This window comes from Sminthopsis crassicaudata, chromosome 2, assembly GCF_048593235.1.
Source record: "Sminthopsis crassicaudata isolate SCR6 chromosome 2, ASM4859323v1, whole genome shotgun sequence".
NCBI classification, from domain to species: Eukaryota; Metazoa; Chordata; class Mammalia; order Dasyuromorphia; family Dasyuridae; genus Sminthopsis; species Sminthopsis crassicaudata.
Window position 1 is genome coordinate 427,409,789 of NC_133618.1, and position 132,834 is coordinate 427,542,622.

The following is a 132,834-nucleotide window of genomic DNA, read 5'->3' on the forward strand; positions in this document are numbered from 1 at the left end:
GATCTCTTTGGGATATAAGCCCAGTAGTAACACTGCTGGGTCAAAGGGTATGCACAATTTGATAACTTTTTGAGCATAGTTCCAAACTGCTCTCCAGAATGGCTGGATGTATTCACAATTTCACTAACAATGTATCAGTGTCCCAGTTTTCCCACATCCCCTCCAATATTCAGCATTATCTTTCCCTGTCATTCTAGCCAAGCTGACAGGTGTGTAGTCGTATCTCAGAGTTGTCTTAATTTGCATTTCTCTGATTAATAATGACTTGGAGCATCTTTTCATATGGCTAGAAATAGTTTCAATTTCTTCATCTGAGAATTGTCTGTCCATATCCTTTGACCATTTATCAATTGGAGAATGGTTTGATTTCTTATAAATTAGAGTCAGTTCTCTATATATTTTGGAAATGAGGCCTTTATCGGAACCTTTGACTGTAAAAATGTTTTCCCAGTTTATTTTTTCCCTTCTAATCTTATCTGCATTAGTTTTGTTTGTACAAAAACTTTTCAATTTGATATAATCAAAGTTTTCTACTTTGTGATCAATAATGATCTCTAGTTCTTCTTTGGACATAAATTCATTCCTCTTCCACAGGTCTGAGAGGTAAACTCTAATTTATTTATAATCTCATTCTTTGTACCTAGGTCATGAATCCATTCTGACCTGATTTTGGTGTATGGTGTTAAGTGTGGGTCAATGCCTAGTTTCTGCCATATTAATTTCCAATTTTCCCAGCAATTTTCATCAAACATAGAGAATGTAAATAAATTGAGGGTAGGTACTATCTTTACTTTTGTATCCCTAATGCTTAGAACATATTAGTAACTACTTAGTAATTTTTTTTTTATTCATTAATGCCTAGTGCTAGTTTTTCTCATGAGTTCCTGGTATTCATTACCAACTGTTAGTTGATGATCTTCACCTGTGTTTCCTATCAACATTTCAAACTCATCATGTACAAATCAGAATGATTGTCTTTTCTACTAAACTTTCCTACCTTTCCAAACTTCTCTATTTCTATTTAGGGTATGACCATTCTCTAAGTAGCCATGGTTATAATCTTAAAGTCATTCGTGACTTTTCCCTCCTCTTTATTCCCTACATAGGTAAAGTCAGTTGATAGGATTGCCTTCGTGCATCCTTGTTATATATAGTAAACAATACTCTAAAATCTAACTCTTACCTAAGTTTCCAGTCTTATCTTACACTCCAGTTTAGTGATTCCCTGGATTCAAAATTCCATTTCCTATCTGTCTTCATACCACTTAGAAACTATTTTCTGTCTCTTTTTTAGCACACCCCTTTTCTACCACATGTCTTAAAATACCTTTCTATCTCCCAGAATCCTTAGCTTTCCTCAAGATTAAGCTCAAATGTCATTTACTTCATGAAGCCTTCCCCAATCCATCCTACCTGAATTATTGTCTCTACTTCCTTAAATTACACTGTAATTATTGACTTGCTTAATATGCTGGAATCCAACACTATCCCTCCTACATTAGGACACACATATAACATACAGCGAGACACACACATACACACGGTACACCCATGCATACACACATAAAATTCCTTGAGGGCAGGTACTATTTCATTTTTTTTCACATCCCCAGAACTTAAAGCAATTTCTTCTTCTTTTTTTTAATAATAGCTTTTTATTTTCAACATATATGGCAAAGATAAATTCCAAAATTCATCCTTGAAAAACCTTATGTTCCAAAACTTTTCTCCCACCCCCTTCTCTAGACAGCAAGTAATCCAATATATGTTAAACATGTACAATTCTTCTATACTTATTTCAATTATCTCATTGTTGGAGTCACGTCCATCAGAATTGATCAATATATAATCTTGTTGCTTCTGTGTACAATGATCTCCTGATTCTGTTCATTTCACTCAGTATCAGTTCATGTAAGTCTCTCCAGGCCTCTCTGAAAACATCCTGCTGGTCATTTCTTACAGAACAATAATATTCCATAATATTCATATACCATAATTTATTCAGCTGTTCTCCAGTTGATGGGCATCCACTCAGTTTCCAGTTTCTTGACACTACGAAAAGAGTTGCCACAAACATTTTTGCACATGGGGCCCTTTCCCTTTTTTATGATGTCTATGGGATACAGACCCAGTGGGTTTACTGCTAGATCAAATGGTACACACAGTTTAATAGCCCTTTGGGCATAGTTCCAAATTGCTCTCTAGAATGGTTTAGATCAGCTTACAACTCCACCAACAATGTATTCATGTTTCAGATTTCCCACATTCCCTCCAAATTTATCATTATCTTTTCCTGCCATCTTAGTCAATATGAGAGGTGGGTAGTGGTACCTCGGATTTGTCTTAATTTGTATTTCTTTGATCACTAGTGATTTAGAGCAGTTTTATGACTACATATGGTTTTAATTTCTTCATCTGAAAATTCTGTTCATATCCTTTGACCATTTATCAATTGGAAAATGGCTTCCATTCTTATAAAGTTGAGTCATTCTCTATATACTTTTAGAAATGAGGCCTTTATCAGAATCTTTGGATATTAAAAAGAAAACTCCCCAGTTTTTTGCTTCCCTTCTAATCTTAGCTGTATTGGTTTTGTTTGTATAAAACATTTTAGCTTAATATAATCAAAATTATTAATTTTGCATTTCATAATACACACTAGTTCTTCTTTGGCTATAAATTCCTCCCTTCTCCATAGATATAAGAGGTAGACTATCCTTCGATCTTCTAATTTCCTTATGTCTAAATCATAAATCCATTTTGATCTTATCTTGGGATAGGGTATTAGGTATTGGTCAATGCCTAGTTTCTGCCATACTATTTTCCAATTTTCTCAGCAATTTTTTTGTTCTGTGAACCTAACATATTCCACTGATCAACTTAGCCAGTCCCAAATGGTTTGATGACAGCTGCTTTTAATATAGTTTTAGGTACAACTAGGTCATTCTCATTTGCATTTTTTCATCAATTCTATTGAAAGTCTTAATCTTTTATTCTTCCTGATGAACTTTGTTTTATTTTTTCTAGCTCTATATAGTAATTTCTTGACAGTTTGAATGGTATGACACTAAATAAATAGATTAACTTAAGTAGAATTGTCATTTTTATTATATTAGCTCAGCCCACCTATGAGCATTGATTTTCCTCCAGTTGTTTAGATCTGACTTTATTTGTGTGGAAAGTGTTTTGTAATTGTGTGCATATAGTTCTGACTTTGTCTTGGCTGGTAAACTCCCAAATATTTTATATTATCTACAGTTTAAGCCATTTCTTAAATATAGATTCATACTGATTGAAGGCAGTATAATTCAAAAAGAAGAACCCTAACTTTGATTCAGAAGACCATGGTTTAACCCCATCTTTACTACCATTGTGAGAATTTAGACAGGTCACTAAATACCCATGAATCTCAGTTTCCTCATCTGTAAAATTAGAAGAATGGGCTAGATGGCCTCTAAAGTATATTCTAGCTCTAGGTCTGTACTTGAATTAAATGAAATTTTTATATTCTCTTGAAATACATGACTCAGGATGGTGCAGTGAAAGCCGTCATCATTCAGTTCAAGTCACTGTTATTTGAAGAAGGTGAAAAATTAACATTATTTTCAAACAACAGGAGAAACACATCCATAAAACTCATTTGAAATGTATTAGAATAACCTTTTTATCACAGTGGTTAATTCAGATTTCTATAGAACTTTAAGTTTGACAGAACACTTTTTTTTCCCCCAGAACATTAGGTAGTGCAATAGTGAGGTAATATGGTATCTAAAACATCCCAATTTTACAAAAGAGGATACTCAGACTCAGAAAGGTCTGGTTATTTGCCCATAATCCACTATGTGTGAGAGCTGGGCACCAAGCCAGATCCTCTGATTACAAGTCCAATGCCTTTTCTTTTATACCATTACTTCTATTTCCCTCAATGATAATTAGATGTTATGTCTAAGATTAAAATTATATTGACATAAAAGAGGTAACTGCTTGGACCAGACTTTTGGAGTCTGTCTTCACTGTAGTAAAGCAAGAGGAGGCTGTGCTTTTACTACGTTTCCACCCATTTTAATATCTACAGCTCCCCAACAATGCTGGAGAATACCATCTCCATGTTCACCCCACATTCTAGTTTCTTTTTTTACAAAAAGCACTGGGCCTAAAATATAAGAAAAACAAAGACATGAAAAATCTTTATATCATCTTTCTTTGGAGTACATCAAATTCATTGTTTCTATAGGAATGACCAGATTTTGCCTCAGACACAATGTTGGATGCCTCAGATGCCTCAGGAAAAAAATAAATATATGAGCACCAGAGGACCATGCTTAGAAAGCATAGCCTTACTGTCAGCTCTGACCTCATGTGTTCTCTATCACATGGAGAAGTGACGAGAGGTATTGAGAACACTAGCAGAAATGACTCTTTGGCCAGTTCACAAACAACATCAGGGCATGATGAAATAAAAGTTAAATAATGGACTTGGAAGAGAGCATTGGGATAAGGAACTATTAACAATTTATGTATCAAAGAAAAAAGTTATGATCCTTTCTCTTTGGGATTAGGGAGCCAAATTCAACAGAATGAAACTAAAACTATTTGAATCCATGCAGATAAAATTACTCACTCTGTGAAATACTAAAGATAATAGGAATTTCATCTCAAAAAGTGGGAAAGAAAGAGGGGAAAAGTCCAACTGTTTAATAATTTTTCTTATAAGATTGTTTTGTGAATCTATTCCTTTAAAAGAATAATCTGCAAAGGACTTATAAAAATGTATTTGTGTGTCCCTATCAAGACTTAAACTTGGAAGCATATTATGGAACTAATTATTTCTTAACTAACTAATCAACATGTTTCATTCATAAGTTGGGATTTATCAATATAGCACATGAAAAGAAAGAACATATTATTATTTCAATTTAGATAATATGCAAAAAGCACTGTGTTTGTAATGACCTGCTTTCACTGAATATGATCAAGCTGCAAAGCTCTATTACAGGCTGGAAATAGCAGCAGCTTTACTTTAATGAGATTTCTGGCTCTGGGCCCCAGCTGTTCTGCACAAGGCACTCTCTTTGCTCTATGACCTATCAATGTGTGTGCTCACCAGTAATGAGACAGGACCTATTTCCTAACATGGGGAAAAATTGAAGAGCATGTGTTCATTCTGCTAATCTAACAGTTACACCCCTTTTTCACTGCAATGTCTGTATATGATTGTAGCTGCACTGGTGAGGTGATATATGTTTTTATTGGTTTTAAAAGTACTCTACAGAACTCCTCAACTTATGTTAAAGGTAAGGATTAAAACCACAAATAAGAGACTCCATTGAAACTAATGATATAAAATTTCTCCCTTCCCCCTCACCATCTATCCCAAATGCAGTTTATTTGCTATGCAAATAAATACAACATTCTGGAATGTCTTGATAAAGGGATTATTCTTCAAATGTGAACATAACAAGAACAAATGAGAAATTCTTAATTTTGAATTGTATTAGTTTTGTATGATTTAGACTGATTGAAAGCAGAGTCCTAAATTGAACCAAATGGGAAGATGCCTATGTAAGCAGTATGATGTGGTTGTAAAAGCACTTTGTGGCTTAAGAGTCAAAAAACCTCAACTATAGTCAAGTCCCTTTATCTCTCTTAGGGCCTACTGCCTTTTTGTAAAATGGGAATAATGGCACCTGAACTACTTGCTTCTCAGGTTTGTCAGGCAAGGCCTTTGTCTTTGAAGTTCTATTTAAATGTGAATTATCAAACATATAACTCATATATCTCAATTTCTCAGGCCATTGTGACTGACTTTTCTTATGTACTTAAGTATTTTAATTTTTATCATAATTAGTCATATTTACATAGCAAACTAAAGGTCTCAAAGTACTTTCCTCACAACTATGCAACACAGATATTACAAGTAATATCACCAATTTATAGACAGAAATAGGAGCCCTGAGAGTTCAAGTAATTTTCTCATTATTCCAGGGGTAATAAGTATCTGACAAGGGATTCAAATGCACATTTTCCAACTCCAAATACCATATTTTTTTACTTGTCTTGTTGATTATTTGCATACTTGTTTTACCCTACCTACTACTAGTCTATAAGCTTTCAGAGGCCAAGAAGTTTGTTGTATTTTTTTTAAATCTCTCTGTCTTCAAGGCCCCACACAGAACTTGAACATCTGAAGTGCTTATTATTTAATTTTGAATTTTTCAACTATATTTTTTCTCACCCAACCCTATCACAACCTCAGTTATGCTTTTATTTTCACCATTTCTTGGAAAAGTTTAACTGATGTAAATAAGCCAAGACACCACCTCAACCAAAAAATACATGATTGCTTTGCCAAGTAGAAAAACATGGCAGCCAAAAACACCATCAGTTTAAAATACAAAATCTTAAGTAAGATATTACATAGAAGGATGATAGATTACTAGCAATATTGTCTCATAACATAACAAAAAGCAGGAAACAGGGAAAAAAGTCTTTAAAAAATTTGAAAGAAGACTCAATTAAACTAGAGCACACTAAAAGCCTTTACAGGTGAAAATGGGATGACTACATATAGATGAAAAAAAAAGTATATCAGTCAGTATCTCTTTAACAGTATAATATTATTACTGATAAAATAGAACCATCAAATTTGGGCCCAAATACCTTAATAATAATTGTGCTAGGTAAAGAATTGTAAATGGTTGTTTAAAAAATTGGCAGAAATTTGACAAGAACAATTATGAAGAAATCCATGTGTTGGAAACGATACAATATTGAAATTATTACAGGATTGATTTTAAATATATCTCAGAGTTGGGAGAAGATATTACTAATTTAAGGGGATAAGGAGAAAAAATTAGATAGTTGTTTGTGGGTTGTCTTCCCCATTAGACATAGTTCCTTGAGAATAGGAATTTTTTTTTTGCCTTTCTGTGTATCTTTGATGCTTAGCATGATGCTTGCCTTATGTAATAGGCTCTTAATAAATGTTTGACTTGTTGACAATTGGCTGAAAAGTATAGAGAATACAAGATTCCACTGCATTTAATGTTGTTGATTTTAAAAAAGAAAAACAAAACCTTTTCTCTTGTGTGATATCCCCCATGTACATATAAAGTCAAATAAAATTCCTTTGATCACATAAATATATGTATATACATATAAATATATATAGCTATTTGATAATCCTCTAAATATCAGATTTAATCATAGACATAAAAAGATAAAAATCAAGACATAAAATGGAAAGGTATATTCTTACCAAAGACATTTGCCACTGTCATTAAGAATAAACAGAATACAATTAGAATACAGGATTCCTTGAAGGTGATTGGATCTTCCAGATGTTCCTTAAAAATAATGTGCTGATCATATCAAATATCATAATATTATAAAGTCTGTTCAGTGGGATATGTATTCACTTGAAATATTGGTATAATTATCTATATTTGAAAAACCAAATGAATGAAATATAACCTAAAATATGACATTTATTTAGGTGGATAGTTTATTGAGTTAGCTCATGAGTCCTAATATTTGGAATAGGAATTGTACATGGATGACAAGCTAGGGCTAGATTTTAACGAGAGAAAGACTCATAGATCACAGAATTTGGGAGTTGCAAGAAACCTTCCAAGCAAACCTGAACACAAAATTCTTTGAACTATTATTTTAACTATTTGAAATTATTTGGAAGTTTCCCCCCCAATAATCCAGAGTCTATATCCCTTTCATAAAGTTATATAATATTTTTAATGATTTCAAATTGCTTCCTCTTCCAAAATTAACATTTTAACACCAGTATTCTCTTAGTTATGTTAAATGTCAGAAAAATACTATTTAAGATTTCATTGTGGTACAAAGGTGGCCCTATCTTCCCAAAGGTTACGAAAAGAAAACAACTGTAATGAAGAAACAACTAAAAAAATATGTAACAGGAGCTATATACAGGACAAATAAAAAATAATCAACAGAAAGAAGGCACTGGCATTAAAATGAGTTGGGGAAGTCTTCCTAGAGAGGCTGATAATCCTACTCAGGATTTAAAAGAGGCCAGGGAAGTCAGTAGTTGGAGCAGAGGAGGGAAAGTGCTCTAGGTATAAAGATCAGACAGAAAAAATGCCCAGAGTTAAGAAACAGAGTGCCTTGTTTAAAAAACAAAAAACAAAAAAACACCAAAAAACAAAAAACAAACAAACAAACAAACAAACAAAAAAACAGCCAGGAACTAATGTAATTCAATCAAAGAATACATGTTGTAGGGTAAGGTATAAGAGGACTGAAAATATAGGAGGGGGTTTGGTTGTCAAGGGCTTTGAAAGCCAAATAAAGCATTTTTTTTTTGCATTTATTCCTTGAGGCAATCGGAAGCCATTGGAGTTTATTGAGATTGAGGAGGGTGATATGATCAGATTTTTTAAACAATTATTTTAGTGGCTGAATGAAGAATGGATTGGAATGAAGAGAGACTTAAGACCCATCAGCAGGCTATTATAAAGTCTAGGCATGAGTGTACCAATCCACAGACCTTGGAAATAACTTGCATATTGAGGAGCTGGAGAAAGGAGTGGGATGAGAGATAGTGAGGAATACAGATGACTTCTAGGTTGTAAGCCTAAAAGACTGGGAAAACAGTATTGCACTCTTCTTGTTGCTATTGCTCATCTTTCTTGAAGACCAAGGACAAGTGAATTGGATTTAGGTGAGGTAGAGCTTTGCAAAATCATCAGCCCCACTCTCTCCTCCAGAATCATTGGAGTCCAATGGCAATACAAAGGTCGGGATGACTGGCAATGGCTCAGGTGGCAGTGGGAGACCTTGGTCTTTTCCCCAGTTTTTAGTTTGGATGATGCAGTAGTTAAAGGCTGGCTAATAGTTGGAAGTAAAAATGGCCTACTTTGCCTTCACAAAAGAATCAGTCAGGAAGGAGAAGACCCTCACAATTTCTGGTCAAAACAGAAACAATTTTTATTTATATTCATTCTGAGTCATCAAAACTCAATGATCCACAAAAAGTTCCATTTGAATCCCAATAGTTTTATCAAAATCTGATTTTGTAAGGTTATATTTCAAGAAATCATAAATGAAAACTACGTGAGACAAAAATATTTATTGTCCCATTTTTTAATGATAGATTAAATAAATAGACTTCTCAATACCTTGAGAAGTATAAGTAACCAAAATTTATATTCCTTTGGACAGAGTCCACATATAAGGATATGACTCCCCACTTAAAAGAAGTGGAGGAGAAAGAGGAAATAGCAGCATTGCCCCCTGGAAATGGCTTACTGGGGAAATGGAGGGCAAGTAACTAGTACTCACAGAGAGTTATGTGTCTTGAAAAGGACCGATGACATCCAGAAAGTGATGTCTTCCAAGTGAATTGGATTTAAGTGAAGCAGAGCTATGCAAAGTCATCAGCTATATTCCATTCTCCAGAGTCATTGTGGTCCATTGGCAAGACATACGTCAAAACAACTGGTAATGATCCAGCTCTTGCTCTCTGCTATAATAGGGAAGGTAGGATGGGAGGAAGATTTAGGGGAAAAGACATCGATTTCTGTTTTGGATATATTTAGTTTAAGATGTCTAGATTTCCAGTTTGAGATTTCTGAAAGGTAGTTGAAGATACAGGTTTGCATTTCAGCAGAAAGATTAGGGCAGAAAAGATAGACTTGAGAATCATCAGCATAGACATTGTAATTAAATTCATAGAAACTGATGAGATCACCAAGTGAAATATATACAGAGAAAAGAATAGAGAGCCCAAGATAGAGCCTTGATGGATAATTATAGTTAAAGGGCATGATCTGAATAAAGATCTAGCAAAAGTGACAGAGAAGGATCATTCAGATAGACAAGAGGAAAACAGAGAGTATTGTCCTGATATTCTAGAGAAAGGAAATTATCAGGGAAGAGAAGTGATCAATGAAGCAATAAAGGCTATAGAGAGGTCAAGGTGAATGAGACTGAGAAAAAGCCATTGGATTTGGTAACTAAGAAATTACTAGAAATGTTGGAAAAAGCAGTTTCAGTGAAATGATATGGTTGGATGCCAGATTATAAGAGGTCAAGAAGAGAACGAGAAGAAAGAAAATTTTGTAAAAGACCTTTTGAGAGAAGTTTAGTTACAAAAGATGAAAGAGATTGTTTTAAAATGCTTAGCAGGAATGAAAGAATCAAATAAGGATATGGGAGATGCTGGTCATATTTGTAGGCAGCAGGAAACAATTTCATGGAATAGAATCACTTGAATAAGTAGAGATGTTAGCCTTGGAGAAGAGTCAGATCATTTCATCAGTGAGACAGAAGAGAAGGAGGAGATAGTGGCAGAAGGAATCTGAGTGATAGGAGACAAGGAAAAGGGGAAAATAACAAATGGTTTTAAATTTTTTTTATGTAAAATATAAAGAAAGATGTTCAGTTGAGAGTATTGGCACAGGGGAAGTTTTGAAAAGGTTTGGAAGAGCCCCTTTGGGATAGAAAGTAGATAAGGGAGATATAGAAAGATTGCCTAGGTAGAAGTGAGGGTCCATTTGAAGGTGTGTAATATAAATTTTTAGTGAACTCAGAATAACTGTGATTTTCTCCATCTTTGTTCTTTAGTGTTTGTGTAGGAGAGAAGGCAATGAATGATGGAAATGATCCAATATACTTGGCTGAGTGTAATCAGTGATATAAGGGATTTAAGAGAAGCTGAATTGGTTCACCAAAGGATCAATATGGGGAAAAGAGGAGAGAGTGGCTAGTACAAGGGAAATAGCCTAGGAGAGAATTTAGAAGTCAAAATCTTAGAAGTCACAATGTGAATGAAGAACAAGATTATTTAAGAGAAGGAAAAGGGAGAGGAAATAACTCAATAGATTCTGGATAGATACGGGAGTTATAGAATTCTTGAACATGGAGATGGAAGGTTTGTGAGTGATGACAAGATCAAAAGAATGACCATATTTATTTTTAGCTGAGGTGGAATAAGGGAATAGCTCGTGGGAGGTGAGTAGATTAAGAACTGAGTGGTTAAGATATTTGAAGGAAAATCATTATGTTTACTGAAGTCCCCTAGTAGGAGTGCAGGTGTTAGAGAGGAAAGAAAAATAGCAAACCAGGTACCAAACTCATTGAGGAAGGAAGGGGAGTGACATGGGGATCAAGACTGACATCTTTCTAATATCTCAAATAAAGGTATCCATGGTAATATTTAATTTATTTTTGATTCCTCAGCACCTGGGACAGTGTTGAGGCTATAATTACTTCAAAGACATATTATTTCATTGCTTTGGCTCTACCTCTAGCAACATTAATTACAACCCCTCTTTACCTGAGATTCTGTAAAATGCTAAAGCTAGAAAAAGAAGCCATTGCTCAGTGGCCAGCCTTCTAGATATGACCTTTGCTATACTGATAGCAGGTCTTCACGCGTTCTTGTAAAAGATAGGATTTTAGGTGATATTTGAAGAAATCCAAGGAAGCCAAAAGGTTTGCTTAGAAGGGAGAGTTTCAGATATGGAGGATAGCCAGTGAAAATGCTCAGCATATGGAAGAATATTTTATATGACTAACAGCAGCTGGATTGCACAGTATATGGGATTAAGTAAAGTGTAAGAAGAATGGTTAGGTATGGGAAGGACAGCTTATGAATGGTTTTGGATGCTAAAATAGGATTTTTTTATTTGATACTAGAGGTGATAGGGAGTCACTGGAGTTTAGTAAATAGAGGTAGTAGATGAAATGATCAAACTTGTGCTTTAGTAAAAAACATTTTGACAATTGAGTGGAGGATAAACTGTTGTGGGGAGAGACACAGCAAAGACACCAATTAGAAAGCTATTGCAACAGTCCAACCATGAGGTAATGAATGCCTACACAAAGGTAGTGGCAGTATCAGCGAAGAGAAAGAGTATATAAAAGAGTTTTGCAAAGATAAAATCAAAAGGACTTGGCAAGAAATGGACATAGGTGAATGAATGAGAATGAGAAGTCAAGGATGACACTTAAATTTCAAGCTTGTGTAACTGGGAGGATGATGGTAACCTAAAGAGTAACAGGGAAGTTGTGGGTGGAGGGTGGGGAAGAATTAGGAAGGAAAATAATGAGCTCAGCTGTGGACATATTTAGTTTAAGATGTATATAGGACATACAGTGCAAAAGATCAAATAGGCAAGGAGTAGAGCTAGGATGGTGGAGTACAAGCAGCAACTCAGATGAATTTCCTCAACATTCTCCTCCAAATAACATTAAAAATAATGCCTCAGAATTTTGTAGCATCAGAGTCAACAAAAGGTCAGAGTGAGAAATTTTCCAACCTACAACCTTTTAGAAGCTGGACAGGATAACTCTGTGTCACCAGGACGGTTATCGGCTCAGAGTTCCGCCACAATACCAGTCTTGCAGGCACTTGTAACAATGGCTGTACTAGAAGAAGCTTGTGGAGCTTTCATAACATAGAGGGGGGTCAGACAATTGGTCAGAAAGATATTATAGGGGATCCTTTGCTGGCATTGGGCACAGCTGGCACTGAGTGGCATCAGCTATTGTTCCTCAGCAGATCTGGATCTGAAGTCAGATTTGAACTCAGGAAAAAGAGACTTTGTAATCCAGGCCCACACTCCACTGCATCCCTAATTGCCCCTTGATGAAGTATTTGAAAGTTTGCAAAACATTTCACATAGCTTATAAAATATAGATTCATCTACTTTGACTCACAAGTCCCACCTGTAGGTTTATATCCCCCAAAATTCAAAGCCTGAAATAACAATTCTATTTAAACCAAAATATTTGTAGCAATTCTATTTCTGGTTGTAAAGAGATAGAAACAAAACAGGTGCCTCTTGATTGGGCAATAGATGGACCAACTATGGTATAACCATATCATAGCTTGGATAGAACAAAGAATTTATATTTTCCTGTATTTCTCCTCCTGATCAGAAAGAGGCTAAGTCAAAATACTCACAAAGCCACTATCTTGGTACAAACATCGAGCTTGCTGCTTTTATTCCTCTTAATCCATTTTTCTGTTGGAGGGCTTTTCTGGAATCAGTATTCATGCCTTCAGAGGCACAAGAACTACATGAATACCTAATATAAATAAATCAAGACTTTTTTTTTTGAAATTAAGTAAAAGATCTTTTTTTAAAAATTATAGCTTATTTACAAAACATAAGGATGGCCAGGCATCTAGGTGGCACAGTAGATAGAGCACCAGCCCTGAAGTCAGGAGGACCTGAGTTCAAATCTATCCTCAGACACTTAACACTTCCTAGCTGTGTAACCCTAGGCAAGTCACAACCCTAATTGCCTTAGCAAAAAACAAAAAAAAAACAAAAAAAAAAAAACAAACAAACAACCATACATATGCATGGGTAATTTTTCAACACTGACCCTTACAAAACACACAGTTTAACTTAATATAATCAAAATTTTCTATTTTATGATCAATAATGATTCCCTAGTTCTTCTTTGGTCATAAATTCCTTCCTCCTCCACAGGTCTGAGAGGTAAACTATCCTATGTTCTTCGAATTTATTTATATCATCATTCTTTATGTCTAAATCATGAACCCATTTTGACCTTATCTTGATGTACAGTGTAAAGTGCGAGTCAATGTCTAGTTTCTGCCAGACTAATTTTCAATTTTCTCAGCAATTTTTGTCAAACAGTGAGTTCTTATCCCAAAAGCTGGGGCTTTGGGGTTTATCAAACACTAGATTGCTATAGTTATTGACTATTTTGACCGCTGCTTTATAATATAGTTTTAGATCTAATACAGCTAGGCCACCTTAATTTGATTTTTTTTCTTTAGTTCCCTTGAAATTCTTGATCTTTTGTTCTTCCAGATGACTTTTATTGTTATTTCTTCTAGGCCAGTAAAATAATTTCTTGGGAGTTTGATTGGTTTAGCACTAAATAAATAGATATTGTCAAAATAAATAAATAGTATTGTCATCTTTTTATATTCGCTCGACCTATCTAAGAGCACTTAATATTTTTTCCACTTGTTTAGATCTGACTTTATTTGTGTGGAAAGTTTTCATAGTTTTATTTTAAATGGAATTTCTCTTTGTATCTATTAAAGAAAGCCTTTTTTAAGGAATTTAAAATTCTGGAAGAAAGAATTGGAAGAAAAAAACTCAGAAAAGGAAATTTTAAACTTTAATGTCTTCAAGAGTTAAATATGAAAAAGAGATCCAAATAGTTTGTTGGTCCTCTTCTAAAGATTTAATGTGGAGAAAGAGAAAGGGATAATGGAAAGTAAAAGGAACATACTAGAGTAGAAAGGAATAAGGATGGGAAACTTTCCATTTCTTATAATTAATGTATGTGAGAAGAAAAGTATATAAACATGAAAGTAAAAATGAAGAGTGAGTGTCATTTATTATCTGAAGTGGGCAAAGAAAGTTGAACATCTATAGCTTTGCTGTAAAAATACATAGCTCTCAATAGGAAAAAAATAGGGAAAGGGAAAGGGAAGGGATTAAGAGAAAGGATAATGCAGAAAGGAAATAGTCACAAAACAAACTTCCTAAATTTCATAAGCCTAAAGGAAGAATTGGAAAAGAATTTTTAAAAAGACCACAAAAGACAACGTCTAGTATGGGAGGATGAAGAAAAGGAGACCTGTGAGTAAGATTGCTTAAGCAATTGGAGAAAAGTTAAATTGTGGCATATGAATGTAAGGGAATACTATTGCATCTTAAGAAATTGCTAAAGAAAATTTCATAGAATTCTGCACAATATAAATGAATGCAGAATGAATTGAATAGAATGAGGAGAATAATGTATATGAGATGAATGACACTGCAAAAAAAATTAACTTTTAATGACAAAATCTCTGATTAACACAATGACTAATCACAACTCTAGAGGACCTATGAAGCAAGTAACCCACCTCTCCTAATAAAGAGCGGATGAATGCAAAGTTCAGAAAGAGATATTTATAAATGAAGATTGCTAGAGAAAAGAAATGAGAGTTGTAAAGGAAAAACTTAGGAGAATTAATATTTTAGCACAAAGTGTACAAAACCTTATTTCATTGGATCAAATGAAATTGAAAAACTCTGAAACAATAAAAATGAATAAAACAAAGCCGAAAGACTGAAAAAAAAAAACTGTGAGAAATCAATAGAAACAAAAAAAAAGCTTTTGACATGATACAATATTCCTATTAAATACTAGAAGACAAAGTAATTTAAAAAAAAAAACTTTCCTTAATGTCATAAATACTATCTATATGAAATCAAAAGCCAGTATTATAATTAATAGGATTAATCTAGAGGACTTTTCAATAACATCAAGAGTACATCAAATATTCCTTATTACTATTAATTTTTTTTCCTGAGGCAATTGGAATTAAATGACTTGCCCAGGATCACATAAATAGGCAGAAAAGAAACAAACCTAAATCACTTTTTTTATATGACATGATATTTTGATTAGAGAGAGTTTATTAAAATATAACTGAAACAGTAAATTCAGTAAAATTATAGAATATTAAATAAATCCACATACCCTCAGAATTTCTGCCTATAAAGAACAGATAAATAGAGAAATATCCACCTAAATTAACTATAGAATCCACAAATTAGTTGGAAGTCTACCTCCATGATATCCAGAAGAACCACAAAGATAAAACTTTATCAAAACAATCTTTATATGAATATAGACCTAAATCATTAGAGAAATATTAAGTGATCATAGATAGGCCAAACCAATAGAATAAAAGGATAATACTAATATAATTGTTTCAGTGCCATACTAATAAAATTTCACAAACCTAGAAAAAAATAATAAAATTACTATAGAGGAATCAATCTCAAGGGTAATAATGTATAAAATGGAAACTAAGGGGACCTAACTGTACCATATCTCAAACTATGCTACAAAGCAGAAATTAACAAAACAATTTGCTATTTGTTAAGATAAAGAAAGATTGGTCAGTAAAACATGCCATGTATATAACATACAGCAATTAATAAACATAATAGCTTTATGTTTAATAAAATTAAAGATCTTATTCACTCACTAGCAAGAATTCACTATTTGGGGAAAATACTATAAAAACTGAGATTTCTGGCAAAAATTAGCCATAGACCAACCTTGAGCAAAACAAACACCAACCATAATTCTGGTATGATACTTTTCTTCTCACATACATTAATTATAAGAAATGGAAAGTTTCCCATCCTTATTCCTTTCTACTCTAGTATGTTCCTTTTACTTTCCATTATCCCTTTCTCTTTCTCCACATTAAATCTTTAGAAGAGGACCAACAAACTATTTGGATCTCTGTTTTTCATATTTAATTCTTGAAGACATTAAGGTTTAAAATTTCCTTTTCTGAGCTGTTTAACAACCAGCTCTCTGAAAAAAATAACATGCTCTTAAACACTTTTAATTTTAATATGTTTTATTAACATTTTCCCCATTACTTTCTGAAATCTAAACAATCACATCAATACATCAAGCCCTAATTGTAATATTTGCCAATTTCCAAAGTATAAATGCTTATGCTGAAAATTTGCTCTGTGGAGCAGGTTTGAGCTAGCTCCAGCACACACCCGTCTGCAAAGAAACATTATATGCATCTTTTCACGGAGAAGTAATGGAACAATGTGGGGAATTTACTTTGCTTATCTATTCATATTCATTACATTTTTTTTTTTTTTATTTGCTTCTAGGTGAGAAAAGTAGGCCAGGGAAAAAATAGATTTTTGTTAATTGAAAAGAAATACAATTAAATAAAATATGAGTACCTGTAGTTAATTGGCTAGGTTTCTATATTTCCACAAATTTGTGTGAATTTTACACATATAACATATTATAGTAAAAACCTAGGCTCAGTTATCACTTTTGTATATTTTTTTAGTTCAATAAACTTTTTTTTGTATCTGCTGTCTATAAAGCTTTGTTCTAAGCTCTGAGGGGACCACAAAGACGATATAGGATGCAGTCCTTCTCAGAGAACTTAAATTACTAATATTTGTTATTATAAAGTATGGATCACAAACTAAAAATAATTAACCAACAAGGCAGTATGTGATTGATTTTTCTCTATTACATCTATATTTGTCTGCATTATATGTTATATTTAGCTCACAAAATTTTTGTGGATTCTGAGATAAAGTATATAAAGTATTTTACAAATTTCAAAGCGTTATATAAGCCATCGCCCCCACACACATATACATACACACACATGCATGGGTGAAAGTAGCTAGATGGCTCAATTGATGAGAGTTACAGAGCCTATGGTCAGGAAAACATTTAGTAGCCATGAGTTTCTGGGCAAGTCATTTAACCTCTGTTTACTATAGAAGGAAATGGAAAACCACATGCCAAGAAAACTGCATGAATAGTACTGGTGTGCTATTATCCACAGGGTTATAGACGCAACTGAACTATTGAACAACAACAATATGTAAATATAATAGAAAATTAATATCAATTAAAAGCAAAGTATTAATTCCACATTTTGAGTTGTTTCTATAATACCATTTTAAAATTGTGGCTCAGATTCAATCTAAGAGATAAAAACAACTTACAAATCACTAATTTTTAGAGAGATTTTTTATATTTCTCAAATTTTAAATGACTAATTTGATGACTAACTAAAATTATTAACTTGATCCTGAATAAAAAAATAAATAAATAAGACCTGGAGAGTTCCTCTGCTTAATTCCAACTCAGAGTAACAACTGAATTACAACACCTCTGCACATCACTGTTTCTAACTACCAAACTGCTAAGCTTTTAAGTAACAGCAGCACAAAAACATAGCCATAATGCTACCTATTTCCATTGCTAAATTATTTATGCATTTATTATATTTTACATGGGTTGTTGAACCTGGAGGCACTTCTGCAGGGCTAGGTCATCTCCAGAAACACATTATAAAGAACCAGCTCAACTGTATTATGGGCTGGCAAACACAGTTATATATTATATTGCTCATTAATATTACATAATTACTGCATTCGAAATAGTTCTTTAGGTAGTGATACCTTTTTTGTGTGTAGTCATAAGGCTTCAAGGCAATACACTTCATTAAGAGATTGTTTAACATTAAGGGTATATCAATAAATAGTACCTTGATGCAATAGTGGAATCCTACCTAAAATGACTTTGCCAAATGAAGCTATTGGCATGTATAATGTGTTTTACAGAAGATTTAAATGCTTTATTGAGTTTATAATATCACTCTCCAGATTTGCAGCAAAGTATTAACTTCACATAAACTATTGGTAATTCCATGCATCCCTCCTAACACCCAACAAAACTTTTGGTGCTTTAAAAAAAACTTTTACATGATACACTTTTTGCTAAATTCAGTTTAATATTATTCAGGACTTACAAAAGGTAGCATCATGTAATGTAAAGAATGCTGGAGAGTGAAAAGATTCTATGTGCTATTTGTTGATATTGGCTAGTTATGTGAAATTTATTAGTGGACACTAACTGTTCTGCTAATGCTAAGTGGTGAATTTGTACTTGAAGAAAATAAACTTGATGACTGACTAGAAAATGGATTGGAAAAGAGAATGCCTTGAGGCAGACAGAGCTACCCGAAAGCTATTGCAATAAGTAAGGTATGAGGTGATGAGGGCTTGAACCTGATTGGTCACAGTATTAGAGGAAAGAAAGGGAGATAATCTAGAGATGTTGCAAAGGTGATGGTTTTGGCAACAACTTAAATATAGGAGGTGGGAGATAGTGAGGAATCCAGGGTGACTCCTAGATAGTAAATCAGGATAGCAGTGCCCTCAACAGTAACAGGAAAGGTTGGAGAGGGATGGTTTAATGTGAAAGATCAGAAGTTGTGTTTTGTATATGTTGAGTTTAAAATGTCCAATGGTCATCTTGTTCAAGATATTTGGAAGGTAGTTAGAGATGTGACTGACAATAGAAGTTAGCAGAAAGCTTAGGGCAAGGTAGACACATCTAAGAATTGATAATATAGAGATGATAATTAAAGTCATGGGAGCTGATGAGATCACTAAAATAATTAGTATAGAGGGAAAACATAAGAGGGCCCTGGACAGACCTTTGAGGGACACCTAGAGAAAAAGGGCATGATTTGGAATAGGAGCCAGAAGAAAAGACTGGGAAGGATTGGTCAGATAAGTAGAAGGAGAACCAAGAGAGAGTATTAGAAAGAAGAGGTTATCAAGGTGAAAAGAGTGATCAACACTATTGATGGTGAAGGAGAATAAAGATTGAGAAAAAGCCTTTGAATTTGGCAAAAAAAGAGACAATTGCTAACTTTGGATACAATAGCTTCAGTGGAATGACGAATTTTGAAAATGGATTGTAAGAGGTTAAGAAGAGACTCCTATTGGGAACTACCTTTTCAAGTAGATAGATATAGAACAGAAGAAATTTAGGACAATTCTTAATGGAGATGGAAGGATCAAATGAAGATTTTTTTTTAAGAATAGGAAAGACATGGGTACATTTGTAGTCAATAGGGAAGGAATCAGTAGAGAGAGATTGAAAATAAGGGATGACAGCAGGATGAAAATAAGGATGAAAATAAGTTTGAAAATAGAGGAAATGGGATAGAGTTGGATCACTTGGGCAGGTAGAGGGGTTAATTTGGGGAAAAATAAGGAGTAAAGTCATCTCACAACCAAGATGGATCAACCGTGCCTTTCAGACTCCTTTTCCACAAATATTTTAGTTCTTTTAACAAAGAAAAATGCCTCTGTGCCAGTACTATGATTCAGAACCTAACAATTACCAATAGCTTGAACTCTTGAGCAATAGACTTCTAACAGCAATTCCTACCTTCACTCTTTCCCTTCAACTTGTCTTTCACAAAGTTGCCAAAATCATGTTTCTTATAGATTATAATCATATCATTCCTCTGTTCCAAAATTATCACTAGCTAACAATTTACCAATGTCAACCAACCAAAGGTTCTGCCTCTTTGCCTGGCATTTTAGGCCCATCTTCTCCATACATTTCATACTTCATACAAAACTGCACTACTCTTGGTTCCCTGAAAGTGCCTTATGTACCAACTTCTCGGCTTTTGCTTATACTCTTTCCTGTGCATGGAATGATCTTCCTCCTCCTTTTCAGCCATATTTTAAGTTCTTTTAAACTGACCCCTTCCTAAAGTCTGTATGGCCACTCCAGTGGATATTCCCTTCTCCTAAACTTCATATACACTTTGTACTTCCCCAAATTACTAATATGATAATAGCACATGGATAAAGCACTTGACCTGGAGTTAGGAAGGAAGTCTGTGGCCTGGGACACCTCCCAGCCATGTGCCCTTGAGCAAGTCACTTAATCCTGTTTGCCTTAGTTTCCTTATCTATAAAATGAGCTGGAGAAAGAAATGGCAAATCACTTCAGCATTTTTGCCAAGAAAACTCTAAATGGGGTCACAAAGAGTCAGACATAACAAAAAATGTAATAAGAACATATGTTATATGTGTATACACTCACATGTACAAGGGTTACATGCTCAGAAATTTCTTCCTGATGAAGTACATGAAAATTTGGAGACCCTGTTGGACTATGCCATACTTATTTTGTATTATTGTTTTTTTGTGAATGGATCATGGCTGTTCTCTGAGATTATTGCTGCTCCTCAGGCTGTGACCCCACTCACTTGTTACCCAGTCCTGTTTTTGCCCAGAACTTAAAGACTTAGAAGTCCTCTAACTACCTCAATTTTCAGCCATTGAAATTCAAAGATAAAAAAGAAACTATTCCCACCTTGAAGGAGTTTATACTCTACTATTCAGAATTTGAATATCCCCAAAGTTTGGTATAGTGCTTCCTACACAGTAGGCTCTGAATAAATTAAATTATATAGGTTGAATTAAATCTATGAAGTGACAGCAACTACATTTCACAGAATATCAAAATGTAAGTATTCTGTGAGTTTTAAAGCATTTTGGTAAGGGAAATTTACTGCTTTGGACTTTCAAAAAAATTTTTATTGATATTGTTCATTTCATATCACTGTCACTTCCAAAGGATTCTCTCTTCTTAAAAAAGCTGTCCTTTGTAACAAATAAGTACTATCATTCAGTTACCAATAGCTTGAACTTTGAGGAATAGACTTCTAACAGCAATTCCTACCTTCAAAGAAAATCTCACATTAGCTATGTTTGATAATGTGTAGCATGCCTATAGGCCATACCCAAAGTAATTGGAATTCTATGCCAGGAACTGGAAAATGTGCTTTCATTCTCAACTCTGCATGTAAAGACTGCATGTAAAGTCTTGAAATCTTTCAATGTTGTTTTCCTTGACATTGTTGAGGTCATTGTGTGAGCTATTTCATTCTGTATCTTTTCAAACAAATCACCACATGAGTTAATAGCAAATTACCTAGTAAAAATTATAAATCTCCAAGTTTAAAAAATAATACTTTAAATTACTGAAAAGTAGCTATACAATGGTGGGATAGGCCAACAATATGGAGACTTAGATCATAGGCTTAAGTCTGCTATTAACTCATAGTGTGATCTAAGGAAAATTTCTGGAACTGTTTCTCATCTGTAAAATGAAAAGGTAGTATTAAATGCATATTTAGCAGTTCATGGAATGTAAGTAGCACTTTATTTATAAGTGCTAACCTTAATACTTTAAGCCAATGTTATATTTTGCTAATCTTTAATACAATCCTCTTCAGGGGATAAATATTTCCCCCCAACTTTATATGTTGTCACACACATATATGTATATACATACATATACAGGTATCATGGTGTCTTTAAAGTATAAAATAAAGATGATACTAAACCAAAGGCTTGTTAGTCATAAGCATTATTCTAAAAATATGAAATATGTATATATATACATACATATATATATATATATATATATATATATATATATATATATATATATATATATATATATATATATAAGCTTAGTATCAAGAGATGTTGAAGGATATCTAGTCTAGGCTATATCCTTTACAACATTTAGGCACCACCTGAAACAATTCTCTACCACCAACCTTTGTGAAACCGAATCTAATTCTACTTTGGAAAAGCTTTAATTTAGGATTTCTTAATGTTTGTGTGTGTGTGTGTGTTATGAGCCCTTTCAGTAGCCTGGTGAAGCTATTGACGTCTCTGGGAAGAATGTTTTTAAATGCATAAAATAAAATACAAAGGAAACAATCTTACTGAAATAGTTATAAACAAATCTCATATAAAAACAAATTCACATAGATAGTGCAGTGGATAGAGCACCAGCCCTGAAGTCAGGAAGACCTGAGTTCAAATTTGGTCTCAGACAATTAACAATTCCTATCCTGGGCAGTCACTTAACCCCAATTGCCTCAGCAAAAACAAAAAACAAACAAACAAACAACAACAACAAAATTCACAGACTTCAGTTTAAAATTCCAAACATTTCAATAAAAGTTTTTTGAAGTACAAGTTACTTTTGCTTTTTACTTGTATCCACTGAGTTTTAACATAGTGCCAAGCATACCGTAAGCATTTAGCAAATGTTTATGATTGATTGATTGGTTGCGTTAATCACTTTGTTGTGTTTATCTCTAATCTCTTAACTATGGGTGTGACCTTGGACACTCACTTAGCTATCTCAAGCCTCAATTTCCCTAAGTACAAACAATACAAACAAGCAATGAGTGTTTGACCAGAAGGCCTCTGCCATCACTTTGTGTTCTATTTGATTCTTAGATTCTATTTTGTCCAATAGTTATTTGCATTTCTATCACAATTTCCTAGTGCTAAATTACAACTTCTACTTCCAATGCTCTTTCTATTACACTACATTGCCTTTGGGAAATGGTTAAATATGAAATACTGTGGCATAGAGATGTCTCTCTAGTGTTCACTCCAGGATTTAATCCTGGGGGTAGTACCATAAAGGAAGAGAGAAGAGTGACTATGGAGGAACCAAAAAATAAAGGAAACCAGACATAAAGATGCTAGAATCTGACAACAGAAGTTACTCTCTGATATTTTATATTTCAGGATATGTTGGTCTAATATTTTCTGCAATGCTGATAACATAAAAGGATTCTGTTCATCAGTAGAGACATGTGAAAGGGGAATGTAAAAAGTAGAAATGCTTGTGTAATAATTAGTATACTTTGCAGCTTAGAAACATGGAGCAGCTAGGTGGCACAGTGGATAGAGCACCATCCCTGAATTCAGGAGGACCCCAGTTCAAATCTGGTCTCAGACACTTTTAACACTTCCTAGCTGTGTGATCCTGAGCAAGTCACTTAGCCCCAGCCTCAAAAAAAAAAGAAACAAAAGGCACCCTTTCTAAAATTTTTACTTAAGGAAATAGAACTTAAATTTATGCCATCACTACGATTAAATTTGAGGTGTTATAATAACTGGCAGTCATATATCCCATTCAAGTTTGCAAAGCACTTTATATCCATTATCGCCTTTGTTCCTTCCAACAACTTTTTGAGGCAAATATTATTATTCCATTTTAAAGATGAGAAACTTAAGATTTATAGAAGCAAAGTGACTTAACCAGGCTCACAAAAACTAGCATCTGAAATAGTATTCAAACTCAGGTCTTCTTGAAGATAAATTTGTCTATTAAATAACATTGCCCTTCAAGAAATCTTTTGAGGAAATATGTATTGTTTCCTAGTATTAAAATCGATTAAATTCATTTACAAGGTGTTTTTACGAAGTTTCTGGCTTGATTAAGAGCATCAGTTAGGGGGAAATGTAGTGGAGAAAAATTCAGCAATTTACAATTGAACAATGGTAATATTAGTCATGAAACCCATATCTCAAGATTCTAAATATATTGTTCTACCTATTATATTAATTTTTTTTTAAAAGCTATTACTTTACTTTCAATTATTTCAATAAAATGACAGGATTTTAGAACTCAGATGACCTCAGAGACCATCTAGTTCAAATCTTTTACAAATGAGACCTAGAGAAGTTATGGTTCTGTTCTTCCTAAGATCAATTAATTGTTGAAATTCATGAGCACTCATCAAACTACTATGATATGTAGTATCTTAGTAATTTAAGAAAGAGAATTGAAGAAAGGTCATTGGATTTAGCAATAAGGAATCATTGATGACCTTGATGAAAATAGTTTTAGCTTAGTTTGCAAAGGTTTGAGAAATACATGGAAGGTGAATAATAAGGCAAGGGGGATAGACTTTTTCTCAAAAATTTGGTTGGAAAGAGAATATATTGTGCTAGAGAATATATAGAGTGCTAACTATAGCTTTAAAAGGACAAGATAAGGCCAAATGAAAGGGTTTACTTTTTTGTTTTTTATTTGAAAGAATGGATAAGAATATTTGAATGCAATAGAAATGACAATAGATAAGTAGAGGTTAAAAAGTTAGGGAGAACAGGAGTCTACTCCAAAGGTGTGGAAGGATAGAGGAAGAAATGGAATCTATAGTTTAAGTTCTTGACATTATTGAAAAGGACCACTTCATCTTCAATGTCTTCAATAACAGAAGGGAAGATAAAAGATGACTTTGAAGGTTACTTGAATCGTGGAATTGTAGAAGGGAAAGAGCTACCAAATAAGGAGCTTATTTTTATCAATAAAGTATGAATCAAGATCCTTTCTCAGAGGAGAGGGCACTATATGTGACCAAATTACTGTGACTTGAGAAGAGAAGGGATGATCTGAAACAACTTCTGAATATAGTGTGATAGAGTTGTTGAAAAACAATCAATTTGATTCAACAAAGACATAACTGAGGATAACATCAGTTTGTAGTAGACCTAATCACCATTGTTGTATGACTTCTTCCACTGGTGTGGTACCTACATAACAACTCAGATAATTTTATACCTTTTATTGTTGTCATAGATTTTATATATGTTAAAGGTGGAAATAATTTGGTCTGCTTGCCTATGGATTATACTTCAACAAGTAGCTATTTAGTCATATCCCTTTGCCATACTTTTAAGACAGGAAGTAAAGTGTATCCAAGCCAAACAAAAAGGAGTAATCTGTGTCAACAGTATAGTCCCATCAGGTGACTGGAACCAGTCAACGATAAATCATCTTGGGATATTAACGTCATTGTTTGGAAGTTATGTTCCTAGTATTTTAGCTGATCTAAGCCTTCACTCATACTAATACTTTACCAAGGTATGCTTGAATTTAAATGAAGCAAGCCTAGGTTTTGGTCCCTTCCAGGCCATTTATTCAGAAACAATATAGCAGAGGAGATGGGTTCTGCATTCCCTTGACAAAAAGGCTTGCTAAATGTAAACCTATGTTAATAATAATATAAGTAACTTAGAAAGTGGAAGGGGATGGAGGAAAATAATGTTTAAAATTCAGAGAGCTTGTATAGATAGCAAAACGGCAAACAAAAGAGGGAAAATGTAACTTAGTAATATTATGTGCTAGAAAACAATGGCACTTCCTAAATAAACATGTGTACTTTTAAAAACCTACACAGGATGTATACCACAGCAGAAGTTTAATAAAATATATTATCTGTACTTGATTTCAAAATGCCTGTATCCTGTTCATTAATTTACTTGGATATTGTATTATGGCTTAAAACTTCCCAATATCCTTGGAGTAGATGATACCTGAAAAGTAACTGAATCCTTCTAGCATCTTTCTTCCTCATCTCAAAAGCTAATAAGTGACTGTTGGAAGAATCTATAATGTTTCTAGTTCTTTTGAAATAAGAGTGACCCTGGGCAAGTCATTTAATCCAGTTTACCTCAATTTCTTCATCTGCAGAATGAGCTGGAGAAGGAAATAAAAAACCACTCCAATAAGTTTGCTAAGAAAACACCAAATGGAGTCACAAAGAGTCAGATAGGACTGAAATGCTTAACAGCAGCAATCTTTATTTATGATTTTAGACTTGATATATTTCAAAGGACAGGGATGTGAACTTGGAGAGGAAAATAAATTGCATCTTTATTTTCACCAATACTTGGTTTCTTTTGTAATTCTATGTATTTTCTTTTATTCATTTTAAAACATCGTTCTGGTCCTTAGGCTTTACCAGACAAAGAGGGCCAAGAGACAAAAAAAGTTTAAAAACTGTTGCTTTAAAATATGCCTCAGAACCCTTATTTGCATTTCCAGAGGACATTGACTAGTATTACTCTTTAGGGGGGCTGGACTGAATACCTGCCCAGACCTGTCTTCTGCATTCCAGTCAAGACTCACACTAAGAACACCAAGTCCTATAATTCTGTTACAGAAAGTGCCTGACCTACCAACTCCAAAGCAATATTATTGTTGGAATATTTTACATATAATTAGTTTCATATCATCCAAAATGACTCTTGCTTTTTGGGCATAATCTTAATTAGCACAAGGTAACCCAGTATCTGTTGGGAATGAGCTAAGGAACATTTAAGGAGATCTGACAGACGCTGAAAAAGTAGGATGTGATTCTTTGGAAATCCTTTGGAAAAGGAGACCCCATATCCAGTTAAGGAGATTTAAAAGGTCGCCATGGCATGGCAGTAACTATATATGGATTCACTGACCATGATCCTCCATTTTCTAGGCAGGAAGTTTTCCAGAAGATAAGCATATGCTACTTTTTTTTTTTTTTTTTTTTTTTTTTGCTGAGGCAATCCGGGTTAAGTGACTTGCCCAGGGTCACACAGCCAGGAAGTGTTAAGTCTCTGAAGTTGGATTTGAACTCTGGTCCTCCTGACTTCAGGACTGGTATTCTATCCACTGTGCCACCTAGCTGCAAGACAAGACATTAGTGCTTTTCTTTTTGTCATTGTCAATGTTCTAGGACCCTTAGTAAAATATGGATATAGGATCATGGGCTAAAAAGATGAGACTTGAGAAACTTAAAAGAGAACAAAAGGTCTGGAACAGACACTATTTGCAATGATAGGGTGGTAAACAGAAGTTAGGCCTCCCACTGAGTTAAACAGGTTGAATTTGTAGTTGATCTAATAAGTACTTTTCACCCCCTTTAAAAAAAAAAAAATCTGCCTTGCACACCTGGATTGTATCTTTAATTTCTAGTATCATCCTTGGTTCGTTTGTCTCTGACACAATAGGCCTCAAATGTATATTTGTACTTTTGTTCAAATTAGCCTTAGATTATAAAAATAAAGAATATCAGGAGTAATGGAACAAGGTAGAAGCCACCAGGATTGGATTCTAGAACAAGGTTTGCTGCTAATTAGTGGCAAAATTTTAAGCAAGTTACTTCCTTTGGGATAAATGATCCCTGCTGAGGGTCATTGCACCATTATGTCCCTATACTCTTAAAACTGGCTTTATGCTTGGCTTCGGTTCCATGTGTGGGCATGGTACTGAAGCAGAGTAGAGGGGGCCAGCAGGACATGAGTTTAAATTCCCAGTCTGCTATTTTGTACCTCTATGGATATGAGTAGATGATGCAGAGGCTTTTTTTTCTCCATCAGATCTCCACCTCCCTCCCTGCTCTCTCTTCCCCACCCCCCAACATCTTTCACATCCCTTTCATCTCTAATACGGTATTATCCTAGGGACATAAACCAACGTTTTGAAAGCCTGACAAAAAGGTACCGCAGACCATTAGGAAGGAGCATGAAAGAGTAAGCTTGCTACCTCTGTGACCTTGAGCAGGGCCACTTTTCTTCCCCTGGCCTGTTTCTGAACTTGTCAAATGAGGTTTGGGGTTAGACCACGGTTTTGAACTTCAGCTGTGACCTTTATTGTTCCTGTGACCTTGGGCAAATTTCTTAGGGTTTTCGGGTGGGAATTGGGAGTGGGAGGGGGCGGAGAATTGGTCTAGTTCACGAGCAGGGTCACTTCCAGCTCTAAATCTGCGATCCTATTTCCAGGATAAGTCATTTGCGTTTTCAGTAAAGTAAAGGGTCCGGGCTCGTAGACAACCCAGATCCCAGTCTATGGTGCGGTCCGGGCCCGTTGAGCCTTGGATTTCACGGGCAGCCCACCCTCCAACGCCACTGTGCAAGTCATCCTAGCTCTTTCAGCCAAGGAGGCGGGGTCTATAGCGCAAGGTGCCGGGCCTCGGGGTCAACCGCAATGGAGGAGGCCACACGCCCAGCCAGGCCCTGCCCTGTCACCGACTTACACCCGAAGCCAGAAGAAACGCAGCTCTCAGCACAGCTGGAGAGTAGCTCTGACCTTTCCAGCTGCGCAGGCAGGGCAGGCAGGGCAGGCAGGGCAGGCAGGGCAGGCACCGCCTCGCCTTCCAGAGTCCTCTGGGGCGGAGCCGGGGTTGGCGCACGTGACGTTCGAGGCGCCACCTTGATTATGGGCAACGCCGCTCCCCGGCTTTTCCCAGGTGGTCCGTTCAGTTCCTTAACACCCCGCCTCCCTGCCTCAGGTCACGGAGGGGTTTAAATCTCTCCTACTTGGCTTGTTCTTCTTCAGTCACCTCCCTGTTAGGGAGAGGAATCCGCAATGGATTTCTTTGCCCTCATCTAAGATGGCGACGGGTCGAGTTTAGTGAGAGGGTGGGGGAAGGGAATTCAAGCCATTGACCTTAATGGGCGGGTCCCAGTTAGCTGGGGAGTCACCGGCTGTATCTTTTCGACCTTCCTGGGAGGAGTCCAAATGGGCACGGGGTGTGGTCACCACCGAACCCGCTCACAGATTGGTCTTTTGGTGGGTGGGCGGAGGTTCTCGAGGCGCCCCGCCCCTCCCTCCCCGAACCGGAAGTGTCTCTTGGTCTTTCCAGCTGGTTGTCATTTCACTCGGCTCGGTCCTGAGGAGGAGTCGGCGGCGGCTGCGGGGAGACCGGGCACCGGGAGGCGGTGGCGGTGGAGACAGCAGAGGAGGAGGAGGAGGAAGAAGAGAAACCGACGTGGAAGGAGAAGGCCGCGGCAAAGACGGCACTGACTACGGGGCCAAGGGAGACGGCGGCTGCGGCGGCCCAGGAACCGTGAGGAGAAAAACTGTAAATAATTATTTAAATTTTTCGGGGGGCAGAATAGAAAGAAAGGGGAGCATTTCTCCATTAGAATAATCGCAGTGTTGGTTTTTTTTGTTTTTGTTTTTGTTTTTTTGTTTGTTTGTTTTTTTCTTCCTGCGGAGAATCGAACTGAGAAACCGAACAAACCGCCCCCGGGTCCCATGAGGGAAAAAAAACCCCGGAGCCGCAGAGAGGGGACGAGGCAGAAACCGCAGCAGCAGCGGCAGGACCTTCCTTCCAGATCTCCCCAATTTCCCCCGCACACCCCGGCCGGCGGCTGCTGAGGCCCCCCGTATTGTTTTGCCCCCCTCCCCTCCACAGTGAATCGCTTTAATCCTTTTTTAATCTCTATCCCCCCTAGAGAGAAACGGGTGTTTTCAGCCCATTTCATGGGGGAGAGGAGGTGGGGGGGAGACCAGAAGCAGGAAAAACAGGAGCAGCAACAGCAAAAACTGCACCAGGAGCAGGAAGAGCAGCAGCAACAAAAACAGCCCCAGGAGCAAAAACTGCACCAGGAGCAGCAGAAAGAGCAAAAACAGTACCAGGAACAGCAGAAATCTTCCTGCAACCCTCCCATTCCTATTCAATGCTGATTTCCTCGACTGAAATTTTATTTCCCGGAACCAGGAATTCACCCCATTTCTTTCTTTCTCTCCACATAACATAATATCTTTATACATAAATATATAATATATAATGTTCTTAAATTATTCCTGATTTAAAAAAAATTTTTTTGAGCTGCCAAGAAAAGACGTCTTCTCCCCTAACCCTTAAAAGATTTCATATGTGGGTGAGTCAAAACTGCTGAGGAAGAACATATGATTGTTAAATTATAGATATATTTTTTACTCTGCGCAATGCTTATTCTTCTACATCCATAAATGCTTAAGAAGCTCTGTTTTTGTCATTCATGTGCATTTTCCTTTGGAAAAAGAAACCACCTATTTTACTAACCAAAGACTTGATTTTTCCCCCCTTCCTACCCTCTCCCTTAGAAATAAACACAGTTTGATCCATGTCCATATCTTAAGAGAGATTTTTTAGGTTTTCAGATACCAGAATTCCAAATCAGAAATATTTAGGGTGGGGATAAGCTGGGATCACTGAGCTATAATAAGACATTTCTAAAACACTCAATTTGGGTTGGAGGAAAGGAGGCAGACTTAAGCATAGGTTGTCATTTTTGTTGTAAGAATTCAGATCATAAAAATAATAAATGGGGGATTACGGGTTTGGAGTGCTGGTGCAAAACAATACTGGGAATAAATCAGCTTTTCCAGTCAGATTTCATCCACATCTGCAGCCTCCTCACCATCATCAAAATGCAACCCCCAGCCCTGCTGCTTTTATAAATAATAACACAGCTGCCAATGGCAGTAATGCTGGGTCAGCTTGGCTCTTTCCTGCTCCAGCTGCCCATAACATTCAGGATGAGATTCTGGGGTCAGAAAAATCTAAAACTCAGCAACAGCAACAGGAACAACAAGATTCTCTAGAAAAGCAGCAGCTTTCCCCCAGTCAAGGTCAGGAAGCAGGGATACTGCCTGAACCCGAGAAAGCTAAATCTGAAGAAAATCAAGGGGATAGCTCTTCAGAAAATGGCAATGGGAAGGAAAAAATAAGAATAGAATCACCAGTGTTGACAGGATTTGACTACCAAGAGGCTACAGGGTTAGGTACTTCAACTCAGCCCTTAACATCCAGTGCATCCTCTCTTACTGGTTTCAGTAACTGGTCAGCAGCTATTGCTCCTTCTTCCTCTACAATAATCAATGAAGATGCAAGTTTTTTTCACCAGGGAGGTGTCCCTGCTGCTTCAGCTAATAATGGTGCTCTGCTGTTTCAAAATTTTCCGCATCACGTCAGCCCTGGCTTTGGTGGCAGCTTTTCCCCTCAGATAGGACCCCTTTCTCAGCACCACCCTCATCATCCTCATTTTCAACATCATCACAATCAGCATCAGCAGCAAAGGAGGTCTCCTGCTAGTCCTCATCCACCTCCATTTACACACAGAAATGCTGCTTTTAATCAGCTGCCTCATTTGGCTAATAATCTCAATAAGCCACCCTCTCCATGGAGCAGCTACCAAAGTCCTTCACCTACACCATCTTCTTCATGGAGCCCCGGTGGTGGTGGATATGGTGGCTGGGGAGGATCCCAAGGCCGAGATCACCGCAGAGGACTCAATGGAGGAATAACACCTCTCAACTCCATTTCGCCTCTGAAGAAAAATTTTGCAAGCAATCACATTCAGCTACAGAAATATGCTCGGCCCAGCTCAGCTTTTGCTCCCAAATCTTGGATGGAAGATAGTTTGAACAGAGCTGACAACATTTTTCCTTTTCCGGTGAGATTCTACCCCATTAATAAATTAGAATTAGGAAAAATATATATACCTTTTGAATAAGAGGTCTTTATGTATGTTCTCATCAGATCTTTTAATTTTAGTTTGGTAATTCATTTAAATGGCATAATTTTTATAATAGAGATAGTTTTTCAAAACAAAAATTCAGCTAATTCATTGATATTTTGTAATTGTAATCAGCCTTTTCTGACTGTTCCTGAAGATAATTTTTTGAAATTGGCATGAATATCAGGTTGCTTTATACATTATAATTGTGAATTATAATACCTTTCTAAATTGAATTAAGAATGATAGATTTTTCCCCCTATGTATTAAGTAATCAGTAGAATGTTAAATCTATGTATGTAGTCATATGAAATATATTTCATTTTAAAACTAACATTCTCTGAACATACAGCAAATAAATCAAACCAATTGCATGGTTTACTGTAGTGTTAAATAAGACTAAAAGTGATTTTTGCATCAGTTTTCTTACTATTTAAAGTTTTAAATATAAAATCTAAGAAGCAATTTATTTGAACAACCCTAAATTAAAAAAAAAAAAAAAAAATCCGTGTTGCAAAATCCATTCTCTACCTTGGGCTAGCAAGGACTCAGAGTAGAAAATAATCTAATGTTTTCTTTAGCCATGTTTAGTTCTGTGTACTTTGAAACAGTTGAAAGCAGAACAACTATTTTGTGATGACTTTAACTCATTTAGTTATGTTTTGATAGCAATATTAGGTTGTAGAAAAAGAAGCCACTTCTAAAAATAGACCTGGTCTAACTATAATATCGCTTGTTGGCTTTCTCTGTGCCAATATACCCTTACACAGTCAGGAGTGCAGGTTGTTTGACATTTTGAACTAATGAGCAATAGATACAGTTTATGGAAGTTTAAAGCTGTTTCATCAAAGAAGTATTGGCATAGATGATACAGATGAGAAAGTCAATTCAACAGCAGATATATAAATGTGTGTGTGTGTGTGTATGTGTGTGTGTGTGTGTGTGTGTGTGTGTGTGTGTAGTTTTTCAGGATCTTTCAGCAAGGATAAAAACAGATTGCAAAATAATTGCAGTTTCTAGATCCAGTGTCAGCATAAGTTGGATGACCTATTTTAATAAGTAATTTAAGGGTAAGGGATCATTAGATAAAAGGAGTTCTGTCTTTTTTTTTTTTTTTTTTTTTTTTTTACTGTTAGTAATCATCTACTCAATGTATCCTAAGATGAAAAATCTTTAGTAAGGACTAGTGTTGATGAAGTATCTGGTCTTAAATAATTACTTTAAAATTTATTTCATTTTGCTTCATGAGAGGCATAATCAGTTTTCCTTGTCAGGAGACTTCTGCTTGTAGATTTTAGGAAGAATTTTTGATACTTGAATTACACAATAATCCTAGAATTCTAATGGATTAGTACCAATATTTTAGTCACTGCAAAGAGTGTGAAAGTTGTTGAAATGAAAAATCTTTTAGTGCTTGGCTGTTGAATCTTTTAAAGGAAAAAGTAATATAAAGGTAGTGTAATGTAAAATGTAATACAAAGGTTTATGAAATATTATTTTTTATTGAAATTTTTAAAAATATAAGGTGATACTTTAAATTTTAACTTTACTAAGGTTTTGGTCATTTAATTAGGTCATTAATTTGATTCCTTATAAATGTTTTCATATCATAAAGTGTACTTGTTTGACCTTGTGGTTTGTTTTTATACCCAGGTGATTTGGCTTTGATGAAAAAAAAAAAAGTTTGGGGAGAAAAACAGTTTGAGAAAAGAAGTAAAGCAAATAATATGTTCACAAGATTTTTGCTTGTTTGTATATGTAGCTAATGAAATGTTTGAAATTTGTAGTCTCAGTAATCCAAATCTCTTTGTAGGTGGATTAAAAAAAAGATGACTGTAAGAGAGATCTAAAAATTCTACATCCATTGAATTTTAGGGCCAAAAAAAGCTGATATAACCTGATTTCTGTTAGAATCAGCTACGGGTTATTCTGGAAGGAGAAAAATGGAGGCTGTTGCGTACCACTTAGCTATTGCAGTTTCAGAAAGAACACTGTTAAATTTCAAATGCCTTTTATGGGATGAGGGATTTAAAAAACAAATAAAACTTCTGTCTGAGTTCTTAATGGTTTTGAAAATCACAAATAATTTGAGCTAACTACAAATTCAGAATTCAATGGATGTAATTGGGGGGGGGGGAAGAGATTTACATTTTTGTTTGAATTGTTTGTCTTATACTTATCAAAATTTTGGAAATGAAGTCCTTTGGAGATTAATACCCTGAGTAGCGCACTAGTTTCCTATTTGCAGAGATTAGAGTTGGGTTTTTGTTTGTTTGCTTTATGTTGATTATGATGATTATGTATGAATAGAAAGGAGATGCTTGTATAAGATGTTGTGCAAATAAAAATGGCAGTTTTTAGAATTTATTGAATAAATGTATTGAAGGAGAGTGGGTAGTTAAGGACAACACCAAATTATGAGTCAAGAGATGGGAAGAATGATGACATTCCCTGGAAGGAGGAAATTTGAAAGAAGGGTGGGGCTTGTATATATGTTGAGATGAGATGAGACATCTAGTCTGAAATGTTCAATAGTTGGAAAGAAGGCTAGGCCTGAAGTCAGGACTGAGTTCAAATAAGGCCTCAGACTCTAGTGTGACCCTGGGCAAGTCATTTAACCTCTGTCTTAATCTGTTGGAGAAAGAAATAGCAAACCATTCCAGAATCATTGTCAACAAACCTCATGGACAGTATTGCTGTCCACAGGGTCCACAGGAAGAGTAGGAAATGACTGGATGACTAAACAATTCAGGACTAAGGCATAGGGGAGAGACCAAATAACTTAAATATTTAAATCATAGAGATGATGATAAAACTCATGGAAGTTGGTGAAGTAACCAAGAGAGCTAAGAGAGAATGGGTCTGAATTTTAGATAATATCATAGAGGGTTAGAGGCAACAACATAAAGGGCTTTTAATAGGAAGGGAAGAGAAAGATCTAGGATGATAACTTGAGGGAGAAATAGGACCAAGGGAAGAGTTTTGTTTGTTTGTTTTTAGGAATGGGGAAACTTGAGCATGTGTGAAGGGAGTGATTAGAGAAAAGGAAAGACAGAAGGTACTACTTGAGAAAACTAGAGGCAGCAGGATTTGAGGTATATACACAGGGGCTGGATTTGGCAAAGATAAGGACTATCTTATCAGAGACTAGAGGAAAAGAGAAACTAGGAATGTTGTCTAAGAATTTTGAGAAGAAAAGTGAACTGTATGTTCAGATCAAATGGTCCCAATTTTCTTAGACTGGTATGGGAGACTTGAAAAGAAGTTTGGAATAGTTTCTGTGGGGTGTGGGATGGGGAATCAATTAGGGAATTACCTTGCTGTAGGAAAGTCCCAGTTGAAATGAGAGAACACAAATTTGTAATGAGTTTTAGTCCAGTTATGTTTTATACCGTGCATAGGAATAGAATAGACAAATGGTGGGAGTAATCTAGCTTGACATGGATTTGTGGTGATAGCAAAGGAAATAGAATACAGGACAATGTAGAGCCCAATTGCCTAGTTGTATCACAGTTGGGGAGGGGGGAAAGTGAAGTCAGTGTGCCTTATAGGGATTGAGAGATTAGAGACTTCATGGAGACTCAATAGAGCATGAGAGGAGCTGGAATGATTAGATGGCTATTGTCAGATTGAGTAGTGTCAATTAGTGATCAAAGAAACAATGTTTAGGGGTAATGTTGGAATCCATGGTATGATTGTCCCTGTGTATGGTTAGGTGGAGTAGAAAGTTAGGTATTAGGATCTGAGGAAATTGAGGAATTGAAAGCTTTGAAAATTTGAAGGAGCATCAACAAAATGTTGAAACAAAATATTGGAAGAGAAAACAATGATATTCCAGGTATTAAATTTGAAAAAAAGAGAGGATTTTCACTGGGTTTGGTTATCGGCTCCCATGTTGGTGAAACATTTTTAACAGAGTGAACTTTAAAGAAAGAAAGGATGCTTGAGAGATGATGGAAAGGAGGAATTTTGGAAACAGCTGTACAAGGCACTAGCGTTTGAGTTTAAAAGGAAAATGAGTGAAGGTGTAGTTAATAATGAAGAGGATACCCAAGGATGCATTGCTGCTTTGGTCTCAATGAAAGTAAATAGAAGTTTTATGATAGATTTAGGCAGCTAGGTGGTGCAGCTGATAGAATGCTGGGCCTGAAGTCAGGAAGAGCTGAGTTCAAATGTGGCCTCAGCTACTTATTAATTGGGTTAGTCATTTATCCTCTTTCAGCCTCAGTTTCTTAAAATACTTAGCACAAATGCTTACTGTATAGCTAGGTGGCACAGTGATTAGAATATCAGACCTGGAATCAGGATGACTCATCTTCCTGAGTTCAAATGTGATCTCAGGCACTTGCTATCTGTGTCACCAAATCATTTTACTCTGTGTGCCTCAGTTTCCTCATCTATAAAATGAATTATAGAAGGAAATAGCAAGCCAGTCTAGTATCTTGGCAAGAAAATCTTAAATGTAGTCACAAAGAGTTGCACATGAATAAAATGACTGAACACCACAAACCTTCATTAGGGAACAGGATTCTAAAGGGCAAGGTAGAAAGGTTGGGCAGAATTGGAGTGGGGCATGTGTACATGGTACAAATAGAGGATAAAAAGGGATGGTTGACAATACTTTATTTTTACATAGCTTATAATTAAGTAATACAAGGACAGGGAAAATAACAGGTGATGGGAATTTGCTAGTCATAGGAGTAATATTTGGTGACAGATGAATTATAATACTTGTAATCATCATAGGATAATTATTGCTGTAAGGCAGTCTTGGTTAAGGTCTGCTTTTTTTGCTAGTTGGGTGTTGGGCAGTTAATGTTGCAGAGACAGAAGAAGGTACTGGGTCAAATGGTTCCTGCTTTCACAGGCCTAGTTGAAATGCTGCAACCTTCAATTCAGTTCTTCTAATTACTACTTAGGTCTTGTTTTGGAGATGCTGACTTTGACAGGAAGCCTGTTCCATAGTATATCATAAGAAATGGGCAGATACATATGTAATTCAGGTTAGTATTAGGAGATTTCTCATACACTACAGAAAGAACTTCAAACAATAAAATATTTAAAAGTAATACAGCATTATGACATAGATGCATTATTGTGGTGGCATTGCAAAGAATATCATAGTATTTAATCCTGAGGAAAAATCTGTGGAACTTGTATTAATAACCTTTCAGTACTTATTTTGCACTTGGAATTAACCAGGTAGAATTTGATAGCTACACAGTACAGGGGCTAGAGACTGGACTTGACGTCAGAAATTCAACCTGAAATGTTTGTTAGCTTTGTGTCACTGGGCAAGCAAATTAATTTCTCTGTGTCAGTTTCTTCATCTATAAAATGGAGGATAATAGTACCTACTCCCAGAGAAACAAATGAGATATTTGTAAAGTATTTTTAAAAGCTTATAGTACTATATTATTTTGCTCTAACATTGCTGGATATTTATTTTCTATTGCTAGTGAAAAAACAAATTTAATTTAATTTGGATAATATCTTTATATCCATATAACCAAGGTTATAGAAAAGTAGTATATTTGTATATATGTTAGCTGATACTAATGAGGTAAGGAGCAATATACTAGTCCAAAAGAATGATAATCTCCAAAATATAGCTACTTGACATTGGGAATGAATATTTAGTGGAATTCTTAATATCCTAGATATATTTTCCAAAGCATCTTTTATTCTGATTGAGGTCATTCTAATAGAGTTCATTTTAGCATGGATGCAATTTAACAAATATTTTAAGCCACCTATTATGTGCAAAGACTGGAAATAAAAAGACAAAAAAGAAAATAGCTTTCTCTTCAAGGAGTTTACTTTTTAATCATTTAAATTATATCCCTAAAATATAACTACCTAAAGAAAAATCCTTATTTTAAGTACATTCTATCTGAGATTGGGGAAAGCCTAACAGTAATGTTCTGGTTGTTTGGAAAGCCAGTTGGCCTAGGATTAAAATTTTGCTATAGAAAAAAAAATGACTAATGTAATTGTTGGAAGTAGAAAGATGACAGGATATATTTAGTTCTTATCTTTCATAGACTAATTAGTAATATAAACTAAAAATAATTTTTTGTGCTGTTTTCTGGAATTTTGATGTAGAGAGTATTCTTGTTTTAGGTGGTTGACTGGAGCAGATATTAAAGATCCCTTATAACTATTATTCTTTGAAATAGGCACTTTAATGACATTTCTATGGCTGGCAGTTGATTGATACCTGTGGTATCACACATTTATATGTTTTGAGAAATTTTTCATTACTTCAGTTGTTATGTACTTATGAACAATTTTTTCTAATACTTTGGTTAGTGTTACTGTGTTTTAAACATTTTAAAATGTGAAAATTGAAATCATTATGAAAAGAAAGCTTGTAGAAAAAATTTCATATTCATTAGAAAAAAATTAATGTTATAACAAATCATCAATTAGATGCTGTAGCAATAGTTTGAGAAAAATGCGGAGAAAACTGGTAAAAGGGTACTTCTCAGCAAATAAGATGTTTTTCTTTGCATTAGCTATACTAGTGAACTCTAAATGAAGGTAAAAACATGTTATCCCCCCCCTGATGAATTGCATGCTGGGGATCAGGAGAAGGAACATTTAAAAAAAAAATTTGTTCTCCCTCGTAAAGCCACAGAGAATGAACATGACATCTGCTGCAACATCTTTCAAGAAAAAACAATTTATTAAATTCTTGTTAATGTAGCTATTAACTAGTTTTAGCCAAGATGATGTTACTTTATTAATTAAGCTTTCAGGAAAATTCCTTTGTTTTGTTCATAAGATTTTTAAAAGTGATTTGTTATTAATGCATGACTTTACTGAATTTAGATATCCAAAATTTACTTAGTTAAATTTTTTTACTTTCTTCACCATAATAAAAAGACTATAGAACTGCACAATAAAGTTCCCATAGTTTGCCTGTAGGTAAAATCATGTACCTTTTGTAGATAGTGATATATACTATAATATCATTGGAAAGAATTTTACTTCTCAATTTTAGAAGCTATTTTTGACCTTTAAATACTATGTATGTAGAGGGCTTCTACTAATATATGATATTTCAAAATATTTTATCATTTATAAACTAAAAGAATATTAAATTGTCTTTACATATAAATTAATGTCTTAATAGAACTAAAACCAAAATTTAATATTTTTAATGTTAAAAAATGATAAGAATGATAGTATAAGATAGTGGTAAGAAAAATAGAGGTGAATTATTTATTTTTAAATAATTTTTTTCCTATAATTAGTAGGAAAAGGTAGTTTATTTACAATAGTGCCCTATATTAGAATAATAAAATCTGAAATTAATATATTTTAGAATTTTCCCATGCATGTTGTTTGTTAGTTTAAAAAATAACTTATGGTTTCATTTCTCAAAAACTTTTTTTTTGAGAATATGAGTTTTTAGTCTTGCTGTTAATCAAAGTATCATATTGAGTCATGTAACCAGTTTATCTATGTTCAAGTTGTGTCCAGCTGTTTGTCACTCCATTTGAAGTTTTCTTGGCAAAGATAATGGAGTCCTTTGCCTTTCCTTCTCCAGTTCATTTTACAGATTAGGAAACTGAGACAAATTGGATTAAGTGACTTGCTCGAGGTCATACAGCTAGTAAGTTAGTTTTGAACACTCAAAAGATGAGTCTTTTTGACTCCATGCCCCATGCTCTGTCCATTTTGCCACCTAACTGCCCAACCAGTTTTATAGTTGTACAACATTTGTCATCTTTTGTCAGTTTTTAAGTTCTTAGCTGACAAGTTAGTCATCTTATATTAAATTATTTTGTGGTACTTACCATTATTATATATGATTTTATTTTAAGCCATATTAAGTGATATAGCTATAAAATAATTATGTGCTTTCATGTAGACTTTATGTAATTTCAATTTAGAGGACAATATCATCTTTAGAAATTTAACATCATTGGCTTTAGAATTAAATAAGGCTTTGTTGTTGTTCAGATGTTTCTGACTCTTCATGACCCCATTTGAAGTTTTCTTGGCAAAGATATTAGAGTAGTTTGCCATTTCCTTCTCCAGCTCATTTTATAAATGAGACTAAGGCAAAACAGGATCATATGGCTAATATGTGTCTGAAACTGAATTTGAACTCTGGTCCTGACTTTAGGTCCAAAATTCTACTTACTGTGCCACCTAGCATCTTAAACACAATCTAGTCCAGCTTTCATAAAGAAGGACATTTAAGAACTTAATCAGAAAAGCTTACTCTGAACTAAAATTTGCTGTTTTTCTAATTTAAGTCTTGTAAGAAAATTATATTATTTCCCTGAACAGTCTTAACAAATTTTTTTTGGGGGGTAGTGCAGTAATGGGGAAGAGAGATAGTATAATCTGATCTATGATTGGATTGATAAAAGGAATTCTATTTATGTAGTCATTATTCTATTAATTCATGTAGACAATTGAGCTGCTGAGACACTAAGAGGTTTTTTTTTTTTTGGTTTTGTTTTTTTTCTTTTTTTTAATACTTGAATTCAGGTCTTTTTAAATTCAGAGACAAGCTGTAGTATTTAATTCATAGCTACTATATTTGTCCTAAATAATCCTTTCCTTCTCTCCATCTTTCACTCCCCATTATCCCTTGCCAAAAAATAACAAAAGAAAACACATGTTGGTTCATTTTCTTTTTATATTGAGTTGGTTAATTATAAACTCCAACTATAGAGAATTCACCAAAAAATCTGAATACATTTTAAGGTATCAATAACTTGGATCATAGAAACATTCTGTAAACTCTTTGAAGTAAATGTTTAAAACAACTCACCCAATATATTTTGAGATGTGTTATTGAAAAGTTTATAGTAAATAAGAAGATAAATGATATTCTAGTTAGCAGAATTGAAATACATATTGGTTGAGGAAAAAAATTTAAATTGTCTTTAATAAGTAGCATTTGCTTGTTTGGAAGTTTAAATCATACTATTACTTTAGAAAAACTTAATGCTACACAAAGCAGAGATCACTTCACTATTGCCTTGTCTTTACTTGAATCCATTTTTAGCTTTGTGTAAAGCCTTAGACATGTTTTTACATTTCTAATATAGCTTCCAAAAGCCCACAGTCACTTTAATAAAATTATGAGATATTTTAATAGTGCTACTTGAATGCAAGAAAATTACAGGTACAAATACAAAAACTTATAATTGCTTTACATGGTAAATATAGGGATTTGTATAATCAGTATGCCCTATGTTTGGGGTGGGTCATTCACAAAAGGAAATTAAATGGAGTTTGATAATCCTAAACCTTTTATATAAACTGTGCTGAGCAGTGGGATACAAATAAAAAAAGTAAAACAATCATTGCTTCCAAGGAGCACATTTTCTAATAGGAGGAGACAAGACATGGAAGGTTTCAATCGCAAATGACATGGAAAGGTCCCATAGTCCTTGTATGTATGTCTAACTTAGGTGTTTTTTATAGATTCATCATTTTTCAGTATCCTTTTTCTCAAATCATAATAGACTATAATTGATATTTATTGAAGCTAAATTTGTTCCTCAGTAAATTTTAAAATATTCTACCAGCTATTGACTTAATTTAATCTTTAATATCCACATATGTCTTCATTTTAAGCACACTTTTTTTTTCTTAGTGAATTTGGCTATTAAGAAAGGAAACATAGAAATATGAAGTTACAAAAAGATTAATAAAATATCTCTTCTGATTGGCACAGGCAAATAGTTAGGACATTCAAACTACTATATGAAGGATGTACTGACAGAAAATTACCATTTGTGAGCATTTATGTATTGTTTTATTGTCATATATTGAAGTCATCATGGACTACCAATGATCTAATAGAGTTGTAAATTCCTACCAGTGATGATATATCTTTGTATGCTTATCCTGGGCAGCTCTTGTCTACATTGCATTAGTTTAATACAAGAAGTGTCCTTCCAGTAGGCTGGAGACTTTCAAGCTTCCCTTTGACCTTGCTAAGGATACAGAGGAGTACTTTGTTGATTTGTCATCTCTCTCAGTACATGATCAACCCATCTTCTCTTTTTTTCATTTTATAACTCCCAGATGTCATTTTTTAATTCCTGTTTTTTGGAGTTCCTCGTTGATTATGTGTTTTAGCCTGTTATATACTACAGAAATCTCTGCATTACTCTTCTTGTGATACTAATTTTTAATTTTTCATAGCCTTTTCTAGTAGATGGTTAGTAGTAAGAAGATGAACCTTGGCTTTCATGGAAAGTTTGCAATCAGTAAAAAGAGCTTTTCATTTTCCTGAAAGTCAGCTAGTCCATTACCTTCTTTTTCAATTTTGGGTCTAATACACATTATCCATATACTGTGTCTTAGAATGAATACTGATGAACAAGTTCTAGAAGTTGTTCATATCTGGCAATAGAAAGATATCCCCTTGTCTTTCTTGTGTAGATAGGCATATTTAATGGTGGTAGCAAAGTGAGATAGTCCTGATGCATCTTAACAGAGCTGGAAAATTAATATGCCAATTGTTGATTTTTTTTTTACCCTTGTACCTCAAGTTCTAAAGGTTCAGGAAAATGGAAAACTTCTCTATTGCATTTGCTTATTGTATTTATTCAGCTATAAAATGACTGAAAACTGCTTTTTCTTTTGTCACTTTCCTCAGCATTATTCAGGATGATAGCCTGGATTAGGAAAAAATTAGAGGTGTTGAGATAAAGTGATAGATTCTGAAGATTCTGTCACAACAGAGGAAAAAAAAAACTTTGTTGCTCACTGCTTAGACATTTTGACTTTGTGCATTTGCAGAAACCATCTCTCAGCCTGAAATACTCATCTCAGATTTCTCAAAATCTTTGTCTTCCTTCAAAGCTTACCCTAGATACAGCTTCTCCAAAAATTTTCATGATTTCCCACTTCCCTACCCCTAATTATTATTTTCTCCCTTCTCAAATTTTTGAATTTATTTTAATTATGAACTTGAAAGACAATGATAGTTTTACTTTTGTCTCTTGCGTATGTTAGATATTTAATAAATGTTTAATTAAATTATGAAACTGTCCTTGAATGCTAATTTCTGTACCTAGATAAGCACTAAGTGATCAAACTCCTGTGCATTTTTGAGGATCAACAATGAGTGGTCAGCTACTTAGTGAAATTAGATACAAGGCAACATAACATGCCTTAGTGCCTAAACAATTAGACTTAGTAATCAGGAAACCTAATTTCTAGTCTTAACTTTGTCCCCAGCTAACTGACTATGCACAAATACATTTCATCTCTCTGGACCACAGAATCTCATCTGTAAAATGGACAAGATTATTTCTAATGTTGGCTTTATAATTCCATGATTCTAAAAATAAAATACATTTAAGTACAAAGGTTATAGAACTCTCAACTATCAATGTATAAGAACTATGTAGTGAAACAGTAAATGAAAGAATAAAAAGCAAAGGCTGTTCAATAAAGTTCAAAATAACTATCATTTTTGCCTGAAGTTGGCCATTGGCTTTTTTAAGGCAAGTGAATATTAGATTTAGCAGAACTAATATTCTGATTTACATCTATAACCAAACCTGTGACCAAAGACAGACCAAGGAATTAAAAATACAATAGCTCTTTCTTTGTATCTGAAGATGCTTAGTTGCATTTTACTTTGACTCTTATAGATAGCAATACGTAAATTATTCAGTATTCTATGAAGAAATATTTAGTAATGATATAAGAAACAAACCTAGTAGGTTACACAGAGAAGCTATTAAATATTCAGTTAACATGTAGAAGTGACATAGGCAGTGAAATAAAATTTCTTTAGATAAGATTTGGAAAATGAAAGTTGCTTTTTTAAAACTCATAATGATTAGGAGTAAATTCCATGTATCTAGCTAAACCCTAGATTGGTGATTCCCAAATATGTTTGAGACAAATATAAGCTAATTTTAAAAATTTAGGCAGCCCATATAACTGTCATATTGAAGGAATTTAGCATACATAGTATTTAAAGGAAAGAAGAAAATGAAATATTCCTTTTCCCTTCTTTAACATCTTCCTGTCTTCTCCTATGTGTCTTTTATTTTTTCCTGTGTTGTCCTGCTTAACATGACTTTTCATATTGTTTTTCTCTCTGTAGGGAATTTGTGTTATGAACCTTGGCTGCCATGGGACACATACTTAGCTTTGAGGTTATTGAGAAAAGTGGGGAAAAGTGGATTAAAACTAGTATAATTTTTTTTCATTTTTAAAAAATAAACAATTGAGATCCTCTTTATACAAAACATTATTCTTTTCCTATCTCCTTATCAGCATCATTTAAAAATAATCCTTCAAATAATTAAAGTCTGACTGAATGAAAACAATATGGAAATATTTTTGGACAATGCATTAGTAGTGAATTTAGTTGTGTCTCCTCAATTGCATTTTGGTGCTTTATATGTCATAAATGTAATGATGAGGGTATTCTTAAAAGTGTAAGGATTAGAATTCTTTTGTGTGTGTGTGTGTGTGTGTGTGTGTGTGTGTGTGTGTGTGTGTGTGTGTGTATGTGTATGTATGTATAGCTGATTTTAAAATTTTTATTTATTTTTTATTAAAACTTTTTATTTTTCAAAACACATGTGGACAGTTCTTCAACATTAGCCCTTGCAAAACCTTGTGTTCCAATTTTCCCTCCATTCGTTCATGCCCTCCCCTAGATGGCAAGTAAAGATTAGAATTCTTTTTTTTTTTTTTTAATTTTTTTTTTTTTATTTAATAGTTTTTATTTACCAGATATATGCATGGGTAATTTTACAATATTGATAATTGCCAAACCTTTTGTTCTAATTTCCCCCACCCCCCAGATGGCAGGTTGACTAATACATGTTAAATATGTTAAAGTATAAATTAAATACAATATATGTATACATGAAGGACTAGACTTCTTAAGGAATTGATGTGATCACTTACTTAGGAGATCAGAACTGCAGAAAAATTAGAAATTTTCTTCTCCAAACTCCCCATTTTGCAGATGATAAAATTGAAGTTCGGAGAAAGATCCAAATGAATCTAAAATTATAAAATTATAAAGGTGCAGAATCAAAGTATTCTGATTTGACCAGAAATTAGAATTTTCATCTTTTGAATCCCATTTCAGTATTTTTCAATCCTATAGTTCTGCTGTTCCATCTTTAAGTGAATAATTGAATTTCATTTGAAGTTGTTGGTGAGAGTTAAAAGATGTTGTAGTTAGCTTTTAGACAATTAAGTCCTAATTACTGAATAAATTGTGATAGCTTTATTATTTACAATCAAGGCTATCTCAGTTATTTTCTATAATTCACATTGTACACATCTAGTGTTTGTTCTTTTTTTTTTTTTTTTTTTTTTCCCCTTTTCTTTTTATATCCACCCTGACACAAAGCAAGTATGTAATTCATGCTTCTTGATCATGATGTTGGTCAAAGGAATGACTTGTGAAAATCCAACTACTATATACCCTAAAAGATCTCTTTATAAACATGGATCCAAAATAAAAATCACATCATTTGTGGTGTTCTTGTTTTCCAGGCTTATCTATTGGCTCTTTTTAGCTATCCTAACATTACCAAAATGCTAGAACTTGGATCATTAAAAAAAAAAAAAAGTCCTGAGAGATTACATTGAAAAGATGCATTATTGAGTAACCAGATAAACTTTTTTACTTCAATTGTAAATTGTTTTGCTCCTGAAGATAATAGGGAACTTTAGCTCTAACATTTATATTATTTTAAAGCACTTTGTTGTTTCAAAATGCTATACATATGTAAGCTGTTTATTATGTATGCTAAGTAAGTGAGTTTGGTGAGGGAGAGGAAAAATTCTTACATTACTAAAAATTCAAAGGAAAAGTGAGTTATATATAAAGTAATTGCAAGGCATTTTAATACTGTGGAAAAAATGTTAAAATTTGAAAGCTAGTGAACATAGTTTTAGGTTTTTCAAGGTTTTAATTTTGTCACTTCTCTAAATTAACCATCTAAATTCTTTTTTCCAACTATTTACTCTTCCCTTACAATCTTCAATACCTACTACATTGTAGAAATAGTTCTCATAAAAATCACTAGTCTAATCGCTAAATCTCAAGGTCTTTTGTCAGGCCTCACTTTTTAACCTTTCTGTGAGCACTTGACCTTGTCATTGTTGAAATTCTCTCCTTTAGCATCTCTACTCATTATTTGTATTCTTTTGGTTTTTCCTCATGTACCACACTTTTCTGCCAATCTTAACTATTCCTATTCATACCTTTCATTATTGACTCTATGCATATGACTTTCGAATCTCTGGCTCTAACTTCCTAGGTAGACCTGAGTTTTCAGTTGTCTCCCTGATGACTACACTTAGGTATCCCACAGGTACCTAAACATCATCTTACCTCCCAACCTGCTCCTCCCCACCACAGCAAACAAAAACAAAAACACTCATTCTTCCTTATGACTTTAGTATGCCTATTAATGGCATCATTATCCTTCTAATCACTTGTGCTCATATATCATCTTTAACTTTTTCCTTTTCCTTGACCCTGTATATAACTAGTTAACAGTTATTTCTATCCCTGAATTTTTTTCCACATCTGACCTTTTCTATTTCTCGTACTAATTTAGCCCCTTCTTGTTCTGATCATTACAGTAGTTTACCATTTGATGTACTCACTTACCTCCCCTCTCCCTTCAATCCTGTCTGATTTTTCTTTACATAGATTAGGTGTTTGATAAATTTTTAATTAATTTAGATTTTTACCTGTTTTACTGGAAAATACTGATATACTTGGGAAATTTGCTAGTGAGTTTTTTGGAATTGGCTTCTCATCTTACTGGCAGTGTAGCTCATGAAACAAAATGGAAACATTGGTATAATTTAATAAATGCTAGTTTCTACAAGATATCTCAAAAGTCATAATTATATAAATTTCTTTGTTAGTTTTTTTTTTTGACATATTGCTTTATGAATCATGTTAGGAGAGAAAAATCAGAGCAAAAGGGAAAAACCGTAGGAGAGAGAGAGAAAAAAAAAGAAGTGAACATAGCATATATTGATTTACATTCATTCTCCTTAGTTCTTTTTCTGGATTCAGATGGCATTTTCTGTCCAAAGTCTATTGGGATTGCTTTGGATAATTAAACCACTGAAAAGAATCAATTCTTTCATGGTTGATCATTGTACATTCTTGCTATTATTGTGTAGAGTATATTCCTGGTTCTGCTTGTTTGCTCATCATCAGTTCATGTAAATCTTTCCAGGCCTTTCTAAAATCAGCTTGTTTATCATTTTTTATAAAACAGTATTCCATTACCTTCATATGCTACAACTTGTTCAGTCATTCCCCAATTGATGGAAAATTCCCCATTTTCCAATTCTTTGCTACCATTTGTCCAAATTTCTTTTGCCATTCTGAGAAAGGAGACGTCAAAGTTCTAGATTTCACATTTATTTATTTTAGTAGTATTGGTCAAAGGGACAGTAATATATAGAAGGAGGCGGAGAGAAATATGTATGCAAGAATTGGATAGGGGATATACAAAAAAGAAAAGTTCAAGCAATTAAAAAATACTTGAATTTAAATTATACTTCCATTCTTAGACTTGTTTGGCCTATTTTGGATATGTATGTAGGGTGGTATGCAGAAAAGGTCACAATGTAACTATTACTCCTCCCGTGTTCTGTCATCCTGTAAATGAGTTATTAGTGCAGATTTAACCCTCTTTTCTTTCTAATGTGTGACTGAAATCTTGTATACTTCAGAAAAATTGCTGAAAATATTAGTTTAAAAAAAAAAGCAAATAAAAACATCCTTTTCTGCCCATCCTGACAATAGCCCTTTCTAATCTGGATTACATCCTCCTACCCATCTAAAGATGAAGAGAGGCAGTCAGTAAACATTTTACTATGAGCTTGCTATGTGTCAGGCACCATTCTAGATGCTGTTGATACAAAGTCAAAAAAGGAAGTAATCCTTCTGGGAGTTTATATGCTATTGTACATGTACATATATGCTATTGCATGTACATATAATTAATACAAAATAAATACAAGGTGGTTTTAGGGAAGGATAGAAACTGAGGGAAGCTGAAAAGATTTTGTGAAGAAGGCAGTCTTAAATTGAATCTTGAGGGAAAGGTTCTTTGAGGTTGTAAAGTTCACATAATGGTATAAGTATATAATGGTATGATATTCCAGCCATGGGATATTATACAATTCAAAGGCTCTCATATGGGCAATGAAGGGGTGCTGTTTGCAAAGAACAGCAAAGAGTAGGGGAAAAGTAATCTTTATTAAAAAGATGAAAAAATAGGTTAAGACCAAGCATAAATAGCTTTAAAATCCAAAAAAGTTTGTGTTTGATCCTCAACAATTGTATACTTCTGGAGTTTATTGAGTGGGGGAAGAAAATAATTAGTCCTGGTCTTAAAGAAAATGGCTTTTGTGGCTATGTGGATGAATAGATTGAAGACTAATATGGGGGAAATAAATTTATGTTCATACTGCAACAAACTTCAGGATTCTTCTGAACTCTACTGAGTAAAAATTAGAAATTGAAAGGAGGTATGATAGTGCCATTAACATCAAATCTGAAAGTGAATGCACATAACTCAAATGCGTGATTGATCAGTAGAAAGTTTTTATTTTTGTTTTCAAGAAAAATATAAAAAAAAACAGAATTAAATGAAAGGGGAAATAATTTACCAGAAAATGTAAGGGATTAAAAATTTGTTGTTTTTAAGGTTGTATTGGAGATATGCGGGTGTACAGTATGTGTGTGTATGTGTTTGTGTTTTGTAGAAGCAAGTTTTTCTGCTGTTTATTTTTAAAATGTAATGTTGAAATATTTTTATCTCCTCCTCCAAACTTAGCAAGCTTTAGTTTTTCTGAACCCCTTCATCTAGAGGAAAAAAGAAAAAAAAACTAAAATAATTTGTGCACTGAGTATTTTGGGATTCCTCGCCCACTATTGAATGAATCTTCCTTATGGCAGGAATATAGTTCAGCAGGTGTTTCTCCCCACTCGCCCCCGCCCATTTTTTTAAAAAAAGGAAAGTATAAATAAATAATTATTTTTCTGCTTGAGTAAAAAAAGGAAGATATCTAAATTTTTAATTGTGCCAAATCTTTATACACAAAACTTTTTTGGGGGGAGCTTTTAAGTTATGACAACTTTCTCATTTAATTTGAAAGCTGTTTTAGTAGATTCATCTACTCTTTAGGAAGATCTTTATTTGTCAAAGCTTAGAGGGAACAACTGCCTAACAAATCTTAAGCATCCTGTCCCACAGCCTCTCCTCTGCTTTTCCTTGGAGGCGGTTTCATCAGAATAATGAGGTAACCCCTGCCTGGATTAAAATATTGAAATCATGTCCCAATGCATTGAGAACTCATTATATCAAATTTATTTTTTATAGTGGGGGTAGCATGTGTTTTCATTGTCTTCCCATTTAAGTTACTGACTTTGAAAATAAATCACAACAATTTTATAAAGTTGACAATCAGACTATCTGGTATTTGGTAAAAAGTAGGAAGCTAGAGCAATGAAAACAAATAGGAATCCCATAAAAATGCAAATTGCTGTAAATAGTTGATATATAACAAAGCTATTGATATTAAATGACAGAGAAAGAAATTATTCAGTAAATCCTATTATAAAAATTGGGTACCAAGATAGAGGAAAATGCTGCAATAAATAACAAGCAAATTGATAAGTTAAAGATCAAAGAATGTAGGAAAATGCCTTAAATTTCATATATTGAGGAGTATTGAAATTATTGGAGACAAGATTAGTAGATCTGGTCATGTAACAACTTTTTCAAGGTGAATTCAATCCAAAACAAAATTAATAATTAATGAGCTTTTCTTGAGGAATATGTGGCAGTGACTAATGTTATATCAGAATTTATATTACAAGTTATAGACTAAGATAAGAATAGGCAAGAATAGGACAAACCAAGCATTTGAGGGGAGAAAAAAATTACTTAGACAAAGATGTTTGTTGGAATATTGCTTTTTATAGTAAAAATATTGAAAGTAACTTAAATTCCTAGTTGGGGAATATCAAAGCAAACTTCTACAATACTTTAAAATTGAGTATTATATGAAAAATAAAAAAGATAAGCAAATATGGAATGATTTAAAGGAAATGCTACAGATTGAGAAAAATAGAACTATGTATGCTGCATGTATATTATGAATTCTTATAATCATATATTCGAAAATATACAAAGGATGAGTTTTTCTACAGATGCTGTGAATGTGTTTACCTAGTTCTATTAAATAGTAGCAGCTGGTCAGTAATAGGAAAAAAATATGCTTATGAGAATGTTCCTTTAAAACAATTGCAGCAATTTGCTTTAAATCTTAAGAAGCATAAGGGGGGGTTATAGTAGGTAATAAGTTTTTGATATTTACATGTTTACATTAAGTAAGGCAAAAGAGATAAAAACAATTCTAATCTCTGCCATCTCTTTTTGGAAAATTTTGGAAAGTTACATATATCAAGCTGTTGTAACTATTACTGGACCAATTGATCTTTTGTAAGAGGAACTTTTGGTGAGGAAATTCCTACTGTGCAGATGAATACCTGTAGCTTTGTGCCACATGGAGTGTGAGAGTGCGCCTTGGGGCATTGAAGCTAAGTGGATTTTCCCATAGTCCTACAATCATTAAGTGTTAGAGATAGGATTTGAATATAGGTTTTCCTGATTTTGAGTTTGGGGTCGCTATCCAGTACACAGATCTGGCATGTATCTATTTAACACTCCTAAATAAACAGTTAACAGTTGACAGTAGGAAAAAACCTTATGGTGGGAATTTTACTTTTAACAATTCCAACTTTAACCTTAAGGAAGAATTTTTAAAATTTCTATTTGTATAGAATATATAATACTGTTGTTGATTAAATCATTGATAGGAATTTATTTTATTCTACTCCTTGCTGACTCATTGTAGTTAATTGAAGTGTTGAAGTATTAATACAAACAATTTGATTTTTAACTTACCTACCAAAAAACTTATCTTTGATTCTACTTGGACAAGAGTGAAGTTGTCATTTAAGTCTATACCATACTTAATTATTCTAGTAATATATATTTTTAAAAGCAGTTTGTTAATGTTTTTGTTTTCAGGAGCGCCCAAGGACATTTGACATGCACTCATTAGAGAGCTCACTCATTGATATAATGAGAGCTGAAAATGATTCACTTAAAGGTAAATATAATTTTTCCTTTAATAAAAAGCTAAAAATAATAATATGTCTATGGTATAAAACTAATGCCCTACTATGGCAAATATGATAGAGAAATGTACTACAGCTTTTCAGTTTTATCAGTTTGACACATGAGGCTTTTTTTTTTTCTTATCTGAGGTAAACCATGCTTAGTGCACATGATGATATGTTTATCTGAGATATTGAACATAATCCAGGTATAGTTTAAATGTCTATAGTTAGGGTGGTTTTTCCCTTTCTGTTTTTGTTTAACTGGATAGCATGTTGTAACTTGAAATGAAAGTTTTATAATCTTAGAATTATTTTTTAAGTACAGTTTTTTAAAAGAACATTGGAACCTGGAAGTGAAGAGATAAAGGTTATTTTGTCCTGACAACCAAATTTTGTGACCTTGGACAACTCATTTAATGCCTCTGGGCCTTAGTTTCTTTCTTTTTTTTTTTCTCTTAAAAGTAAGGCTTTTGACTAACTGATCTCTGAAGATCTCTGAAAGTCTGTGACTGTGAACTCTGAAATAAATCATTTCCTTTCAGAAAAGCCATTTTTCATCCAAACAAATAAATTTTAATAAATTAAACATATAGATATTTGGTCATTTTCATTTGTCTTTGGACTTTATTATGTAAAATTAATTTTTCAAAAGTCACCTTAAAAGTTTAAATATATATATTTATATATAGTAGAGAAAATATATGGTACTAAAAATACAAATGTCATGTAAAAATGTTGTGATTATGGACTTTGAAGAGGGTTTTTACTGAATGCTTCACAGATCTATTTTCTTTTTAATAATTTAGTAATTCAAAATGAAACTCATTGGAAAAATAATTCAATGTAGCATGCATATAAAGTTACTCAGTAAATGTACATTAATTTTAACCAACAATTACTTGTTATGATTTAATAATCAAATTTTTAAAAGATAAAGTTGCAGGGAGAATAATAAATTTGTTTTTAGAAGCAAGTAAATATTATCTGGTTTGAGCTTCATTTCCCTTCCTGCCCCACCATTCTCCTCCCTACTTTTTAACAATAGAGTTTTGAACTAAATGACTATGTAGTCTCCTGTGGGTCTAAGTCTTATGATCCTAAATCAGCCACAACTTCAAAATAGGGTACCACTAACTAGTACTTAACAATAGTTGTGAGTCAATAGTAAATAATAATAGCTAATAATAATAATATCTAGCATTTATATAGTACTTTAAGGATTGTAAGGTGCTTTATAATATCTCATTTTATTTTCACAACAACCTATGGGCTACTGTTAACTCATAGACAAAAAAATTGAAGCAAATGAGAGTTGAATGACTTACCCTGGGTGTTATATAGCTAGTAAAATCTGAGGCTGTATTTGAATTTAGGTTTTCCTGCTTCTAGGTCCACTGTTCTATCCACTATATAGCTGTGGTTAGTGTTACAGATTTATCAGTATGATTAGATTAAGCAATTAGCTCATGCTACTTTTTTAGTCTGTGTTCATTTTTCTTTTGTCTATATATTTCTGTTATTACTATATATTTTCTCTCCTTTCCTACTATCATTAAAATTAAATTGCCTAAAATTAATTCTGAAAAAGGGTTGCCTAAAATATAATTAATGTAAATGTCTCCTCAGATTGTCACTGAATATTTGTGTTCTCATGCTTATTACATAAATGTGATTTCAGTACAACATTGTGTTATGTTAACTGCCCTAAAATTTTCGATGCAAGTCAAGTGATATTTTCAGTGTTGTGTTTAGGGTTAAAAAAAAAAATCTAAGATTTAACATATGGAATTAAAAATGTTGATTTAGGTTAATATTACAACACTTATCTAAAATAGTTCCCTTTATAATACTTTATGTTACTAGTCTAGTAAGTTCTGGCCTATTTTTATGATTTCCATTTAGATTTAGTTATATAGAGCTACTGTAGATATAGTTAAGTTACTCTTATAAAGAATAGGGCTCTGTAATAGTCATGAAAATGTACCTAAAGTGATAGTGTTTTTATTTCAAGAATCAGCTTGGGGATCTTTTAAAAATTGAATAGCTGCAGCTCACTTCTTACTACAAGAAGTATCTAATTCCTTTCTATGTGCCCTATTTCACCAGGAACATTCTGAGCATTGGTTCTCTGAGGTGAGCAGTGAAATACATACATCCTTTAGATCTTGTATTTTTAAGGCCTGAAAACTTAATTAAAATAAAATTAATTTCAGAGGTTTTAAAATATGAAGTCTGTGAAGGCAAGTTTGTGTTTAGCTTTTTGGCTTTGCTATTCTGATCTTTCCAAAAATAACTTGAGCATGTTCTGCAAGTAGTAATTAAAGTTACTCTGTTTATTTTTCCTCTTTACTCTTTGGCAATTCATATGCATATGATTCCTTAGTAAAGCCTATGCCAAACAAAAAAATTCAAAGTTAAATGACAATTAGATGGTATATTGTGGTTTCAGGATGTTGGGGATTTTTTTTTTTTTAAAGCATAAACTTATTTTTCTTGTTCTAGTTAGAAATCATAATATATTGACTGCTTTCCACCACATACACAAAAGGTGATACACAGTACAGCAATATCTCTTCACACTTCACACTCATATTATTGAATTTCTTCAATTGAATGTTGCCTGTCCAAAAATATTCATAATAATATTCAGATCAAGAAATATTTTATATTTTTTTTAAGTTGAAGAGAAGTCACTTAATATTCACAGAAAAGGATGAAGTGTCTTCTTGATGCATCACTCTTTGCTTGCTAGGAAATATCACAAAAATATTTAAATCTCCTTTTATAAGATTTTGATCTGGCAATCATTTTATCTGATATACAAATAATTGTTTTGCAGTATATACTTCAAATTTTTCATAATAAAATTTATTTTTAAGATATCTAAAAACTTGAAGGATATTTTCCCTTTCTTTCTGTGAGGTTTTGTCTTCCTCTCTTATCCCTTCCTCCGTCTTTCATTCTTTTCTTCCCTCCGTCCTTCTCTTTCTCCCTTCTTCTCTTCCTCCTTTCTTTTCTGTTCTCTCCCTCCCTCCCTCCCTCTTTCTTCCTTCCTTCCTCTAGCCTTCCTTTTTTTTTCTTCTCTCCTTTCCTTCCTCCCTCCCTCCCTCTCTGTCTTTTGTGTCTTTTTTTTTTTCTTTTCTTTTTTTGTCCTCCCCATATCTTATCTCTATATCCTTTCTCTGGGCAGCTGCCACTTCTTTATGTTATTTTTATCCAAGAGATTTTGTGTTGCCTTCTGCATAACCAATGCCAGTGATGATCTGCAGAAGCCCTTCCCTGGAGACTAATTTCATCTACTTTACAGCATACTCAGCCTTCAGGAGCTAAGAGCCTGAGAGAGAGACTAATTCTGAATTTGGATGCTCCAGATGGTAGTTTCTACCCTGTTGCAGTCTTATTAGGTTTATCAAGGATTTTCTTCACCTGAAAAGAAATCTTATTCTACCATTGTAGAAGCTGAGATGATTAGTTAGTGAGTGTTATGGTTTTTATATCTCTTACGGTTGTTGTAGGCGGAGAAGTTAGTTACTACTTAGATACAGCAGCATGAAATAGATTAAAGCCACATGTGCATACATCTGTTTTTAGTGCTTTAATACATAGATTATAAACTGCCAAAGATTCATAAAAACCTATTATACTCTATATAGTCAGGACTGTCTTTATAAATTAAGTAGTATTTAGGAATAGGACATAGATAAGAAACTAGGCTTGATGATTAAAGAAAAGGGTCAGCTGAAGTGAAACAATTTATTATATGGATGTAAAAGAAACAGAAGATTAAGTATTTGAAAGAGGAAATAGCAGAATGTACATAAATGTAATTAGAGACTAAACTGAATGAAATGATGATTATGTAGTGTTTTGATAATTTATAATGTATTCTTCAATGATTCACTAGAAACCTAAAGTAAAATCCAACAAAAGTAATTTATGAAATGCCATAGTTGTTATTTATAAAGTAAATGAATTAATGATGGGAAAGGAATAACTATAGTATGTATATTTTTATCCCAAATATTAAGGAATATTTTCTGCTTTTTATAATATATATGGAAATAAAACTTTCATGTTCTTAAGGGGACTTTTTTGTTCTCCTGAATTGTGAATAATTTCAGATTTTTTTTCTATTGAAATACATTATTATAATACATCTAGAAATTCAGGTGACACAAAGCTTCAGGTTTTGCATTTGTCAGTGGAATCCAAGGAGCTGACTCCAAACTTGATATATGTATGTTATTATATTGTGGGTGTGTGCTAATACATGGTTAAGCACATTGCCACCTCCACACCTTTGTTATCTCTTGTTCACCTCTGCTCTTTTAGTGTTATTTCAAGAGAGATGGATGTATTCCAAAGACATTGTATGTTACTCTTGGTAACTGAATGGGTTTAAGCCTTACATTACTAACTGCCTTATGTATTTTTCCCTTTTCTTACCTTATGCAGTAATTTTTGGAACTCCTATTTATAACTGCTGTGAATTGGTTTGAAATAAATACATAGGTGAGTGGGCAACTGATGATCCATCTGTATCTCTTTGTTGCTAAGCACAAAAATTTAGAAAAAGTACCTCAAAGAAAATGAGCTTTAGCTTAAACTTAATAAACCAAAACCCTTTTCATTTATTCAGATTAATATTCTCATCCCAACTATTTTCTTTTGAATGACATATTTTATATCACTGAAGGAGAAAGACAATTGTGGTTACTTCAAATTTTCTAACTATGCCTAGGAAGAATTTGACTTACTTATATCTTAATCCACCAGATAACCTGAAAGTGTATTATCTTTTGTACAAAATCTTATTAGTACAAACTGCCATCCTTCAATTCTGCTTAATCTTTAATTTTCCAAGAAGTATATACACACAACTACCATATTATACAAATATTTCAAGGTTGCAGTCTATTTAATGTAGTCCACATATGCAATTAAAGCATTGAAGACTTTTGATGCCACCAGTATTTCTGGATATAATCACAATTAAGTCCAATGGAAGAAATTATAATTGCTTAAAACTCACTATAATAGATAAGAGAGTTATCAGAATACGAGACTGATTGACTTAACTATAGTCAAGGATAATAATGCTTTTGCATTTACAGATATTTTTGATCACCTATAAGAGTTGATAAGATAACTGAATTGAATTGACTTTTATCATTTTGTAATATATTTGAACCATTCCATGAATAAATGTAATTAGAAAATCTCAATAGATCCAATGATAAAATGGGTGGTTTTCAGTTTTCTTTGCATACAATAAGAATATTTCATATTTGAAACTAGCACAAATGATGGCGAAAAATATACATTCTCATTGTGACAGAACTGATTTTCCTCTAATTCTTTTTCCATATGTTATTTGAAAAGGGAATCACTTGACAAAAACCGCTCAAATGGAACTTTTCATTTAAGGGAAATTTAATAGAACATGTAGCATGATCAAAAAGTAGATAAGGGAAACAGTTTGCTAATTTATCCCAACAATTGTAATCAAATCTCTCCTTCAAAAAATTAAGTATACACACACACACACACACACACACACACACACACACACACACATACATGACAGTAACTGTCTTCTGGCTAAATGTAGGAATTGTGAGAATCTCCAAAAATCAGGAAAATGTTTTATGAAGATCAGGGACAACTTAATTTTCTATGTTTAACTTGAAATGATTAGTTTTCTTTCTTTTCCTTTTTTTTTTAGACAAGAAATTATGGAATTAACACAGTGATCTCAACAATAATTCTAGCTTATATTTTTATAAGGGAACAGCTAGGTGGCACTGTGGACAAAATGCTAGGCTTGGAGAAAGGAAAACCTGAATTAAAATGTGACCTTAGACATTTACTAGCTGAATGATTCTGGGCCAGTCACTTAACCTTGTTTGCCCCAGTTCCTTCATCTGTAAAATGACCTGGAGAAGGATGTTACAAACCACTGCAGTATCTTTGTCTAGAACACCCTAAATGGTGTTATAAAGAGTTATACATGACTAAAATGACTGAAAAATGACATTTTTATTCTCTTAAGATTTATGAAACTTTGAGTCATTTGTAAGGCTTTTCTCCTTGCAATTATTCACTTTTTTACATGAAATTATCTAAAAATGATTTAAAGAAAATTTCTTCTATATATTATAGTGTCTGTCACAGTTATCTGTTCTTGAGGATTCATAGTCTGTTCATTTTTGTTGAACCTTTTGAATCTTCTCATCCAGTAGGTTGGCTATCCCTCCCAACTTCGGGTAGTTTTGTGCTTTTAATATATTAATCTCTACAATCATCCTTCTATTGTGTAATCTTCAGTCTTAATCTGTGCATTGGTCCCTTTCTTGATGTCTGTAGAGATGATCAGTGGCCCCTTGTATTTAAACATCCCTTACTTAGAATCTACCATTCTCTCAAATTATTGTTCTAATTAATTTTTTCTTTCATAGGTTAATGCCTAAGAAAAAGGAGTTATGATATTACTAATAACAGGTAGCATTTGTATATAACACTGTAAGGTTTGCAAAGAACACTTTATGTGTGTGATCATTTTCTTCATTTAAAATGTGGTTAATATCACCATCTTCTACATGAGACCTATACTTGCCACCACAATGATTGTATTTGTGATATATGTGTATATGTATATGCATGTATCACACATGTATATGTGTATGTGTATATAGTTATATATATTCAGAATGAACCTAACAAAATTCCTGTGAAGTAGCTGTTGTGATTTTCCCCATTTAAGAGCTGAGGAAACCAAGGCTTAGAGAGGTCAGGTGACTTCCTAGACTCCTACAGCTAGAAACTGAGGCAAGATTTGAATTCACTTTTTCCTTGTCTCCAAGTCCAGCGCATTCTTGTCTAACGTTGTTGTCCCAATATTTTGCTGTAACTTCTCTTACTTGGACTCAAATTTGTAATCTGGCTTCTGACCTAAATTTATCTTCAACTATCTCCAGAATTTCCTATGAAATCTTCCCTCTCCTTCCTTCCCTTTTTCTCCTTCCCTCTTTCTCCCTCTTCTTCCCTCCTTCTACCTGTCCTTTCTTCTCCCCCACTCTTCCTTTCCTTTTTTCCTACCTTTCCTCCCTCTGTCTTTTCTATTTCTCTCTCTCTTCCCCCCCCCCCTTCTTCTTCTCACTTGTAAACTTTGATTTTTTTTTTTCTCTCAATATTTATTTAACACCATTAACCACTCTTTCCTCCTCTCCCTGGGTTTTAATGACACAGCCCTCTATTCATTCTCATTTTACCTGTCTGGTCACTCTTCAGTCTCCTTTGATGATTCTTTAGGTATATCATGACCTCTAATTGGAGGTTTTCTCCAAGGTTATGTCCTAGGCCTGCTTCTCTTCTCTTTCCATGTGGATTCAGTTATCTCTATTATATGAATGACTATTTAGTTCTTACTGAACTCCAGGTGTTGATCTTCAACTTCCTATTGGACATGTCAAACTGGATATCCCAGATAACATCTTAAATATAAAGTGGCCAAAACATCCCCAGAACCCATGACTTTTTTCCAAAAGCTATCCTTCTTTGAAATATCGTCATTTTTCTCAAAGGCATCAATCTTTCTAGTCCCTCCAGATGTGCAACTTCTGCCTTATCTTCAATTCTTTTCTCTCCATAATACAAGCTGTCACCACAACATCTTTTATATCTGTCCTTTTTGGCTCACATAATCAGTACTCTAGTTTAGGCCTTAAAGACCTCTTGCTTGGATAGTTGTAATGGTTTTATAATTGTTCTCCGTATCTCAAATCTCTCCCTGCTCTAATCCATCATTTACAGTTACTGAAGAGGTTTTCCTAAAATTTGACTGTTTCTCTTTCACCCAAACTCTAATAGTCCCCTTTTTTTATAACTTCCAATTTGACTTTTAAAGGCCTTTATACCCTGGCCCCTGTCTTTCTTTCCAACCTTGTTGTACTTTATTCCCCTATTAACATATTACAATCCAACATTGTCTTTTACATAAGCCCTTCCCTGATGCTAATGCCCTTGCCATCATGATTGTATTTGTGATATGTGTATGGATGTGCATATGCATACATATATATGAATATACATGTAAATATGTATGCACTTAGAGTATATTGTATATATCTATACATATATATATTGATATATACATATCAAGTATATACAATGTATATAATATGTGTACACATATACCATATACACAATATATTATATGTTTGCTCACACATGCATGTTGTCTCCTCCAAGCTTCTCAAGATCAGGAGATTGTTTCATTTTTACTGCTACTGAATATCTGCTTGACCTTGGCAAAGCACTTCACTCTTTTCTTCGTCTCATTTTTTTTTTAATAAGGGGAGTCTGGACTCTTCTCTAAGGTCCCTTCAAACTCTCAATCCTAATTTATTCCATAAAAATTTATTTATTTTCCATTTCAGCAACATATTTCATTTATTCTTTTTACCAGGTGTTTTGTGTCCATCAAACTTTGTGATCCAGCTCTTTTTATTAATAAGTAGACCTAATAATAATAAAGAGCTCATGTCTGTGAAGCACTTTCCTCGGGATTCTGAAAAGTAGTTAATGAGTGCCATTATCCCTGTTTAACAGACATACAAGTTCTGAGGTTAAATAACTTACATTCAGACCAGGAAGGATACGAACTCTCATCCAGATCCAAAAGCTGTGTTCTTATTTTGCCAAGATAATTTTAGGTCACTTTTTAATTAACATCTTGTTGAGATTTTTTAAAAAAGTGTGTAAAGGAAATAAGTAGTTTAATTGGGAAACAACTGGTAAAGAGTAGATAGACTAGAAGTAAGGAAACCTGGATTCTGGTCTTGGCTCTTCCCTCAACTGTCCGTGTCACTTACAGGCAAGAAACTTTCTTTCTCTGACATCTTTTTCTTTCCTCTCTGCATAGCATAATGTATGGCACATATTAGACACCTATTAATTGCTTGTTAGTTGATTAATATAAAGTAAGAAGATTAGAATAGACGACATGTACCTTTTGTTTTAGTTCTAACTTTTTAACCTTCTACATGCCTGTATATTTTAAAGCCAAAAGAGAAATTAAAAGCTGTTAACATGAGCTTCATGTGGCTAAACTTCCTGGACTCATCTGGCTCTTTCTTGAACGGTTTGGATGATACCAAGTGATGCAAACCATAGCAGGGGAGTTCTCAAAAACTGCTCAAAAATAGTAATTCACCCAGTACTTAGGTTCCTCATAAATAAAAGCATAAATTACATTTTAAAGTAGTAATTAACTTTTAAAGGAAGTGTTTAGGGAAGAAGTCCGTTTTTGTTTCTTTCTTCCTGTATGCCCCCACATGTTGCTGTGGTAATGGAACATCCTAAAATTTTCTTTTCTTTGGGCCTTTGATTAGTGTTGCTGTATCCGCCTGCCTGATGAGATCTGGGATTTCTTTTTGAGGTAACCTTGTGAGTGGGGGGAGGGAAGAGTATAAAATAAGGTGTAGTGTGTGCTTTGTTTTTATTACTTGAGTGAGAATTTTGATTAACTTTTAATCAGTTAAAACTAGTTATCATTCGCTATCTTGTTTACTTTCGAAGGCTTTTCAGAAGCCTTACTTTCTCAGAAGAATGTTCAGAGAGGCTGTGTTCAGTGCAGGCAGGGGTTATTATATTGGAATTGTTGATTGCTAAAGCTGATAATACTTTTCTAGATTGTATTTGCAGGATGCTTTTGGTTAAAATCTCAGGGAGGATTCAAGAGTTGTTTGTGAAATTTGCTGTATCTTTTTGATTAAATTAAAGAGCTCCTCAGAAATGTCTTGTGACACCTAAACACTGAATTTTAATATTGGTTCAGTACTTCATGTATATTTCTAGGTGCTGATCTGACCTAAAGTCTGGAAGAAGCCTGGTAATTTACCCCATCCACAAATGTGCTTGACCCCTGATATATTCATTTCTACTTTTATGTCTCTCTCTCTCCATATACACAGTATATATGTATATACATATGTCTCTATTTATAATGTTACATATATGTATAATTTAATATGTGTACTGTTGCAATTATGTATAGTGCATTATTGTACAATGTTTTATAAGCATGCTCATATCTCTTATGCCTAATCAACATATATAACAGGCATACTAAAATATACATGTAGCAATTATATATAACATAAAATATATTATGCACTCTAGATAGATAGCTATAGACATATATAGGTATATATATCAGCAAATACTTGCTGCTTGATTATAATGCTAAATCAGTAAAGAACACAGTATAAAAATAATAATTACTTGATAGTACAGGTTCAGTATCACTTAATTTTAAAACTGAAGAATTTGTTGTTTTTTTTTTTTAATGAATAATTGATTTCCATTTCCAAAATCTTATTTCATTGTTGCCTTAATGAGTGTGTGAGAGGAGTAAAATATAGCTGATAAATTTAGAATATTATGAACATCACACAAGTACCTCACTTTTTTTTTTTTTTTTTTTTTTTTTTTTACAATTCATTTCTTAATTGAACTATTTTGTGGAATACAGTAGGGCCTTCAATAAGAATTAAATGTAGGATTTCATGGTCATTGTGACTGAATGATTTTGTCTGGAAACCTGGCAGTATTCTAACATTCCATATATTATCTCAGAGTAAGAACAATATTAGATATGGTAATTTTCGGAGAAATATTAGTGAAAAATTTTTTGTGCTCTATTTGAAATTCGTATTATGCATTCTTTCTTTAATATCTTTGTACACATCTTAGCGTATGCACAATTTTCCTAAGGTATAAAATTTGAATCCTGCATGTTTAGTTTCTAAAATTTTGTTATATTAAAATATGAGAATTTTTAATGTATAAAAATAACACCATATTCAGTTTCCCTCATATCTTGGTTACTTCAGTACTTTAGTGAATCTGTGTGACTTCATTGATGTGGGGATACCTTCAGTCTATGCAGATCACAGTGGATTTTTTCCAACCTTTGTGACTTTTGTCCATGTTCACACAGTATACCCGAGGGTCTTTTTCTAGATATATTGACATCACATGAATACCTATGGGCCACACAGAACCTCCACTGATTGTTTCTCTAAGTTGCTACATCTAGTCTATCTCCCTCCTCCCCATATTTGAGTTATAATATCTCTAATGGCATCCTTGATAATTCTTCTGTGTAATTGTTTATCGATATTGTCTGTAATTTTAATTTTGTCAGATTCTGTCATTCTATATAAATTGTTGTACTTCTCCTAGGACAGAATCAGATATTAATAAGAGTCAAAAAAAAAAAAACAACAACTTTTTGTTGTGGAATTAATCCCACAGGGAATTGCATGAAGTCATTTAAGTATTTCATTGATTCTTTCATATAATCTTGGCAAATGTTATTTGCTACCTTTCAATGGAAGGAAAGCTTGTAATACACAGACACTGGCACATAGTTCTTATATTTATGTTTCTTTCTTTTTTTTTTAATTTTATTTTATTTGGGAATAAGAAGGAGGGATCAGTTGAATAATCATGGCTACCAAATTGTTACTTAGTGATAGTTTTCTATCTAAAACCTCTCCACAGCTTGTTTTTGTTATTCAGAGATTGTATGCCAAGTTTATGAATCGTATCTTCTTATTCTCCATCCTCTTCCTTCTCCTATTATGATTTGTGAGACTCAGATCAGTGAAATTATTATCTACTAATAGTAAATTGTTTGATAAAGGAAGAATCTGTGACAAAATTAAAATGTGCTCTTTGAGTTGAGATCTGTACTATATCCAGTTTTATGTAGAATTGAAGATTGATTTTATTTGGTTACATGTTATGTTTCTTGCTAAAAACAAGGCTTGCTTAGTTCCAGGTATTACCTGGTAACCAGCCTATTAAGAACATTAGTGATACTCTGAAGGGAACTTGGCTCCCTAGCCTCTTAAAAAGGTAGCTGTGATGATGATGCCAGTTGCTGCAGATAGGGAAAAGGAAGGAAAAGCCAACTAATTAGAGAGATTTTTTTTTTTTTTTTTTTTAGTTCCTGAGATGCCAAAAGCAAATGCAAATAACTAATTCTGGAGAAAAACACTAGTTGAAGAAAAATATTTGCTATTGAGCTTTACATTCTAATTTAACTACCTAATGTCTCTACAACTATGATTATATGCACCAAGAAATGACTTGTTACTGATTAATTGCCCATGGAAGTACTTGGTAAAACCATGATTAAAGTTTGCTAGTTTACACCAAACTTTCCCATATATCACAGTGCCATAAAAAGAGCCTTTGACTTGGGAATTGTGTGCTAGTACCTGCTCTGTTATCAACTAATCATTAATTCAGCAAAAGTCCATATGTATTTTACAAGATGATCTATTTCAATTTGCATTTTATTCTATATGATAAATCTAAGGTGAAAAGAGTTTTGTCCTAATCCTATAGCAGATTCTTCTAACATAAAATTTTATACCATACTCTAAGGTAAGTCACAATTAATTGCTCTGCTCTAGGCTTTAATTTGCTTGCTTATGAAAAAAAAAAAAAAAAAAAGAGCACCAAGTAATGTATATGATCATTACCAAGTTTTAGCCTGTAACATAATATGTCTTATGAGTGCATATGGTGCTATCCCTCCATCTATAGCTAAGGGGTACAGTGGATAGGGTACCGGGCTATATACAGGGCTATATATACTTTAAAACAAGTACTTCCCTCCCTTCCTCCTATATTCACCCCACATTGAAATTGTTCCAGGTGCCAAGTTGCTAGTTATAGTTCTATCACTTTATTTATATTTGCCTTTTCTGTTAACAAACATGATTAAATGTGTATGATAAATGAAGCATTATAGTAGTTATTAATGGGGAGGTATGAAGTTAAGATAAAAACAAGTGAAGAGCTAGTGTAAGAGGATGGTTACTGAGCTTAGATTCACAATGGGGGATTTCACCCTTTTCTGTTTGTCACATACCTTTCATGCATCTCAGGTACTAATGTCTAAAATAGGGATAACATTTTGATAGTCATCCTATCTGTTATGAATGAAGCCCACTGTAAAGCCTAAAGCATTATGTGAAATAAATTACTGTTAAAAAAAAAAAAAACAAAAACAAAATAAAAACAACACTTCTTATCTATATGGATGTGATAATGAGAAAGAGGCCTAAGACAAAAATACATAATTATAATTCACAATAATGCAGGAGTATGTTAGAAGTTCAAAACTAAGTTCAATGTGGATTTGAGGTATAGAGGTTATTATCAAGGTGGGAATCAGGTAAAGTTTTGTGGAGGAGATATTTAAATTGAATGTTAAGTGGCATCAACTTTTATTAGCAGGTTTAATGAGGATACTTCAGTCTTAGAAAACTTTATGAACTACACATAATCATAGAAGTACATGCCATGTTTGGAGTGATAGTTGAGTCTTGTTTATAAAGGGCAGTAAATGTGTGAAAGACTGAGAAGGAAGGGCATTGCCAAGTTGTGGAGGACTTTAATGCCAACAAAGAAATTTGAACTTGGCTCAGTTGGAAGCCCCAGGAATTCTTAAAGCAGAAGAATAGCACCATGACCAAATTATTGTTTTGACCTCAGCCTTATGAATAGTGAATCTGTCACATGAGCCTGGGTGTATTACTGTGGCATAACTTGTGTTGGGAGAGATGTAAAAAGATAAATCTACATTGAAGCTTTTAAGTTAGGTTATTCATAGTTGAGTTTTAAAAGACAAACAAAAAAACAAAAAAAACTTTTTGAGGAATGCTCAGAAATATTTTGTATAGAAAACAATTACATCTCTACATTTTTGTCAATAAAGAAACCTACTCTACATCATATAGGTGCTCCTATTATCCAGTAGCTCCACAAGTTCTAGTATCTTCCTGGCATATCACATGGTTTAGGTTGAGATGAAGGCAGTTACTCTAAGTATTTGTTGGGCTTAATAAGTAGCTAATTACAGGGCACTGGGACTGGAATCATGAAGATCTGTGTTCAAATGTAACTCTGGAACTTGACTAGCTGTGTGATCACTTAAATCTCAATTTGCCTCAGTTTCCTCAACTGTAAAATGGGTATAATAATAGTACCTACTTCATAGGTTCAAATGAAATTCAAATATAATCTCAAGCAGGATAATAAAAGTAAGGCATGCAGGTAAATTTTGACATGTAAGCAAACATCAATAGTAAAATTTTAAAATATTCACAACTTTCAGTGTTAACATCAGGATCACATCTTATTTTTTGGTAAGAGTCATTTGGTATGGAATTGGGATGTTTTTTCTCTGTGTGGGATAGTGCTCTGTTTTTGGAAAATAATGATTACCAAGGAAGTAACCATTTTTTCTTAAACCAGAACAAAATCTAGAATTTTGTCTCTGGATTTATTTAAAGAATTTACCAATATGTTTTATCTCTAAAATTCTTACTCTTTTAAAAGTGACATGCTTTGTATATAGGAATTTGATAAGTTTATGGCTAGGCCTTTTTCATAAATCATTCAATCCATTTAACTGTTTTTCACCTAACTTATGTGTGACACTGATCTAGCTTCTCCTTAATTTTTTTTTCATTACATTTCATTAAAAAAATCAATAACCATTTATTTTTTCTTACACTTTTCTCCTTCTGTCCCCTTCACATTCATGAGAAAGAGAGTAGGGGGAAATATGGTAATTAATAACTATGCAGAATCAAACAAAACAATTTCCTATACTGGCCATATCCAAAATTATACGTTCAATTCTACATATTTTAATGTGTCACATTTCCATCAGGTGATGGTTTCTCAGTTTTGACAGGTCTCATTTGACTGCTAACTATTATGCATCCTTGTTAATTATCTTTAAATTCATATTAATTGCTGCTGTAAGGTCTCATTTAGATGCTGCATTAATAGTCTTGGAAATGTAGCATCCATAGTCCTGCTGAGTTTTGTGAAATGATTTAAAATGGCATTCATGCACATTGGCTCATTTTGTTGTTTACTGGCAATCTTTATGTTTAGGAATGCTTAATTGGGCCATATTTCTTTTGATTTCTGTTCTTTGTCCTCCTATTTTACAAGGTTTGAAATCATGTGCCTGTTCTGGATTAAAATCAAATCTCTTTTTCCCTCTCTCTCTACCTCCTTCCCTGCCTCTATCCCTCCCTTGCTCCCTTCCTACTCTCCTCCCATTCTTTCCCTCCTTCTCTGAAATCATCCTGCTGATCACTGCTGATCACTTATTATAGCTACAAACATTTTTGCACACATAGGTCCTTTTCCCTTTTTTATGATCTTTTTGGGATATAGGCCAAGTACAGACACTGCTGGATCAAAGGGTATGTACAATTTGATAACCCTTTAGGCATGATTCCAAATTGCTCTCCAAAATGGTTGGATCAGTTCACAGCTCCACCAACAATGGTCCCAGTTTTCCCACATCCCCTCCAACATTCATCATTACTTTTCCAGTCATCTTAGCTAATTTGAGAGGTGTGATGGTACCTCAGAGTTGTTTAATTTGCATTTCTCTGGTCAATAATGATTTAGAACATTTTTTTCATATGACTATGAATGATTTTAATTTCTTTATCTGAAAATTGTTCATATCCTTTGACCTTTTGTCAATTGGAGAATGGTTTGAATTCTTACAAATTTGAGTCAATTCTCTATATATTTTGGAAATGAGGTCTTTTTATCAGAACCATTGGATATAATTTTTTTTCCAGTTTATTGCTTCCCTTCTAATCTTGTCTGCATTATTTTTGTACAAAACTTTTTTTAATTTAATATAATCAAAATTATCCATTTTGTATTCCATAATGTATCATATATAGTTCTTTGGCCACAAATTTCTTCTTCTCCACATATCTGAAAAGTAGATTCTCCTTTGATCTTTTAACTTGCTTTATAGTATCATTCTTAATGTCTAAATCATGAATCCATTTTGACCTTATCTTGCTATAGGGTGTTAGATATAGGTCAGTGTCTATTTTCTGCCATGCTATTTTCCAGTTTTCCCAGAACTTTTTGTCAAATAACGATTGCTTACCCAGAAGCTGGGATTTTTGGGTTTACCAGACACTAGATTACTATAGTCATTGACTATTGTGTCTTCTTAATCAGTATCAAGTGGTTTTGATGACCTTTGCTTTATAATATAGTTTTAGATCTGGTACAGCTAGACTGCCTTCATTTGCATTTTTAAAATTCCCTTGAAATTCTTGATCTTTCATTCTTCCAGATGAACTTTGTTATTATTTTTTATAGCTCTATAAAATAATTTCTTGGGAATTTGATTAGTATGGCATTGAATAAGTAGATTAATTTAGGTAATATTGTAGTATTTTTTATTATATTAGCTTGGTTTACCCATGAGCACTTGACATTTTTCTAATTAGTTAGATCTGACTTTGTGTGAAAAGTATTTTATAATTGTGTTCATATAGTTCCTGAGTTTGTCTTGACAGATAGACTCCCAAATATTTTTTATCTACAATTATATTAAATGATATTTCTTTTTATATCACTTGCTACTGGACTTTTGTTGATAATATGGAAATGCTGATGATTTATGTGGATTTATTTTGTATCCTGCAGCTTTACTAAAGTTGTGAATTGTTTCTAGTAGTTTTTTAGTTGATTCTCTGGGATTTTCTAAGAATGTCATCATGACATCTGCAAAGAGTGATGATTTGGTTTCCTCATTACCTACTTTAATTCCTTTAATTTCTTTTTTGCCTCTTATTGCTAAAGCTAGCATTTCTAATACAATATTGAATAGTAATAGTGATAGTGGACAACTTTGTTTCATCTCTGATCTTGTTGGAAATGATTCTAGTTCACCCTTTTCATTTTTGATACTAATAATTTGATTTTCTTCTTTCCTTTTTCTTATCAAATTAACTAAAAGTTTAATTAATTAATTTATTTATTTTTTATAAAACTAACTCTTAGTTTTGTTCATTAGGTCAGTAGTTTTATTTCAATTTTATTAATCTCTTATTTTCAGAATTTCAAATTTGGTATTTAATTGGGGGTTTTAAATTTGTTCTTTTTCTAGCTTTTAGTTGCATGCTCAATTCATTGATCTTCTCTTACCTTTATGCAAGTAAACATCTAGAAATATAAAACTTTCCATAAGAACTGCTTTGCCTGCATCCCATAAATTTTGGTATGTTGTCTTATTATTGTCATTTTCTTGAATGAAATTTTCAATTGTGTCTATGATTTGTTGTTTCACCCACTTATTTTTTAGGATTAGATTATTTAGTTTCCAATTAATTTTTGGTATATTTTTCCCTGACCCATTATTACATGTAATTTTTGTTGCATCATCATCTGAAAAAGATGTATTTACTATTTCTGCCTTTCTGCATTTGATTTTGAGGGTTTTGTGCCCTAATACATGGACAACTTTTGTGCAGGTTCCGTGCATGGCTGAGAAAAAGTGTATTATTTTCTTCTCTATTCAGTTTTTTTCCAAAGGTCTATTATACTTAATGTTTCTAAAATTCTATTTAATTCTTTAAAAGACATTTCTTAAGTGGCATTTCATTTGTAGATGATGCCTAGAGATAATTAAGCTAAATTAAAAAATACTAATGGCTTGAGTTATATTCTGATCTTCAAATTATTATTTTTTATTTAATATACATATTTCTAAAACTTGTTAAAATTTAGTTTATATTATTGAAATTCATTACTTCAAAAACTATAAGATATGAGTATCTAACATATAAATAAAACATGAGTTTTCAGAGTGTTTATTTAGTGGGTTGGGTTTGTTTGTTTGCTATTGTTTTTTGAGTCAATTGGGTTAAGTGACTTGCCTGGGGTCAATACCTTTAATAAGTATCTGAGCCTTGATTTGAGATCAGTTCCTTTTGATTTCAGGGCCAGTGCTCTATCCACTGTAATACCTAGTTTGCTAAAGTATTTATAATCTAATATAAAGAAGCCTTCAGAAAGTAATTGAAATGTTTGCTTGTAAAGGCTAAACACTGAAATTAAAGATATATATGGAATTTAGTAGAAAATATTCCCAAACTCTCTAGTTAGAGAAGCTTACTTAGGTATTCTCTTTATCTTATTTTACTTCTTTTTTCCTTTTCTTATTAGCATAGTCTTATAGTGCAGGCTGTATTCTATCCCCATTAATACCCTGCCAATTTAGTGAAAGGAGAGGTGGTATATTTTCTTTTTCCTTAGGTCCAGATTGGTTTCTATGATTAAACAGTGTTCAGGGCAGTGGGCCTCAAACTTTTTAAATAGGGGGCCAGTTCACTGTTCCTCAGACTGTTAGAGTGCCTCACACTCCGTCTCCTCAGCCCTGTGCGGGAAGTGTGCTTTGCTAATGGGAGTTTAGGTCGAATATCACTTCCGGTCTGATTTTGCCATAATCCAGCAGGCCACATAAATGTCCTCAGTGGGCCGCATGTGGCCCATGGGCTGTAATTTGAGGACCCCTGGTTCAGGGTTTTTGACGTTTTATGCTGGTATTACACCACACACACACACACACACACACATACACACACACATGTTGTTTCATTTTGCATTAATTCATAAGTTTTCTCATTTCCCCAGATACCTTATATTTGCCTTAACATACTATAATATTCCATTCCATTCCATTGCATCATATAATTTGTTTATCAATTCCCTAATCAATTAACCGCCTGTTTTCTTTCTTTCTTTTTTTTTTTTTTTTTTTTTGCTACCACAAAAGTGTTATCATGATCATTGATATATTTGGAACTTTTTTTTTGTCTGATATGCTTAAAGTATATGCTAGCAATAGTATCTCTGGGTTGAAGAATATGAACTGTTCAATCACCTTTCTTACATGATTCCAAATTGTTTTCCAGAAATCTTAGACCAATTCACTTAGACCAGCATTATGTTAGTATGTCTGTCTTCTAGAAGAAATTTTATTTGAAGATATAGACTCAAAGAAGGACTTGAAATGATGGATATATCAGGCTAGTAGGATAATGGAAACTATCTCAGATGAAGTGTGATATGGTATTAATTAATTTCTTTTAATAAGAGAGAAAGAAGCAGGAAATAGGGTAAAAACTGACAGATTAGACTAATCATAACAATAGAAAGAGGAGCAGTGCTGGGAGAGTGTATAAAATTTTAAAGCCTTAAGTTAGATACTAAGCATGATGTATATATAGTAGTCAGAAAGGAGAAAATAAAAAGTTTTCAGAAATGTGGTATATAGTCAAGCTAATGGGCCTGAACAGGTGATTTTTTTTTTTCCCCCTTAGTTAGAGGACTAAAGGGAATAGAGAGAATGACTTAAGAGGAAGGCGATAAGAAAGGTCAGGAAAAATGTTTTGATTCTGCTGTTTATATTTTTGGCAAAATATGGGGTTGAAATCATTTAAGGGTAATAATGTAATAATTTTCCAGAATAGCACAGGCTCCTTTCATTCAGCCTCCACAGTCTCCCATAATACCCAGAGACTTATGAGTTTGTATTTCAAATTGATTTGAACAGTTTAGAAAAATTTGATTTTAAAAAGACTTGACCTGAGAAAAATATAACTGATTCTCCTACTGGTGTTGCTGAGTTTAAGCAAAAATTCCCAAAATTGAGAAGCTAAAAGTTAACTACCGTTAATTTCATTATTAAAATAAATGTTTCAATAGATTTTAAAAGAAAAAACAAACACTTGTAAAAGTGGGCATTTTTGCTCCTATCAGAAGGTTTAACTACTCTTACTATTAATGTCTCTTTAAAAAGTTTCTAAAAGGCTTATTTTTTTTTTTTTTTAAATAAAGGGCCCATAGACTTGTGAGGAGTAGTTAACTTTAGTTAAATTTTCTTTTTGATTCTTGTCAATTCATTTTTACTCTGTGGCCATCGAGTTAGTTAAAATAAATCTTTCCATTTGGCTGTATTTTATCTGTTTTTAGCAGGGATGAACAATGAATTAAATCTATTATAATGAAATTTTTTAATTGCAATATCTTCTCAGTCATTATTTTATTTTTAACTTAAGGATCAAAAAATTTTTAGAACAATATGTTGTCAATAGTAAATATTTTATCTAATATTTAATTAGGAGGAGGATTTTAAAGCCATATATATTGCCTAAGGTGTTTTCTCTGTGATTGTATCCACAGAGTTTGTTGTAGCTTGTATAAAATAATTTCAGAATCTTTTTTTACCCAGATTGAAAGTCATCAATTTTTTGTTCTCAAAATATTTCCCTTAAGATACTTATATATTTGACAAAACATGAGATCTATGCTATTATTAAAAACAAAAAAAAGATTTAATTCACTGAAGTTGATTACTTTGCAGATTGTTAGCATGTAAAGGATTTTGACATGAGTATCTTCTCTGCTGTAGAGTGTAATTTTTTTTTTTTTTTTTTTTACCCCTATACCCTTAGGGAGTCTGGCAGGACTCTGAATGTGAATTCTATAATTGGGGTCCCCTGGTGTGGCTTAGAACTACCTAAGATATTTTCAAATTTTCTTTAGTGCCTTGGAAGTTATAAGATGATAGAGTTAAAATTTTCTTGTATTCATTCCCCTGTCAATACAGATTTGAACGTCAGTGATACTTGTTGATTAAGGTTTCCCAAATGCAAGTAGTAGAAAACAATTATATATGTAGTAATTTGAAAATGTTATCATAGTTATATTACAAAGTTTAATTTACACTTATAAGACTCAGCAATTAGCCATTTTGCCAAAATATAGATGTAATTGAGCAAAATTATTAGTTCTAGAAGAACATTATATACAATCCCATTATCTGAGCCTATAGATTTATACACACACACACACACACACACACACACACACACACAAAGTAAACTCATGAGAAAAAATTAATTTTATATATTAATTTGGGGCATGGTTTTGTAATTTATAATAATGCTGGAAATAGTTTGTGAGAAAGTATATTATGAAAGAGATTTGGAAGTAAAGACTGATCTTATTTTTTCTTAGATATATTTTAGAATTTGTCTATCCTGTTTTAAAATCATATATAAAAAAGCTACTAGATATGCCCACTGATACGCATTTGTTATGATTACTATATGATATGAGAAGACTTATTAACCATCTCGTAATGGGTTTTAAAATTATCATTAGTTACAAAAATTCCTTTCCAAATATAATTTATTTATATCTTACTACCTGAAGAGCTATCAGTTTTCAATCTAATATATATCTAAGCTAGTTGAGCACCAATTTTACAAAAAATGAATTTAGTAATGGCCTTCTTTTACCTTCAGGTCGTCTAAACTATTCATATCCAGGATCTGATAGTTCTCTGCTTATTAATGGTAAGTGTTAATTGTCTTAAGTTAGTGAAGTTCAATGAATTAGAGAAAATTAGTAGTTCGTGAGAAAACAGTAGTTCTCCTTGAAATTGAATCAGAAAACAAGTTTTATGACAATAACTTGGTTATTGTAGATTTGAAGTAATTTACTTTTAAGTTGTCACAGAAAAATTGTAAGATTTTGAGAATAGACTGAATTGCTATATGTAGGCAATAAAAAGACATGAAAATCCCTTACTGGTCTATAGAGTCTTAGCACATTAGAGCTAAACAAAATTATCAAGTTCTTCTCTAACACTATAGTTTTATAGACTTTATATTTATTTAGGAATGTGAGAATTGTTGACTCATATACAACTTTTTGTGACCCCACTTAAGTGTTTTCTTGTCAGAAGTACTGGAGGTTTGCCATTTCCTTCTCTGATTCACTTTACAGATGAGGAAACTGAGGCAAACAGGGTTCAGTGATTTGCCCAGGATCACAACAGCTAGGAGGTGTAGAAGACTGAATTTGAATTCTGAAAAATAAGTTTTCCTGACTCCAGACCTACCTCTCTATTCACTACACTTAACTGCCCCAACATAATATGAATAATAACTGTCATTTAGAAAGCTCTTTCAACTTTTCAAGTTACTTAGGATACAAAGCAAATTAATGGTAACACTTGTGACCAGAACTGAAGTCTAACTTTAAATACACTGCTCAGTTCAATTTTACCATGTTATTTCTCTAGATGATAGCTCACTGAATAGGTGCTGCCTCAGACAAACTGAAACCTGGGGAAGACCTCATCTTTAAAAGGCTTGAGCCTATCTGGGCTATCTACAGTAGTCCTAACCTTTGTCTTGCCACTGGACTCAGATGTCTCTGAAAGAATGAGGCTGATGACTTTGCATGGCTTTGCTTCACTTAAATTGAATTCACTTTGCAAGTCAAAACATCACCCTCTTGATGTCATTGGTCTTCCCAAAATGAAAGACAACCACCACAATATTTACCTCACATTTCTCATGAATTCTGTAATTGTAATCTTAAAAAATGTTTGCTAGGTTGGCATTTTTATAAAGAAGTGTGGTGTGATGGTTGATCTTTGAAGACAAGAGTTACCTTGTTTCATGTCCTTATCTTTATCAGTGTGCATTATGTATAAAAACAGTATCAGGCATTTATATAGTGCTTTAAAGTTTCCAAAGCACTTTCCACATGTTTCATAATAACTTTATGTGGGTAGTAGGTAGTAATTCTGTAAGTATTACTATTCCTATTTTTTGTATGTGGGAACTGAGACTCAGAATGTATAAGTGATTTGCTTTAAGTTTTCAGAGAGGTTGGAACCCCAGATCTTTGTCTCGGTTTAGCTCTCTGTTATTCTAGATTATAATAGTAAGGACTTGATAATTATTAATTGACTCTACTTGAATAATGACTAAATCTATAATCAAATATTTGAAACTAGGTAAGGCATACTTATTATCAACATCACAAACACTAGAGAGGATGTTATATAGTATCTAAGCAATTTGATTTCTGTCAAATGTGGGGAAGAGAAAGACAAAGTTTCAGTGAGTGTGGTAATGGCTTTATTTGCTGTTGCTGTGTTAAGTTATCATGCATTTAAGCATTATTAATCAGACAAGGCTTTTTCTGTAATCAGAATGGATTGAATTATAAAAAAAAAATTTTAGCTAATATAGTGAGTCTTAGGTAATTGTTATCTTGCATTTATGCAATGATGCTTTGAATATTTGATGATAAGGAAGTATATCCTAAAATTATTATGACTGACTCCAAAAGGGGAAGAACAATGTAAAAACCCATATAAATTTACTCATTTTTAATGGTCAAAATCCTATGACAACTTTTAGAAACAGAATATTTATAAGTTAAAAAAAAAAAAAAAACAAAACCAAACCAGGAAGAGTGAAGAACACATCTTGCCTTTCTATGTCCCATAGAAGACTTGCTATTTATTGGGAAGCAGAGGGGGTTTCTTGATGAGTCATCTCCTGAGAACATATGGCAAACAAGACTTTTGAGAGAGAAGTAAAAGACCTCATCTGATCCTTAGCTTCCACTCTCTACAGAAATAGACCCTTATCTCTATACTTGTTTCGTTGAAGCTATTTGGATATAGCAGAGTCTTAAAATAGCTGTAAAGTCTGGAGAAATCCCCTCATCACTCTTTTGAATCAATCAGTTTCATGTAGGTAGTATCACAAATTCTTAGTGAAATCTTACACATCTTACAAAATATTAGTGATAAAAATAGCATGACCAAAAAAACAAAAAACAAACAAAAACCTTATAGAACTCTGAAGACTTAGGGCATCACCAAGTTCTCTTTCTCTCTTCATCTTCCTCTTTGTCTTTCTCCTCTTCCTCCTGCTCCTCTTCTTTTTCCATCTCTTCTTTGTAGGAGTGGTCAAAAATGCATACAAGTGTTCCAGAATAGGTATGGTTCTTCATTCTAGAAAAGTGAAAAAAACTGTGTTTTTTGTCTCATCTAAAACTGTAGATTTTAAGGAATAGATTGAGGATAAGGAGAAAATCTTTTGTGGTTTTAGAGAGTTGCAGGTAAGATCTTTGGCATTTCCTCATTTTGCATTCTCTGTACTAATAAAATCACATGTCTAAACCAAAAATAAAATTACTTTTTTTTTTGAGATATATTAAGATATTTGAAAATGCTACATATGATATTTAGTTCTTAGGATAATAGATGCAGTAATAAAAATTTTAAGTTAATAAAAAGAAAATGAAGCAAACCTTTATAGTTAATGCATGTCTCTGTCCTTAGGATCCTCTTGACTTCCCATTTAAATATTATGAAAACTTGAGTCTTAGATGAATATATTCAGTATTTCCATTATGTTAACTTTCATTGATTTAACAAATATTGTTTGCTTGTTACATAGTACTGTGCTAAGTGATGGGGGAGATAAAATTTTTAAAATAAGACATGGTTTCTGCCCTCACAGAAATCATAGGGATAATAAATACATAAACACAGATAAATATATAGTATTTTATGATTAAATGCCTTTGAAAGAAAGGGCACTTAATTGGATCTTATTAAATGGGTAGGAATTAAACAGGGAAATGAAATAATATATGTAAAGCACTTCGAGAACCATAAGACTCTACATGAACGGTAGCTGTTAAATATTAGATATTGGAAGGGCATTGCAGACAGAAAAAAGTGAAAGCCAAGTCATTGGGGCATTTCCTTGCTCACCAAATTTCTCCCTTCTTTTGGCATTTAAATGTTATCCCCATTAAGCCTACATACAATTGCATTGTTCTCTTCATTCTCCCCTCCCCTAAAAGAACTTACTCCTTTTGCTTATGCATAGTATAAAAATTTTTTTTGGGGGGGGGAAGAAAAAGGAGACTATATCTATGATTTCCCTGTTATAGTGAGCTCCTGGTAAAGCAGTTTAAAATAATTTAAGTATATAACCTTCACTTTTGGAGGACAAACTGTTTTTATTTGTTCTGTAAAGTTCCTAACATTGTTATTTAGTAAAAGTGATGGTAGGTAAAATTATAGCTTTTTTGTCATTTTCTTTATGGAATATGAGTTCTAGTTCCATTAGTTGATTGTAGATCTATTTTTCTCTTGATTAAATGGAAAATAATGTGACGTGTATATTTAAAGAATTCTATATTTAGCACAGCTACTAATTTACCATGTCATCTTGGGGTAGTCTCTCAGTGTTTTTTGGACATAAAAAGTGCTAAATAAATGTTGGATTTGAATTTCACCCTCAGTTTCCTCATCTGTAAGTAATAATAGCTGTTTTTTAAGGCACCTTGAAGCCCTAAATTTCTTTGTGTCTCATGATTAAATAGTTTTGTTGCAGTTCACTGTGCTTAAAATGAGAAATGTATGTATAGAAAATATTATTATTGAATTATTATATAATAACTAGCTATTGCTAAATGCTACTAGAGAAGCAACATGATATAGTAGATAGATGATTGATTACAGATCTCAAAAGTCTAGAACACCCGGATTTGTATCCTGTCACACAGTTTTAGATAGATAACTATCAAGTCAAGTCCCACTTAGGTTCACAAAGTCCCAGTTTCCTCATCTGTAAAAATAGGGATATTAATTGTTATAGTATGAATCTCATAGGACTGTTTTGAGGCTTAAATAATAATATATAAAGTTTTACAAAGTATGAAGGCATTATGTAAGTGTTGGTGTTAGTAAAATTTTACTGAGATTTTGTGATCTCTTAACTTAAGGAGCGTTAAATGACAAGAAAGTAAGCTGTCTTTCCCCCTTCCCCCTCATCCCTCCATCCCCCAATAATACTAATCAGGTCAAGCTGATCAAGCATTGTTTAGATTACTTATGTGCAGAGAGCTCAGAACATAGCCTTGGGGATCCAAAAAAAGACTACAACACTCCCTGCCTTTAAGGAGCTCACTTTATAAAGGAAGAGATAACGATAAACAAAAGATATAAAATTGATAAACTGTAGGTCACCTCAGAAGAAAAGCTTTAAGGGGGATAAGAAAAAGCTTCTTGAAAAAGTTGGAATTTTAACTGAAATTGGAAGCCAGAAAGCAGAAATGAGAAGGGAGAGAGTTCCAGGCTTGGAAGACAACTGGTGAAAAATAATGAGAATCAGAAAATGAAGCTTATTTAAGGAATAGCAGAAAAAAACCAGTACTATTGGATCTTAGAACTCATAGAGGGGGGATAAGTTTTAAGAAACCTGGAAAGATAGGAAAGAACCAGTTTATGGAGGAATAAAGCAAAGAAAATTTTATATTTGATCCTGGAGGTAATAGGGAGCTACTGGAGCTGACTTTCAGAAGGGGTAGTATTAGAGTGGTTTCTTTCCCAAAGGCAGATCACAAACTTGATCAGATCCTACACACTGGATAAGTTCAAGTATGGACTTTTGCTCTAATCTAGCTTACTTTTAAGGCAAAGCCTTAAAAAAGATAATGGTAACCTCTAAAAGATTGTCTACCAAGTAATACATCTACAACCACTTGTGATTTGAGGATTTGTTATCTGTGTTGGAGATCATAACCATATTGACAAAACCAAAGAGTCCTGAATTATCAAAGTAATTGTATTATCATTATTGTAGTATTTCTAGATTCACATATATGACTTTGTACAATATCACATTATTATTTTAACATCAAATTGGATCTAATTGTTAATTCATTTTAGAAGCTGATTATACTGTTTGTATCATTATCAAAGCATAAGGCTTCATTTTTCTTCATACTTGTGTGGCAGAGTGAACCAAATTAAAATCTGAGACTCTCAGAGTTAGAAAAGCAAAAAATAATTTATTTCGATCCTGAGAGAAAGAGCAACTCCCAGCAGACAAAGTGTCAGTACAGGAGTGCAAAGTGCAAACTGCAAACATAGAATTATATAGACCCTAACCAAAAGTCCCCACCCTAACCACTGGCCTTTTCTCCCATTGGCTGGAGAGTTCTAATTTACCCAGAGACTAAATATGAACCCCAGAACACACTTTATCATATTAGATACTTAAATGCTAATGAAAGAGGGGGCAGGAGGGAAATGTTTATTTATCCAAGATAATTGAACACCTGAAACTTTTAGCTCTAGCTCAACTTGTTATTGCAAAGTCACAATTGTAGCATAGGTCAAAGCCACATCCTTATGAGAGGTCTTAAATCAGTCTATCCCATACAATATTTGATGTATTTTGGCCTTTATCATTTAAAGTTCATCTTTGATTCTCAGAGGACCAATGTTATCACCAGTGATATCTTGATTTGCTGCTGAATTAGATTTCAGTGAGGTAGAAGTTGTTACATGCTCTCTCTCTCCTCCAGAGTCTTTGGAGTCCAGTAGCGAGACAAAGTTCATAATAAAAATTAATGGCTCATGATGGAATAGGTACTTTAGCCTTTCTGATTAAGGTATTTCTCAGATCTCAGTTTGTGGACATGCTCATTCAATCTTCTAAGAATGTAAGGTACAGAAAAAGTGCTTACCTGCATTGGTAGAGGGAGATCTCACTTGTGAGTTTTTTAAAAACAATAAAAGAAATCACAGTTGTAGTTCCTATCTCTGTCATAAAGTGCTATTTAAAAGCCAGCTATTATTAGATAGTAGTTATGTTGTGGAAACTGGACTTTGAATTAGAAGTTATGAGTTTGAATCCAGGTTCTAAAATATATTATAATCACAATATTCTCTTCTTGTATTCCATTTTCTTCTTAGCAGTGTTTTTCAGGTGGTAGATTCCTTAATAAGTATTTAATGATTGTTTATATGTAAAATCAAGATAACAAATACTTGCACTCATATGAGGTAAAAGTATTTCATTCTGTAAACTAGCACTAAGAAACAGTAAGATAAGTGGAAGCTTAACTTTTGTTAATTATTTTTCACAGAGGCTAAGTTGTGTTTTGTGTTTTTCTTAATGAAAAGCCACGTGATTATTCTCTATTAAGAAAATATTTTTTCCTGTAGCTAGCCTTTTAGGCCTTTGTTCTTATGTTAGAAACACTTGACTGTTTCAGATGAAATAATGTTTGTAAAACATTTAGCATGATGTCTATCATGTAGGTCCTTAATAAATGCTTGTTCTATTCTAACAGAGCTGTCCTAAATTTTTTATGCTAGCTTACTCCTCCTAATCTTGACATTTGTTTCAGAACAACCAAACAAACTGGCATACCAGTTTGACTCTAGTCAGTCATGGAGAAGAACCTGTTGACCTGGCTTTTAGAGTTATGAATTCATGACATTTCAGAATTGGGAAAGAGATCATCTAGTTTCAGTTTTGTTTTAAAATCAACACTGACACTGTAGAAAAAGGTAGATCCTACATTACTAATAGAACTTAAACAAAAAGTAAAAAAAAACAATCACTTGTTCAATGTATCCACTTATTAAAAAAAAAAAGTTATTTTGTTTTTATACTGCTATGCACTTTTTCTATATATTTTCATTATTTTTAAAAAAAATATATAACTAGGAATCCCAGAAAGCTAGAAGAGATCAGTACTTCTTAGAATTTCTGTGAGCTTTTGAACATTCTCTAGTTAGTCCTGACCAATGTTATTTCAAATCAACTCAATATTTTTGTAACTTATCAAATCATGTAACTGCCTTCTGTGCCACAATTAACTAAAGTTATCGAACCATTAGATACTACATGCCTGGTAGCCTTTAAGGATAGTATTGATTGTGTTGCTTTATGTTATGTCTATAAAATGAGTGTTAAATGAACGACTTGACCTGAAGGAACATGGTTAGATAAATCTTAATATAAAATTATAAAATCATACTCTAGTGATAGGTCATCCATCATTGTTCCTTTGGAATTTACCAGTTTCTGTTTTTCTGCTTAACATAGTTTTGTGAATTTTGAGATTTGCCTGAATCATTTTCAACAGAGTTTAACATATAATAGTATAATACTTTGAATGAAACTATAGATTCTACTTAAAGTAGAAGAATTTCTATTCATTTAGTTTAAAAAATATTTATAGGTATTATAAAGAACTTGTATTAGTAGAGGTTATGTAGACTCTGAGGAAACCTGAAATTATCATTATTTGAGTTACAGAATCTTCAATGAACAAAAGGTGTCAAGATTCTTTAGTAAAATTTTGAAGTAGGGAAGGAGATGGGAAAGTGAATGTTATAGTTGATAAAACAATAAAAACAAATGTGACTTTGAAGTCATCAGAGTTTTTAGGGAAACAAAAAAATCTTATGTTTCTAAATTGGTCTGAAGAAATTGACTCTCAGGCTATCCCTCTTAATTTATAGACATTGTTCTTCTAATTTTTCCTTATATTTCAAGTCTTGTAAGGTTCAATTTAAGTTTGATTCTTCTTTTGTTTAATGAAAATATAGAGTAGTCTGTTAGTATTTTTAACACGTAACAATTTTGAGAAGTTAACATTTGAAAAAACTGAAGACCATCTAAAATGGGGGTAGTCAAATAAAAGGGGCTCAAGGTAGTATCACTAGAGAATCAATTGAAGGAATTGGGGATAGTCAGCATATTCTGAATATTGTGGAGAATAGGGACTTAGCATAGTGCCGGGGACAAAGTAGGCATTAAATAAATGCATCTTAATTAATGTTTAGCTTAGAAAAAAGAAGGTGGGCTATCCTCAAATAATTGAAAGATTGTTACATAAAAAAACTTATTAGATTTGTTCAACTTGGCCCCAGAGGACAGAAAAACTAGGAGCAATGGATATTAAGTTGTCAAGAAGAACATTTAGATTTTGAGATAGTTAAAAAAAAAAAAATCTTCCTCATAGTTAATTATTCAGTAGTGGCATAGGTTACCTCTCTATTTTCCTTCCTTAAAAGTCATCAAAGAAAGACTGAATGATCACTTGTTAGGGATATTATAGATAGTGTTCTTGTACATATATGGATCAGACTAGATAGCTTCTGAGATTCTGTGATTATATTTGTGTTTTTTTTTGCATCGTTATTTGACTATCAACAGTTTATATTATATTCTGAGTTTAAAGATGAGCAGATAAAAGATAGCTGTTATCAGAGTGGTCAAAGTGCTTTTTTTTTTTCTTTCCCATATACTAAATCATTAGGTGCCAAACATATTTCCACCATGTACCTTTGGAAACTACTTAAGGCAATGTTGAATATGCTCTTGCAGTATTGGTATTAATTCATTTATTTCTGTGTTATTTTGAAAAGATAGAAATCTTGAAAAAACAAGCTGACTATGATTCACTGTGTTGGGTTTTTTTCTTTGCTTTTAGCAATATAAGAACTCAAAACTTTCCAGATATTTAAAGATGTTGATTTGCTCTTCTTTGAAAGATGCTAGTGGGATACAGATGGAGAAAAGTAGATGGAGAAAATTTGAAAAATTTTGAAAGCACAACCAACTAAATGTGTGAGACTTAGAATTTTGAAAGGGATTCTGTATACTTTTAAAGTCATCAAATGTTTATTATTAAATATCTTCCATATTTAAATTCTGTGCCTGTTATTAAGATTGCAAAGATAAAAACTGATTTAAAAAAAAAAAAAGGTCTCTGCTGTCAAGATCCTTATAGTCTAATGGAGTGGTAGAAGTGAAAATAGGATTCCATCAAATCAGAGAATCAAGCTTCCCCCAGTTAAATCTGAAGAAGGGAGAGCTCTCTTTGAATTGAATATATCATAAAGTAGGTAACCCCTTCAGACTTTAAAGGAAAAGGATTTAAAGAACCTAAAAAAACATTCTCCATAAAGTGTTTCTAGCCTTTATACTATGAAGATATAAGTTCACCTAAGCACACTTAAGGTTTCTTCCAATTCTGATTCTATAATAGGAATATGTTAACTTCAGTAGTTCTGTTTTGGACTTCACTAAGAATCTGTGCCCCTATCTTCCCCCAAGAGAGAAAAGATGTAATGCCTTTTGTTAACCACTTTTTGAAGTCCGGAATGTTTTTTGAAGTCCTATGTACTTCCAGAAGGATCAGGGTGAGCTGAATGTTCATTTTCTGTTTTATTATTTTTATATTTTAGTAATATATTTTAATGTCTTATTGTCTCAGAGAGCTGTAAGATTTTTCCTGCCTCTATGGAAAAGCAATCGACCTTACATGTGGATGCTGGGGGAGTATGTTTTGTTCTCCTGTTCTCTATTTGAGTCATTTTACCATGTTTCCTTTACAAAATTAGCTGCTATTCTAAAATTTATAAAATCAAAAATATTACTTAAATGTTAGATAGATGGATAGATAAATCAGCAGACACGCCTATATTTCTTTGCTTCTATTTCAGAGCATTTTAAATCATTAAGTAAAAACTTTTTGTGGGGAAACTATTTCACCTAATGGAATGCTATTTTGTACTTAACTTTATAGTGATGTCTATAAAGTTAAGTACAAAATAGCATTCCACTAGGTGAAATAGTTTATGTCTGCAGTAAGAGGGTTAAAGCTTATTGGAAAAAGTGCTTTCAAAGCAAGAATAATTTCATTCAAGAGGAATTCACTGAAAATATATATATATATATATATATATATATATATATAGTATGTGTGCTTCTGATGTTCTAAAACAGAGGTTCTTAACCCTATTTTGTGTTATGGAACTTTTTTTTTTGGCATTTGATGAAAATTAGGGACCTCTTTTTAAATGATGTTTTAGTTATATAAGATGAAGTACATAGGATTACAAAGAAAATAATATTGAAATTTAGTTTTCAAAATAATATTTTTAAGTCAAGTTGACAAGCCCCTTCAGTCAAATGTAAGTATTAAGTATGGTTTTGTCCTCAAGGATCTTGTAATATAATCATAGTTCACAGTATGGACAGAATATAGTATACATAATGATAATTTTTACTCCAAATTTTATTCCCTATGCTCTCAAACAAGTAGAGTTCTACTAATTAGTTTATATTTACCTTCAAGATGGATTTGATTGGCATGATTTGCTCATGGAACATCATAGTACTAAACTAATGCACCTGCATTTCATTTGAAGTCAAGCCCATAGAAGTAAAAATCCAAATAACAATTATAGGTTCATTATGAATCACCTTAATTGTTTGCTTTACAAAAAGATTCAACACTGATATCTTTTCAAAAATGAGTTTCATATGGTCATTTTCTGTTAAATAATTGATCTTATTTTGAAGGAATTTGATGCATTTTTGTATTGTGACCTTTTAAAAATGACATTGTGTATGGTTTGTCCTTTCCACATATGCAATTTTGTTGTGTAATTAATTGGTCTCTCTGGCTTTCTAGTTAGTCACCTTCTCTTCCTAAAATAGTATGGTATAATGGAAAAAGCATTAAATTCAAAGTGTGACTTTAGGTAAGTCTATTCCTTTCTCTGTGCTTCAGCTCATTCATCTATAAAAAGAAGGGGTACCAAGTGATCTGTCTCAGCTCCCAATTCCAAATCTATGATTATATTTATTTGACTACAGTAATGTTTCTTAATTCTTAGAGTGAAATCTTTGAAATATTTTACTGAAATATCTTTCTACTTTTCAAATTTAAGATGAGTCTTTACACTAAACTATCTGGCCTTGTATTGGTAAGAGGGAACAGGTGAATGGTAGAGGAGCTGAGGTGAGTTCTAGATAATAGAATAGCCTGAATATATTCATAACTCTCCTCCCACTCCCAAGATGATCCAGCTTGGGTCTGACTATGTCTCTCTCTCATGGCACACATAAGCATACACACACAGCCTCCCACACACTTTTTCCCTTCTTCCTTTCCCCCAATCAGTACACTTGTGGTACTCTCATCTCCAGATCAAATATAAAATCTTCTTTAAAAAACAAAACAAAACAAAATAACAAAAACAAAAAACAAGATTCAATAACCTGACCCCCTCCTACTTTTTCAACCTTTTTACACAATTCATTTATAATCTATTCTGTGATCCAGTGACACTGGCCTCTTTGCTGTTCCTCAAACAAGATATTTCATCTCCCAACTCCAGTCCAGGCATTTGCTCTAGTTGTCCACAGTGCCTGAAATGCTCTTTCTGTTCATCTTTCCCTTTCTTGTTCAAGTCCCAGCTGAATCCCAAATTCTACAGAAAACTCTTCCTGATCCCCCTTAATTCTGCTGCCTTTCTTCTGTTGATTATTTCTGTTTTATCTTATGTAGCTTGTTGTACGAAATTGTTTGCATCTGTGAGCTTTTTGATAGCAGAGACTGTCTTTTGCCTTTGTGTCCTTTAGCATAGTGCTAGGCACATGGTAAATACCAAATAAATGTTTATTGACTGACTACAAAATAATACAATAATGTCTTAATTTAAGCATTTTTGTATCCATTTTGCGATGTTATCAGAAATTCTTAGATATGATATAAAGTTATATTAAATTTCAGTCATACTTATTGCCAAAATTAAATTTGTCTAAAAAATTAAGCTGTTAATGAGTTTAAAAGTAAAAAAAAAAAAAATTTATGGATAATGGAAGAAAGGCCCATTTATTATTCAGAAGGTATCACATCAGTTCTAGTTGATGAAATTTGTGGGATTTTTAGGCTTAGTTGAGATGATGATTCTTTTTTCTTCTTTCTGCATTTCTTGAGTAGAGTTTTTCAGCTGATATTTAACTAGAATGTTCTTCACTCCCCAAAAAAGGATATCCTCAAAGCAAATAATAAATACTTAATAGTATATAAATATGGCTTCAGCCTTTCTGTTTGCTAGATATGCAATATTTTCTGTTAAGGCACAAGAAACACTTGACAGTTGTGAGTTTGGAATGAATGATTAGTTTTGGGGGAAAATATTGCCAAATATTTCACAAGCATATCTTAACTTTTTAGGTATTAAATATACATTGATACAGGCAAAATAGGCACAATACTAAATACTATGATAAAATGACAGAATTAAATTAAACTTTTTAACCATTGGATTTTTGTGTAGTTTTGCTTATTGTTTTTGTTTTATGTAGTTCAGAACTTTGAGATTTCTCTAGTTTAGTCTTTATCCTCTGAGGAAATGTTTTTACTGGTCTGTATCTTTAAAATAATTGAAAATCGAAAGGATTTTTAATAATAAAACATTTTAGAAAAGTTTATTTGTATTCAGGCTTTCTGTTTGTTTCCATAGCCCTTAAAAATTTGATTAAATAATTAAAATTTGTGAATCCAAGTACTTCATAGTTGATTTGACTTTAAATAAACTCTCTGGAGTTTGAAACTAGAATATGAATGGATTAGCTTATACTTTGAGTTTTGAATCTTTCCAACTATGTCTCCCTGACAGAAAAAAAGGGGAGGAATAAAGAAAATTATTTTCCCCTTAAATTTAAGACGTAATTAAATATGTTAGCTATTTTCAGACTTAAAAATTGACTAGTACGTCTCATTTTGTTTTAATTTGTTCAATTCTTATTCTTTCTCCCTCCCTTCTTTTCTCTCTCCTTCCATCCCTCCTTAATTTTCTCCTTTCTCTCTCTCTTTCCCTCCCTCCCTATGTCACCTCCTCTTTCCCTTTTTCTCTTCTCTTCCCTCTCCCATTCCCCTTCCTCCCTCTCTTTCTTTGTCTCTCCCTCCCTTTCTTCTTTCCTCTCTCTCTCTCTCTCTCTGTTTTCCTCTCTTCCCCCCTATTAACAAAAACCAGCATCATCTATCTATGGAGGAAAATGTATTTTATTATAAGTGATTTTTTAAAATCTTTAGCAGCCTTAGCATCTCCTAGTGCAATTTAATATATCTTAATTGATATTATTCAGTAGATAAATGGAAACAAATGCCTGTTTGTTGCTTATATGGATATAGTCAAACTCTGAGAATGTAGTTAATACACATTCTTCTGTAATCCTGCTAAGTCCCAAACTAATTATGTTGCCTAAATGAGTTGAAGATGCTATTATTAAAAGTGGTAAAAAGATGCCTCTTGCTCTGTGGACAAATTGGAAGGATTGCAGTTTCTTGGTGGTTATTGGGAGTAGATTAAATTGTAGTGGTATTTGCCAATGCTCTCCAATGTTCAGAGTAAGATATCTCAGAGAAGTAATACTCCCCCTATCCACACCAAATTGAGCCGTCCTGTAGTGGAATGGGCTGCCTTGAGAGGTTATTCTCCCCACTCCCATCAGTTTCAAGGTCTTTAAGAAAAGGATAAATGGCTCCTTGTTAGGTATTCAATTCAAATATTTGGGAGCTGCTTATTCACTTTTGGTAACTTGCTTTGATACTTTATTAACTACAAGCCTTTTTGAGATAAATCCCTCTAATTTAGAACTTTATTATTATCTATTTATGGTTGTAGGGTGGATGAAGCATAAAATTTCAGATTATTGCACAAAATGCATTTTTGGGGGATGATTTGAGCATTGGAGTTATCAGTATTATATTATTACTCAATTTAGAATTAGTTATGGTTTTATATGAAAATTGTTGATTGTTTGCGTGACAGAAAATATTAAAGTATTGTAATATCACCTGAATTTTTGCTGGGCTGGGAACTGTGAAAAAAGTTGGAAAGTAAGAGCAGTATTAAGAATACTTTTAATTCTAATGTTAACATATTAGTAGAGATGCTGATAAGGACTTAATGACTTTTTTTTTTTTTTTTTAACCTTGGGTATGTGGGTTAGAGGATATATATAAAATTGTTCTTCAAAAATGTGTTTTTTTAAACTAATGCCCATATTTGAATCATAATGTTCAAAATTATTTTGAGATATTACAGCTAAGGAGTAAGAAATATGGTCAAACATGTCATGGCAATTTCATAAGTCATGAGATGAAAGCATACTTGATACTTATAACAATGTTTGAAAGATTGTTTTTTTCTCTCATTTGACATGCAGCAAGGACATATGGGCGAAGGCGAGGTAACATGACTATTTTTAACTTTCTAATGTATAAATTGTATCCTGACATCATTAAATTTGCTTAGTTCCTAGTAACCTTATAAAAAAGAGGAAACTTCACTTTGATTCTGGCTTAGTTTGTGTACTGCAATAATATGTGAGAGAGAAATTTTTGTAAGTTAAATTAATTGTATGAAACAGAATGGCAAGTTATTAATTTTAAAAATAATCAATCATCCTTACATTTAATAATTTATTTCTACTTTATTTTCAAAAGCAATTTTAAGAGAAAAGAAATTTTCTCCATTAGTGTTTTAACTCTGCAAAATTATTTATTTTCACAAAGAAAATAATTATATTCAATAATACTGTCAGCTCTCCAAAATATGTATTTGTATGTGTATCACATTTAAATTTATTCTTCATTATTAACTTTTTCCCATTATTTTCTCAAGTCTAGAATTCAACAAAAACAAATTAAGCCCTCATTTGTAATATGTTTGTCCATTTCCAAAGTGTAAATGCTCACATTGAAAATTTAACAATAGGCTTTTGAGGCAGCCCCATCGGCCATGCTCTGAATTATTAGTGTCCAATCCTGTCTCTTCCTTTACCCCAATGCACATATTGATCTGCAAACTATTCTATATAATGTATGTAAATGTCATTCTTGTCACAATATCTGAGATATATAAAAATGGATTCTGTAGTACCTTTATGGTTGATTCAATACTTTTATAGTTGATTCATTATGCAATTCCATAACTCCATGTGTGTGAGTGCATGTGTGTCTGTGTATTTTTGTTTCTTGAGACTTAGTCTCTCTGTCTGGCTTAAGTGCTGCCAATGCTTACTTTATCCTACTACTGATTGGTATGGGACCTTTGACCCATTTCTTATCTAAAGCCATTTCTTAGGTAGCCTGAAGGCCTCCTTCTTCTGGGCTTTGTGTCATAGTTGTGCCAGGATGGTAGAGATGCCTCAGTCAGATTTATTACATTGTAGCTCAAAATTCCTGAGCTCTGGTAATCTGGCGTACTCCGATACCCAGCCCAAGTACTTTTTTTTTTTTTTTTTTTCCCTGAGGCAATTGGAATTTAAGTGACTTGCCCAGGGTCCCACAGCTAGGAGATATTAAATGTCTGAGGCTGGATTTGGACTCAGGTCCTCCTGACTTCAGGGCTAATGCTCTATCCACTGTGCCATCTAGTTGCTTATTTTTAAACTACTTGTTTTTTAAAATAATTTTTCAATCTTTCATAACTCCTATTTCCAAACTAAGGCTGAACAAATTATTCTCATCCTAAGGAGTAGATCTCAGATTTGAATGCAGCTAACTAAACACTCGAAAAAATATCCAGAAATATCAATCAGTAAAGTGAACAAATTTAAAGTTTTGTTTTGTTTTGTTGTTTTTTTTCCCCTAGAAGGCTTTAAATGACTTTGATATTTCCTTCTCTCTAATTTTACAATAATAAAGTATTAAATAATTATTTAGTTATGCTAACGTAAAAAAAAAAAAATCAAAAGATAATGAGAATAACCAAAAATAAAGTTGTAGTTATTTGACATATATAAATAACGCCAGAAAGCAGATGTTATGGGGTAGATTGTTACAATACAGATTTATACAGAAAATTAAAAGGAAGACATTTATAGCAAAAGGATATTGGGTGTTTCAACAAAGAAAATATTTGTGACAGTACTCTTAGGAATTCAAAGTTTATTACATGATTTCTAACAGTAAACTATCATGGTTACTAGTGACACAAACAAAACTTTCCTACATCTATTTGTAATGCATCTTTTTTTATTCTATTTTAGTATTTTTATTTGTAGTTTCACACATGTTTTGTTTGGCTTTCAAATGAATATTCAAATGTTAGACATTTCTTTGGCCAGTTTACATGTATCTTCTGAATAATTTTCAGATAATAATTTTAGTGTTCACATTTTAGAATTAAATTTCCTACTAAGAAAATAGTTAAACAATTCAGTTGGAAAATCTTTAGTGTTATATAGAGAATCTTAATTTTATGAGACTAGGCACAGCCATGTCACATGCAGCTCTTTCTCAAAGTGTTCTGCTTATATCCCATTAAAGAAAATTAAATATATATATATATATTCACTTATCTAAATAATTGAGTTGCTGTTTATTTTAAACATAATTTTATAATGAAAGTGGGTTTTTTGTGATCTTGGATCTTTGAAAAACGTCATCTGATCAAGGTTCCAATTGTCCAGTAATAGACTCCAGAGGAACATCTGTGTTGGCAGTATCTGTGGAGTTCTGGCAAAATAACTAGCCATTTAGTGCCAGCCAGTCACAAAAAGGTGCCCTTCTTACTTTGCTTTAATCCAGCTGGAGTTTCTAAATTCCAGTGGAATATTTGAGTAGACTTCTATATAACTACATTTCCTTTTTCAAAGAATTAGGATGTAAGGTGATGGAAATTTAAAAGCACATTTAAGCAAATTTATTTTCTATTCAAGAAATCTAAGAACAGTAGTTTTATCAAATTAGGGCTTTTCATATGGTTTATATGTGGGGCCCTGGATACTTTTTCTGTTAGCATCTTTCATGTTCTCTCTTCCAGGCCAATCTTCACTGTTTCCAATGGAAGATGGGTTTTTGGATGATGGACGTGGGGATCAGCCCCTACATAGTGGCTTAGGGTCACCTCACTGCTTCACTCATCAAAATGGGGAAAGAGTGGAACGATATTCCCGCAAGGTTTTTGTGGGTGGATTGCCTCCTGACATTGATGAAGGTATGTTTAGAAATGGTGGTCACTAGCATAGGTCTGCCCAAATTAGTACCTTATAATTGTTTTTATATTAAATTAGCACAGAAAAAAGTTGTGGCTCTTCAAATTATTTTTGGTCTACCTCATTGTAGGTAGATATGTATACCCTTCAAATGGAATATAATAGATATCATTTACATAAAGAACTTTTAAAAGATTTTAAAAGATAGTCAATAAATATTAAGTGCCTACTATGTACTATGTATACTGTGCTAAGTGCTAGGAATACAAAGAAAAGCAAAAGACAATTCCTGAACTGGCAAAGCTCACATTCTAATGCAGGAAGCAACATGCAAATAATTATACAATTAAGTTATGTAGAAGATATAGGAAGTAATCAGTATAGGGAAAAGAAAGGGAATAAACATTTTATATAGTGCCTAAAACTAAGGGTTTTTGCAAATACTATCTTATTTGATCCTTACAACAATTCTGCCAGGTAGGTGATCTTCTTCTCCTTTTACAATTGAAGAAACTGAGACAGGGTAAGTGACTTGTTTATGGAGTCACACAATTAGTGAGTGTCTGAGACCATATTTCAGCTCAAGACTTCCTTAACTTCAAACCTACCACTCCATCCATTGTTCCACCTACCTGCCTCTAAAAAGCACTAGTTTTAAGAAAGATTGGGAAAGTCTTCTGATAGCAGGTGAGATTTTAGTTGAAATTTGAAGGGAGTCAGGGAAGCTAAGGATGAGAATGGTTTAACTGGTTAATTAGGGAATCAAGATGTTTGGGGGAAAGTGAGAAGTAAGACCACAATAGAAGTGATGGCCTTTTAAAAGCATAAGAGAGACTATAACTGGACATTGAAGTAAGGTTGAAAAATCAGCCTAGTATTGTGAAGCATAGAGGAAAATGGGATGATAGAAGATTGAACAAAGGAATTTCAGAGTTAAAAATTGTGAAGGCAGAACACTTGAAACCAGAAGATTCAGTGTATAAACATCTCTACGGCTGAGGTGGAAGTTATGCATATCATGGGAACTAAAGAGTTTGATAGAACTGGGGAGCAAAGATATTTGAACATCAGTATGTAAATTTAAGGCCTTAAATTAAAGGAGCAGGATTTGGGGTTGAGAGAAAAAGCCAGATCCTGTGAGGCAACTATTGTATACTCTTTTCATTTTTTAAGGAGAAGAGACACTACTCAGAGACTCACAATTATTAATCATCAGGATTTTGTAGGGTGAGAACGTGTGATTTGACTGAACTGCAGAAGAAGTTTGCTCAGTGATGGTAGTAAAAATAATTATGGCTAGTATGAGTGAGGAATAAAAAACATACCTCCTTCTTCTGGTCCAATATGTTAGTATGAGAAGGTCTGTCTGTTAAGAGAGAGCATTGCCAGGGATACAGTCTTTGCTTGGGAGGGAGCAGGTTTCTGTGGATGCAAAGGTTTCTGTGAAAGAAACAGGAAAAAAGGGGGCATAAGATCAACATCTTTGTTAACAATAAAATAGGGCTTATAAAAGGCAGAGTGGAAAAGGAGGGTAGAATGGGGAAAAGGAATAAAGAAATGATGGGGCTGATGTGGATGAGCATGAGGGAACACTCTGGTTAATTAGAGAAGGGTCTGATTAAATTGGACTGCTCCATGTGGGCCTTAGTTTTTGCCTATCTGTAGATTTTCAGTTTAACCTTTTTGTGTTTCTTGGATCATGAAAATATGTTGAGCATTCAGCCCTAGCTCCTGGCTTGTGACTTTTCCATTTTGTCAGGGAACACCATGCTATAATGGTTAATTTAGACAATGATTGGGAGAAGGATGGTGGGTGCAGGCAAAAATGGGACATTGAAGCCTGGTAGATAACATTTTCCAATGTTACCTACATTTTCAAACCAACTCTAGCAACATTTACTGTTTTTTGTACTTTTAGTTATGGAACTTTTGTCTTCCTTTTCTTCTTGCCATTGTTCAACGTTACAGTGAACTGACTACCTCAAATCCAACAAAATTAAAGAAACAATATAGGAAACTTTGCCATTGTCACTGAAAGAAAAGATGCCCCTAAATTCCTATCTTTGAAGAAGATAGGAATATAGGTGGATGAAATATAAACTCAGGCTATCTACCTCTCCAGCCTTATTTTATGTACTTTCTAAATGAATCCTCAGCTACAAACAAATTGGCCTATTTACAACATAAGCATTCTTACCTTAAATTTTTTCTTATCTTATTCTCCCTCTGACTAATAATGTTCTACCTTCTCTTCTCTGCTTAGTTAAATTCTACCTTTTCATGACAACCTAGCAGAAATCTTACCTGTCCCTGAAATTTCCCAACAATCTAAACTATGGAGATGGTTCCCCACCTTTTCCTCTCCCCCCCCCAAAAAAAAAAAACACTTGGACCACTTTGTTTGGCATTTAAAATTTCCTCTCCACTACTGTTCTCCTTTCATATATATCTCCTTTTCCCCTGGTTAACTTTTTAGCTCCTTGAATTTGATTGTTTTACATCTTAGTACTTCTAGTTTTTAGTACTTTAGTCTTAAAACAGTTGAAAATCTAAATCCAAAAAGGAAAGAGTAAACTTGCTGAAGATTTTTGAGCATGAAAATGTTGTAGTTGAATTGAGCTTACTTTATTATTTTGGTTTGATTTTCAAATTTCCAAATGGAAATAGAATAACTAATAAATTTTAAAATAAGAAATCTTTAGATTTAGATTAGATTTATAAAATCTTAAAACATTTGTAAAGCACTTATAGTGTGCCAAAATACAATACTGAGTACTGGGAATAAAATAGTGAGTAAAATAGTTTTTATTCTAAGTGAGTTTACATTCAAATGAGAGAAGACAACATAATATACAACGGAATGGTAATAAAATGGTTCCAAAATGGTATAAAGGCCTGGTACCAGACAAGATAAGGCAAAAAGCTCACCATTCAGAGCTGCATGAGTTATGGAGGGAAATCCAAAGCTATGCTTGGGGAAGAAAAGAAGGATGACTAGGATTCTGACTGTGCTAAGGAGATGGCTGGGAACAAAGTACTGGACATTTATTATGCCTTACCTCTGAGAAACAAAGAGCCTTTAGATTCGAAAGAGACATCAAAGACAACTGCTCCAAACTCCTCTCTTAATCATAACTTTAGTCAATGGGATATGATATTTCTTCCATGATTCTTTTTAATTTAATAAAGCTCTATTATAAGCCTACTTTGTGCAAGGAAGACACTGTGTTAGACATTGAGGATATAACATGAAAAATGACTGTTGTTGCCTTTAAATATTTTAAAGTTTAATAGGGGCATAAAGTATGAATAAATAACTAGAATATGATTATGAATCTAAATCAGTCAGCAAACATTTTATCCACTCTGTGAAATGGGAGGAAGAAGCAATTACTTTCAGCTGAATCTGGGAAGACTTCATAGAGAAGAATGGCACGTAACCTTGAAAGAAGAGGATCATAAATCTAGAACTGGAAGGGGCCTGAAAGATTTTCTATGTGGAAAGAATATATTCCAGGAATGGTAACCTGTGTAAATATAGAGAGGTTAGAATGTCTCATAAAAAATCAGGGAAAAGCTAATAATTGTGTGTGGTTGGAATATAGAGGAAAGGAAAATTGGATCCAAATTGTGGAAAGTCTTGTACTTTATTGTATAACAAGTGTGTAGATACTGGAGGATTTTGAAGATGGGAATACCATAGTCAGACACATGTATTGTATTGTTTGGGTTTGATTTTGCAAATTTTAAATGGAAGTGAAACAAGTAGTACATTTTCAAAATTAGAAGTCTTCAAAAGTTCACTGCAAAATTTTAGTAGATTTCAGAGTTAAATAATGTTTTGTTTAAACCTGTATATTCAATACCCTTGTAGAACTTCAGTAGGTAACCTTATTGTTACTTTCACATTTGTATAAGGGTCAAGCTTGGATAATATGAACAAGCACAGGAGTTTGAATTAAGCATAAATGAGGATTATGATATTTTATCTTTTGCCTTCTTTCTCAGAAGTGTATTGACAACTCATTATTTCTGTGACAAATGAAAGAATCACTTAAAATAGAATAGAGACATACTGTAGGTAATGTTCTGAAATCCAGTGAGCAAAAATCTATTTTATTAACTTTTGAAAGGGATAAAACCACAAGCTTTATATTTTGAATATATTATCTCTTCATTTTCTAGGCACCCCTCCCTTATTATCCCCCACAAATACTCTTTTTTCTCTTCTACATGTCTACCTATTCTTTCTGGACTTATGATGGAAGTTCTTCCATGAACGTATTAGCTCTTCAAATGGATAACAAAGCATAAACATGTACCGCTCAAAATGTTTGTCAAAAATGATTTGAAAACTCTTTTAGGAGTTTTAAAATTTCTCATATTTTCTTGTTTTGCTTTTGATCAGATGAAATCACAGCCAGTTTTCGTCGTTTTGGCCCTTTGATTGTGGACTGGCCCCATAAAGCAGAAAGCAAATCCTACTTTCCTCCTAAAGGTATTATTTAAGTTTTGAAATGTTTATTTTTTAAAAGAATTAACTTTTAATTTAGTCTCATTTTATAGATGAGGAATCTGAAGTTCAAAGAGATTTGCCTAGACTTATGCTAGTAACCAAGTGATAGATCAAATGCTGGAACCCAGATTTTCCAGATTTAAATTTATTGCTCTTTTTTACCATACCATATTTGCTGCCTCCCTAATGCTACATCTTTCATGATTAGACTTCAGTTTTTACAAATGTCTCCTAAAAAGTTTTCTTAAGTGTTTTATTATAGGAGGGGTGGAGAAAGATTTATCAGGAAATATAGTGCGTTCCATAGTATTAACAGATTTCCAGTTGAAAAAACTTGTCTTGTATATTATTTTAAGTTTCTTTTTGGATTATCTTCTCCCTTCTCATGTTCAAGCCTAATCCCTTAAAAAATGTAAATTAATGATGATATTTCTATAATGTTTAAAATTTTTTAAGGAACTTTTCTGATAACAACTCTATATAAGGAATGTATTACAAGTAATACTCCCTTTTTACATAAGAGGAAACAAAATCAGAGAGATTAAATGCCATCCTTATTTGCACTGATGACAGATATGATTTGATAACATGTATTATAACTTTGAATCCTAAGAAAATGATACTAATATTTCTTTTTCCTCCTCTCTCAGGATATGCATTTTTGCTATTCCAAGATGAAAGCTCTGTTCAGGCTTTAATTGATGCCTGTATTGAAGAAGATGGGAAACTCTACCTTTGTGTATCCAGTCCCACTATCAAGGATAAGCCAGTAAGTCAGATTCTACTGAAACTATAGAATCTGGCTCCAAGTAGTTATAAACTTTCTTTGTGTATATTTGCCAACTTTGAAAAGCTTTAATCAATCTGATAAGACTTCTATGATTGATGTATCTTCAGATAGAACTCAAATCAAAAATGATAGTAGATCCCAGCACATTTTAAAATACATTTCATTGATCTGTTTTGTTTTTATAGTAGTTAGATTTCTAGTTTTATTCCTCTCATTTAGCTATCTTTTATTCAAAAGAATTTAAGGAAGAAAAAGAAGAAAGAGAGAAAAAAACTCAGTAAAAATCTATCAAAACCATTGGGGAGGAAAATGACATATAACCGTGTATTCTTCTTCTCTTCAGGGAAAAGTGTCTTCTTATTTCTTCTTTGGGGCAAAACTTTTTTCTTAAATAATTTCATAACATCTATTGTCTAACTATTTGTGGCTGTTGTCCTTTTCCATTTACTTTATTGTAGCCAGTGTGTAGATTATTTTCCTAGCTCTGCTTTTTAATACATTCTTTTTTAATACATTCTTTAAGAAGTTCTTTTTTGCAAATAACTTCCATGACTTCAAAATATTCCTTTTATGTGAATGGCTCCAAGAATCTTTTCTTCTCTGTCCATATGCAATTTCCCTTCATTTTTCTCTTCCCCATCTTCTCAGTTTTAGACTTGATGTAGTTTTGTCTCTGGGGTTGCACCATCAAGTGAGTGGTATAGTAGGGATTAGGATCCAGGATTAATTTTAAATTTATTTCTCTGTATATCTCCTGGATTGATTTGGAATCTTTGAGGGTTGCCCTGGTAACTGGAAAATACTTAGGCTAGAAAACCTCCCAGATTGATTTTGTTAATATTCAAGGTTTTTCTGGAGCTTAATAACTCAAGAGTTCTTCACAATCTTGGCTAAGGTATGCATACTCTCCCAGCCTGTGGCATCACTGTGTTTACACTGACAAATCTCACTGACCTGTCATGGTATATTCAAGGGAAAACCTTAATAGGGCACTGTGTCCTTTTTATTACCAAGTCAAGTCATCACCAAAAATTAGATAATGAAAATGATATTTACATTTGATTTTGCAATATATTAGAAACTTTCTCTGTAACTAGTACTCTGCTACTGCTTTTACTTAGGTAAATATTGAAATTAATTTGCATTTCCTAGGTTTATATGAGGTGGTAAATCAGGCAATTTTGAACCGTGTTTGATTAAAAAATATGGATGAGCAGGTTGTGATTTCTATTCTTCCTAACTCACAGTAGTCCTCAAATGTTAGAAGTAATGAGGATTAAACAAGGTGTTAATACCTGAACACCTGCTGTTATCTTTATGAGGTGGAAACATTTCTGTGATTAGATCAGAGATAGGAACAGTTTGATTGGCTGAGCAAACAAATTAGCTACAAGACCATTGTGGGAGAGGGAGGGGAAAGGGAAAAGAAGAGAAAATGTCCTTGTCTCCAACTTCTTGCAGGGGATTTCCTCCATGGTAGCTTCTTACTTGCACTTTTGAACTCTCCATAGCTTAGGTATTTAAAGTCTTATAAAGGCATGTCCAATTCTTGCTCTTCCAATGAGGTGATTCTTTTTGATTACATCATCCATAAAAGGTTTATCATGCGTGGGTACAATTTTTACTACCTTGTTATGTTAAAAAACCTCTTTATCTGTGATTAAATTCTGATAGCTTTTACTGAGTTGGGAGGATTATCACTTAACCCCCAGTTTACTAGTCTCTAAATGTTTATTTCATGAATGATAAATGAATAAACCATCAATCTAGAGCTGGATAGGACTTCAGAAGCCATCTAGTCTATTCTAGACTCTATTCTTCTCTTCTATTGATGAGGGAGGTAAGTGACTTGCTAGGAGACCAGGTCACAAAGATAACAAAATATGAGCTAATATTTTTATGAATGTTAATGTACTTTATGCTTATTTATTTATTTTGATCCTCATGACAAGCTAGTAAGAAGTAAGTACAATTATTATCTTCATTTTTACAAAGTAATTGAGACTAAGAGAGCATAATGACTTAATTGAGCTCATACAAAAAATAAATATCTAAGATAGGAGTCAAACTTATGTCTTCCTGATTCCAAGTCCTGCATTCTGTCCATTAACTCAAAACTGCCCTGGAATATTTTCTGATGAATTCCTAATCACAAGTTATCCAGAGGAGTCTGGGTTTTGGTTCATGTACATATCAAATAAATAGCTATTTTTAAAAAAATCTTCAGATTTGCAAATTAGGTACTATTTTAGATATGAGATGTTTTCTTGTCAAAAGATCTATGTTAGAAATGATAAATTCTTATTTTGGCAACCCACAGGTACAGATACGGCCTTGGAATCTCAGTGATAGTGACTTTGTGATGGATGGTTCTCAGCCTCTTGACCCACGAAAGACCATTTTTGTTGGTGGTGTTCCTCGACCATTACGAGCTGGTATGCTTAGAAGAATAACATGTTTTAGAAGATATCAGTAACATAAAATAATTACTAAAAAAAAATTTCAAGATGAAGCAGATTGTTTGTATATAATATGTAGTGTTTGTCTTCATTTCATCAATCAAAACAATAGCCACTTAGTGAATTCTGAATGACAGGATTCAGAGCAATGCTCCAGACTTATGGATTACTAATTAGAGCATAAGCAAAAACTGCCTTCAGGAACCTTAAAATTTAATAGAGAAGTGTATAAAAATAGGATTTTGATGACAAAATCATAAAGTACAATTGAAGAAAAAGTACATTGTTTTTAATGTACTGCAAATTTAGAAAATAGTGCTGAATTCAAGGTAAATAAATGGGGCCATAAAATCTCTCACTTTATAGGAATACCTAACAGGATTTTAACCAATGAATGTTTTTGTGTTTTCCATCATTGATGGATTGTTTTAAGACTCCTCTGGTCCTGGTTTATGCCATAGTATCATTCAAATAAGTAATTAAAGATAATTTATTTAATGGTGGTAGTACCTGATACTGACACAAATGAAAAGATGCTAGCATACAAATAAATATATAAAATATTTTCCAAGACATTCCTTGTGCCAAAGTAGGCATTGTGAGACAGAGACATGTTTTCTTAAATGTCTTTATGCTGTTTTCTGATTTAGTGGAGCTTGCAATGATAATGGATCGACTTTATGGAGGTGTGTGCTATGCTGGAATTGACACTGATCCTGAGCTGAAGTATCCAAAAGGAGCTGGGCGGGTTGCATTTTCAAATCAACAGAGTTACATAGCTGCTATCAGTGCACGCTTTGTCCAGCTGCAGCATGGGGAGATTGATAAACGGGTAAGATCTAAAGCACATTTTGAATTGTGTGTAATAAAAATGTGTTCTCTTTAAATGGATCACTGTAGAAATTTGATCCTAATAAATTGGAAGGTGTCATACCTTCTACACATGTTCCATACACACACACACACACACGTTGCACAGTAGTTAATATTTCATGGAACGACCTGTATATTTCTCAAAATGTTTAATCCTCCATCTTTCCCAAGCAGCCTAACCAGGCTTCATTAAAATTAACTGAAGAGCCAAGCTAAGCTTTTCTAAGATATTTTAAAAGGCATTTTCTTTTCTGTTTGTATCCTAACTAACGTATAGCACTTAAATGTGTTTGGTATGTCATTTTCAAGGTTATTTTTATAACAAAGGTGAACAATATGGTTGGGTTTTTAGGATTTGGCCTATACAAAGTGTATTAGGCCTTGTTTCAGTCATCCACATTTCACTTTTAGACTCAAAGCTAAAAGACATTCCTTATAGGATCTAAAAATCATTATGCTCAGATGTTAGTCCATGGGGAAAGTTGATCCATACTTATGTGGACATTTTTCTGCCTTTTTTGGGGGCAGTTCAAATGTAATTAAGATGAATTGGACTTTATAACAAATTAGTAGTAAAACTTTTACTGAAATTCTTTTAAATGTGCTTTTGATGATCTATTCACTAAATGTTTATATAAAACATAAACCACTGATAATATTTTATTTCCTTGGTGGTTTCAAAAGTCACAATGAAAATCCAAGTTCATTGTTTCAAATGTTTATTTTATTTTTACAAACCTATCTCAAATAGGTTTAATGACATTTTTCTGATTTAACATCTAGCTTTGCTCTATGATCCCTGATGAAATCATGCCATGTTTTACAAATATTTAATAATTCACAAGAGAAATGTGATCATGATGGATCTAGAAGTCTTTAAAGTTTTTTGGAGGTTGGTCATTTTCTACTTTATTGTTGTTATTGGGTTGTTTCAGTCCTGTTCAGCTCTTAGAATTGCTTTTAGAATTTTCTTTGCCAAAGTATTAGAATACTGTGTTATTTCCTTCTCTAGCTCATTTTATAGATGAGGAACTGAGGTAAAAATAAGGTTAAGTGATTCCAAGTCTATTATAATTTCCCTTGTGCCATCTAGTTGCTCTTGAAGAGATAGAGGTGAGGAGTTGAAATTAAGAAGACTCATTTTCTTGAATTGAAATCTGTCCTCGGGGACAGCTAGGTGGCACAGTGGATAGAGCACCAGCCCTGAATTCAGGAGGACCTGAGTTCAAATTTGATCTCAGACACTTAACACTTCCTAGCTGTGTGACCCTGGGCAAGTCACTTAACCTTAGCCTCAGGGAAAATAAATAAATAAATAAATCTGGCCTCACACTTGATAACTATGTGGCTTGGGAAAGTCACCTAATCTTATTTGCCTTAGTTTCTTCATCTGTAAAATGAGCTGGAGAAGGAAATGACAAACCACTCCAATATCTTTGTTTGCCAAGAAAACACCAGATGGGGACATGGAACAACTGAACAACAACATTCTCTACTTTGGGAGATAGAACTTTTGACCTTTTTTGTGTAGTCACCTTGAAACAAATTTTTTTGGACAAGTGATAAAAATTGATATGTTTGGTAAACTATTGCATTATGCTGCCACTGAAAAATAAACTTTTTTTTTTTTTTTTTTTTTTTTTAATTGCAGGTGGAAGTTAAGCCATATGTCTTGGATGATCAGCTGTGTGATGAATGTCAGGGGGCCCGTTGTGGGGGGAAATTTGCTCCATTTTTCTGTGCTAATGTTACCTGTCTACAGTATTACTGTGAATATTGCTGGGCTGCTATCCATTCTCGCGCTGGCAGGGAATTCCACAAGCCCCTGGTAAAGGAAGGGGGAGATCGTCCTAGACATATTTCATTCCGCTGGAACTAAATGATTACTGCAGTACTTATTTGCAGGCCTCAAAATAAGTGCACTCTTCTGTTGATCCAGACCCTTTCCCTTCCCCCTTCAAAATAGCATGTCCTTTTGTAGTAGGCTGTAACTTAACAATAGTATAATGAAAAAGAATGACCTATAATATAGGTATTTTGTAGATTCTTGTGTCATTGAAAACTGTATTGAACTCCTTTTCGTATCGATATCATGTTGCACGAAAGTTTTGTTCTCTTGTTTTTGCCAAACCAAGAGGATCCAAACCTTGTGCAACATTTTCTTAGAGGAGAGAGAGAAATATTAAAAAGAGAAATGAAACAATAGAGTATTTTGGTTTTTTAATTAAATTATTGTTAATAATATAACATATAAGAATACTTTTATTAAAATAACCATGCAACAATAACACTATCAGTCTATTCTGACACTTTTTCCCCAGGGAAGTGCTTTTTGCCTTTTCCTTTTATGCTTTTTTTCCCCTCTTATTTTTTAAAAAATCTTAACAGCAACGGAAGAAGGTGAAAATCACCTTTTAACAGGAAAGAGCATGGTAAAGTGATACAAATGCATGAGCAAGGTTGAAGCAGCATTATAATTAATGTTTTAAGGGTTTGGAGGCTGAATATAATTTTGTTTTGCCTCTAAGTTACTATAACATCACAAAAAATTTAGTAAAGTAGGCAGAGCTAGATATATTTCCATCTAAACACTTTAAAAAGCTTCGAATGTAAAAAAAAAAAAAAATTGGGTCAATTTACTACTGAGGGGGGAGTGCACTTATTTATTTTTAAGCTAAATTATCTGGTTACAGCCCCAGGAATCCTACCAAAGCTAGAATCACGGACAACTAGTGGAAAGACTAGCATTTCCTCTCCCGACGAACAAATGTATAGATTTTATTTTTGATGTTATATATAACTCTATATCCTAATTTACTAACATGTATCAGGTGCCAGCCTTTGATCTCCATTTTGACATGAAGAAAAAAAAAAAAAACCTAGAGATACCTCAAGGATATCAGTCTGATTTTCTGCTACAGTGATTACACTGAATAGCAGAAACTCAGAAAACAAACAAACAAACCAACCACCATAAAAATTGGCTGCTGATTGGCTTACTCTTAGATGTAAAGTCACTTTGAATATCCTGTAATGTAGTTGTGACATAGAAGATGAATATGAAAAAGCTAAGTAGTTGCAAAGTGTTTTGCACTGTTTGAGCTCAACAATAGCTGTGTAAATCTGTGCAAAGGTACATAATGTCTATCTTTACTCTTCCTATAGAATAAATAACAGTAAAATTTCAGAACTTAGCATGAGACATAGTCACAATGTTTGAAGTGCCAACTTCATTGAGTAATGCATGCTTTATTATAAATAAATTCTAGCTTGGAAAGGCATTATAACATGTTGAACAGTATGCTTTAAGAGGTATGCTTAAAATAGTCTCTTGGGAAGTTCTGGTAGTGAGATTAATTTTTATTTGAATTGACATTCTCTTACTAATGCCCTGTTCATCATTAAAAAGATCGTTCAGCAGTGTGTGATACATAGAAAAAATTGGACGGCAATCTTGCTAGCTGTGCTACCTAAAAGTACCATCTTAGACATTTAAAAACCAAAGACTTGCTTCAGCACTGCTGTGGAAACACCTGGTCTGTGACCCCCCCTCCCCCTTCCCCCAACCTCACCCAATTATCTTTCTGAGAAGCAGTCGTTTATTTTTTTTTTTTTTTTCTTTTTTCTTTTTTTTTCAATACAGGCTTTAATGAACTATACCTGTTAATTTCCAAAGGTCAAAATGGAGACATTTGCTGTCTTAAGTAGTGAAGTATAGAAAGGGAGCTGCTTTTAGTGAAATCCCTGAAAATATGGACAGCTGTAATGCAAATGGAGGGTGCTCTTATTGTAGATTGTCAGGGACTTTTCCTTTTCTCCTGAACTACATAATTATAGGTTGGTCATTTACCTTTTTTTTTTTTCTTTCTTTTCCTTAATGCTTGTAGGTGGCTTGGGGTGTGCTACTGTGCTGTTCCTACTCAGTAAACAGGTGTGATGAGTTAACATTACAAGAGATAACACTGTTTGAGAACTAGCTTTGAATAATAATTTTCCCTTTGTACATGACCTGCTGAATTTCGGTACAGTGTTTTTGTAGCTAACTTATTTTGTCATGCACATAATGTATATTTGTTATGCACTACTTTTGTATATCTTGTTTTTCCAACAGTGAGCATTTTTAGGCACACTTTTCACTGACGGGATATCTCTTTATGCAATACCTCAATTTTTCATATTGCAAAGAGTAGCTTTTTGTACTTTTATTACTGAGAGATCTTCATATACTTCATTTTTTAATATAAATAATTTTAATAAATTTTATTTTCTTATATTCTGCTTTTTATACATTTCAGTGCTCTGCATACATTTGGAATTATGGATGTTGTGCACTGGCAATGCTATTTTAGAATCTGCAGAGAAGAGAAAGCATGTTGCTTAAACATCCTAGCCCAGCACCAGCTATTTGGTGTACATATAATTTAAGAAATAGTATATGTAAAGTTATGAATTAAAGGAAAAAAAAAGCATGAAAGTGACAGATAACACTGTAGTTCCTCAAAAATTAAATGCATAAGTGTAGGGTAGAAATTTAAAGTAACATCGAAATTGTCTACAGCTTCTTACTAAGTTTTTTAAATTATACACAATGCAGACATTTTTGGTGAATGTTTAGCCATTTTTAATATTAACAAATTGATGTTCGGTGTTTGATTCAAAGATGTCTGCTCTTTTAAATTATATTTAAGAAAAACTGAGCCTGCCATGTGGTAGGTATGTAATGTTAGTATGCATGACTAATGTAAGAAATTGTTATTCTACTAATATCCACTTGTGGTGATTGTGTGACAAGCGTGTTTGCAGATTATTTGGTTACACTTCAATTTACAGGGCATAAACAATTATATCTATTACTCTGGACTTTAGCAGTGACATGTCCTTCAGATTACATGGGATTGTAGTTGGGAGTTACCATGTAACTCAAAACATAATTAACATGTAATTAGTTTACAGATCTTAGGGTATCACTTCAATTTCCCAAGCATGTAGTTCTAGCGCACTAGCATGGCACCAGCCATGTATTTACAATGTAGTTACAGAGTAATTACATGGTTATTTTTGCAATGTAAAATAAAGTGTTTCTGATTATTTTCTATGTAAAGGAACCCTCTCCCTGTCCCTCTGGCCCCATGCTTTGGTATAGTATATATACTTCTCCATACACAGACCTCTGCAGAATGCAAAATAAAACTTGCAGTGAATGAATTTAGCATTTTATAAGAGTGCTGTTGGAAAGACTTGATAATTCACCCCTTTTGTTTTGAAGAGTTGAACCTTCTGTTAAAAGGTGATTTAAAACTTGAATGTGATGAATTGTGGCAAGTTAACTTCAAGTTGTTATGTGCAATACTTATTTCAGACTTTTGAAAGATCTTTGCAGTGTACTTCTTTGTTTTTAATTGCAGACATTTAAAAATGTCATTTTCTACTGTTATAGTAATCCTCTTTCTTGCTGGTGTTTCTAAAGAAAAGAATCAGAAATCAATCTTTCTACTAATGTAAATTTGAGATTATTTTTAAAAAATGGAATAAAAGAGGTTTTGGTCATTTGCTTTATTTTATTATCTTATTTTCAAGCTACTGTGATTGATAGCATTGTAAGAATTGGGACAATATTGTATTCAACTGTTTTATTTTTTATATTTTTAAATTTTAAAGTATAATTAGTTTTTATAATTTTCATCAGATTTTTGTTATATTTTTTGGAAGTGAAACTTTTAGCAAGTGGGTGTCTAGTTTTTACTAATCCCTGATGTTTTTTTTCCAATGTATTGCTCATATTATCAGAAGGAAAAGTTATTTAAGTATGTCAGTTAATTGTACTACTTGGCTGAATTTCCATATAGTTTTTACTGTGTATGGGGAGGTTGTAGTATTTATTATAGCATTTTAAATAAGGGTAATTCATTTTTTATTAAAGTCATTTTCACGTTAAGTTCATATTTTTGTATGTTCTACTCTAAGTTATATAACACAGTTCCTTTTTTTAAAGAGTTCATTTGTTGAAGTGCTAGTGGAAATTAATGTTATTAAATAGTTTGCAAATGACTATTTATACCAGTATGCATATAATTTTTAAATATTTGTAATGTGAGATGTTGAATGAATAAAACTTTTAACTCAAATGTCTTTTTAGACACTTGTTTATTTTGCACACATGAATATATTGTACTCCTGTAGAACTGAGTATGGCTTTAGAGTAGGATATTAGAAAGGTTCCATGTGGACTTGTCATCACCTCACTGACACAAAGGAACTTTTTACCTTATTACAAATGGCCATCAGACACACAGTACATGAACGCTGTAGTCAAAGGATGTTGTATCAATTTGGTATCCAAGAAAATTGAACTATTTTTTGATGACTTTGAAAAATCATGATTTTGGATTGAACCTCTTATCTCTTCCTTTCCTCCAAATTTACATTTGTCATACTATCAATCATTTTTACCTTAGATCAGATTAAGTATAGCAGCCCAGCCTGCTTCTGTTATCTAAACAGAAAATCGGAGGTGTAGTGTTATTTTTAAAGTGAAAGTTACTGAAATGAACTAAGTGTCTCAGAAGTTGCTTTGGTATGTTGTCACTAAAGACTCATTACTGTTTGCCTTGATTCTGTTAGAAATTATGCTTCCATATTCCCAATTCCCTGCCTGATATATTGCTATCAGTCGGAGCTAAAGAGAGGCTTGGCCTCTTCAGCACATTAAGGTTATTACCGTTCTATTCCAGACTATATATAATTTAGTATACTAAGTTTAGTCTTATGCAAGTAAGATGACTCCAGTTTCCTCATCTGTAAACCAAGAGTGTTGGATTCAATACTTAAAAGGCATTTTTAATTCTAAATCCTATATATAACAATAGTTTCTGTTATAACCAAGAGTGTTAGGCATTTCATTCAAGACTTTATATAAAGTATACTCTCCCAAAATATTACTTAATAAGATTTCTAATAACAATTTAATCTCAAAGATTAAAATTGAAAAAAATCCTTCCTCTTTCAATATGTGTAGCATAGCCCATGGAGTAAGAGGATAGCGCTTTCTTTCGTTGCACTTGGATCTGAACCAATTCTCCTCAAGAGTCATCATTCCTTCACAGGGAAGGAAGGTTGTTCACAATATAGGTGTAAACATGAGGATGTTTAGGTCTACCTGAACAACTCTATAATATAAAAGTATAAGCTTTGCCATTTTTTCCCCTTTAACTAATGCAGTACTTAGGATAAGAAAAAATATCCTGTTTTTTGGCCCTTGCCCTTGCCAAATTTCTGCTGTGATTGAACCAATAAAAGTTCAAGTCATTTGCCATCTCCCTTCAGCAGTATGATATAATGGAAACAATGCTAAGTTTGGAATCTGGTGATCTGGATTCAAGTCCTGACTTTTCTAATTTCTGGGTGACTGTGAGCAACTGCATCTCTGTGAGGCCTCATTTTCTCAACTGTAAAGTGAGAGATTTGGACTAGGAGTCAGTTCCATTTTCAGCTCTGAATCTCTGGTTCTAAGTTATGGTTAGCTATAAGCACCTGAGGAAATATTAGAAACTCTCTTCCTGGTTTTCATACCTAGCATACATTAACTTTGGTTTAGAAAGCACTGTAGATTTAGAATTCACTGGGTTTGGAAATTGACACCTTTTATAATCGCAGGGATATGAAATGTGAAATACTCATATTAGTATCCCTTAATGCAATATCTATTTAAATATTCTGGAATATTGGTCCAAGAAATAATTATGCTAAATTCTGAAACAAGTTTTGTTGTTGATTTTTTTAAATTTGTGAATAGGACTGCTAAGAAATTAAGCCAAAAATATAACTATCCACTCTTAATCATCATTTAATTCAATCCAACTACCATTAATCTGATAAGATAACTAAAACTGTATAAAAAGAGAAAAGGCCTAGGACTGAATTTTGGGGGGACGTTCATGATTAATGAGCATGATCTGAACATCCTACAAAGGAGAGGAGTGATCATATGAGAAGAGATAATAGGGTCCAGAAAACCGAGAGGGAAAAGTTTGTTAATGAGGAGAGGGTAATCAACAGTGTCAACTGTGCAGAAAGGATAAAGATAAGGAAATGTGCAGTCAAGATCAAGACTATCCATGAGTAAGTTGAAGAATTGGGAGATAAGGATATTTAAGGGAGTATCAATGTGTATGGGGAATTTTCTATAATGAGGGAAGGAGTGGGAAAGACTACAGAAAGATTTTAAACCAGATGTTAAGCTCACTAAGGAAAGGAGGAAAATTCTATAGGTTATACTGATCAGAATTTTGGTTGGGTGGTATTTTTGGATAGAATGAATCTCAAAAGAAGAGAGGATATTGAACTCAACATTTACCATCCTGTCAGGGTAGTAGTGAGTGAAAGTGACTAGTGATGAAAGGGAGAGAAGCTGAATCATGAGGGAGCTGGGTTTCAGTTAAAGCCAGAAAATAAAAAGAGCAAGAAAATGTATTATAAAGGATGAAATTAGGTTTTTACTTAGAGAGCATGCATTCTAGAGGACAAGGTTGAAGGGAAAGGTAATTTTCAAGTGTGATATTTGGGGATTGAGAGGAATGAGGAATAATATGAAATGAGTAATGAGAGGTAGAGGAAGGTTTGTTTAAAGACTTCTGGGGAGGGAGTTCACCAGCACTGAGATGAAAAGGCAGATTTGATGGTAGTTTGTTAATTATTGTAAAATGAACTCAAGATGGTTACTAATATTACCAGGGATTTTCTCTCTGGCCAGTGTCCTCTCAGGGTATTAGGCAACTCAGGCCAGGCAAGAGTTAGATGGAGAGAGCAGGAAAAAATGGAATCTCTGTTCCCTACAGGAAGAAAGGATCCCCTTCATGTTGGAAGAGATTAGTTTAGGGGAGAAGCACATGATGGAATGACAATCCTCATTGATTTCTCAGTGGCAGAAAGAGGCCAGGTCAAGAGAAATACCTGTTTTACCTGAAAATTGAAATAATTGTTTACTAAATGAAAGAAGTTCAGCCATTCCTAATTGATAGAGGTTAGACTTTGCTGCTGGTTCTACACGTGACCTCAATGTAATTATTTTACTTCACTGCACTTCTGTTTCCCTATCTGTAAATAAGAGTTCAATTAGAAAGCCCCATATATTGTAAAATTTCTAAGGTCAGAGACAGTATCATTTTCTCTCTTTTGTATCCTTGAATGGGAAGTTAAGACTTTGTAAATGGGCACTTCAGGTTTGTGGAATAAAGTAAGAAATCCTATGGTAGAAAGTGATGATCTGAGTGAAAAGATTTTTGTTCTGTTTTTCAAACAAATTTAGTTTCCTTCCTTGTTCTGCTTCCAGTCATGATATAAATGCCACATATTTTGAAGTCTAAAATATAGATATGAAAAGATATAGTTGACCAAATCAATTTTACAAACATTTATTATTACTTTCTATGAACCAAGCAGTATGTTCTATATTAGGAATACATTTGAAAAAGTCCTCTTAGTCTTGGTCCTCAAGATCACTCTGATAGAGGAGATAAGATAAACGTGTTTATATAAAAGAAACCAATTCATAGCAGAATAGGAAAAGGGCAAAAGAGACGCCCTGATAAAGTGCTATGAAAAATTTGAGCAAAAAGGAATCATTCAGGGATGGTACCTGAGCTGGCTTTTAAGGAACAGAATGATTTCAATTCACAGAGATGAGGAAGTAGGATCTAGACACTTAAGGACTGAGGAAACTGAAATTGGGTGTGTGCATATATGAGGAGATAGTGGGGAGGGAGTAGTTTGTGCAAACACTGAGACAGTAGGTTGAAATTGGGCATAGCTGGAATGTAGACTGAGCAAAAAAGGGAGTGGTATGAGATAAGGCTAGGAAGTCAGATTGGAGGCAGATTATGAAGGATCTTGAATGCAAGAATTTGTAGGTAATAGTATGTTCCCTACTTCCAGAAATGAGAACTACACTTTTATGGACTCATTTATTATGTGACTCTTATTTATAACAGGCCATAATGTATGAAGCTTCAGAGATTTCATAGAACTTGCTTGCTTAAAACCATCCTGTCTCTAGCCTTCGAAAAACTTCTTGTGTAGGTAATATTCTCATGAGACAGTTTGGAGAGCAATTCTGGTATCTGAAAACATTTGCAAGGTAGGAATTTATCTGTAGACTTTTAGTACGCTTTGCCTCAGAGTCAGTTTTTTTCTTAAAACTATAGAAGAGCTCAGTGAACAGCATATCTCAATTGTAAAGCACCATTCTGAAGCTAATCAATCATTTATTAACTTCTACTCTGTGTCAGGCATTGTGGACATGAAGGATATTTAGGACACAAAAACCAAAAAAATGAAATATTCCCTGCTTTTAAGGAGTTTACATTTTATTGAGGATAGGGAGGTGAGAGGGAAAAGATAAACACATATGAGTAAATACAAAATGAATACAAGGTAATTTTGAGAGGGTGGGGAGTGGGAGGTGCTAGCATCTAGGAATCAATAGTCCTTCATGTAGGAGGTGGCATTCAAGCTGAGTTTTCAGTGAAACTACACACTAGATGAAGGGAATTTTGTCTCATTTGATCCTCTTAATAAATCTTACAGATAAGTGCTATTATCTGTTTTACTGTTGAGAAAATTGAGGCAAACAGAGTTAAAGTGACTCCTCCAGAGTCATACAGTTAGTAAGCAACAGAAGCTAGATTTGAATTTGTCTTCCTATTTCAGCTTCAGTACTCTGTCCACAGCACTGGACTAATTATAGCTAAATAAGATAACTTTAGCATCCTACTTATATCATAGGGGATAGTAGTAAGTTAAGTTCTTAGCCTTCCTTTATATCTTATTTTATGAGCACTGTTGTCTGGGGAAACATGAATTCAACTCACTGGAATCAGAGAAATACGAAAATCTAAAAATGTGTGTGTGTGTGTGTGTGTGTGTGTGTGTGTGTGTGTGTGTGTGTGTATGTGTGTGTGTTGTGAAGTAGTAGGAAGGAGGGATTCTCATTCCAAGAAAGAAAGCCAAGGTATCAGGGAATGCTCCTTGGAGAAGATGCCATATGCATAATTCATGAAAATGGAAGAAAGAAGAGCATTTTGAGTATAGGGAACAACCTAATAAAGCTATGGAAACAAAAATATATTGCATGCTTGAGATTAGCAAAGAATTGTCCAGTCTGACTGGATCATTGAGTGTATGGTTGAGAATAATATGGGGTGTCCTAAAAAATTACAGTGAAGTTTTAAGCTTTAATATCTTCAGGAGTACAAATAACATAAATTTAATCCAAACCCTGCATATTTTCAAAGTGGCATCTAGATAGTACAGTGGATAAAGCATTAGGCCTGGAGTCAGGAAAATTGAAGTTTAAATCTAACCTAGACATTTACTAGCTGTGTGATCTAGGGTAAGTTATTCCCCTATTTGCCTCAGTTCCTTATCTGTGAAAAGGGGACCCATCCGAGAAAACATGGCAAATCTCTTCAGTATTTTTGACAAGAAATCTCCACGTGTAGGCCTGAACAACAACGTATCAAAGTGGAATGGGCTGCCTTCTGAGAAGGGATTCCCTCTCATTGGAAGTCTTCAAATATAACATAGCTAGATAATACAGTGGATAGAAAATGGGACTTGGAACCAGAAGGTCCTGCATTCAAATCTAAGCCTTAGACACTTAAAGTGGGCAAGTCACTTAACCTTATAAAAAACAAGTAAACAAAAAAGGAAGTCTCTACTACTTCTCTCCTTTTTTTTTTTAACCTCTCAATCCTTTTTCTACCTCCTGCAGTATAATATCCAACAACATTCTTAAGTAAAATTATTCTCCCCAAATTTTACAATAATCTCTTAATTGCCAAATCTGATGGCCTTTTATCAATCTTTGATCTTTCTTTACTTGATCACATCACTATTTTCACAAATCATTATTTCTCAATCCCTTGCTTGTAGCATTTGACACCATTGGCCACCATGTCCCACACATATTTCATTTCCTGGGTTTTTCTTTCACTGTTCTCTCTTGATTCTTCTCCTAGATAACTAGGTGGTACTCAGTCTCCTCCACAATAGACTTGTCATCCTTACATTATCCTTGTCTCCTCCCATATTTATGGATGTATCCTAAGACTCTATCCCTGAATGTTTTTCTCTTTTCCCATCATGCTTTCTCAGATATCTCATTGTAGAAAATTTCCAGCTCTAATCACCATTTTTTTCTTCTGAACTCCAGTTCCTTATTATCAATGCTTAGTGTCCTACCTCTAAAAATTATTGTGGATATATTTTGTGCTAAATTTTCTATTTGCATGTTGTCTACCCTACCCACTCCCTTATAAACTCCTTAAGAATAAGAGTTATTTCATTTTTGTCTTTGTATGTCTATAGATTAGTCCTAAGACTTGGTGTATAGTAAATATTTGTTGAATTCCCTCTTTCCTTCCTTTTCCTACTGTGCCTGTCTTTGACTTTCCTTCCTTTTGATTCTCCCTTTCTATAAATATTTGGTTCTTCTAGTTTGGAGAAGATAGTGTTCTGTAATGGAAAGTGTACTATTGAATTTTTAATTAAAATACGTGTTTCTTTTTTTTTTTTTTTTCCTCTAAGGCTGGAGTTGAGTGACTTTCCCAGGGTCACACAGCTAGGAAGTGTTAAGTGTCTGAGATCAGATTTGAGCTTGGGTCCTCCTGAATTCAGGGCTGGAAAATACCTGTTTCAATTATGGTAGTTACTGCTTATATGGTCTTAGCAAATTAGTTTCCCTTCAGTTTCCCCATCCACTGTTATTTAGTCATTCAATTTTGTCTATGTGATCCCATGAACTTTGTCTTGGCAAAGATACCAGAGTGGTTTGCCATTTTCTTCTGCACAGTTTCCATTTTACTGATGCAGAACTGAAGCAAATAGAGATTAAGTGACTTGCATAAGACCACACAACTATTAAGTCTGAGGCCGGATATGAACTTAGATCATCTTGACTCCAGGCCTGGTACTCTAGCTCCTGTGCCACTAGATCAACAGTTCTTAAAACTTTTGTGTGCTATAGACCCTTATGGCAGTCAAGGGAACCCTTATAAGCTCCTTGGAATTATATATTTAAATCTAAAATCAAATGTAAATGATTACAAAAGAAATTGTATCAAAAATAGTTATTAAAAATATAAGTTCATGAAACCTAAGATAAGATGCTCTCTAAGGCCTCTTCTCAATTAGAATATTGTAAGAAGCCAGGGAGTAGTACTGTTCTTTTTTTACATTAGTTCTTATATTACCCATATTTTCTAATTTTTTCACTTCTCTATTATGCCTCATAACAAAGAATTAAAAAAAAATACATAAAACTAGTCCATCTGTATTAACCAAAGTATTTAAAAAGTGTAATATTTCATGGATAGTCCTATTAAAATCTTACACTGATATTCTCCCACTTCTAAAGAAGGAGTCAAGGCCTGGCACTAATTTTTAAGTTGTAATGTGGAGATTTATTCCTTTGTGAAGTAATGCATGCTTTCCTCCTTCCCCTTCCTCCTCTTGTTCCTTTTCCCATCTCTGTCTCTGTCTCTTTCTCTCTCTTTCTCTGTTCTGTCTGTCTCTCTGTGTCTCTTTAGGTAATTTAGGTAACCTTACTTCTATCCCCAAAACAAAGTCCATGGTACCAGGTAGGTATATAGCCTTATTTAGTTAGTTAGGAATAATTTTAATTCCTATTTTCCAAGAAAGTGGATCTTTTATTCTATTTTTAGAATAAAAGGCTAACCTTAGAGTCAGAAGTACCTAATTCAAGTTCTGACAAGTGTGATCTGATTGTGGGCAAGTCCCTTAGCTTCTAAGGACCTTAGGCCACCCTCTCCTGGCAACCCTCAGCAGCCAGTTGCTGATTTCTATTGCTGGAGAAAGTTTTCACATTGGGAGAGTCTTACACTTATGAAATTTCAAATTCAGACCAAAAAATTAAATATAAAAGAAAGCCTGCTGATACAAAAAGAAAAATGGCAAGTGAAATTTTTCTTAGTTCTCTGTGTGAAGCTACCAGCGTAAGGTAAGGACACTTGCTGCAGATATTATGTGTATATTGGTTGGATATGGGGTTCGGGTGTTACTTGTATATGTTTGTATGTGGGTGAGTGTATGTTTTGTGTGTGTATATGTATTTGGGGAGTAGATGTTATTTGTGTGTGACAATATAGAGGAGTAGGTGAGTGTGGAGTATGTGTATTATGTGGGAATATGTATGTGTGTGTGTGTGTGTGTGTGTGTGTGTGTGTGTGTGTGTGTGTGTGTGTATCTGAGGATATGTTAAGAATGTATTTTCTCTTAAAAAAAAAAAAACTTTTTTCTTGCATTGTGAGTATTGCATCTGATGGCTATGTATCCCATTACACTCTGCTTTTACAGACTATCTCTCAAATGTCAAAAGAGAGGGTTGGACTTGATGGCCTCTAGTTAAAGCAGACCCCTTCCTGTTTTAACATTTCATGAATCCTTTTTCAAGATTTTCTCCTTGTATTCTTCACTCTAAATGGTTCTTTAAACTACTGTGTGCTATTCATCCCTGTTGTTTGTAGACTAGGGACCTTTTATTGATATGCCCAAGTTACTTCAGTGATGCATGTCCTGCAAAATCCCTGAATTTCCCCTGTGAGATGAGATTCTCATGCATATAAAAAAGCCGTGGAAATACAGGGCTTGTGGAAAACCTCACCGAGGAGAATGATTCCTGTAAAGCAGTAATTGAAAGTCATTTATTTGAGGGCTCTAGTGCCTTTTGAATATATAGATAACTCTGCTGGACTTCACCTTCTCTCTTATAACTCCTCATCATTTGTTATGTTGTGCAATTTTGGTCTTCTATCCACCAAAATAGGCCTTTGAGCTGGAAGAAGAAAAGGGTTTCTTATTTACTGCTGTTTTCTGGGTAAGGCCTAAAACAGCACTTGAAGATTTTACTTCTAGACTAGAACAGTACGTTTGAGGAATTAAAATAGATTTCTAGAGCAAATTTGTATCCCTAATGTAAGTTCGAGTTTAAATTTTGACATTTAAAAAAAGCTACAGTCATGCCGTTTTTAGAGCCTTAGAGGATCATAAGCTTTGACAAACAGCTCAGATCTTTGCCGCAGCCTGACCAGCTGTTCTTGAACAGATGTTATTCTGTATAGGCTGGCAGAAATAACTTAGTTCTCTGATAAATAGCGAGGATGAATGTTTGAATGTAGGTTTTCAGAGGGATGGAGTTTTGACTAAGATTAGTTAATTCAGGAGCCCAGAACAGTAGTCAGCATTTTCATTTGTTTTTCTTTTATCTTTTTTTTTTTTTTAAAGATAAAAGAATTTCAACATTAAAAATAACTAACAGAAATGATAAGGTTAAAGTACACTGAACAATAATCTAATCTATCCCTTTACCAGACTACACTTAAACCAGCCAAATGTCATCTATCCCTAGGGTGTGGCAAATTGGAGGCTCTCCCCCCTAATCCCTCATGAAAACTAGGTAGTTAGAATGGCCTAGTGATTCAGAAAAGCAAAGGGGAATCAGAAGAGGCTTCACACATACAGTAGAATACAATTAGCAAATACAATTAGTGTCAGTATGTACAACCCTGCTCTCTTCCTCCTTTCATCCATCACTAAGGCAACACGGCACAGGCACAGTCCTGCCTTTCCCATCCCCATCTTCCTCCCACCCTGCCCTTAAGGTTCATTTTAACCAGATTCCAGCCCCATAAAAATGTTAGTAAGCTTTGTTCTGGAACCGGAACCTTTTTAGATGTGCCCCCACCAGAATGACCAATATTGCATAAGGCTTTTATCAAAAAGCAAAGGCTTTTTGTGAAATATGTGGAAATCTCACAAAATGCTTTCAAAGATGAGATATCTGGAAAAAGGTGATTTTGAACAGGGGGATTAGAAGCAGGTTAAATTTAAGGTCAGAAAACCTAGGTTCAAATGATTCTGCTACTTGCTACTGTGTGATCTTGGGTAAGTTATCTAACAATCTATAATTTGTTATATATAACATAAATAATGTAAATTATTTTTGGTAAATTACTATTTGGTATTAGTAAATTTCTATTTCTCCCTCATCAGTAATTATTTTCTCCCTTCTTACAAATATGTATAAAACCTCTCCAAATCTAAAAGAATCCTGATTTTATTTTGTAATTTTTTTCCCATCCAAATATCACCCCATGTCATTTCTTTGACTGCCAAATTTCTTTTAAAAGTTACCTGATATCTCCAAACCTTCCCTCAAGCCTTTACCATCAAATGTTAATCTCCACCACTACATTGAAACAAATTTCTGTCAGGGATCACTATATTGACACCATAATAAAAATAAAATAAATCTATAAAACGAGGGGATTGGACTAGATGCCCTTTTAATGTCCCTTCCAACTCTTAATTTATAATGCTGAGATTTGGGTGACTTATTTCTGTAGATCCTTGATCTCATGGATGTGGCTATTATCTCTACTAGGGCAGATTGCCATTGATCCATATCTTTTTTTCATACTATGTGATTCTCATTCCTGTCTTTTGCTGCCTCAATTTTCCATACCAAATGTATCTAGGCTTTTTGATATTTTGCAAATACCTGCACAATACTGGTATCTCTCTTATCTTTCTTATCTCACCCTATTACTGACTAACCTCCTTTTCCAGTCATATGTGACTCAAATGATATATTTTATGGCACTTTTAAAGCATAAATTAGGGATTATGAATAATGATTATGAATACCTTTTTACTATATTCTAAAGTTTTAAAATACTTTCCTCATGAAACCCATATATGAAAGGCAGTGTGAGAGAGATATTTCTTCCTTTTGTTAAAGGGGAAACTGAGGATCAAAAATATGAAGTAATTTGCTTATGGCTAAATAGCAAGTAAATGTCAGAGATGTAATTAGTGCCTGTTCTCCTGACTCCAATCTACCTCACTTTTCCAGAAAAACAAAACAAAACAAAACAAAACAACCCCAAAAAACCACACACAATAGCTTCATAAACAACTCTCTGATTTACCATTTTTTAAAAAAGTTCCCTCTCTAGAAAACTCATGAGTAAATAAACAGACTGCAGACACAAGCTCTGAAGCTTCTGTATTTCTCCATCTGAAGCAGGGAGTTCTGAACCTTTCTTTTGTCATGGACCTTTCACAATCTGGTGAAGACTTTGGACCCATTCTCAGAATCATTTTTTAAATGCACAAATTATAAGAGATTGCAAAGGAAATAAGGCAACTATGTTATACTATGTAGATAGAGTGTTAGGCCTGGAATCAGAAAACTCATCTTTATAGTTCAAATCTAGATTCGGATACTTTCTAACTGTGAACCTAGGCAAGTCACTTGACCCTGTTTATCTCAGTTTTCACATCTGAAAATGAGCTTGAGAAGGAAATAGCAAGCCACTTTTTGACAAATGATTGCAATGACTTAATGTTAGCAACAATATAATTATAGTTGAAATCAAAATATAATTATAAAAATATTCCTTTAAAAACAAATTCATAGACCTCACATTAAAAATCTCTAATTTGGAAAAATTTGATTCTGTGGAGGCAGAACATATAGTGAAAAGAGCATTGGATGAAGAATCAGGAGACCCAGGATAAAACCTCTGCCCTACTGTGACCTTGGCCAAAGTGGCTTCCCATCTCCGAGTCTCAGTTGACTAATCTGTCAGAGAAGGATCCCCAAGGCCCTTCAGCTCTCAAATTCCACAATTCTATCCTTGGTTTTGTGTACTTCCATTCCATTAGTCTCCTCTTCTTCCCACCTCCTACAACTGTTGCCATGGCCACGCAGAGAACAGAGCACACTTCTAAGTGCTGACTGCAATACAGTAAAACCTTATTTCCTTTCTACCATTAAAAAATCCTGTCTTTCAGATAAATATGTTCCATCCATCTGTAAACTGCATAGGAAAGAGTTTGTGACCTATAGGCTTAATCTTTATACAAACATCAGAATGATAGTGACCACAGTGATTATAAATACAGTAGCTTATATTTATATGTTCTGGGTGTAGTAGTAGGAGTCCCAGTCTCTAAATCAGGCCTCTGCTATACCAGTGCATACTCTAGTAGACAATTTGCTGTTCCATAATAGGCCATATGTCATGGAGGATAGATTTTCAAGATTTTCATTCACCTTGGTCTTATTGGCCATAAATACTTTGATGTGTTACTTTTTTTCTTTATAATAATATTAAAACACAGTAACAGCAGACATTAAATGTTTACTATGTGTCAGGAATTGTGCTTCTCCCTGGAGATACAAAGAAAAGCAAGAGGAACTCATAGTTTAATGGGTAAGACAATATGCAAATCACAGTGTATATACAAGATATTTACAGGGCAAACTGGAGATAATTTCAGATAGTCCTAGTAATTGAACATAACCTGCATTTATCTTTACTTGAGTTTATCACGAGTCCTGCAAGCAGAGATGAATGACTAAGCATCCCATAAAATGGGATTTCTTATTGACTTTCAGCTTGCAATGAAACCAGGTTTGCCAGAAAGTCCTACTTCAAAGCATTATCCTGATAATAGAAGTGATCCCAGAGCTTTGAAGATCATACCATTTGAGCATAACCTTAAAAGGTTTCAAGGTGATTCTGATGACACTTTGCTGTCTGGAAACCAATCTAGATAAGTATAGAGGATTATTATGAGTTAGTTAATCCAAGGTAATTAGATAATTATTCAACAATGACAATCTAATAAACAAATTAATAAATAGCTCTTTATCCTGTAAGGGGTATGTTTCCACAGTGAAAAAGTATTGGAATAGGGAGTGGAGAAGGCCAAGAATCTCAGGGTAGAGACTAGCTATAAGCACTAAATTAACTGTTAGTATGCCAAATGTGAAATCTTTGTTCAATAGACTCACTACTAAAAGAACTGAATGACTTCAATACTGATTTTTTTTTCCTGATAAATGGAACTAGAAGACAAAAGAAAGTTGAAGCCAAATGGAAGAAAGGCACATGGAAAAAGTATCATATGTCCAAAGGCACCAAGAAATATAATTTCAAAGGACACTTGATCATCTTGATTTTCGGTACTTATGATAAACACATACAAAAAGATGATCGGTAAAGATAATTGCAGCTTATGCAGCAACACCTGTGGAATGGGATTAGAGAAATTCTCTAAAGAACTTAATAAGATCATCTAAACCAAATCAATATATACTTTGTGACTTCAGTACAAAGATGAGCACAGGAATGAAAAGCATATTGGGCCAAGGAATATAGACTATATGTTAAGAAGACTAGCTTTCTGAAAAGATTAAAATGTTCTGGATATGATGAACATTGAACTTCATCAATAATTTCATTGATTTGGGTAATAGCTTCATTGTTATGCTTTAGTCAAATAACCTTTCTTATGAACCTATGCAAATATAGCTGGGCTGCTCTTTGAGCATTAGTTATACAGTCCATCACTGACTCTGCACTCAAAGTTTTGCTAGCAAAAGCAGAAGAATTATTTATGTCAGGGTTATCCTTCCTTATGGCACAAGTAGAATATTAGTAGGGTGCCAAATAACATCACAAAATTTTCTAAAATTAATTAAACATTAATACACAAGAAATGAGAGTTCCTGACATGAGTCATGTCAGAATCAGTAGTTTCTGAAGTCAGAGCAGCAACTAGTTAGAGTAAGCCAAAATTAAGATTAAATTAGAAGGAAGGATACAGATGAGAAGAATGATCTTCATACAGCTTCACCCTAACCTGTTACAATAAACCAACAATGCCAAAAAATGGTTAATGAAAAAACGGACAAAGTTATTGACAGATTCTTACCACTTCCTGAAAAACTTAACCAATAGAAAAGTAGCTGCTACAACAAGAATGAAAGAGTCTAGAAAATATCTTAGTCTTAGAGAATTGTTTGGATGTCTCAATATATAAAGTAATTTGCCAGGATCATATATATAGCCAAGATGTGTAAGAAACAGGACTGGCTCTCTGTTCATACCATGCTGTCTTCAGTGAAATATTATTGATCCTTTTAGCTACATATATACTCTTAGAAAAAAAAAAAAAGGTAGTAGAAGCAAATGCAAGTTGACAGAAAGCTTGGCATAAGACCCAGCTGAGTGGCGGCATCCCAAGAGCATTCAAGATGGAATTGGCAGAAAGACAGAAAATACACAGAAAATGGGACAACTTTGTCAACATTTCTTTAATGATCTCTTTTCACCATCAATTATAATGGAAATATCACATTTAGATCCTAATACCTCAGGCTCCAATGTGCTACATGAGAAAGCAGAAATAGCACTTAAGAAGATGAAATCAGAACAGGCAGACAAGACCAGGTACATTAATGCTGTAGGCAACAAGCTTGGAAATACACGGAAATTACTTTATAAGATATTTGGGGGGGGGCAGCTAGGTGGCGCAGTGGATAGAGCACCAGCCCTGAATTCAGGAGGAACTGAGTTCAAATCTGGTCTCAGATACTTAACACTTCCTAGCTGTGTGACCCTGGGCAAGTCACTTAACCCCACCTCAGGGGAAAAAAAAAAAAAAAAGAAATAAGATATTTGGGGGCAAATATTTCTCCCCAGGAGAAATTGCAGATATTATTATTCCCAAATAATGGGGAGATATATCACTAATCATTGACCAAAATACCTACCTTTTCACACACACGTATGCAATATGCATATATATGTATATGTACATATTACATGTAATATACATTGTGAAATTATCACATTATTAGATGGTGATAACATTGTTTACATGTATGTGCTTAATGACAAATTATATAATGTTCTTTGCATCATGTTATCTTTATTATGTATTATCTTTATGAGTGATCTACTTACATATTGACAATATACTTCATCAAAATATGAGAAAAGTAGGCAAATTTTTGCAAATGATTTTTTGCATTAGAATACATTTTTATATCAACATTATAAACACTAAGAGATGCAGTGAATACAAACTCTTGCTGTGATTATTGAGTCTGATTTTTTTTTTTGTAATCAATAGAGCAAAACATAATTTTAAAAGCTTTGTTCCACCAGAAACCTCTCATGTCTCTGCTAAAACCATACAGGATTCCTTGATAAATGCAATCACATTAACGACTCTATTCAACATATCTCCGATTATTACTGTCAACTAAAGTATAAAATGGGAAGAGATTTGCATCTACTTTCATGAGCATTCATTTCTATGTGAAGTACAAATGGAAAAAGGATTTTTTATAGATTTGTGAATGATATTGTGAATCTACATCAATAATGGGATAAACATTAGGATAAAATAGGGCCTCTATGATATAATACATGTTTTTTTCAAAATAGATTTGTCTAACAATCCATACAGGAAAAACTAAATGGATGAAAAAATGTCTATTGTTTAGATGATCATATGTGGTTCCATAGTAGGTCTATTGAGTTAGTACATTAATAAACATAGCTGAGCTGAGAACTAAAGATAGTAAGTGGGGCCAAAATTGAATAAGAAAATAGGTTTGGCTGCATTTGGGAAATTATGTAGTGCTTTGTACCATTTCAAAATCCCATGTTTATACATATGTGTTTTCTTGGTAATGCACTTAGTTATGAATCTCAAAACACAATCTATCTATGAAAATTCAAAGGCATAGTTAACACAAAGAACAATGGAGAAATACATGGTGGGCACAAGTTTGCTATAGCATATTTGCAGTGATGACTGGGCAAAGAAGTGGTTCAAAATATTTAGAGAATGTGTAAATACAAGAAAGAAATGTCAAAAAAAAGAATTTATATTTTGAACTAGAAGCAACAAGGAATTGCTAGAATTTTTTGCACTGACAGTTGCATAGAGAACAAAATGGAAAGGAGAGAGATGGGAGAATGAGAGACAAATTAGATGGTTATTTTAAAAATCCAGGCAAGAGGTGCCATGTGGACCTAGACTAAGAGGATGGAAGTGTGAGGACTAAGGGATGGATATGAGAGATGATGTGAAGATAGAACTGATAAAACTTGGCATTTAATTGGAGGGCATAATGAGGGAAGTATGACTCTGAGTTTTTGAAACTGGATGATTAAAAGAACAAAAGTGCTCTCAGAAGAAACAGAAAAGTTAGGAAGGCAGATAACTTTGTTGGAAAAGAAAAGCAACATAATGCAGTGAGGAAAAAACCTCATTTGATTTTTTGGAGTCAATGGATCTGAGTTCAAATGCCAGTTCTGTCACTGTTGACTTGGGCAGGTAGGTTAAATAAGCTTTTCATTTTTCTGAATTTTAATTTCCTCATTTGCAAAATAAGATACTTGGGTTTTATTTCTAAGGTCCCTTCCAGCTTTAAATCCATGATCTGATGATAGTGAGGTCTATTTTGAATATGTTAAGTTTGAGACACATAGGGCATATCCAGTGGGGAATATTCAATAGGCTGTTGGTGATGTGGAAGCAATGATCAGTAGAAAATAGGTCTGCATGTAGAGATAAGGGAATCCTCAGAATAGAAATCATAATTGAATCTATCAAGCTGAAAAGATCACCAGGAAAAAGACAATGCAAAAAGAGAAAAAGGAGAGCCCAGGACAGAACTTTGGCATACACCCATAGTTAGGGGTTGAGGCATAGATGAAGAGTTGAGCAAAGGACAAGGAACAATCAGAAAAGAAGAACCAGCAAAGAGTACTGGTATAAAAACCTAGAGAGGAGAGCATATCCAGGAAGAGATAGTCCCTAATCAACAGCAGTGTCAAGTGCTACAGAGAGATTAAGAAGGATGAGGACTGAGAAAAGGATTTTGGAACACTACCAACTACTGACTGAGGTGGGAGGAGAGCAATATACAAGAGCATTATGTAAATTATAATGGCCTTTGCTAAAACCTACCTGCTCTCTCAAAACTTTCTACTTAAAAAAATCCCCTGCCATATATGAGAGTAGCCTAAAATTGGACTATGACAGGTCTTAGGGACAACCACTTGCAGACTTTGTGTGTGAAATGTGAACATTGGAATGTCCAAAGGTCACAATAACAGAAGTTATACAACTGTGGCATAATTTCATTGATTAAAGTTAGTGGAAGTGGAATAGAAGGGGCAAGTTGCGTGCAGAATATCCATCTGAGAAATCAGGGGCTTGGCTTAGAAGATTGTTGGGATGTTTTTCCAATTCTAAATCTTCTGGTCTATATCCTGTCCAAACAAGAAGTCAATAATTCATTTTTAATTCCCAGGGGAGAGGTGTGGGTAGATGAGGAGGAACAAAGGTAGGTAATAGGAATAGAAGGAAGCAGAAGGTTAGGTCTGGTGGGATTGAAGGGTTCACATCTTCTGTTCTTGGATTTTATTTTAGGTACATGAATAATCTGTCCTGCCTCTTTTTAAGAAAGATGAGATGAATCAAGGATTTATTAATAATAGCTAGCATTTATATACAAACTGCTTTGTTCTAGGTACTGTGTTATGCAGTTTGCAAATGTTATTTCATTTGATTTTCAGAACAACCCTATGAAGGACGTGTTATTATCCCCATTTTATAGTTGAGGAAACAGAAACAAACAGAGATTAAGTGACTTGCCCAGGATTAAACTGTGTCTGAGACAGGACTGCTGCCTCATTTTGATAGTGACTTGGAACACTTATAATCAGCAATAGCAATTGTGCAAAGTACAGCTCCAATAAAGATTAGAGATATGTTTGTCACTAAATTTAGAATGAATAGAACCCGAAATACAATACTTTATTTAAAGAAGATCTGTGATTTCATTGATACAATTTGATGAATTCTTCCAATGCAGACCAGCAACTATTTTATAAATTAAAATACAGAATAGCAATTTTTCTGAAATGTAATAGTTTTAAGAAATTGTCTGGGGGCATCAAGACCTCAAAGGGCTAGAATCACATAACTAATATGTGTCAGAGTCAGGATTTGAACTCAGGATATTGAGCCCAGCTTCTTATGTAATTCACCATGTATTCTTTCTCATGATGTCCTTCTATCCTTTTGTTAGAATTTACTGATATGGTCAAAAACTGTACCTACCTAGGACATGTCATTTCTAATTCATTGTCATTTATAATCCTGCATTGATATGGTGCATTCCAATTAAAGTGGCTAGAGAAAGCAATCTGGGGCACTGGAGGGTCCATTTGCACAAATTCCCTTATCCTCATTTTTAACCTTTCATTGCAATTCCCTTTTAGTTTGAAATGGCAGAAGATCCTGGATGAACAAGTAATAAATGGTACTTAAGTTCATTGTACAAGGCTTTCATTCTGATAAAATATTACTTTGATGAAGAAAGGTTAAGAAGAGGTGTGGAATGATGACATAAATAATTAAACTCAGGGGATCAAAGTCAACAATGGACATGGGGATGGGGAAGTACAGAAAAAGGAAGGGAGAAGGGAGAACTGCCAAGCTAGATTTTATATTACCCAATGCAAGTTGGTAAATGAGAAGCAGAGTCACAGACCATTAGAATCTGAAAGAACCCTGGAACTCAGCCCAGCTCCCTCATTTTTCATGAGTCAACTGAATTTAAATTTAAGAATCTGGATCCTGAAGGAAACTTAGAGATCACAAGACACTATATTTAGAATTGTAAGAGACAGATGAGATCATCTTATCCAACCCCCTCATTTTATAGATTGGGGAAACTAAAGCCCAGATAACTTAAGTAATGTACTCAAGGTCAGAAATTCAATTAATGACTGGGGAAGTACTATAATCCAGGTATTCTGACTCCTAGTCCAGGGTATTTCTGCTACATTACACCTTGAAATATGAGAATTCTGGGTAGTAATGAACAGTTTCATTTGGCAGTACTCTGTCCATCCTTTTGAAGGAAATTGTCACTTCCTCTTTCTCATGGAAGTAGTACAAAAAAATGGAACTGGGAGCTGGGTCAGCTCCTTTCAAGTTCTTGTGCCTCAGGAGCCAGAAATTTGCCAGTTCCTTACTGAGATCAGTTTCATTTTCTCAACCTTACAAATAACATGGGCAGTAGTTAAGTAGGCAGAAAGAGATGAGCCAATGGCAGAGAAGGTGGGTGATGGAACCAGTGGAGGGTGAAAGAACAGCATTAGGAGCACAGATGCTTATGGTAGCAAGGGTTTGGACTGCCTTTTATGATTGCCATCCATATATACATATTCAGGGAGCCATATGTTCCACACTGCCTGCTGGGTGCCAAATGGAATTCATGACCAGAAATATTCAGCCTTAAGTTTTTGCCTTATCATTTCTTGCAGCTGTAGGGGTTCAGAGAAAAAGAAGCTCCCCTTTACAGTCTTCAATGGCATCTCCAGTGATTTATATTCATTTGAATATTGTAAGTTACAGTATACCCATATCTCGTCTGTATTCTCCTTATGCTATGCAGCATCTTCTCTAAATTATTTTAGAGCTCATTGACTCATGAATAGTTGGAGATGAAAGGGCTTTTAGAGATTAGCTCTCCTCATTTGTACAGAGGAAGAAATAAAGGCTCAAAGAGGGGAAGTGAGTATTTTGAGATCACAAAGCTCTAAATTCAGAACTTTGGGACACCAAAGTCTCCTGACACAAAGGACTGGTGTTCTTTTTCTTTTATACTAAGCTATTTTTGCTATTTAGTTGCCTCACATTGTGTTTCTGTCAATGGCTTATTTGCCAAACTTTCAAATGTAAAGGAAGTACATGCATTGTTTTGTATCAATAATAGCATTTTTTTTCTTTCAAAATTTAAATACCAATTTATGTGAGGGGTTTGACCGCCATCTGGTGGACCATAGCAGAAAAGCATTAACAATGCTCCTTTTTATTGGTAAGAGCTATCAGAGCTATACATTTATTGAATTGTGGTTAGCAAGGGCCCCAGATACAAAGATCAAATATCAGACAACTACTTCCCAGAGAGCTTAAAGTCTACTAGAAGGGAAGTTGTGCACATAATTCATTATAATATTAATTACTCGTATGTCAGTAGGTTGAAGAATAGAAGGATGCAATATAGAAATAAATTGGATATTTGAAAACATAGGACGCTTTTCACATAGAATCAGGACCTAGACCCTTTGTGGAGTAGGTAAACAGATTTTTATGTTTTAAGGAATTAAAATTTAGATCAGAAACTTATACTGAGAGCTCATCCAGGAAGAGTCAGAAGAAGAAAAAATGAAAAGATGTGGTTGATGGCTCCATGCTGAGTGCTACCACAGCGGCTACTTATTGATCTGACACTAAAAATAGAGGATACTATTGTCTTTCCAAGGCAGCTGATTGAGGATATGACAGAGATCCTCCTAAGGTTTGTCAAATCTGATGACTGTTACTTGGATACAGTATATTTGAAGATTCATGTAAGGATAAATAATTCTGCCAAGAGCAACTTATATAACCTTAATAGGGATTATGAAATTTTAGGCAAGAAAATAAATAACTTAGGGATCCAGATGATGTTTTTTATCACTGCTGCCAATTTTTCTGAGTTCTCTTCTACCTATATTTTTAAATTTGGTGACCTCATTGGCTTCTGTGGGTTTAAATAATATTTTCAAGCAAAGAGGTAGCAGATTTATTTATCCAGCCCTGTTCTCTTTTGTGATCAGTCTTATATTACCAATTTCCTATTGGACGTTTCAAACTAGAGGCCTACAGACATCTCAACTTAATCTTTTCCAAAACAGAACTCATTATTTTTTCTCGAAAAATCCACCCTCTACCAAACTTCTCTTTTGATAGAATCAATTATCATGCTTTTAGTCACTCAGATTTGTAACCTTGCTATATTCTGAATTTATCCCATATGTCCAGTTTGTTTCCAAAGTTGGTCATTTCTAGCTTCTAACATCACAATAATCTCTCTCTACTTACATGGGCAACACTGTAGTTCCAGCCTTTGTTACCACTTTTGTATTTTCTGTAATAGTCTCCTAATTTGTCTTCCTTTCTCAAGTTTCTCTCCTTTCCTGTTTATCCTCCCCACCATTACAAAGGTAAAGCACACACTACTCCTTTGCTTAGTATACTTTATTGCCTTTATGATCAAATACAAACACTTGTTTTGCTCTTAAAAACTTGTACAACCTGTTCCCAGCCAATCTCATTAATTACCTGTCTCCATATGCTTTGGAGTAAGCCAAATAATTGTTGCCTTATATATATGACCCCCTATCTTCCTTTTTCATTTTCTCCCACAGCCTCCTGTCTCCTAATTGTACAATATCCTCCTTCCATCTCTCTGCTTCAAAATTAATCTCAATAACCACTGTCTACCTGAAGCCCTTCTTGATTCCACCTAGCTGCTAGGGCTAAGTTTTCATTTTGTCTGAAATTATATATATGCATTTGTCTTTCCTATTAGAATGCAAACTTTCTGAAGACAGGGGCTATTTTATATTTATCTTTACATCCTTTGTTTCACTTTGGTTTTGAGAAGTGCTGGAACTCTGTCTTCCCAGAAATCAGCTGGAGTCAGGATCACTAAACGTCTTTATTCTTGATCTTTTATGGTTAAAGTCAGGGGGTTAGGCCTAGCAACCTCACAAGCACCTTCCTCCTTCAATTGCCTGGAGAGACTGAGTCAGCTTCTGTGTCTCAATTCCTCTTCCTCCTCCTATTCCTCCCACACACGTCACTTCTCCCTCTTTGTCCCACCAATCAAGTCAGCACAGAACATCTGGGGAGGGTCAATCTTCAAGCAAGTTAATAGGGAACTGTCCAATTGGCAATTAGTCTCACATGTTTCATTATCCAAGTGCATTGCTCAGTTCTAGCCCTTTATATCTCCCACTTTCTTTTGTTTTAGAACACAGGTGATCTCGCCATCTCTGACTTTTCAGGGAGGTGAGAACCCCAAAAAGGAGGTGATCACGCTCCCCCTGACTTCTCAGGAGGGGAGATGAAAGCACTAAAAAGGAGATAATCACACCATCCCTGACATCTCAGGAAGGGAGATGAAAAGCACCAAAGAGAAATAGGGATTGCTAGTGGGTTTCTGGGTTGAAGGGTCTTATTAGAGACAAGTATGCACAAACCCATCAGCATGGGAGGTATTACACAAGCACATAGCAATAGCAGAGGCTATTAGTGATGACTCTCCCCACAGTCAGTGCAGACTCGATGTGGTGTAACAAATGGGAATTGCACATGCAAGTAGTGATATAACAAACAATATAAATCAACATGGTATTGTAAGAGATTTCCAGAAGTCCTAGAAGGAGGGTATGTAAACATCAGTCACACATACACCTTCTTCAGCAACCAAGAGATAGTCCAAATTCAATCTATTTTCCATTGCTTCACGTGTTAGAGAATCCAATGATTCCCCACAAGTTTTTGAAGTCCCACATCATTCTTTTTATATGTTAGGCAATCCAATGATCCCTACAGGTTTTGAAGTCCCACAACAGTCTTATGATGCCTCAGAGAATCCAATGATTTCTGAGGACTTTCAAGTCCTACGATAGTCTTATCATGTCTCAGAGAATCCAATGATTCCTGAGGGCTTTCAAGTCCTTACAATAGTCTTATCACATCTCAGAAAATCCAGTGATTTCTGAGGATTTTCAAGTCCAACAGTTTTTGATGTTCATGAGTCAAATGCCATAACTGCCAGGTTCTTTCAGTGGTGGGCACAGTCAGCAACGGAACCACCCAATGTTTCTTGGGTCTTCTCCTTTGTTTCAAGGGTCTGCTCCGTCTCTCTCCGATGGATAAGTCAAATACAGCTCATTGGCACCCATCTGATTCCTTTTCCATGTGTGGAGATACAAGCAAACCCTCTCCCCCAAGCAGTTAACCTATCTGGTCCCTTCCATTCACCACTTTCTGGGTCTCTCCACATCACCTGGCGATTATCTAAAGACAGTGGAGGGGCTTGCACTGGACACTGCCTTTCTGGTTATAAAAACCTGTCTGCCGGAGCCAGTGCATCTTTGTCAAAAATTTAAAAATTAATGGTATAAAGAACTAAATTTAGAAGTTCTCTAGGGTTACCTGTGGCTCCCCCTTTCTTTTGTTTTTGGAGGGGTGTCTTAATATCTCTGTTTCTTCTCTCTACTATTGCCTGCCCTTGAGGATTAAAGGGTATGCCCGTGGTATGTAAAATCTTATACTGTGCACAAAAGTGTGTAAAATGTTTAGACGTATATGCAGGTCCATTGTCTGTTTTTATTGCTTGTGGCACACCCATAATTGCAAATGCTTATATAAGGAATTCAGTGACTACTCGTGCTGTCTCTTTTGCTGCTGGCACTGCAAATGTGAATCCTGAAAAGGTGTCTACCACAACATGGATAAAAAGAAGAGCAGACACTACTATCTCTATCACGTGATAATTGGCACATAGGAAATACTTGATATATGCTTGTTGATTGATTTTTTAAAAATTAGTTTAAGGAGATTATATCTGAAAATGAGATTTTCCAGGCTACAGCTTAAATTATGGAAATGATTGGTCCTTACCAAGAATAGAGTGTATCTAATAAAGTCTAGAAAATATGTGTGCAAATAGAAAAATTTGATTATATCAAATTAAAAAGTTTTTGTACAAACAAAACTAATGCAGACAAGATTAGAAGGGAAATAATAAACTGGGAAAACATTTTTCGAGTCAAAGGTTCTGATAAAGGCCTCATTTCCAAAATATATAGAGAATTGACACTAATTTATAAGAAATCAAGCCATTCTCCAATTGATAAATAGTCAAAGGATATGAATAGACAATTCTCAGATGAAGAAATTGAAACTATTTCTAGCCATATGAAAGGATGCTCCAAGTCATTATTAATCAGAGAAATGCAACTCTGAGATACCACTACACACCTGTCGGATTGGCTAAAATGACAAGGAAAGATAATGCAGAATGTTGGAGGGGAGGGGATATGGGAAAATTGGGACACTGATACATTGTTGGTGGAGTTGTGAATACATCCAGCTATTCTGGAGAGCAATTTGGAATTATGCTCAAAGAGTTATCAAACTGTGCATACCTTTTGATCCAGCAGTGTTACTATTGGGCTGATTTTAAATAGATTTTAAAGAAGGGCTAGGGATCTATATGTGCTGTCCCTCTTTGTAGTGGCCAGAAACTGGAAAATGAGTGGATGCCCATTAATTGGCGAATGGATAAATAAATTGTGGTATATTAATATTATAGAATATTATTGTTCTGTAAGAAATGATCAACAGGATGATTTCAGAAAGGTCTGGAGAGACTTACATGAACTAATGCTGAGTGAAATGATCAGGACCAAGAGATCATTATATACTTCAACAACAATACTATATGATGATCAATTCTGATGGACGTGGCCCTCTTCAACAATGAGATGAACTAAATCAGTTTCAAGAGAGCAGTAATGAACTGAACCAGCTACACCCAGCAAAAGAACTCTGGGAGATGACGACAAACCACTACATAGAATTCCCAATCCCTATATTTTTGTCTGCCTGCATTTTTGATTTCCTTCACAGGCTAATTGTACACTGTTTCAAAGTCCGATTATTTTTGTACAGCAAAATAACTGGACATGTATACATATATTGTATTTAACTTATACTTTAACATATTTAACATGTATTGGTCAACTGCCATCTGGGGGAAGGGATGGGGGGAAGGAGGGGAAAAGTTGAAACAAAAGGTTTTGCAATTGTCAATGATGGAAAATTACCTTTGCACAAAATTTTTGTAAAAATTAATTAAATAAATAAATTTTTAAAAAGAAAGAAAATATGTGTGTGCATATATATATATAAACAAATATATATATACTATATATGTGTATATATATATTCATTGATTATTGAAATCTTAATTAAGATTTAATGAAAAAATGAAGTATAAGGAGAAGAGAACCGCACAATATAATAGCCATGCTAAGTACTACAAAGAATAGCAAGTAAAGAGAAAACAAGTCTCAGAAGAGTCAGTAACTTAGAACAGAACTAGAGAAAAAACCAGTGACTCATAAATCTACACACAAAGGTATAGAGAATGGATGATAACTAGTGACCCAGAGCCCAGCTTCTTTTTTAAAAAAATAATTTAATATTTTATTTTTTCCAGTTACATATAAAACAATTGTAGATATTTATTTTTAAAATTTTGAGTTCCAGACTTCCTCTCTTCCTCCCCCCACAAATATTTGAGAAAGCACATGTGAAGTTATGCAAAAGATTTCTATAAAAGGCATGGTGTAAAAGAAAATACAGATCTTTACCCCCCCCCCAAAAAAAAAAAAAAAAACTCCTTAAGAAAAATAAAGTTTTCTTGGTATAATACCAAATTAAAAAAACAAACAAGTGAACTTAATTCGACTAGTAAACCCAAATTCCTTTAATTTTTTTAAATTTAACTTCAGTTACTACTCCTTAAAACTGTGCTTTAATCACAAGCTCTTGCTGCTTGGTATAATACCAAATTAAAAAACAAACAAACAAGAAAAATAAAGTTTTAAAAAAAGTATGCTTCTGTCTATTTTCAGATGAGTTCTTTCTCTGGGTATGTTTAGCACTTTTCATTAGTCTTCCATCATTGTATTCTGAGAATAGCAAAGTCATTCATCGATCAACCCACAACATTGCTATTACTTTGTACACAATACATTTCATTTTTCATGAGCTCATGGGGAACTTTTCAGATGTGAAAGCATCCTACTTATCACTTCTAGATCACTACTAGAACAGTAGTATTCCATCATAAGCATATTCTACAGTTTATTCAGCTATTCCCTAAATGATATGTATCCCCTCAATTTCCAATTCTTTTCGTGAGAAAAGAACTGCTATAATTACTTTATACATATAAATCCTTGTCCTTTTTAAAAAATATCTTTTGGGATACGCGTATAGTAATGTATTGTTAGGTCAAATATATGAATGATTTTATTGCTCTTTGGGCATAGTTCCAAATTGCTCTACAGAATGATTGAATCAGTTTACAATTCCACCAACAATGCATTAATGTCTCATTTTCCCTCACATCCCCCCCAACATTGGTCATTATCCTTTTCTGGCTCAGTACCTCAGAATTGTTTCAATTTGCATTTCCCAATCAACTGTGAGTTAGAGTATTTTTTTTTTTCAAGTGACTATAAATATCTTTATTACTTTACCTCAAAACTGCACATATCTTTTGATCACTTATCAATTGGGGAATGAAGCACTTTTTAATTGTATAAGTAGTTGCTAAAGTTGTTTCTCTCTGCTAAAATTCTTAGTACTAAATTCTTTTAAATTTTGTTAAGGTGTTATTGATACTTTTATGTTTTTCACAACAAAGGCTTTTGTAGACATACCCTTCTCCTTTCCTGCCATATCAAACTATTCATTGTAATAAAGTATAATAATTAAATATTTGATAAAAATGACAGTTTATACAATGCTCTGCTTCCATTGTCCTTCACTTTTCTACCAAGAGAAGAAAAAAAATTGCAAAAAAATTGTATTATATCTTCTCTAATACTAAGATTTCTTTTTTTTTTTCCTTTCTTTTTTTTTTTTTTTTTTTTTTTTTTTTTACAATTAATGAGTTCTGCCATTAAATGCCTTATTTTCAATATTGTAGTAATATAATGGCAGCTAGGTGGTGCAGTAGATAGAGCCCAGGCCTGGAGTCAGGAAGAGTTGAGTTCAAATGTGGTCTCAGATGCTAATTGTATGACACTTTACCTCTGTCTCATCTGTAAAATATGTAGCTTCAACGTATTGGAAAACCATCAGTGAGGCAAAAAGAGGAGAATCAGAAAATAGTAGCACAGTTATAAAAAAAAAAATGACTATAAGATGATACAATCATTTACAGTTAAGTAGAGAAAGTACCAGGAAGCTACAGCAGGAATAGAAAGGGGTTCCAGCTAGTTTGAAGCCCATTGTTTCCTGATCATGCATATTCACTCTGTATTTCCTGACCCAATGGAGCTGTAGGAACATGAGGGAAGCATCTCCAGATATACAAGAACAGTTCCCTTGTTATTTAGCTTGCTATGCCAGTTAAATGCATTTTGCTTTAAACTAATGTCCTCTTGTTGGTCTACTAAAAAAGAAACACTGATTGGATATACTAAATTGAGGGTTTGACTAGATGTTGACCCAAATTCCTTGAATTTGAAGTAGCTTTTGGGATCCTACATTTACAGGCTTTTATTTTACGAAGACAACTGAGAGAAAGCAGAACTAATCAATTCTTGTTTTTTATTTATTTATTTTTTTTGGTGTTCTTTTGTTTGCTCTCTTAAGGAAAATTATATGTGGATTGGGAAGGATGAACAAAAATGGTTAACAGGAAATTGAAACCCAATATAAAGGAGAAGATGGAAATTAAAGACTCAACTCCTTTCAATGAATACAAACCATCAAGAACAGATGAAATATATTATATTTTAGTTAAATAATATGTGATTGCTCTTTTGCTAATAAATATTTTTGAAAAATTCTGATGTTGAAAAACTAATGATTAGGGAAGTATTGTCATAGTACTAAGGGAAGAAGGTAGAATATTAAAATTATAGGCCTGTGAACTTGATGCCAATTCCTGGCAAAATTCTAGACTCTATTAAAGTGTGATATTGGATTGAAATAGTTATCATTTAAAAGCATGGTCTTATCGAAAACAGGTTTTATTAGCCTAATCTAATTACTTTTTTTGGTAGGGATACTTGGATACCTGGATTTTAACAAAGCATTTTTGACAAGCCTCTTATGCTATCTATCCTTCTGGATGAAATGGAGAGTGGAGTGATGATACAATTAGCATTTGGAATTGATTGAATGATGGAACCTAAGAAATAGACATTAATGGGCTGATGTCACCTTGAAAGAACATCATTAGGAGATTTGATATCCTGGAGTTTAATACATCAATGATGGAATTTAAAAATCTTAACAGACAAGAGAGATGGACCAAGGCAAATATGATGGATTTTAACAGGAAGCAGTGTAAAGTTCTCTATTTGCTTTCATATAATTTCACAAAAATATACTGGGAGCTGTTGCTAGACAAAAGGTCATATGAGAAATATCTGTACATTTTATTAAATTGTATATTAGTAGGTCAAGTGGGAAAGCAAAAAAGATCTATAATAAGTCTTTTAATTGGTCTCCCAGCTATGATACCCCCACTCCCAAATGACTTTTTTTGTAAATATATTGCATTTACTTATTTGGGTATAATTTTTTCCAAGTAGAAAATAGGTTACCTGAGGGCAAGCCTTGCTGTGAATTTTATTTTTGCATTCTCAGAGGCAGTAAAGGATAGTAGATAGAGATCTGACTTTAGAACCAGGGTGACTTAGATTCCAAGTACCACATCTGACACCACTGAGTATGTGACCCTGAATACTTCATTGTTATAGCTCAAAATTTTTTAAACTGTGTGTCATTCCCATATGGGATTACATAAGTGATTGTGGGGGTAATGAATTTATGATTTATTATCAGTAAATATTTGATTTGTGTACCTATTTTATATACATATATATCCAGGGCTATGTAAAAATTTCTTGGATGAATAGGACTCTCAACTGGGAAAGTTTAAGAAGCCCTGTTCTATGTAACCAAGACTGAAAATGCAGAGAAGGTAAAGAAGGTAAGGTGGTAGTAGGAGGAGTTTTCCATATATGTGAAAATCACAAGTCTAGTCCCTATTTCTATCCTCAGTAACTAGTCACTACCTGGCACATAGTAGATACCTAAAAATGTATGCCAATTTGATTTAATTTGAAAAAAAAATATCAATATAAAGTTACATTAAGAGAGAAATAATGTTTTGTATTAGGAAAATGTTAGTTACTGCCCTCTGTCCCATGAAACTATATCTATAATATTGTTTGGTTCTAAAAACTGTATTTTAGGAAGTATAATACCCAGAGAAGGTTAACCAGGATGATAAAGAGACTAAAGAAAATATTATTTGGTCTGAATAAGAGAATTCTTAGGAGAGATATGATAGGTGTCATCAGTCATTCAAAGGGGGACTTGGACTTTTTCTGCCTGACCCCTGAGGCAAGAACTAAGGATAATGAAAGGATGATTCCTGAGAAGAGAAGTTGTAGGCATTTTCTATATCTACATGGCAAAGGAAAGCAGAAATTGTCAGGTCTTCTATGATAAAAGATATGAAAACCCCAACTCAGAAGTGGGATTTTTGGAGAATATGGAAGAGAAACAATGAGGGCTAAAAGACTAAACATGATGATTCCTGTTTAGCAGGATGGTCTGCAGTTCTGTGGGCCTTGTTACCTCACCAGCACTACAAAAGGTATATGATCCTACTCTGAATATTAAGATAAGCATTCAGTAAAAAAACCTCTCAGGTTCTTTCTGCCCTTGGTATTCTCTCTCTCTCTCTCTGTCTCTCTGTCTCTGTCTCTGTCTCTCTGTCTCTCTGTCTCTCTGTCTCTCTCTGTCTCTGTCTCTGTC

At 33.7% G+C, this 132,834-nt stretch overlaps 1 protein-coding gene across 13 annotated transcripts; it reads left to right on the plus strand.

The window, feature by feature from the left end:
- The first annotated feature begins 28,606 nt into the window (after positions 1-28,606).
- On the plus strand, positions 28,607-103,586 carry CPEB4 (cytoplasmic polyadenylation element binding protein 4). 13 transcript variants are annotated; one of them, XM_074292093.1, is made up of 12 exons: positions 28,616-28,849; positions 28,987-31,211; positions 50,372-50,453; positions 71,697-71,747; positions 86,049-86,072; positions 88,652-88,825; positions 93,232-93,321; positions 93,990-94,108; positions 96,450-96,564; positions 97,239-97,420; positions 99,113-99,289; positions 101,349-103,586. In XM_074292093.1, the coding sequence occupies exons 2-12, from the start codon at positions 30,081-30,083 to the stop codon at positions 101,436-101,438; spliced, it is 2,235 nt and encodes a 744-aa protein (XP_074148194.1). In that variant the 5' UTR covers positions 28,616-28,849; positions 28,987-30,080; the 3' UTR covers positions 101,439-103,586. The 13 variants fall into 13 exon arrangements, with proteins under 13 accessions (XP_074148201.1, XP_074148194.1, XP_074148197.1 ...); XM_074292094.1 differs by having other exon boundaries at positions 28,622-28,849; positions 28,925-31,211; XM_074292096.1 differs by having other exon boundaries at positions 99,113-103,586.
- Positions 103,587-132,834: the final 29,248 nt, after the last annotated feature.

Coding starts and splice junctions, on each gene's coding strand:
- CPEB4 (XM_074292093.1), top strand. CDS start 30,081: ATGGGGGATTACGGGTTTGGAGTGCTGGTGCAAAACAATACTGGGAAT. Junction 31,212..50,371: donor ACAACATTTTTCCTTTTCCG/GTGAGATTCTAC, acceptor TTTTGTTTTCAG/GAGCGCCCAAGGACATTTGA. Junction 99,290..101,348: donor GGGAATTCCACAAGCCCCTG/GTAAAGGAAGGG, acceptor TAATGCTTGTAG/GTGGCTTGGGGTGTGCTACT.